The 140,844-nt window shown below is 45.7% G+C and overlaps 4 protein-coding genes across 9 annotated transcripts in view; all 4 read left to right on the forward strand.

Annotated features, from left to right (window-relative positions):
* The first annotated feature begins 1,063 nt into the window (after nt 1-1,063).
* MAPK4 (mitogen-activated protein kinase 4) lies at nt 1,064-40,973 on the forward strand. Its single transcript, XM_067315484.1, has 5 exons — nt 1,064-1,905; nt 24,141-24,285; nt 32,699-32,860; nt 35,525-35,726; nt 37,373-40,973. Exons 1-5 carry the CDS (start codon nt 1,360-1,362, stop codon nt 38,058-38,060), a joined length of 1,743 nt encoding a protein of 580 aa, XP_067171585.1. The 5' UTR covers nt 1,064-1,359; the 3' UTR covers nt 38,061-40,973.
* A 13,544-nt stretch (nt 40,974-54,517) lies between these two features.
* Nucleotides 54,518-85,185, forward strand: ME2 (malic enzyme 2). Of its 3 annotated transcripts, none has more exons than XM_067316391.1 (16): nt 54,518-54,618; nt 61,397-61,523; nt 71,204-71,337; nt 72,708-72,857; nt 74,789-74,864; nt 75,672-75,833; nt 76,343-76,446; nt 76,784-76,893; nt 77,003-77,100; nt 77,826-77,939; nt 78,031-78,145; nt 79,326-79,468; nt 82,841-82,943; nt 83,580-83,650; nt 84,211-84,309; nt 84,690-85,185. In XM_067316391.1, the coding sequence occupies exons 2-16, from the start codon at nt 61,416-61,418 to the stop codon at nt 84,837-84,839; spliced, it is 1,737 nt and encodes a 578-aa protein (XP_067172492.1). In that variant the 5' UTR covers nt 54,518-54,618; nt 61,397-61,415; the 3' UTR covers nt 84,840-85,185. The 3 variants fall into 3 exon arrangements, with proteins under 3 accessions (XP_067172492.1, XP_067172494.1, XP_067172493.1); XM_067316392.1 differs by lacking the exon at nt 54,518-54,618 and adding an exon at nt 60,008-60,035; XM_067316393.1 differs by lacking the exons at nt 83,580-83,650; nt 84,690-85,185 and having other exon boundaries at nt 84,211-84,305.
* A 6,303-nt stretch (nt 85,186-91,488) lies between these two features.
* ELAC1 (elaC ribonuclease Z 1) lies at nt 91,489-97,722 on the forward strand. 2 transcript variants are annotated; one of them, XM_013955216.2, is made up of 5 exons: nt 91,489-91,583; nt 91,742-91,886; nt 93,606-93,784; nt 95,419-95,886; nt 96,707-97,722. In XM_013955216.2, exons 3-5 carry the CDS (start codon nt 93,628-93,630, stop codon nt 97,174-97,176), a joined length of 1,095 nt encoding a protein of 364 aa, XP_013810670.1. In that variant the 5' UTR covers nt 91,489-91,583; nt 91,742-91,886; nt 93,606-93,627; the 3' UTR covers nt 97,177-97,722. The 2 variants fall into 2 exon arrangements, with proteins under 2 accessions (XP_013810670.1, XP_067172495.1); XM_067316394.1 differs by lacking the exon at nt 91,742-91,886 and having other exon boundaries at nt 91,575-91,583.
* A 14,845-nt stretch (nt 97,723-112,567) lies between these two features.
* Nucleotides 112,568-140,844, forward strand: part of SMAD4 (SMAD family member 4) — a 29,189-nt gene continuing 912 nt past the window's right edge. The window contains exons 1-12 of one of the 3 annotated variants that reach the window (XM_067316477.1): nt 112,568-112,642; nt 122,259-122,624; nt 123,541-123,715; nt 124,149-124,178; nt 125,789-126,004; nt 127,787-127,906; nt 128,038-128,148; nt 130,356-130,406; nt 132,435-132,618; nt 133,644-133,812; nt 135,128-135,266; nt 136,488-140,844. The exon at nt 136,488-140,844 is cut by the window's right edge and continues 912 nt beyond it. In XM_067316477.1, coding sequence (XP_067172578.1) covers nt 122,376-122,624; nt 123,541-123,715; nt 124,149-124,178; nt 125,789-126,004; nt 127,787-127,906; nt 128,038-128,148; nt 130,356-130,406; nt 132,435-132,618; nt 133,644-133,812; nt 135,128-135,266; nt 136,488-136,699 — 1,656 coding nt within the window. In that variant the 5' untranslated portion in view covers nt 112,568-112,642; nt 122,259-122,375 and the 3' untranslated portion in view covers nt 136,700-140,844. The remainder of the gene's footprint in view (nt 112,643-122,258; nt 122,625-123,540; nt 123,716-124,148; nt 124,179-125,788; nt 126,005-127,786; nt 127,907-128,037; nt 128,149-130,355; nt 130,407-132,434; nt 132,619-133,643; nt 133,813-135,127; nt 135,267-136,487) is intronic. The other 2 variants (XM_067316475.1, XM_067316476.1) reach the window with 2 other exon arrangements.

Consider the following 140,844-nt stretch of genomic DNA (forward strand, 5'->3'; position numbering starts at 1 on the left):
TGCATTCATTGCAAACTGGAGAAAGCCATGGCATTCTTTACCCTCAGTTGCTTAGCAGAAAACGCTTTGCACACCTCATGTACTGCTAATGTAATTTTCTTGCAGTTCAGTTAAGCATGTTTGTGCTAAGTGGGCAGTTGGAGACCGAAGTGTGTTATTCGACCTTAGCCTTCTGCAAATCACCTCGTAAAAATTTCAAACAGATTAAACCCCCCCCTGCAAAATGGTATTTCGGCGCAAAAAGGAAAGATTAACCATCTGAAAAATGCTGGTAATGATGCGTGCGTTTGGAGGGCATAGCTAACGAATTTCCAGAAGGTCACTGTTTTGCTTGCGTTTGACCTTCGGGAAGAAAGCATTTACATAGCCAGGGCATGTTCGGTGGTGTTATCAAATGAGCCAATCTCTCCTTTTCTTGCAGCGCACGGGCTGAGGCCTGCGGAGGACTAGCCGGACGGCACGATGCGGGGAGCTCCTCCAACGGTGAACGTTGCAGCTGGCTCTAAAGATCGAGTGACGCTTGGGTTCGCTACCGAGAGACGCGCAAGGGCAAGGTGTTGGGATCGCAAATGGGGAAACCTGCTGCGCTGAGCACAGCGGAGAGAAAGTGAGCTTCGGTCCAAAAAGCGTTCACCTCCGTCCAGATCGAAAATGGAGTCTGTCTGCAAAGAAGGGGAGGCAATGAGAACAGCAGAGCCGTGCTGATTTCTGAGGAGCAGATCCAGCCCGCGGATGCGCTTCGCTGGTCCGTGTGACCTGGTCGCACCTCGCGGGCAGAGAGGCTGTGGGGGCAGCGAAGGGGCTATGGGGCGGCTCTGGGCTCTGCCTCGCTGCAGCGGGCTCGGCACTGGCCGCGCCGCAGGGCGGCTGCCCTCGGACTGAGGCCGCGGGGACGGGCGACGGGACAGCACGTTTGTCAGCACGAGCGAGCCCATCGTTTCAGCATTGTCTTGGAGACTTCAGGGAAGAAAAACAAGAAAGTGGCTGAAAAATTTGGTAGTGTTGATCTTTTAGTAACAAGAAAAATCACCTTGCTGTGTTTTGATAGAAAGCGCTGCTTCTTCACTGCATTTGAAATATCCACACTGTTTGGAAAGTTTCCTCTACCCCTTGATTCCTTATCTGGTTTAAAACATTTTATTTGTGTGTGCGTGTGCATTTTTGCATATTTTTGGTGTGCCTGCCTGTCAGGAACCTTCTCATCTTGTAATCATGGGCTCAGAGCAAGAAATCCCCCAAGCATCTATGAGTAATAATGACTTGCTTTATTTCAAAACACATTTGTGATCCGGAAGTTCTTTGACTCTCCCAGTTTTTCAAGTGACGAAGAAGAAAAGCCGAAAGAGGACTGAGCCCGCGATGGCAGAGAAGTGCGACTGTATCGCCAGCATGTACGGGTACGATCTAGGCTGCCGCTTCATTAATTTCCGGCCTTTGGGCTTCGGTGCGAATGGACTGGTGCTGTCAGCCCTTGACAGCAAGAGCTGCCGCAAAGTTGCGGTGAAGAAGATCACCATCAGCGATGCGCGGAGTATGAAACACGCCTTCCGGGAGATCAAAATCATCCGCAGGCTGGACCACGACAACATTGTGAAGGTGTATGAGGTGCTGGGACCGAAGGGGACCAACCTACATGGAGACTTTTTCAAGTTTAACATGGTGTACATCGTTCAGGAGTACATGGAGACGGACCTGGCTCGGCTGCTGGAGCAGGGGAAGCTCACCGAGGAGCATGCCAAGCTCTTCATGTACCAGCTGCTCCGAGGGCTGAAGTACATCCACTCGGCCAACGTGCTCCACAGGGACCTGAAGCCAGCCAATATTTTCATCAGCACGGAGGACCTGGTGTTGAAGATTGGTGATTTTGGGCTAGCCAGAATTGTGGATCAGCATTACTCACATAAGGTACGTGACACAAACTCACCCAGATTGTTTCTCTTTTCACGAGCTGCTGTTCAGGATGAGCAGATGTTGAAATCAAATCACCTGGATACTTTTGCTCTGGGTCGTGTGAGGAGCCAGCCAGGTGGTCACCTCCACTCTCGTGGGCAGCGATCTTGGTTGCGGTCACGCTGTACCGGTTGAGCCCTGGCTGGTTGCTCATTTAACACTGCTGTGGGAGGAGATTCAGCAGTTTGGGTGTTTGCCTGTCTGCATTTGTGCTTCTTCAGTCCCCCGGCACGTGCACGTGTGTAACAGAAGCAACAGGACCACAGCGTTTCTTCTTGGGAGAAACTGTTCACTGAGCCTCTTCAGGGCACCTGTAAATGCTGTTAGGATTCACGCTCCCTTTTCTAAACCAGGAGGTGTTTCCTGGGTGTTAGTTCATGGATTCGGCTCTCCCAAGCACACTGCAGGTTCAGGGCAGAACGAATCTTGAGCTCTGCAAAGTGAGGAGCAGGGCACCGTAACTCTTCAAGTGCCGTTCAGATTTTTTTTACTGCTTTATATCAGGCTGCTGCTTTTCTTCCATCGCAGCAATGGCTGTGGGGGTTGTGTGTTTGCTTGTTTTATTTAAATGACTAAACTTGGTGGTTTTTGCTTTGCCTCTTTCATAAAACATGAGCCGCCATTCACCTCTGCAGCGGAAATATGTGAAAAGGGTATCTGACTCTTGTTAGCAGACATTGTATTCGTATTTATCCTCATTTTTGTGCCAAGTGTCCTTGGTTTTTCATTTGCAGAATGTTTCTTCTTCCAGCATTTCACTCCATGTCCTAGCTGGCATCAGCCATTGCACCACTGGGAACCAGATCTTGTGATGCGGATCAGATTTGCTGCTGTCTCTCTCCATGTACGTTCCTCTGCAGAGAGATCACAGAAGAGGATTTCTCTGCTGTCCCTCCTCCGCTCAATCACACTGTTAAAACCACGGCTCCTCCGGGATGAGCTTACAGTGGGATGAGGCTCATTAGGGCTGTATGTGCATTGCTGAGCAAATACTCGGATAGTGGCTTAGCGAAACTCCCCTGGCATCTTCTCCAGCTGTAGCGCAGCTGAGAGTGGCTTAGCAGCCAGCAAGACACCCTGCCAGTTTATACAAGTATTTACCAAACCTAGGAGCTGCCACAATCGAGGTTGCTTGTGCAGCTTGGTTTGGTCCTTTGTGCGTATCTGGTCTTTGGCCGTACGATGATGTACACTTCCCCGGCCCCCCAAGAGAGACGCTGTTTCATTCAGTGCAGGCTTGGCCTGCTCTGGGCTCCGCGAGGGCTCTGAAGTGCAAGAGAAGGCTATTTGCTGCAGGATCCTCTTGCAGAATTTTTTGCCTCGTGTAGGAGGTGTGGGTTACGTGCAGGACTGATTGCATGTGCGCTGTTAGAGCAGGCCGGGATTGCTTAAACCGGTCTTTTTAGCCGGTCACTAGCAGCGTGCTTTTTGTTTTCTGAGACCTACTTGAGACAAGCCTATGTTCTTACGATTTATTTAAAGCTCTTCTTGTGCGTTGGCTTGAATTCAAGGCGTTTCATGTTTTTTAAGACAAAAGCTGGCGGCAGGGCCCGTACCCTAGAATAGCCCACAGCCTGCTGCTTGTGTCCTAGATGGTGAGGACACGGGTACAGTCATTCCTCCTCTGTCAGGTTTGGGGTGTTCTAGGCAGCAGGAGACAGTTTCTGTTTGTTTTCACAGTCCTCCGTTTGCATAACCACACAGAGGAACCGCGTACCTGTTGAGCTGGGGAGGCCGGGCCTGCACCTGAGGAGTCAGAAGGTACAAGCTAGTTGGGTGTGAAGCATCTCCAGCCCCAGATGCCATAGGAGAGCCTACAAGGAAATGAATCCCTGGGTTTTCACAATGATCGTGAGGCGTCAGTGGCGGGTGGTAAGCGAGCCGTGGCCACCAACAGCATAAGCAAGTTATCGAAGAGGGGCTCACAGCCGTCAATGCTGATGGTACCACCTGTGCCGTCCCAGGAAGTGGCCTGACAGGCCCTGGGCAGCCAAAATACGGGGATGTGCAAAAGGGTGGCCGGGTGTTGCTCCGAAAAGGGTACACCGGATGGTGGTTTCAACCAGTTCAATCAGACACAGGGATGCTGGGAAAGCCGGTTAAAACAGTGCCTATAGACAAGCGAGCAAAAAAGCTGCGCCTGAGCTCTGAATTACAGCACGCGGAAGTGAAGAATGTTTGAATTTGAAACTTTAATGGTGTGGCCCAAAGAGCAGGAACTAAGCAGGAGCAACCTTTGGTTTGCTAGCAACTGAGGCAACAACTCCGTGTTTCTCCAAGCAATTCAAGGTTGTCTCGTAGTGGCTAATCGCGAGGGAAGGAGGCTGCCCCCAGCTCTAGCATTTCTGAAGCCCGCTCCCTCCCTGGGCTCCTCGCGCCAACGGGCAGAGAGCAAACACCCTTGCTGCTCGGTCTCTCAGCTCACGCCTTCAGCTGCGCTAAAAGTTGCGATTGCTTCTGACCCAACCAGATGAAATCAGGAGCGATTGCAGCGAGGGAGGAAATGTGAGATACGCTGTGCTTACATTATCTACGTGGTAACTAGGCCAGGCGTGTGGGAGAGCCGGTATTTGCCTCCTAAGGGAAGCTCCCAGAATTTGGCACCGGCTGCAGGGAGATGTTTTTTTGTTGTTTTCTGCAACAAACTGCCCATGTCTGTGGCTGTGAAGATGCCTTGAGCCTCGCTGTATAAGCAAGGTGGGCTCCAAGCGATGAGGCTGCGCTGGGAGGCTCCCGGACGGAAACGGCTGGGCTACTCAGGTTTTCTCTGTTCACGCTACTTGCTGTGATGAGTATGGAAAGAAGGAGCTTGGGGGAATGTGAGGAAGACCTCAGCAATCTGGTTGGGGCTGTCCACACTGAGCGAGGAGGTCCCACAGCCCTCACGGGATGGCTGCCGAGTGAGCGGTTGTTGCAGTAAGATGGAGGGGACGAGGTGGTAAAACACATGGAGTGTATTGATCGGGAAGGCCGGAGTTACGGGTGGTCCCGGTGGTGAGGGGGAAGCTTGTGGGCACTGTGATAGAGTGGTGGTTGGAGGCCTCGTTCAAAGGGAGACGGTGAGAGCTTTCTGCATAGTTCTCAGAGTAAAAAATGGCCAACCGTGGCAAACGCAGCGCCATGAAGCGCGTGGGCCAGCTCAGCGCCCTTGCCGTTCATCTAAAGTAGAATAGAGGAGGAAGGAGAAAAGGAATGAAGTGAAATGCAGGAAAATAAATACCTGCCTGCCTCCGAAGAGGGCAAAGCCATCCCCTCCTTGGACGGTGGTCGGCAGTGACTCCATTTGCCATCCCTGCTTTCCGCAGAGCCTCCTGCCGTGAGGTTGTCAGAGAAGGGCTGGTTCTCTCTAGAAGTGGCACTTTCTAGAAAGCCGTTAGTGAGCTACATCCTGTGGTTTCCTCTGCAAAGGGTCGTATGCACGGGCAGCTACTGAACCCCACAAAATAATTTAGGGTATTGAAAGCAATTCCAGACTCGGACAAAAACGCATCATGCTGTATTTTTCCTCCAAGCATACTTAATTCAGCATCTTGGCAATGAAACCCACCCAGTGAAGAGTAACCCTTTATGTATTGCTCTCCTTTCTGGTGGTAGTGGAGTTTTTGTCTGTATTCTTGATCTGCTGTCCGTGAAGCACAGACGCAGAGCAGAAGGTGCTGGGGACGGAGGAGTCGCCTGCCTGAAGCCGCGGTGGGAGGCTTGGGAGGCTTGTGGGTGCATGGTTATTTCTAAGTCCTTCATGTTATGTGTGTTCCTGCCGCAAAAGCCAGCTGAAGCTTTGGTTCGCGGTGGCTGTGGCCTCCAAAGGGAAGCGCAAAGGTGCTGAGCGTGGTGTAAGGGTTTGTATGTTGGTCCTTCCACCGTTCCTTCCTGTTAAAAGACATGTCTTCTCACTGCATCTGCTCAGCCACGCTCCGCTACAGGCAGGCTAGAAGACCTCTAATGCCCATTTGGACCCAGTCCTTTGACGCGGAGGATCCACAGGGTGTTATAGCTCAGGATGGTGGCTGGGAGCAAGAGGAAGAAGTGCTGGTGAAGGCACCAGCCTCAAGACCGGAGGTTGCCTGCAACTCCAGGCAGGACTGCGGTAACCTTGTAGCTGTGACGTATCGCCGGTGCCAACAGTAAATTCTCAGCAAGTGACAACGGCTGTAAAGCACGTATTGTCGAAGGGAAAGGGTGAGTAACGCCGTTCTCTGCTGTCTTCTCAAAAGGAGTAGGCAAGGCAGAAAGGACAAACGAGCTATGAGCAGCTCGTGATAGATTTGCTGGGGGAGCTGGGCAAAGGAAACAGCTAAACTTTGGAGCGCTGGAGTATGGGAGTTGCTGCTGTATGGAGCTGCCTGGGAGAGCGGCCCTGGCAGGGTACGTGATGCTCTCTGGTGTGATGCCCTGGTCAGCAAAGAGCAGAATCAGAGGGGAGCAAACCGGAGCATCCGACAGAGTCAGGCCGTGTCTTCTTCTGACAGCCGGCTCCAGAGCAGAGCTGGTGCCATGGGGAGCCAGGTTTGCTGAGATCCTGGGAGCAGGGCCAGAGCGGGAATGCCAGATCTGCAGGGAGCGCTGAGGTCAAATTGTGGCCCTAGTATAAGCTCAGTGGATATGAACTTCAGGTTTTTGGCCTAATTTAGGATGTGTTTGTGGAGTGGCTCCATTTCCTGGTCCATTGGTTGGATACAAGCCACAGAAGTCTATGGGATGTGTTATGATGCCCATGAGCTGCTTAGAGCAAATTCGTTCCTTCCCTTTTCGTTGTCTTGGAGACTTACAGGAAGCTCTTCTGGGAGGGTTCGGTGCAATCCTTTTACAAAGGTGGTAACTCAGCTGAGCAATTGCCTCCTGAAATGGATGAGACAGGCAGGAATGATTGCACTGAAACAGTTTTCCAGCCTGTGCCCTCACGCCTGTACGTGTTGGTAGAGGACACGATGCCAAAGCCCCGTTGGTGAGCATATGCCAGGCCTGGGTCTGAGAGGTGCTGCAGAGTGGACTTGGCCAGGAACTGCATCCAAGCAGTGTAGGAGAAAGTGGAAGCGCTTGGATCATGCTAAGGAGCAGCGTCCGCACTGGCTTGCTGCCCCAGTGAGTTGTGGAGCCTGAATTTAGGGTTTCTGCTGGCAAGAACAAGTGCATGGCATGTCCTGAGGGGGAGCTCCGACTTGCCTTGCTTTACTTTACAGTTTAGATATGCAGGGACCAGGCTGATGCATGGAATATAAATCCGTTGCTGAGGATGTTAACATCTCGTTGTCAGGAGGGAGGATGTAGCTTTGGGGGAGAGCCGAAATTATTGCTTCAGGGGAAAGCGGCGGTGTCCTAGTGAAGGTCGAATGGTGGAGGCAGTGGCACAGCACCATCGCTGGGTGCTTGGTGGATGCCGGAGTTGTACAGCTCTGATTTACTCATATTTGAAAAATGCTGGCAAGAGGGCGAAGCAAAGTAAAACATGAACAGATTTAGGATTCAGCTACTCCTGATACTGCCTAGTTGCTGCATGGCTTGGAGTGCTCAGTGGCCAGATTTTTCCTTTTTTGCAGCCTGCTTTACACCGTGTGAAAGGGTTAAAGGCAATGAAAATGGGTAAGAACTCTCTGTAGTACCGAGTCCTGATTCTAATTGATTTTGAAGGCAGTTACGGTTAATGCCATCCAGGCAGGAGCTTGAGAGCGCTGGAGGAGTGCGCTGGAAGTTTAATAAACTTGCTACTTCTCAGATAGACGCTACATGCTGCAAAAAAGGTGTCTGTGCTGGTGGGACATTGCAAACACCGCTCATTTTAGCTACGCTGTTGCTAGATCCTGCTGTTTCTGCTGCATTTATTCTTGCGTTATCTGACCTGCCAAGATCCACAGTTCTTCGCTGTACAATCACGGATTGCTGTGGTTCCAAGAGAAAGCAAAATATCACGTGGTCTGCACAAGGAGACGTGATACAATCCACAGCCAGTTTCCGGTTAAAGTTACTATTTGGTATTTTAAAAGGGTAAGATAAAATCTTTTTCTTTAGCTAGATTTTTGCATGCATGGTTGTCAGTCTGCCTTGATTTTCGTGTTTGCGACAAGGTCTAAATGTACTTTGCATCTAAAGATCAGTGGGTTTCTGTCTAATACGGCTCTGGTTTAGTTGTTTGGGGGTTTTTTTTGTTTTAAGTCAGGTGCATTCAAAGACCTCTCCCGAGAGAGGGTAACTCATGGAGAAAAACACCCCAAATAAGGCAGCACTACGTGAATACACAAAGCAACCAGTTTGAAGAGTGTCATCCAGTCAGAGCCTGCAGGATAACGTTAGGAGTTGTCTGTCCCTTTCTCCTGCGGAATTACTGTTATTTCTAAGCAATTCTCCGCTGGCTTAATAGCAAGCAGGGCTGCGGGAAGGAGCTGTCAGGCTGGATGGCAGAGGCTGCAGCTTCTTTGTGGGACGTACCTTTGCAAAATGCCACTGCTTTAAGGTCTCCTAATTCCTCCCAGTGCCCAGAGACTGTAGCTTGGAAAAAAAAACAAAACACAAAACAAACAAAACAAAAGGCAAAACCCAGAACCCCACTGTGCGGTGAGAAATATCAGTGCGACTGCCCCACGTACACATATATAACATTTTCGAGGTGCCAGTCACCCTGTCCCTCCCACCGCCACGCTGCACGCCAGCGGGAGCGCATCATGTTCTGCTGTTGGTCTCATCCGAGCCGGGCGTCACCTGTTGGGTCCCAGCTCTGTTTCGTTGGGGCCGCGGCCCGGCTCTGCGGTCTGGTCCCCGTGAAACGCTGGGGAAGGCAGCGGCGTTCCCGTGGTTAGCACCGTAGTGGTAGCGCGACTCAAATCCGAGCCGCACCAGAAACGAGGAGCTACGGCAGGAGGATGTAGGCTGGGGTGGCATTCAGTCCTGTGTTTGCTTTCCAGCTCTGCTCAGATGACTGAGAAAAATCCGTTCCTTCCCGTGTTTCCCTTTCAACCTCTGATTTTCTTGTCTGCTCATAGAGATTTGTAAGCTCGTTGCTCTGTTTGTGCTTCATATACTGCCCTGCCTCGGAAGACTCAGTCACGAGGGAAGAGACCTCCAGGCATCTCCGAATTCGAAGCTGCTGAGCCACTGTCCTCCTTCCAGGTGGGACTGATCAGAGCAGAAGTCCTTATGTCCTGACTGTTGATCGTGCCAGCAGGTGCTAATGCGGAGCTGCCCCAAAACAGATTAAATCATGCTCTTTTCTCTGTGGGTAATTAATTGCTAAGAAGATCCAGTAGATCCAAACCTCCGAAGGTAGCGCAGAATTACAGCTCTAGCGTAGTAGTTTGCTTGCGAGTCTTTGTGGCAAGAAAACGTCAATCTTAAGTGCTTGGATTTTTCCCCCTTATGATCTGCTGTTTCTGGAATACGCTCAGACTGGTGCCTAGGGCCTGCCAACACGACAAATGGCAGGTTGCGTGTTGTCGTTTGTCTACAAGGTTGCAGCTAGTCTGACCCGACGGTTCTCAAATCCCAAGCCCCTGCTTACCAGCCTGCTAAGCGTTAAAATGGCAAATAATAGCTACAGTAGACTGTGACTGGTTTTAAACACAGTTTAAAAGGATATGTACCAGGCTGAATAATAGGCTTTGCCTGGCAGTGTGTCTTATTTACATGAATTGCAGCAGGCAGCCCTTTAATTGGGATAATTACATACGGAAAGGGAGTGCACTCCAGTGCTGCAAGATGCCTTGGAAAATGCTGGGAATATTTGATCAGCTCCAAAGAAGAGCAAACTTGCCTTCATTTCTCACGCCATTTGTCCCGTGTTCACCACTGAAGACCCTTTCTCCATGTTTTTAGAATAACTGATGGGCATCCGTTCATTTGAAATTCCCAAATAAGAAACAGGATGAATTTCAAGCTGCAAAGTTCACATCTGGGTCTACACATTCAGAGGCTGTTTAGACCTGAAGGCTTAAAATTCATTCCTTTCTCAGAAAAACACGTTTCTAAATTTCCTGAGTGCTCACCTACTTGTAAACATCTCTTTAGGGCACATTATATCAAATCTAGCAGCAGAGAAGACTACTAAATCCACGAGACAGTCATCTGGATCCCCTGACCTCTCCTTTGCCCTGTGCCTTCACCGATGCTGTCATCAAACAGCCATGCAGCCTTTTTTCTCCTCCTTCTCACTACTCTTTTCATCCCCTGGGTGTCATTAATCCTGCTGTTTATCCCTCCAGAACACCTCCAAATTAATCCTTTTCCCCCCCTGTCAGCACTGTTTAGGGTCTGAACACTTTGCTGTGCTACTCCGAGTTCAAACGGTGAGCAGAGGAGCATTCGAAATTAAGATATTGATAGCTCAAGCCTCCCTCAGATCCTTATCGTTATGTAAAACACAGCCAAAGTCAAGTGCTTCCCTTTCCTTAGATCACCTCTTTATTGAATTCAGGCATCTCATTTTCATCTTCAAAGCGCTCTGCAGTGTCCTTCTGCATCTCTAATCGCAGATCTCAGCACCCTGCTCCGCTCCCTCTGACCCTTCCTTTTATTTTCCACGCTGGGGTCTGTGTCCACATTCCTTTGGGGCTGCCGCTGCGTACGGAGTTGCCTGTCTATCCATCCCCGTTCAGGGAGCCATCCGCCCTCACCACCGCTCTCGCGCCCGGATGAGCCGTGGTGGCTCCGAATCGGAGGCCAGGCATGAGATGCCCCGAGCTCGGATGGGGATGGCGTGGGGTGTGAAGGTGAGGTGCCAGTCACCACTTGGGCGCCCTCACCTTGTGGTGGGTAGAAGCAAGTAAAGAAGAAGCAAGGAGCAGGAAGAAAGCAAAATCAAGGTTTAAAAATCGGGGTAAATAGCAATGGATAGCTAGACTAAATTTAAAAATTATAACCGTTTCCGAGGACAGAATGGTGCCTTGCCTTGCGTCTGTACTGCGCGTTGCCCTGCAAGAACGGACGAGCGTCAGTCAGAGCAGAGCTCTTTGGGTTCGGTGGTTCTGTTTGGAGCAGACAACGAAATAAGGTGAATTGCTGAATCTCTTTACTAGGGTGAAGAGACAGCAAAGTGATAGACTCCTTAGCCTGTATATGTTTGAGGTAAGCACTGAGCTACTGTTCTGTGGAGTTGATTTAAGACAGATGAATTCAGAAGGGGATCGCAGTGGCTCAACAGCAGAAGAAAATTCTCTTCAGAAAGAGCTGTCGGCCCGTCAGCTGGAAGAGGAGGCTCTGGCGCCTGAGGAGTGGGCAGAGAGCAATGGGGGATGTTCCTGGGGATCCAGATCCCGAGCCCATTGCGTTTTCTTGAAGGGAATATGTATGAGACGAGGTCTAGCTGCCTTGCAGAAGCTGATCCTGCGCCTACCACTGGCAGTGGAGAGCTTCGCTCTGTTATTGATTTTTCTGCAGCAGATTCGGCTGTCGCTGCTTGCTGGAGGCTGTGTTTGGTTTCTCAGACTTCTCCGAGTCTCCTGTCAAACCAACGCGCTCATTTAAGGCCTGAGCTTGTTCTCTGTGTTCAGGTCCTTGACATCTTTTAGCGAGGAGAAGGGGACTGAAGCCTCAGGTCAGTGGGGGGAAATCCTTGTGACCTCCTTCATGGGGCACGGCCACACTCTGGCTGCCAGTGATGCCGTTTCCCCGGGGAACGTTGTGCGGCTTGACTGGTTGTTCTCTTAGGATAAGCAGGTTTCTTGCCTGTAAGCGTTTCACCTTGGGGGTGAGTATCTTCTGGGAAGCTGGCCGTGACAGAAGGCAGCGAGCTGGGTACTTGCTTCAGGCACATCACATGTTTCTGCACCCTCCGTAACCAGCACAAAGCGGCGATGGGGCTCAGGCCAGCTGGACTGTTAAGACAGTGCCACCAAACATGGCCTTCACTGCCCATAGCAGTTCCCATGCTCTCCGTAAGGATGCCGGCAAAACGCTCTGGGAGCAGTTTTTCATTTGCCTGAGCCTCCTGGAAGGAGGAGAGAGGCAGAAGATGTCGGAGCTCTCCGAGACCCTTGCAGAACCGGCACAGACGGCGAGGAATCCCCTCCCGATGTGCCGTGAATGTGCTGCTGCGCCACTGTGCCCATTTTAAGGCAGATTCTGACTCTTTTTGTACCGGCACACTGCGGGATGCATCCCATAGAGGTGGAGGCCTCACGGCAGGAGCCAGTGAGGTGGAGAGGAGCCATTGCTGAAGGACTATTAGCTTTGGGAAGGCTCGGGCCTTTGGGTGTTGGAAATTCCACCCCCCCCCCCCCCACCGGTGAGGCCCTCTGGCCTGAGGGGGGCTTTGGGAATGCAATATCTTCTCCATCTAATGCCTTGGGGGGGCTTCTGGTAGGACGCTGAGGCCCAGCTGAAAGACCCGCTTCGTGCAGTCTGGGAAGAACAACGGTGATCTTTCCCAGTCGACAATAACCTTTTCTCCACACCAGGGGAAAAACGTGTGCTGCTTGATGACACGTGTTTGGTCTCCTGACCTGGTGCTGCAGGTACAGCCTTTGCTCCCCGTTCCCACAGGAGAGCCCGCGGGACGTGCTAGTAGCTGGCAGGAGGTGCCGGCCAGCCCCGGTGCAGGCAGTCCCGAGGCTCAGCCCCAGCACCAGGTGCAGCCCAGGCGATTGGGCCCTTTGCCGGGAAGGATGAGGTGGTGAACGGCGCTGGAAGGTGCCACAGGCATGGATGGAGCAGCCCAGCATGCTCTGGCCGGATGCAGCCCCTGGCAAGGCAGGGAAGGGTGTCTGAGAGGACTTCAGGCATGAAGTCCTGCCTGGAGGTGTTTTAAGATGGCTCTGGAGGCTTGCCGAGTCTCTAAGCACCATCTGTGGAGACGTTGCAAGGCGTTTGTGAGCCAGGGATGAAAACCTGTCCCCTGCGCCGGGCTGTGTGTGAGCTCTGCGCCGTTTAGCACCCGGCGCAAGCGAAACGGCTCCAGCTCCTGCCACCCTGCCTCGCTCCATCCTCATCTCCGCTTGAACCGTGCGTCCTCGCAGCCGGGAAAGCAGCTGGCATTGCCTTTTGCTCCTAGGGCCGGGAAGAAACTGCTCAAACCTTGTTTTGTGCTTGCTGCTCGGTGCAATGTAATAGTTTCCAGTGCGTCCAGTAAAGCAATAAGATTCCCAGGTGGGGAATCAAGAGGAAATCTGAAAAGAGACGGGGACAGGTGACAGTCCGCAGTGACCGCCGGGGAAGTCGCTGCCCTCGGGGTTTAGCTCCAGTGCTGTTAGCGCTTCATTTAATGATTCTCTCCCCTGCTCCTTGGGTGAAGTATCTACTGGTCTGAGTTCATTAAATAAAGGCATTCTGTGATCCCGAAATGGTGGGAATACACGTCACGTTTTCGGAGCCCTGCAGAAGGACGTTTTTATTATGCTTTGCGCTGTGCCGGGAACAACGTTCCCGTAAACCGGACAAATATTCCTCAGCCCCTCCTAGGACTCTCCTAGCCACCTTTTAAAAATAAATGTAAAAAAATGCTCTGAAGAGGAACCAGCCTGCCGTGGCATCAGGGTTATTCTGAGAGCTTTTATTTGTTTCTATTCTGAGTGCCGTCCCCCCTGCCTTGGCGCTGCAGCCCTTCAAACCAGGAACCGTTCCAGCTCCTCCCGGAGTCGGTGGCAGAAATCCCATTCCTGGCTGTAGGTGGAGGGTCAGATGCACAAGCCGCCGCCGGATCCCGCTGAATTTCCAGGTTACGGGCACCTCGTGCACGCACCTTTGCAGCTTTTCCAATGCAGAAAGCTGGGTTTTGCTGCGAAGCACCTGCGGGTGCTCTGGAGAGGTGTCAGTGAAGCGCGGCTGGCTTTGGGCCCTCGCCTTAGGGGCTGCCTGGGTCGCAATAGCCGAAGAGCGGAACAGACAGACACACGGACAGGTTTTGTTATTGGTGTTACTGTTACGACTGAAGGAGCGCTAGGCACTGCACAAAGCCTGGAGTTCCTGCTGCAAGGAGTTTGCAGTCCAGATATACGACTGAAGGCTGGTGCTAGGCTGGCCAAGGAGCTGGTGCTGGTCAGTGGAAAAGGCAGCTTTCCCACCTTAACGTAATCTGAGCTTTCCTTTTCAGAAAGATGACATGCATAGAGCTTTCCGCCAGCAGGAGCAGGTCCGAGCCCTGGGAAGACAAAGCAGTGGAAGCTTGTAGAAAGCCCCCTCCTTGCTACCTGTCTTAGGGCAGCAGCCTGGACGGGTCAGCTCGGACTGCTGAGCCTGATCCTCCGTGGCTGCAAGCTGTCCTGCAGTTGATGTCCGTGTCGGGAGGACCCACATTTGCTTAGGCCACACGGCACTTCCCCAGACTCCCCAGTAAACACGCTTCCACTAAGAAAAGTTCAAAAGCCACGACTGCAATGTGCGGCGGGAGCATGGGGAGAGCAGGAGAGATCATTGCTTCATCCCGCTAAGAAGATGCATTTTCAAATGACTCACAAGTATGTAGACGCTCGGCTCCCTTTGAAGTTCAGTAGTGTTTTGCTTCGGCCTAGTTTAACTGGGGGGTGCAGAGCTGTCCCGGCGGTTACACACCCAACTGCTAAGGCTCAGGCGCAGCCTCGTGTCTGGGCTGAGACACGCGTTGCAGCTACACACGTAAATGCTTCCAGACCTCAGCTGGTAAGTCCACGCGGCGCGACAAGGAAACACGTGAACTTGAATTTCTGCATCTGCCTGGCGCAGGCGTGCCCTTGGTCCCTCTTGTGAAGTCTAGCTCAAAAGAAAAGGCCTGGCCTTCTGTGACGGGAATTTTGGAGCACCTCCAGGTCTTCTCCCTCTCCACACAGGTGCTTCTGTGTATTTCCAGCTGCACTCGATACGCTCGGGACTTGGACTAGTCTAGCGTGAAGTGATCAGAGCAAGACTGCGTCTGGGCTGGGGACATGGGGGAAATGCAGTCCACTTAATGCTATCGTCTTTCTGAAATTGTTTTTCCTTCTGATGTTGGAAGCAACACGCAAAATCAGTGTTGTAGAAGGATTAGGAAAAAAAATCATTTTGCTTTGCTTTTCAGTTTCTTTATTATGCTCTTTGATAGATCTTGATGCCTATCCTACATATAGTGAATTTATCACTTTGTACATTGTCTGGGCGGTTCTTACACATGATAGTTGCCTTGGGAGTAGGAGCGGAGGAGAAGCAGGAAAATGATACTTGAAAATTGCAAAAAAATAGCATGGGAAGGCTTGAGAGCAAGGCTTGGATTTGAAACTATTTTTGTTTCTAAATTAACTTGGTATCATTTTTTTAAAGAGATTCCAGTGTGTATTTCAGTCCAGAAAGGGCTGTGCACTGAAGCCATAGGATATGTCATGAAAATATATGTCTAGTCTTAATTAGCACTGAGTAGTATGCTTCTGTTCTTGGTATTTCTACACGTTTGGTTGACTGCACATAGATAGACGGTCTAGTGATGCTCGTGGTATTCTTGTGCTAAACTTGGACTCAGAGCGTGTAAATGCTTGAGCGCAGCCCCTGCAGGGGAGGCGGGCAGGGAGCCTCTTCCCAGCCCGGCTCCCAGCTGTGGCTGATGTCTCCCCATCTGCAGGTCCTGGATCCCCCAAAAACTGTTATTGGCCTGGGAATCGATACGCTTTCTTCTCCTGGTGCTCGCTTTGCCCAAGGAGGGAGCTGAATCTCCGTGGAGGTACCGGGCAGGGATCTATTTACCACGTTCATGGTTCTCCTGTGCGGGTGGTACGTCACCATGAAGTTTGTGCCTCTGCTGCACCTCCTTCCTCCACGGGATATGGGAAAAGCCTGTGTTTGGTGGGGCACTGAGGAGGAGAGATGAGAGTTAAGTCGGACAGAAGGCATGCAAGCGAGGGAGAGGCAGCACTAGCAGTGAAGTAAGGAGCCTGGGTTATTTAAGGCTCTGCTAGGAAAGCGGTAATCACCCAGCTGTTGCCTTAACTTTTAATGGGGCTGTTTGCATATGTTAGGAGAGCGTTAGTGAGATCTGCCTGTGAGAAGACAAGGGAGGAGGCAGCCAGACTGGAAATGATCATGGGTGTAAAAGCTGTCTGCACTGTCAGTGTTGCTACCCTTGTGCAAGTCTTGATACGCTACATGGAAAACTGAATGCCATTATCTAAGCTGGCTTTATTTAAATCCTTGTACCAGCTTCCTATGACTATGCAGGCCTGTTGTGTGATCGGTGCTCCCAAAGCTATGATGATATTTCCCCATCAGCAGAGCTGAACATAACTCTGGAAAAATACTGGGCAGGGGGGAAATGTTGTTCACTGCATTTTTTTTGAGCCATATCATATTGGATTACTGCGAGGATGCTAGCGCCACGCATGCCGGGCCAACTGCGGCATCATCTGCTGTCACGGGGCACGCCGTGCAGAGGTTGCTGGTTGGTTGTTTTCCATAGGATAATGAATAATTCCTCTTTCAGATGGCAGGGCAGGAACTTATTTTTATATTAAATAAAAAAAGTTTGTAAGGTTCTAGGCTACAGTTTTAACCACCATGGAGCAGAGCAGGCCTAGGTTTGGAGGCTGCAATAGGCTATCATGTTCATGCCATTGAGGACTACCCAAGTGGGGCACTCCTCTCCAGGTTGGGACTGAGAGTTCAGTTTGCCTGGAGCTGGCCCAGGTTCCCAGCACTTAGCATCTCCCACGGGAAGATGTCAGATTATTCACCTGGGTCAGGAGGGAAAGTCAGTCCTTGGGTTTCCCTGCAATTATGTCTGCTTCCAAGCTTGTTCCTGTAATAAAAGGAGAATTTATCACTCGAAGAAAAATCTGATCTTGATTTTAAAACTTCCCATGACCAAAGAATCCATCAACCCTTACTAGTATTTTCCCTTGTGGTTAATTACCCTTGTGACTGAAAATCTGCACCTCGCTTTTAGTGTGACTTGGTTTAGCTTCAACTTCCAGCCGTTAGATCATGCTGTAGCTGTTCCTGATCGAAGAGCGCTCAATTAGCTAATTTGCTTTCCCTGTGGGTACTTCTAGACTAATGCTGTCAACCCATAACCTTCACTTGGCAGAGTTTGCTTTAGGAGGAGTCAGGGAAATGGAGCAACTCACTTGCTCTGTATTTAACATGCTTTAAAGATTGGAACAAGCTACTTTTGAAGACAGGCTTAAGTAAGCACAGTTGCTTTTTCTTTTCCTTCTGTGGAATCGCTCCATATTGCTGTTCACGTGATGATGAACCAAAACCTCTGCCACCATCAGAAAGCAGGTCTATGTCTGCTCCTGTCACTGGGGGAAACTACCAGGTGAATGGGCCAAAAATGAGAAGCTTGGTGAAGATGAGAAGGAGAACAGAAAACCCAAAGCCCGGAAGCAAAACACCATGGGAAGTGAGGGAGGGTCCAGATACATGTGACAAGAGTACATGGGGCAGAGGAAGGAAACACATGCTCATCTTAGTGTTCATGGGTGTTATGATCGTGTCTGGAGGGCCAGTTACATTGGGTTCCTGCTTTGTGAACCCCTTTACATACATAACACCAGCTGAAGCCATGCAAACTCAGCTTGGGGACTAAGGCTGTAGTTTACGTCTGATAGTGCGGTGATTAATCACTGCACAGACTGCCAAGGGAAGCGGTAGACTCTTCCTCTCTGGGGATCTTCAGGCAGCTGCAGGTTACTTCCCGGGCTTGAGGTGGGTCTAACAACGCAAAATGCAATGGTCTGGGTTGCTCAGCAGATCAGAGCAGAGAGATGACAATCAAATATGTGGCGATGCATCACAGAAAAGAGAAGTGCAATGAAAAGTGCTGCTAATCATAACCAGCAGCGCGTGCATTGGTAACCCCACACAGCAGAGGTGGGTTTTGAAGACACCCCTGCATCGTTTGGTGAGTGTTTACAGGGGATCCTACCAGTGCCTACGAGATGCCTGGGGAAAAAATGGTCTGGTTTGTTGCAATATATAGGATATTTGTAAAACATTGCTCATATATTTTGCATTGTGCATGCGCTCCTGAGTATTCAAATCCTTCTCGCTGTCAGAGAGGAGAAGCATATGACTTGAATGTTAAATTTGTAGGGAGAGTGGTATTCGTTTGCTGGAGTAGGGAAGAAACTGCTCAGGTAACAGGTAAAAAAGCCTGGGCTCTGCATCCTGGAGAACTCTTTCTGCTTCTCTCAGGGTCACGGGTGCAGGAAGGTCCTCCTTCCTCTGGTACGCTGCCAGAAACCCAGTGCCTGGTGGCCAGAGTGCAAGAGTTGGGGCTGAGATGATGCCTTCCAGCTCCTTGCCCTGAGGGTTGGGATTGTAGTGATGGTTTCTGATCCTTCCTGGTCCGGTGATGTTTCACTTGGGTTGTTCTGACCCTCAGAGAAACCAGGAGTGGCATGGATCCAGCCCCAGGAGCTTGGCTGTGCCCATCTAAGTTCAGTCTAATTTTCAGGTCTTGAAGAGGTGCAATATCCATTTCCTGCATTTGAAGGCTCCTGCCAATAATCACCTTGGAGATTCGGTGCCAGTCATCCCTTTTTTTTTTTTAATTTACTCTAGTTCTGCCCTTTGCATCTACAAACCGATCCCTCTGCATCTTTGCTCTTTGCCACCTGGAAGCATTCAGCAGGTTTTGTTCGGCCCATCTTAGCAACGGCTGACTTGGGCTTGGTTTCTCTTGCTCATCGCTTGAGCCCCCGACTACCTCTGTGTTTCTTCTCAGGCCTGGGTTCAGTCGGTGTGGCTCCGTACTGCAGAGCCAGGTTCCCGCTGCGAGGACAGGACTCACCTACCCGCGCTGCGTTCCCACTGCGTTGACATCTCCATGTGGCACCGGCCTTTTGCTGCCCAGTCGCTCTTCGTGAACGTAGTTCATCTGTTCTCGCCATGCTCACTTAGACCGTGACCTTCACCGTTTACTGTGTTGGACTTTCTGGGTGAAGCCCATCTCCAGTCTTAGCAGGACAGAATTACACCCCAAAGGGTGTAATTCAGCCCCTGGCAAAGAAAAGGCATGGTGCCTGGGGTGATTTTCATGCTATATTCCTACTGATTTCTTATATATCTTCCTCTCCCCGCAGTAGCTTGTATGTAACGTGCCCCTTGGCTTTCCCCGTTGAAGAGCTATGTTGCTATTTGTATTGCATGACCACACTAACCTTTTGGACCCCCCAGCGTTGGGCGTTATCAAATGCACAGAATATGGTCCATGAAGAGCTAATCTAATTGTATGACGTGAAAGACAACCAGGGAGTTCAGAGAAGCCCAGGAGCTGCGTGTGTAACTGTTGTCCTGTTTTTCCCTTTGCGTGTTTTAGTGGAGCTCTCAGCAGCGAGCCGGTGACGGTTTGCATCAGGTCAGTACCAGCCTGACCGATGCCAGACCCCTTCTTTGGTTCAGTTTGGTGTGTTTATAATTTTATTACTTCTGAGCGTTTGGAGAAAATGAAGACTAATTGCCCCAAATCGCTATCCCCAGAGTTTATTTTCTGAAGATTTTCCAATAAATACCAAGATCTCCATTACAGTAAATAATTGCAGTAGCTGAAAACCAGCAGCCCGATCTGATAACCTCAACCGTTCCGCGGTTCTGCGATAACGCTTGGGGCTTTTGTGCCCGTTCTGATTCAGCAGCATTAGCAATAATATAACAGCAATAATACAGCGGCATTAAATGAGCCAGCAGCATAAATTCTCAGCTAATCAGTCTCAATTATAACTTATCTTTGGAAGACAAAAATTAAAATATTCTTTGAAAAGAAAGCCTTTTGATTAAAAGCTTGACAACTTGCACATTTGGAGATTGGAGCAAAAATCTGCATTGAGGGAATAGAAAAATTATAAACCTCTCATCATTTGTGACAGTGAACTGCTCTTGCATTTTTGCTGAAAAAAATATCATAGCGTACCCTCGATCACAGAAGACATTATTGTTGGCTCTGAGTGAAAAATGACAACGCTGTGCTGGCTTTCTAGCCCCTGGCTCATTTTATAACGTATACTTTGCAGCAGGGCTTCCGGGGGGCCTGTCTGTGTCGTGGATTTAAGAGGTCCAGGTGCCTCCCTTCACCCAGAAATCTTCCCTGTCGAAGATTTAAATAGTAGCATGTTTTATGCTCGCAGTTTCTCAGGGAGGGCCCGCTGTTTCTCCTGGTTTATAAGCACAGTTCCTGCAGATTCGAGAGACCTGCACTGATTTGAAAGTCGTGCGGCTTTCAACGTAAGGCAGCCTTGCTAGGCTGGAGAGCAGGAGCAGCAGCTGACAGTCATTCTGATGAAGAACCGCAGCTTCCCGGCCCCGCTGCTGTCCGGGCTGCCTGCCGTCCCGCCAGCTCCTGGCTTAGGCAAGCTGCTTCTTGGGGCTCAGCCTCCGTGCAAGGGGCGCCGGGCTGTGCCAAGCCTTAGCTCATCTCGGTGCCCAGTTATGCTGTCCTTAACCCGGCTTTTCGGATGCGCTGTGGATTTATGCGGCTGACCCTCGCTGGTCCTCGCTTGGCTGGCACGGCAGCGGGAATTGAAAGTCAGTTCTTACAAACAGCCTGTTCCCAGCTGCCCCCCAGCACTTCCCCGCTAACAACGGTCATCCAGCAAATGGCATCTCCTCTTCCTGGCAAGAGCCTTTCCTTGAAGGAGGGGACACACAAAACAAATGCTTCCCGTGGTTCAGGGCTGTAGTGCAAGCCTCAGTAAAAACTGGTTGTTTCTTGGCTTGCTGCAAGAGCATAGCTAAGGCCCGTGCTTCCTCCGAGGGCATGCAGTTGGGGTTTTTTGACTCTTGTAGAGAGAAACATATCTGAAGATCTCCAAGCACTTTACAAGTGGATGGTTGCATCTCACAGGACTCCCTACCAGTAACGAAGTGATATCTCCCCCACTTTGCAGAAGGGTTACTGAGATGCAGAGCTGGAATCACCTCTCTGGAGCCATAGATGCGGCTCTGTAGGGAAGGGAGAGGGTTTTCTTTCCCCATGGACATCACGTAGTGCTGTGCCAGTGACCAGGGATGCCCAGAAGCCAGCCTGGAGCAGTGGCCTCCGATCTGTCCGGGGACAGCTGGGTGCCCTGCACTGCTGGGGCTCCCACAGCACGGGCAGGCTGCAGAGAGCATTGGGGTGGTTGGGGCATGGGGAGCAGAGATGTAGATATATAGTCATCGTCCTAGGTGTCTTCTGGCCACCATAAGCACGTCCCAGGCCAGCGGGCGCTCCTCTGAGCCATTCCCAGGCATGGTTTGGGAGTTAGCACAAGCCTGTAACTATTCCCAATAGGCAGTTTGGATGTGGGCGGCAGATTTTGGAGGATAAGAGTTTATGGTTTGGACATGGGCTTTCCACGCCAGTTGTCCTCAGTAGCAGCAAACAGGCTGGGCGTGCTGACTTTAGCAGCATGGATGTGGCCTGAAAATATTCAGGCTCTCCTCCCGCAGGGGCCTTGGATCTCAGGCAGAAGAAAAATCCTGGCTTGGGCTTGAGGATTTACGTGTGGGTGGAGAGAATGAGTCTAGTCTTAAGACTGGGTTCAGCCCATGATTAATTGACTGTGTAGATAAACCCTTAATGAATCAGTGATGGACTGGAGAAAAAAACCCTCGAGTGACTCAATTACCAGTTTCCTTCCCACGACAGCACACTCGGTGTTCGTAGGCAAACGGACTCATTCCCATGTTACGTCGTGCTGAATGCAGCTCCGGAGAAAATTTTCCCAAGCCAAATTGCTCTTGACGATGCTTTTTATATACGTGCGGAGGGGCTCGCTGCTTGTAGAGGCTGACCGGAGTGCTAGAAATTCAGAGGGTTAGCAGTCACGGGAACATCTTGGCTTCAGAGCTGTTCATCACGAATGAGAGTACCTGCTAAGAGAATAAAAGGGGTTACAAGGAATAAGGATTAAAGAAACACGTCTGGTTGAATCGTTTCTGACGGGAGAATTTTGCACAGCAAAATGCAGTTACACTGCAATTGAAAACAGTTTATGGAACGACATCAGTTAGGATGGAGGGTTTTTGACTATGTATTTATATGCACCATTTTCACGTTCTCATTACATTTTGATGCTATCCAAATGTCTCATGGCATTAAAATGTGATTCAGTTGTATCATCTCGTTTTATTTTGACTTGCCTAGAGTGTTTCAATCTGCATCAGGATATGCTAACATATACTTAATATATAGAAGGCTACATATGAATATTCCAACATTGTCCTGATGGAATAACCTTTCGTGTTTGGACACGGCATGGAGCCCAGTCCAGAGCTCGGCCAGGGAGCAGTGCAGCCTGGCGCCAGGGAGCGAGGGCGGCGGTGGTGGGACATCCCACGGTGGTCCACAGGACGGCTGCCTCCTCAGGATGCCCCTCTTCTTTCTCTGCGCATGCTGATGGACTTGCTCTTAGATGGAGAGGAGAACTTCCATCTGATGGGAAAGGCCCCCACTCTGAATTTGATTTTGCTTTAAATTGGATGGCAAAATCAAAGCTTTTGTACTTTCATGGGACAGAAATTAAGACTGAAAAGCTGTACATGAATAATGTTAATTCTCTTGGCTGGAGCAGTGCCGCAGCAGAGCATGAAACATGGTGTTTCCACTAATCTGCTCACAGTACGTAGCAATGAAATAAGTAAAAATGAAGCAAGTAAAAATGAAATTTTCTAAATAATAAATTTGAAACAAGAACTTTTGACTTTATGAAAACAAAATAGGAACATCTGACCTGGCTCTCGCTACGGGCTTTGCTGCTATCAGCACCTTCTCACGAAATGCTGGGGCTTTGATGAGACGGGATGTGCCGGTGGCCATGCTGCCTGCCAGTGCCGACAGCCGTGAGGCTGCGAGCTGCTGTGGGCACTGCTCCGCTCGCATGGCCCCGGAGAGCCAAGCACGGTTACCTTTCCAGCGCCTGTCCCGGAAGCCGGGTCAGGTCGTGGAGCGGCTCGGAGCGACGACGTTCTCTGCAGTGCGGGGTCTGCAAGACAAAGTTTGCAATTTATTGTAGAGGGAGTGCGCACACGGCTGGAATAAATTAAGGAAGATACTGTTAGATTACAAGAGCGACAATCTTCCGAGCAGCCAGCTAGATTTAATATAAGGGACTGAGCTTTCTTTCGGTGTTATCAATGTGATTAAACGTGTCTCCTTGATTTCGGTGGGAGTTGCTGAGCACCTGGTGTTTTGAAAACTTGTTTAACTGCCTGAGTAAAAGCCGGGAGCCCCCTTATAACAGGCCACCAAAGTTTCTATGAAATCGCCTCGGGGAGCCCGGGAACGGGAGCGCCGCGGGCCGGAGGAGGTGCTGCTCTCAGCAGCCGGGCCGCCCTGGGCAGCGAGCCTGGGAGCCCAGTGCCTCGCGAGAGCGTTCAGGATTTCTCCTACCGCAGTCAACTGGGAAGCGCCGGCTGCCTAACGGCTTCGGCATTAAGCGGGACTGCAGTTTCGCTTACGCTTTTGAGGTGATGATGCGTGTACGTACACAAAACGACCCGCTAATGAGCAACGCCGCGTTACGCGGAGCAGGTGCCTCTGCGTCTGGCGCTGGTGGCAGAGCCGGGCTGCGTCTTCGCGCCCGCGCGAGGAAGAGCAGGGCAGCATCGCCCAGCGCCCGCCTTGTTTCTAAGAGCTTCCTTTATCCTGCTCTTTCGCTGTGCAGCTTTCTGGGTCTTCTTGAGTCTTTTTTTGATAGATCGCACGGATTTGCCCTGGGCTTTTCATACAGTGCCTCTGAATGAGCACCGCAGGCACGCTACCCTGTTGGCTGCCCCTTCTCATTGGTTTCTAACGATGTTTCTCCTTTATACGTAGTTCCCTTTTGTGAGATTAAACATTACGGTCACGGACTTTTTAGCTTTATTGCTCCCGTCACGACGCTGAAGCGGGGTAGCTGTGCTTGTTATTACAGGATTGCTGCTGGATATTAATGTTTCCAGCCAGGCCCTGTACGTTGCTCAGGGCTGAATCACGAATGGCTTCTCTTCGGGGTTATGCTGCTTAAAAATTTAGTTCAGAGGAAGGAGGTGTGGTGGCCCCGGCCGCCGGCCCGCACTGCCAGGCTCTGCGCAGCGTTTCAGCGAAGGCCCTTTGCTGGCTGGCCGAGGGAGGGAAGAGCAATCCTGCTTTGACCTGTCTTACGTGACATTTGGCAACCAAGGAAATATATAAACAAATAAGCAAAGGAGTCTGCTTCTGGCCTCTTTTCTGGGTTCAAACAAGAGCTCTCCAAGCTGAGGCTTATGGGTGCCAAACTCGTCCCCGCCGCAAGAGAGTCAGCAGCCCAGGGCAGGGATGGAAGAACCGTCTTGCAGAGTTATTGATGTCTCTGTTTCTACTCTTTCAGGGTTACCTCTCCGAAGGCCTAGTGACAAAATGGTATCGCTCCCCTCGCCTCCTCCTCTCGCCAAACAACTACACCAAAGCCATCGACATGTGGGCGGCCGGCTGCATCCTGGCCGAGATGCTCACGGGGAGGATGCTCTTCGCTGGTACGTCTCGAACGATTTTTTTCTCCCTCCTTCCTTCTTTGCTTCCCAATCCGCAGGCCTGTCAAGGGTAAGACCGAGAGCACGGCAGAGTGAAGTCCCCTCTCTCGGCCCGCCACGCACCACCTATAGCAGCCCTGCAGCTCTCCTATGCCTGGTTATTAGGTGTTAGATGTGTCTCCACTACGCAGTGCCCCCAGGTCTCTGCCCTCCCCGCCGAGTGCCCCACGGCAGAGACGCTTTGCAAGACCCGTGAAGTGCGTTCAGCCGAAAACACGAGCCGAAACGGATAAAAGAGCAGTTCTGGTGAAACAACAAAATCTTTTTCTCTTACTGGGGTTTCAACAAAAAATTGAAGCTTCTTGTTAGGAGAAAAGATGCCTAAAAGAGTATGACAGGATGGAATATAAGGACACAGGATAATGTGGTCCTGTGCTAAGAGGTTTGTACTCTATGCAGTGGATTTAAACTGTGATTGGTATTTTGAATATATGTCTTTTCTTTGAGGGAGAACATTTTAATGCCACTACAGAATTGCAGCCAGAGGAGTTTCGCGTCAGGAGCGGTAAGGAGCTCGCTGTGAGCTGGCTGGTGTGAAGAGCTCGACTACAGTACTACATCGCCCTGCAGTTTTCTCAGTGATAGCTGTGAAATCCATAGTAAAAAATGAATTGGTGTCAAACCCTCTTGTAAAATCAAATATGTTCCACCGAGACCTATATACATGCTTAATCGTGTTTGCTGTGAGCCATTCCCAGGCTGCAGAGATCAGCGTGTGCCCTAAAACATTGTGCCTTCACAGCTATCTGGACTTGTCCTTATTAGCATCTAGCAAAAAGGGTCTGTTTCTTCAATCACATTAATGTAACTCAATTAACTTTTATGGTATTATCTCCAGATCCTGAGGCCAGATATTTTATGCATAGCAGGAATTAAGGGAAAGAATGGCATCACTGCGGAGGTGACTGCTGCTCCGCAGGGGCCGGGTGTCTGGGAGCGTCCTGATGCTGCACCCGTGTTCTTGAACGGTGCGTGGGTGTGCTGGTCTCGCAGCCGGGATTTCTGTTGTCCTTCCCAGCTCTGACCCTTGCCATGTGCGAATTTGGCAAGCTACAGGCTTCCCCTATAAGCAGGCGCTGGCAATGTAAAGGTGCGCTGCAAAGAGAAGACAAAAAGCATCAGGAAGGAGGGTGTAATTTATCAGCACAGCATTTAGAGCTCAATTCTGATGCTCTTGAAAAGCAAATCTTTATTCAGTACATTTCCAAAAATGCTAATGTCAGGAGCAAAGGTGCAGTTCTTAGCTTTGTATCAAGCTGGGACATGGAGTCACTTATTCAAGGATGAAGCAGACGCTATCTGGCTATCAAAGAGCTACCTGCCTCCCCAAAGGACGCAGCGATGCTGCTGCTTTGTTATCGTTACCGTTGCCTATTAGTATTTGGAATGACAAGATCTAACACATTTCATAAGCAGCTGTTCGCAGAGTTTGGTAAATAAATAATTAGTTCCATTAATAATAGAGGAGAACACTTTCTTCAGAAATATTTCAGCGCGCTGCAGCGCTCTGCAGCTGAGGCTTCATTGCGGCTGCTCTGTCAGTGTCTTCGCGCTCAGCTTTCAGCTTCCGTCTTCCTTTTGTGAAGGCTGAAAATTCAAGAGTCAGTATCATTTAGAGGAGAGCATTGGAATTGCTCTGCGGTTTGCCTCCCTCTCCTTTCTCCCCCTTGGCTTCAGCCTCCCCTCCCAGAAATTTCCTAGTTCGGGGACGTCAGTCCCCGCGCTGCGAATTATGCACCAGCCCCGGGCTGCCTCTGCCGCCTCCTTGGGATATTCCAGCCACTGCGTGGGCTCCGTTTTCCCATCATGTCAAGGTGTAGCGGCTCGGAGTAATTGCCGTTCTGGCAGCATTACTTCTCTCCGCTTTATTTATTTATTTGGCTGCTCAGCTAAAGCCCCAGGGAAGGCAAATCTCACTCTTGTTCAGCAGCTCCCTGCCGCTTGGAGAGAGAAAACAAGGAGGTAAAGCTAAAGCAACAGGGAGCCGCGCCGGGCTGCAACGAAAGCAGCCTGTGCCTGGCCCGAGCGGCTCGGGGAGGGCGGCTGAAGCTCATGGCCACTGGTGGGAGATGCGGGGCTGAGGCACAGGGCGGGTTCGGTCCCCAGGGAGCCTCCGTCCACCGCTGCGCTTGCGCACGGTGCCTCTGCGACTCTGCAGGGCCTCTCCTGCCTTAAAACAGGCTTAGCAAATCCCTCGGGAGACTCGATCGGTCCCCGTCTCTTCGCCAGGCGACACACGGAGCAGAGGCTGCGCCGGGGCCTCATCCTGCAGGGAGCTGCGGGGGTCTGTCGGGGACGGTGCGCCCCGAGATGTCAGCGCTGCCCCACGACCGTGTTGCTCTGCACATCTGCTCCTGCTGGTCCTCACCGCTGGCTAACGGAGGTGCAGCCCGTGTCCTTTGAGATCCGATCTGGCCTCAAACTTGCAGCTCCTGCCCTAGACCAGGGTAACATGATGCTTGGTGTTAAGCTGGGTGCTGTTACTGTGTGTAGCTGAAACCGCAGGGAAATCTGTCTGGACACTAAGTTAATCTCTGTTTTCAGATACAGTTTCTCATGTCAAACAGAAAATGAGACTTATTTATCTAGGTCCTTCTCTAACCGTCCCCATCATAGCACCCAAGCGCTCATCATTATCATGCTTTTGCCAAACTCTACTTAACCTGTCTCAGTCTCACCTTGTTTATGGACACCTGGAGTAGAAGTTATGGTGCCTGGTATCAGACATCTACCTTGTAGATAACTGACCCAGTCCTTCAAGCTCCCCTTACGGTCAAGGCAGAGACGAGGGCAATTCCAGGGTGCAGTTCTTCTGGCCTCTTTTAGGTGTCTTCCGTCAGATGCGATTGATTGTGTGTTAAAAATATTTGTTTTTCATCACTGCTCATAAAGAGCGCCCAGACGACTATCTCAGAAGTGGACGCCGGTATTGCACATTGCTACAGTTAAATTAGATCAGTCCTATCCCTGCTGCCCGGGCAAGTTTCGAAACATTCAGAGACTCCGTGCCACAAAGCAGGAATACTGAAACCTGCTTAGCAGGTTGCTGTATGAGAGTCCACAGCAGAGTAAAGCTCACGAGAGAGGTTTTGGCAAGTCACAAATTAAGTTCAGCTAGACAGGTGCTGCACACATCGTTGTTTCTCTGCTTTTCATTAGTTTGCAGTTGCTTAATAAGCCCCCAGGTGATGGCAGGATACTTAGTTAATGGGTAGAGATCAAAACTGGAACTTCGAAACCACATACTCCTTTTGGGTATCTTTAAGAATAGGCTGTAGAGGTTTTATTGGAAGCTCTTGGTCTTGTGCCCAGTTTTTCTGACCTGCTTCTATAGCAGTAAATAAAAAAGAGCTGCTCATGAGCCCCAGCACGGGGGCGATATATCCATGTTGTCCAATTGCCTCTTGCGCTGCCTGGGCCTGGACCAGCTGCACTTCTCTCGCAGTGCCAAGGCCGTGGGCTGTCTTACTTGCTGGAGCAGACATAGTCCTGGTGTCCAAATTTGGAGACGGAGAGTTAAAAATCAGTCACTCAAAGTCGTTAAAAAAGGCAAAATGTCCCAGATGATCACCTGCGGCAACAGCGGTGGGAAATAACTGTTGCTCCCTTCTGTCATTCGGTTTTTGTACAAGTCCAGTCAGCGCCAGGTAGGACGTGTGTGAGTGTTCCCGTGTGTGTGTGTACGAAAGACAGCGAGAAAGCCAGTGCCTGAGGAGAGAATGGACACGTCAGAGGCTTGGGATGATACTAGCACTGCTCCAAAGACAGGATTTGGTAATTCGTAGCATCAGCAGAGCCAGGCAAGCCCCTTCCAGGGTTTTGCTCTCTTCAGAGCAGAGCTCACAGCCAAACAGCTAGTGCGAGCGTGAGGTAAGATGCAATGTCGCTGAATCCGGCCCCAGGGAAGGCTCTGGGCTGAGTGTGGGCCCTTGGATCTGTCCTTCCTGGCTATAAGGTTTTTAGCAAAAATGGTGAAAACTAGATGGCATGACGACTGGGGGAAAAAAAAGGAAACAGAAATGTATCGCTACCCCATTCCTATGTCTCTGTCTCACTGTATCTCCTGTACATGCCGAGACGGTACATGGAGAGGCAGGTTGAAGGGGAAGAAAAGAATTGCTCATTCTGGATGTGCCAGTCCCACATGGGACAGCAGGTCCTGCCTGGCTGGATGTCCCCTTGCCTGCCTAGATGTCCCTCTGCCCAGCTGGATGTCCCCCTGCCCGTCCCCTCTGCAGCAGCGTGTGCCCCGAACCTCCAGCTCCAGGTGGGGAGCGGGGACCCTCAACTTCCCCCTTAGCCCTGCTCCTTGATGGGCAGACGGGCTGTTGGTGCCTCAAAGAGTAAGAGGTCAGGAAATGCCAACTGAGGTTTCTAAATGTTACCTTTAATGTTAGTGGTAATTCTGGTAGAAAACCTGTCGCTGAACTGCTGTCCTCTCCTGGCCCTGGTGTCCCCCTTTGCCCTGTAGCCATACCTAGGCTTTGCAAAGACTTCAGGAAGGGAATAGAAATCAGTGAGGAATAGTTCTTTAATTTATTTACTCATCACCCCGACATAAGCAAGGGCAGGTTGTTTCTTCAGGGAAAAAACCCAGATAATCCAAAGCTAGCAAGAGCATAACACATCTCCGGTGGCTAAAATCTGGTTCATAGACCTTTGGAAAACGAAATAAAAGATATCCGCTCCCCACCATGAGCAGTGTAGAAAAGCAGGCAGAGTATCTGTAACAACCCCAACTGGGTTATACTTGCTTTGTAGATGGCAACAAATCCTGACCCTCCCAGGCAGGGGAAGCCTGGAGTCGAATCTGAACTGCTGCTTTATTGCATCTAAATTCAGGTCTGTGGCAAGGACTGGAGCATACGAGAGCCGATAGGAATTTTGCCTTTGGGTTCAGGGGGAGCAGGGTTACTGGAGGAGAAAAATCCTGCTGAGGAGCAGAGAAGCTGTCCTCCCTCTGGCCGGAGAGCCACACAGTTTGCAGAGCTGCAAATTATGGAGGCTTCTGCCTGCAAAACAGAGGCCTGAGAATTTGGTGGTTTTATAAAATCTGAGCTCTTCTGTCAGTCATCTCGGCAGTTGCTGCAGCGCGGGGTGGATGGGCCTGCGATGCTCCGGGGCTGAGAAAGCAAGTCAGTCGGTCTGTTCAGCTCTCTCTGTTTTCAGTTGCCTCCTGTACTAGCACTAAGTGGTTTACAGCTCCCTCCAGTGATTTTCCACCCCTCTGCTTGCGGACACATATCCAAAAGCAGTGTCAATGGAAGAAATAGAAAATAGGAGAAAGAGAAGAGTCTTGAAGATCTTTGTGGGAATAGCCAGAGCGCTGCAAGGCTATGGAAGGCCGTATGGTGACTTTTTCCACGGGATCAGTCAGACATGTGTCTTACTTGCCAGGGAAGTCTATCAGGGCTTGGATGTTCATCCTAGACTTGCCTGTAAGCTTAGGGGAAGAATTTCCTTTTCAACAACGCATGCATGAAGCAGAGCTTCTAATCCCCTAGTCTGATAATGACACTTTGCATTTATTCTGTCTTTGGTTCATATTTTTCTTTTTGTGAATTAATGCGTTCAGAAGCTCCCCAGGAATTGCACAAATAGAGGATAATGGGTGGAGAATTGGGTTCCTATGAGCCATAGACTGCTCCAGGGTCAGTTAGCAGCTTCTCCCTGTGGAGAAACGTTGTGCCTTTGCACTGTGCTTGTGGCATTCAGGGCTCAGTGGCTGGACCTGCACTGGAAGGAGAAGAGCCACCAAGCCTTCTTGACTTTCAATGCCCTATCATTTTGATCCCAGTTTGGGAATTAGCCTGCGTAAGGAAAGCATTTGTTTCCTGTTGGTCATCTTTAGTTTCACCATTTTGCAAACTTCTGTTTCTTTAATGCGATTTCTCCTGATGAGGACACTCTGCCCTCCTTGCCAGCTGGACAGAGGTGCTGGGCCACGCACGCTCCATGGGCAGAGGCTCCATCCTCTTGCACAGGTCACCCGCGCGCCGCTTGTGAGCAAAGCTGCCGGAAAACTGTCAGTCAGACAGCAAGGAATGTGGTAGCGTGAAAATCCCCGTTGGTTTGTCCGCTCTGGACAGCTCACTATCTTAATGGATAGTCCTGGCTCTAGGGACAGAATATTTATAATCGGCGTTTCTGGCGGACAGAAGATCAATAGTACAACTCCGTGTTTATGCCAGGCAGCTTCTTTGTACACATAAGAAGCTGGAAATCGTCAGCAGAGCTCTTGGTCAAATTCAATACTGCGCTAAAGAATAGGATTAACCTTCATTAATTAGGCAGTTGGCTGTGCTCCACTCTGCTGGTGCTACTGTTTCTCGCTTATCACCGACTGCTAGCCAGTTCTGGGTGGAAGTTTAGGAATATGTGGATAAATATGTCTTCAAGGAGAAGGATTTAAAAAAATGTTTCCCAATACCAGTCGCTGGGATTCTCAACGTCGCTGCCTTGAAGTTGCTCCCAACAGCTAGGCTGGATATGGCTAGAAAATTGCAATTGTTAAGCTCCTAGTGTGGAGAAATAGTGGAACCAGAGTTGAATAATAATATCTAGAGCTGGGCTGGTTCATCTGAGATTACGAACGAGCCCAGGCCTGGGCTCGCTTGAAGAGAGCAGCTGGCTGGGAGGCAGAGGAAAGCCCGTATTCCTCTCCTGGCATCCCGCAGCAACGCAGGCCCTTCCAGGCTTCGGAGGCTGTGGCAGGTACTTGGCAATTAGCCGCATCCCCTTTTTGCAGCGGGCTTGAGCGTGTTGCCTTTCACCATCCTGCTAATAGATATGAGCACCTGGGCTCCGTGATTTCGGCCGGGTAAGGTTTCTGCTTCACAGCCGTTTTCAGTAGTTGGCCAGGTTAGGCAAAGCATTACACTGACGCTCTGAAGGCTGTTTTAAAGTCATGTAGCATCTGCCCAAGCCTCTGTGAGCTTACAGAGTTTTATTACAGCAATTCAGTGCCGCGGTTCTGACAGACTGGGAGCCTACGGGTATTGCTGCGACTGAATTGCACTTGCAGTGTAAATCGGGAGGGGAGATAAAGCCGGGATCCCCAAGCACCGATTTCGCCTGTGACGTGTGTGGCTTGGGCTGTGCAGCCGTGCCAGACCCCGCTCCGACCTTAGACTGCATAAATCAACTTTTTGTCAGAAAAAAAATGAAACTCATGTGGATTATACCAGGAGGGCTAATCATCTAGGTCAATTATGTACCCTTAAAAAGAGGGGACCTGGTTTTCCTGGGGGGATAGTACATTATGTGTATCTGACCTAATGGGTGGCTTGATCTTCACTATTTTGGAGCAGCTGGGAATCCCAGTGACACGATGAGCAGCTGGAGGTATGCCAGGCTTTGGGAACAGCTCCACTTATATAAGCGCCCATGTACAGATTGAGGCATCCCACCTGAGGACACTGACACCCTGGATGGTCATTTTGCCTGCTGCTGTGTAGAAGAAACAAAAGATAGCACTTTTAGCTTCATCCAGTAAAACACGGAGTCCTGCTGGCCTTGGAAAAGGTCAAGCAGGGCCAGAGATGTTGGCCGAGAGCCCCGCTGGACAGCACGGGGTGATTCTGCAGCTGGCTCTTTCCATGACTTTTGGACAGGTCTGGTGGGGGGTTCGGCAGGGGAAGAAGCTCCCCGCAGTTTCTGAACCCAGGAGCTGGCGATCCAAGCGATGCTCCACGGAGCTGCAGGGATGGCATATTGAAATGTGCCCAAATGGGCCAGTTCAAGGGAAGGCAAGAGGGACCGTGCTATCCTACCACTTTGGGGAATACCTGGCCAAGATGAAATGGGATTTTTGGTGCTGTGGATTGTCTTCCCTGTTCCTCTCCCCTCCTCCTCCCGCGTTCCCCTGTGGCAGGCTCGGATGGGTGGACAGGGAGCTGGGACCTTTCCCAGGCTTGAGCATGGTTGTGGGCACAGAGGAACTGCTGCTGAGCTGAGGAGAGGTAGCAAGAGAGAGAGCAACAGCAGCGTGGCATTCAAGTGCTTGGTACCTGCTTTGCCTACCTGGGCAAAGGACAGCCTCGTGCTGAAGAGCTCAGCCTTAAAGTAGAGCTGTTGAGCAAAAGGCAGGACGGGAACAGAAGGGCAGGAGCTGAAGTGATCTGGAGACTTCATTGCATCTGGTTCGTAAAAAGGTGGCAACTGAATTGTCCTTGGAAAAAGGAGCAGTGCCTAATGCCACCAACATCAGCTTGTCTGGCGTTTGCTGCTCCTGAGGTGTGGCACTGCGGTGACAGAGGATGCATTGCAGAGGGGTGGTCGTGGAGGTGTGCGGCTGATAACACTGGCCCCATTGATTTACGTTCTGGGCCCAACTCACTGTTTTCTGCTTGTTTAGGGGGGCACGAGCTGGAACAGATGCAACTTATTCTGGAGACGATCCCTGTTATCCACGAGGAGGACAAAGAGGAGCTGCTCAGAGTGATGCCCAGTTTCATCAGCAGTACCTGGGAAGTGAGGAAGCCCCTGCGCAAGCTGCTCCCCGAAGTGAACAGCGAAGGTACCGTAGTGTTTGGTGGTTTTGACAATGTCCTTCTGGTTGGGCTTCTTCTGGCCGCCTTATTTGCAGACCTGTTTCCTCAGTGGGTTACAGAAATTGTTCTCTAAGGAAAAGTGCACTAACGCTGGTGAATATGAGTTCAGAAATCTCGGGCTGTGCGGCGCAGCTTGCCCAGTATGTCCCTGCGTTCCTGTACTGGCCTTGGCTGCCTCGTAGGTAAGGATCTTAGCAGGCCCTGAGGGAACATGTTATGGTGATACTTAAAAGATGCGCTTAGGTGAAGGAGGTTTGTGGGAGGAAGGAGCTGTCTGGTCGCAGCTTCCACAACCCCCATCCCTTTGTAGCCAAATCCCCCACTGGACTGGCTGGGGCTTTGGGAAGGAGAAGGAGCATTGCCCAGCATTGAACACACAAGTTCCATCATAGCTCAAAGCCTTGAACACTTTCCAAAGCATGTCACGTCCCCCCCAAGCCAGCTTTGCTTTGCTGTATTCACATGCCTCTCCTAGAGCTGTGCGGTTTCAGCCCAGAAGTTACTTTCAAAGCCTTGTTCATTTTCTTGTTGTGCTTCTTTGATGAATAAAATTGAATACTACAAGAAAATAAATGCTTTTGCTCCACAAATGTCTGAACTCCACGAGATGGTTGCTAGAGGCAAAACCTTTGTCAAAGCACTCTGGTGTGACTGGAGCTGGGGAATCGCTTGTCTTCAGGCTGTTGTGGCCTGGAATGATTGATCACCACTTCAGTCAGTTCCCTCCTTTGGCAAAATGAACTGTGTCGTTGCAAGGGGGCTGCAAGACTTTTGGACCTGAACTTTAGCGTTGGCAGCTTTGTAGGTAGTCACACATCACAGGGTGGCATCATACCAGAAGTCAAAGTGGAGCAGTATGTACCAATGCACCACACCAACTCTTCAGAGCTCTTTCCAGGGCCTCTTTCCAGGTCTTTCCAGGATGGCATACCCGGACTTCTGCTTGTTTGGTTACCACCCCAGTCCTCCTGGAGGCTCGCTGGATCAGACATGTTCTCATGGTGCGGCCTGCGCCTCCAAATACTGACTCACACAGTCCTTGCATTTGGGCTTTGCCCTCTCCCTGCTCGGAAATGTGTCTGGGCAGCCTGCGGATGGCTGCCAGGGGGTGCGTGTTGTGCCCTCCCTGCTCTACGCACACCGCCGCCAGCGAGTCTGACATTCAACGTACATGATCTGCAAGGGTGAATTTGCTTTAATGTGCATAACACGTCAAGACTGAGCCCTACTTATGTTCATTGGCGTAACTCTTAATTGTAAAAGAGTCCGTTAGAGGTGCTTGGCAATTGAGATACTCATCAGCCTTGGTTATCTAGAGACTACGTCAGCCTCCAGTAAGTACTAAATGGATTTATTCCCTGTCATTACTGTGGGAAGAAAGGTCACCTGCAATGCTTACATAATTCATTGAAATTTTCCTGCCTATGTGACCTGAACTCGTAATATATTGTTCCGCCATGCTTCTTGCCTGAAGTCAGTGACCTTATGAAGCTATTGATTCCTTCTTAATTAATCCAAGCAATGAAATAATCCAGTGGGAGACAATTGGATTTTGGTTAATATTTAAGCATTGAGGCAACAGAGATTGCCTGTCTTTTCTGCTGAGTGATTTTTGCCCCTAAAACTTCCTTAGCACAAAGAAACAGTCCAATCCATACAATTTTATTTTTATTGGGGATATTTCTGAAGGTACAATGAAAAAGATCTAACTGAAGAAAGGCACATTCCTAGTTGTATTATCTGAAGTCTAAGGGGCTCCTCCATAGACCAAGAATCATCTGAAAAAGCATTATGTCTTTGATGACAGGATTTGATCTTTTCACATAACCTGAGCAAAAGGAATCTTCAAAAAAATCACAACAAACCCTGTATGCTTACATTTAATTCTAGTCACTTTAATTGCACTTAATTTCCTTCCTCCTCATCATAGAAAGAGTTCACTCTGCACTATCTTTGTAAAATAATTTTAGGCAGTCAGAATTCTTTAAATATTAATGGACAAAATAATTTCATAGTGTTGGTCATGCCAAGGACTTTTAAAAATTGCTCTTTAAATCTAATTCCACTTCAGTTGCACGTACAAATGTGAAATTAGTTGTCTGAAATGAAACATGCTTGTAGAATGAATCTGAAAGCCTGGAATCAAATCCTGACAACGCCCAAATTCTGCAAATATCCACATTAATTTCATCTGTACTTGGAGGCACCACGTCCCGAAACGCTGCAAAGGCATAAGTCAAGGCACCCTAAAGTATATATAAAGAAGCCTTTTCTCTATTTGAAAAGGTGGGATGTGATTCAGGCCCTGGATCACAGCGCTGGGTATCATGTGTACCCTCCGTCCTGTGGAGGTGCAGTGCTCTCACTGTCATTTCTTCTGTTTTACTAAATGAACTTAAAGCTGTGGGCTGCAGGATCGTTCCAGTGCAAGTGCCCTGCTCCCATCAGGGGTAAGATTGATGCATACGCAGCAAGGACAAATGTGCCTGTTAGATGCACATAGGACTTGACCTTTAATTCCTTTCTTTCTTCAAGCAGATGTGTTATGGGGGATTCATGAGGCTGTTCCTGGAACGAAAGCTGGTATTGCTTTTGAGGAATCAGTGAGCTTGTTTCTCTGTGATTCACAGCTATTGATTTCCTGGAGAAAATACTGACATTTAACCCGATGGATCGATTAACGGCTGAGATGGGTCTGCAGCATCCTTATATGAGTCCGTATTCTTGCCCTGAGGATGAACCAGTGTCTCAGCATCCATTCCGGATTGAGGATGAGATTGATGATATTTTACTGATGGAAGCCAACCAGAGCCAGATGTCTAACTGGGAGAGGTACAGTATCCAGGGCTGGTCTAGAGACTACATATTTACTTGAAGTTTTTAGGCAAAACTTGACTGGCAAGTCTCTGACCTGTGGTTAATTTGGTTCAGTAATACATGCTCTAAACCCCCAAAGGACACCTGATTTTCCTTGTCTATGCCGTGTTGCAATTCTAACTCAAGCTGGCACCTTGCTGAAGTCAGTGGACGTTTTGTCATTGATTTCCACAGGGACTACATTTTGGGGCTGCATGTTCAAGTTACTTGGTAGTTCTCTGCTGTTGGTTTTATTAACAGACTGTATTGTCTTCAGTTGAGCTGCATCTGTAATGTCGTAATTCTTGTACTATTCAGGGATCAGGCCTGATCTGGAGATCTGTATTTATCACTTTTCAAGGTGCATAAGCCCCAGAGGCTGCAGTTCCAGGGTTCTTGAAAAAAAAATCCATAACTGTATTGAATTTTAAATGGTTTGCTGAAAGTCATGCAGGAAGTTTAGAGTAGATCAAAGACTTGAACTGAAGTCTCTTATGTCCTAGATTATTATCCTAATTACTAGGCCCTTCCCAGCGACCAGAGCAGGCTAGGACAGAATAAGTAGCTAAGAATTTACTGTGTTCATTTTTCTATAGAGCTCCTTCTATCCCAGCGGTATGAATATTTGAGGAAGCCTGTAGCATTGTTCCTCTCAGTATAGCGGTTAAATCTCCAGACCTCATTAAATCTATTGCTTGGGCTCACCTTGCCACGCTGTCACCTCTTTGCTTCTGTATTTCCTGGCGTGACACAATAAGCAGCGGCCTGGACCGTTAGTCCTCCCGCCCTGCTGGAGAGATTTGGTATAGGGCTGTAAATTTGGCAACACAAGCCAAGTGTTTTCAAAATGGGAAATGGTTTTGCCTGTGTGTTATGGGACACCTCAAGAGCATTTCATTACCAAAAAATAGAGCCCCAAAACCTGGGATAATACATCTTTTAAAGGCAGCTCAACTAGGAACCAGAAAATTCCTGGTCACTTTGAAAACTGTGTCTGAGAATATGAGTATTGCAGGTAATTGCAACCGAGGTAGTTACGAGTGGTTCAAGAAGTTATTGCTTAGCTAGGTGATACTTCAGGGATGCTCTCAGTCCGTGACATCAGAGTAAACTGGTGATGTCCAATCTCGGTGGTGATTTAAGCTAATCTTTTCTTACTTTTGTTACAGCGGATGAGGAGCGCTCATACTGTCAGTGGCTGTTTCTGGGCTGAGGACAACTCTTAATAATCAACTTACAATTTGATTATCAAGATTATCTAATCATGTTTTAACCCTAGGTGGAGGGAACGTGAGAACCAGTTAAATGAGGGGGCAGACAGTTTGGTCCACTGACTTTTATTCCCATTACTGGTGTCTCCAGGCAGCTTGGGCAAGTTCTCTTGCTAAGTTACGCAGACCCCTGCCTTTTTTAACACACAAGAAAAAGTTCTGTAATATTGCACAAGGTTTTGCTGTGGTTTGATTGAGTATTAGTTTTAAAGAACTTGGAGATCTGTAGGTAAATGGCTTATCAGCGAGAGAAAGGTAGAAGTTGCAGTAGTAGTGTGAATATCTGTTTGAATGCTGATATTTATAATGAAGCCATCAGCTGTGTGTCTAATAGAAGCATGTCTTTCCCAGGTACCAAGTAAGCCTCTCCTCTGATTTGGAATGGAGACATGATAAATACCACGAAATGGATGAGGTCCAGCGAGACCCACGGGCAGGGTCTGAATCCCTTGCTGAAGAAGCACAAGTTGATCCACGAAAATATTCACAGAGCAGCTCAGAGAGGTTCTTAGAGCTATCACACTCATCAATGGACCGAGTATTTGATGCTGATTGTGGGAAATCATGTGATTACAAAGTGGGGTCACCTTCCTACTTGGACAAATTGCTGTGGAGAGACAATAAGCCCCATCATTACTCAGAGCCCAAGCTGATTTTAGATTTATCCCACTGGAAAAGAGCAACCATAGCACCCACAGCTGAGCTATCTCTGGAAGAAGAACCATCCAATCTCTTTCTGGAGATTGCTCAGTGGGTGAAGAGCACGCAGGTGGGTCTTGAGTGTTCCAGTCCACTTCCGGAGATTCAAGAACGGAGCCTGCCATCTTCTCCTCACCATCTCCACAAAGAATCCAAGGAGGTAGGCAGTGAAACAGACCCCGAGTTTGACTTGGATGTCTTCATCTCCAGGGCACTGAAACTTTGCACAAAACCCGAGGATCTTCCAGACAACAAGCTCAATGACATCAACGGGGCCTGCATAGCTGAGCACCCCAATGAGATCGTACAAACAGAAGTGTACCAGAAAGAACGATGGTGAAGCACCTGCACGTGGGAAACACCACTTTCTCCCCCTGTTCCTCTTTGATAGTGTGGCCATTGCCCTGTGCTGAGTGGCTTCAGGCTGTCACTGAGCATCAGTTTTTTACACTATACTGAATGCCTTTTTCTGAAAAGGCAAGCACAAACCGCATACCCCTTTTGATGCCTTAGAAATACATTTAAGGAAATCAAGAGGTGTGAATGAAATACTGGGTTTCTTATACTGCCTTAACAATCTTGCCTTGCAATCTCTGGGACCGGTTTGGAACTTAAATGTACGACAGAAAGATGACAGTACATGATAAGTTTACAAACGGAAGTCAAGTCTACTTCTTTTTCTTTCTTTTTGTATAGTATCTTAAAACGATGAGGACACTAATCAGCATATTCATTATGGTCTGACACCCTCCGGGTTTGACAGGTTCCAGACACGCCAGCCGTAGGACTCCTTTGAGGCACCCGCCCGAGTACGGTCTGCACGGAGAGAAGCAACGCAAAGGCGTAGCCACGTTCTGCCTTCAGCCCGGAGAGAGCTTGCGAGAATGTAACTAGAGGCAGAATTTGGCCGTGAGACAGAAAATAGTTTTTGGAGAATGTTAATGGGGAAGGAATTTGACCTACCGTATATGGGCCACTTTGGATTTTTTTCTGATTGGAAGATAAAATTTTGTGAAGCACATTCTCCTTATTTGGTTCCTCGCACATAAGTTTTCCCTTCTGCTGCACAGGGGTAGTTCTGAAGTCTCTTAGTACTTAGGAGGCCCAATACCATGTATTTAACAACCTCATACTGTGAATCCTGTCTCAGGCAACTGCCCAGCAGACCAGCAAATTCCGGCGTATGGGCTGGACCAGGGCAGGGAGCGAGGAACGGGGGGTTTCATGGCACGATGCTGCCTCTGTCACCCACTAGCTATGGAGCCTGAGCAAGGTCACCTCCCTTCTCCATGACATTTCCCCCTATTGCTAAAAAAAAAAAGAAAGAAAGTACTACTATTTACCTTCTCATGGAGAAGTTGTGAGAAAAAAATTGCTACGGTTTGTGCATTACTTTGATCAGACAGAGCACTGCGTGTACTAAATATTGTTACACCTTTCCATACCGGAAATCTGTGCTTTTTGGCCAATACCTAAACAAAACCGTACTGGAAACGTCAGCTGTATTCAAATAGTCCCTTAAATTGGTTGGGTGGTCTTTTGTGCAGATGGTCCTACACACAAGGGAGGAAGGTCTCCTGGGGTCCTGTGGCGTTAGATTTTTACACGTGTGCGTTTCCTAATTGGCCATGATCACACATTAAAAAAACAAATATTCGCATTTCTCCCAGGCACTTTGCTTTCGGCTTCCTTTGGAACATAATGGTGGCAGCAGGCAAACCAGCGCAACTTTGTAAATAGATATAAACACGATTGAGCTACTGTAACTTCTGTTTTCATCCACACTTCTGAGCACCTTAATAACTAATCAGCTAACAAGAGTTTGTATATGGAAGAAATGCTCTATACTTATATTTAATCAAACTAGTCAATTTTTTAAACCGAAAACATGTAAATAGTGTTACAAAAGCAAATCTTCACTCTCCTTGCCAGTGTGTCGTTGTGCTCTCCAGCACGGTGGCATGACTTTCATTTGTAAAAGAGAAACTACTGTGCTTAGTAACTCAAAGGTCCCTATTTAACTGCTGTTCCTATAGGAATTAACAAGCAATCTGCTAAATATTCTGAGATGTGAAGAAAACTCACGGGAGACTTGGATGCCTAACTAACAGCGGCATTTATGGCGTGAACCCTGGTGACGGTTCTCGGCGGGGTTGGGTCCAGGGTTGAAGGCTGCGTGGATCAGGACAGGGCAGGGGAGGAAAAGGCATCTGGAGCACGGAGTGAAGGGGCACTGGTTGCCCGGGGTCGCGTGTCCCCCGCAGAGGTTTAGACTCCTGCCTGGAAAGAGGAAACAAGGGGGAGACAGAGGGTTCATTTACGACGCGTTACGGATTATTTATATACCTCAACTAAAGCTCAGCACTTTTACTCGTGGCGGGGGAAATCCAGGCTCCGCAGAAGTGGGTGCACCCGCGGCCGAGCGGCGCCTTCGTGCCAGCGGGATGCGGCCGGGCCCCACGCGACGCCTGCCCGCAGCTCCCCGCACACCTGTGGTGCCGCCGGCGCTGGGAATGCTCCCAGGAGCTGCCCGGCACTGGGAACGCTCACAGGAGCCGCCCGGCACCCTCGGCAGCCGCAGAAGAGGGCAAGGAGCCGAAAACGCCCAGCGCCTCGTGGAGTGCACAGACACCGCAGCTGGAGGGGTCGAGCGGGAGGAGGACGGTGGGGAAACGACGGAGTCGGATGAGGCCGAAGGATGCAATCGGCAACGTAAGCGCTGACTTTTCAAACGCTCTGCTGATAGACTCGGCCAATATTTGCTGCTGTTGCGTTAAACATCGAGACGTACTGACCTGTGAAATCACTATGGATCAAACCACGTCAGTATTTTCCTCAGTGGACACAAATCTTCACATCCTCTGAAACGAGAAGCCATTTCATGGGGGTCGTTACGTTCGTTCGAACGTCTTCGCTGGGAACGTACGGGACTCTATTTATTACGGCCATGGAAGCATCAGTTTTGCTTTTGAAAGTTGTGTTTCGATGGGGAGTGGGAGTTTGCAGGCCCCACCATAAAAAACGCGTTGTGAACTTCGCGACAAGCGAAGGGAGAGCTGAGGCGGCTGCTCCGGGTCCAGTTCGCCGTTTCCACCCACGAGCTGCTCGCGCGACATCGCTCCGAAACGGCGGCGGGGCTGCCTGGGAAGGGGGGACCGACGGAGAGGGTTTTACGTTGTTACCTGGGCGCGTTCAGCCGGTCACAAGCCAGATTTTTTTTTTCTCATCTGCAACAATAAAATTTAAGGCCTGAGTCTCCTCTGCTTCGTAGCATTATTTATTTTTATAAAGAACCGTCCAGGTATTGAGCGTGTCCCTCACGGCCGCGGCCTGGCCAGGGGCTTGGGGACGGTGCCGGGCTTTGGTTACTGGTCCCATTCCTTACCCCATCACAAATATCTGACTATTTTTACTGCAGTTTATTTTTAATAGTGTTGTGACTCAGCAGCTGGTACGACACCATGGAGCTGCGCTAAACAGATCTTCAGAGCTTTGCCATTAAAGTCATGGAAAAAAAAATCCACTTCATCTTATTTTTAAATACGATTTTACAGGCATCCTGGGAAGTATGTCCTATGCAAGCATTTCCTATGAACCCCAGAGTAAAACCACAGAATAGGGTCAGTGAATGTTAGAAGTGGAGCTGTTGGAGACTGACCTGCTAATGGTCATTTCTGTCCATTTTAAACCCAAGTCAAACGTGCATTTGCCCAGTTTCATGCCACCAACTAACGTTTTCACGTGCTTGCGGTAAGAACTCTGTAAAATGTTGCGTGCTGTCATTTCAGGTCTGAAATGAGTTTTTTTCCAGTGATTGTAAGAGGAATTGAAGAGGACCATATGGTGTCTGACATTTTCAAAGGCAGAGTTTGAATTTGAAGTCGTACGATATCCCGGAGAACGTAGTCATCTCAAAGCGTATCTTAAGTTTCCGAGCCCCTGAGCAGCACGTTGTTTTGAACCGCCATCTGGCAGCCGTTGGAGTTAGTTTATAACAATCCCGTGGCTAAATTCAAAGAGCAGGATTTTATTTGTCAAAAAAAGGAAAAGTCTGTCTTAAAAAAGCGAGCCTTTTCCCACAAAGGCTTATCCCATGGGGTCTTGCGTTGTGGCAGAATTGACTGTAGCAAAAGGATTTGAAAGGGGTTGCTGTGGTTAACTGCGCGCTGAAAATAAGCAGTTAAGTTAAGCCTAAGCCCTCCTCTGTCTCCTCCTTTAGGATTAAGAGTTAGACTTTGCTAGTCGTGTGTACGGGCAGGGCGTTGGGCGCAGTCCGGGGACCCTGAGCCCCCCTTGATGACCGAGCCTGGGCGCTGGCTGTGCTGCACCCTCCCAGCATGTGAAGAAGAAACGTGGATGATTGCTGGGATATTTTTGGAGTAAAATGTAAAACCTCTCTTTAGGATTTTCCTCTTGCCACGAGCTCGCCTTTCTGATAGGGGGCGAAAGTTTTCCATAAGCAGCAACAAAAGAGAATAATGAAATATTTTGTGCTTGTGTGAATGAATACGTAGGTTGTGCTGGTTGTGGTATAAATATCTGGGACAAAAATTGGGTAATTAAACGGAGCTACTCCGGTCTCCAGGAGTGCCTGCCTCTGGCTCCTCTGCAGCACTGTACAAACCATGTGGCCCCTGCGAGCTCTTTGCCAGGAGAGGGAATTGTGGCGACTGGTTTTGGATCACTTTTTTGGGCCAAGCTTGCCAGATGATTGTTTTCTGAGCCGAAAACGCGCGTGCATGCTGCCTTCCCCGGCCATGCTGACGCGCGCTGAGCTGAGCAGCCCTGGGCCACTGCTGGAATTGCTTCCACACTGCAGGGCATTTCCATCAGCCCCACCGGCACGACGTCTCCGCCATCAGCAGGGAGCTGAAGATAAATGGAGCAGCTCAAGCTCGGCCAGGTCCGACTAGCAAAGGAGACTGCGATCCGTAACGACTGCTCCTCCAGCGGCGAAAGCAGCAGGGTGACATGACAGGCCAGTGAGCGCCATCCGTGTTGTCTTCTCTTCTGCTATTCTGTCGCAGTAAAACACTGCGGCTCTCACGTAAAGGCTGCGAGAAGAAGCACAGTGAGAACAGGCTGCGGACCGGCGATGGGATGGGATGGGGTGGGGGAAGAGAGGGGCTTGAGCACGCAGAGCGGACGGGATTCCCCCGCCGAGCGACGACTTGCAACAAGGCAAAAAGACGGTTTCGGCCCAAAGCGTGGCTCTAGCGCGGCTTCTGCACCTGTGTCCCCAGCACTTCCCGCTTCTTCCAGCTCCGGTTCGCCTCTGAAGCGGCGGATGTGGTGGGGCTCTGAGCCGCATCCGGGAGCCGGAGCTGCCCGCAGGGCTGTCTCGCCTTTTCTACATCAAAAATAAAACGCTCCTCTTTACTTCCACTGCCTCGGTCCCTTCAGGCTCAGCTGAGGGCCGAGCAGACTGGTACCCCTGGGCCCGGGGAGGGCTAAGCGGGGCCTGGGTGGCATGCAGGCTCCTCTGCCGCCAGTGCCGGCTAGATAAAGTCTCTGGGGAGGTCTGGAAACCCAAGACGACCCTCCTGGAAACAGTTAAAACCGATCTGGAGGAGCTACCGATTTTACTTGTTTAATGCCATGCAACTGTCAGCTGTGAAAGGGAGGCAGAAGAAAAGCCTCTCTCTCCAGAGAAGAAGTTATATGATGGTTCTTCATGGTAGGCTGAAAAGGCTGTCGCTGTAGCAAAACCAGGCCTCACATCTGTGTGCGTCCGCCTTTAACTCGAAGCACTGGGCAGCTGGCACCCGCGCTGCGATGGGGATGGTCGCGTTAGTCTCCCTACAACAGGATGCGGCCGGATTAGCTTCTCTTGTTTTCCTTTAGACAACCCTTATTTCCCAGCTGGGTGGTGAGGAGCAACCCAGCTTCTTGTGCGGCGCTGCACGGGGCCAGGGTGGACGCCCGGACTCCTGCACGGTTTTGGAGGCCTGGTCCAGGGAAACGGGGATGCGACAGGAGCCTGGAGCAGATGAGGAGCACCGGTCTGGACCTCGCTGGCAGCAGGGAAATGGGCACATGTGGCTGGGGTGTGCTGCCAGGACTGCTTCGTCTACGGCGGATGCTGTTAACTGGCACGTAAAAATCTGGCGGTCAAGTATTTCCACTGGAAATATAGAGGGAAAGGAGTGTCAAGATAGCAAAATTCAGGTCAAACGTGAGCTGTTTAGGGGTGGGACTTGCTCTAGGTTACATGGAGAGTGGCTGTTTCTAAAACTTGGAATTGGGTTTGCATTTTACAGGCCCATCAGTTTTCAACACTCAGATCTAGAGTCACTACTAGAGACACAGAAATAAAAGGTTCCCCTGAGTCCATTCTTGTCCTTCTATTTGCATTCCAGTAGCACATTCAGCATCTCTTCATTCCCACCGAAACAAAATTACTGGCCCAAAAGCAGTCTGGCCTGAGATAAGGCATCCAACCGAAGACAGCCACAGTGAGGAATTTTCTCTAGCTCTCTAAAATCCATCTTGCTACAATAGCTTTCTTCTACACGGGTCTAACCTAAGCACTGACAGATGAGGGTACCTTTCGCAGGTGACAACACTGTGGTTTTTTGCTTCTTCTTCTTCTTCTTCTTCTTCTAGCAAACAGCAGCTGGGTAATGCATAACCCATCCTGCTACATCAGCTGAAATACTGGCAAGAAGGTCAGGATCGCCCATATTATGAATTGGTCACAACTAACCTTCATTTTTTTCGTGACGGTGGTGTTTCTAGGCAGCAGGGGCAGTTAAGGTGTTGGACCTTGCTGGGAGACTGGCTGGACCTGAGGGGCGTCCAGACGCAGGGGAAGGGAAGGGGCGCAGGACCACAACATCGCAGCCAAATCCTCCTTGGGGACCATGGCCCAAGCCAGGGCTGGGGCTCTGGAGGGCAGCGGCAGTGCTTCGCCGCCCGCCGGCCAGGCGGGAAGAACCGTGTTTCTTGGTTAACATCGTGTCTGATGAATCGTTGACTTCTGATTTTTGCAGCGCTTGGAAACGTAACTTGTGTTAGGTGAGGAAGGACTGCCCTCTGCAGGGCAGCTGACAGAAGTGGATTTTTGTCCTTTCTAATGCACTGCCTGGATTAAACCCACAAATCAAACCCACAGGGGCTTTAAACCGACAGCACTACCCAGGGAGAGGGCCCAACATCGAACTTACGTTCTCCCTCTACCAGCAGGCCTCCATTTGCATTACTCGCGTGCAGAAGATCTGCAAGGTGAGGAGGTACCCATAGCTCTTGATACGACATCAAGCTTTTCCCTCTGCAGGGAGGAAAAAATAAATGTGAACAGTGAGCGGAGGCTGTAGGTCTGGCCTGCGAGGTGGTGACCGTTCCCCTCACCTGTGAATGAAGCCAGCAGGTGCGTTTCCTTGCTGAATTGCATCCTGCAGGTTTTCTCCAGCAAAGCATTTAGACACCTTATCATCACGCAGGTCAGCAGAGTCATTTAAGTCAAGGGGGGGGATTACTCCCGTGCTTTGCTGAGTGTGTATAGCTAGGCACATCGTTAGCCTGGATCGGTATTTAAGTAACAGGCTGGAAAGGAAAGGGAAATTATCTCGGTTCCATCCTGTGGGTGTATCAGTGCGTTCAACAAAACGTAAATTCCCAACTTCAGCTTTGACAACATCTTCATCGCAGGCTCTGACAAAGCAGGCAGGGAGAAAGCTCGTCCCATGTAAGATTGAGCTCTTCGGCTATACCTACTAAATTCATTGCCTTTTAAAACTCAGAAAAGCTCGTGCTTTGTAGCAATATTTAAAATTTGATGGTGGAAAGTGCTTCTTCTCTAGAGGGAGAAGCATGTGGTCCAGCGGGGTGAGTTCAACAGAAGAAGTTAGTCTCTCCGAATGGCAACCTGCTGCTGCCATTGATTTCCTCATTAACTCGTGACCTCCCCCAGTGCTAAGTCTTGCTCTTCAGGCCTTCGTATGCAGTGCTGGAAAGGCAGAAAATAACCGAGCAGCAACATAGCCAGCTGCTATCCCTGCTTGTATCCTCCAGTTTACAGTTCGTAGGAGCTGCGGGGAGCGACCGAGAGGGGAACGTGATGCACTGACTCTGCTGGGCTCAATCGTGCAGAAGATACTCCCCGACTGGAGACCTGTACGCACCCGCTTCCTCTGGGGACTCGGCGGGCCGCTGCGGTGAGCGTGAGCCTCTGCAGGCTTTCACTCCTGGCAGCCTCCAACGGCTTCTGCTGCGCTTTCCTTGTCGGGGAGTTTGTCTTCAGCTGCCCCCCGAACCGAGCGGCAGCGGAGCAGCTCCGGGTGTGCGTTAAGGGCGCTGGAGCAGTCGGGGAGCCCCAGGAACCTGCTCGGGACAGAAGAGGACTGCTCGGCTCTGCCAGGCAGCAGCCCCAGCTCAACCCAACGACGACTAGGCGCAAATCCTCCTGGAAGCTGCTTCCAAGCACGTGAAGGGCATAAAGGTGACTGGAAACAAGCAGTGCAGATTCACTGTGGGCAAATCGTGCCTCTCCAACCTGAGAGTTTTCCATGACTGGTTCGGTGGGTGAGGGGAGAGCAGTGGATGTTGTATACCTTGAATTTGGCAAGGCCTTTGACATTGTCTCCCGCAGTGTCCTTATAGCGAAACAGGTGAGATACGGACTGGATAAGCAGACTAAAGATGGGTGATCCTTGCTCTCTCTTCAGTGCTTGTGAGACTGCATCTGGAGCAGTGTGTCCAGCTTTGCGCTCTACCAAAAAAACAGCTCCAACAACCACTGCAGAGGGTCTCCAGCTGCACAAGGGAAAAATATGTTCATCTCCAGCTCAGAGAAGGCAGCATTAACATCTCTAAAAGCTGTAGGGACTCTGCAAGCAAAGTTCACTGCACAAATGCACTGGGCCAGCACATATCTTGACCATAACAAGGCCTCTCTTTGTACTACAAGGGAGGGAGAGAAGATATACAAATAATAATAATATGTTATCATAATATAGATTAATTGTAATAATATGCCCTCCAACACACTATAATTAAATAACTCTTTGGGTCCTCCTCTTTCTGGTGAGGGGAAAAAGTAGCTGCATCCCTTCCACCGGTTTGCTGGTCCAAATCAGTGCTGGATACCCAGACTCCGAAAGGTCACAGTTATTTCTGAGGGGCTCTTTGCCACCCTCTCCACTAACCATCTTCCTCTTTGCTACGTGTCCTGCACTCTCCTCTGCTTTCCAGAAGAAGTACAGCAGCATGCAGGACACACACAGAGTCCTTGACAAGAAGGAGATTTCCTTGGAGTCTCCTCCTGTCTTTTGCCCAGAATCACAACAAACAACTAAAATGTTAGGACAGACTGGTTGTTCACCCAGGATACAGGGAGTTGGGTTTTTTTTTTTACAAATATATGCAGGTCGTCTTTCTCCTAACTTTATAACCTGGCAGTTTGTAGCAGAAATGCCCCACAGTGGGGCTCAACTTTTGACTTAAAGTGACCCTTTTGAAGTTGCTCATTCACTAATCTCTTCTGTTCAGGTCCCAGTTCCTCTACTGGATGCTAATTCAATGTTTCTGCCCCTTTGGGTTTCTAATCTCTGGAGACTTCAGGAAGTCCAAGTCCAAGTTAGACCTCTGGCAACCAGGCTCAGAGTAGAGGTAAGATCTGTGGCTTCTGCAGCTCAAAATGTCATGCCATCTTCTGTCCTCGAGTGCCTTCCAGCAATGGTTTCATTCAACCTCAGTCCACCTGATCCAAGACAGGAAAATAAACTTGAGCTGGAAACCCCTGCTAGTTGAATACATCTGGATTTTTAAGAGTCAGATTCCCCCCTCACCCTCAGAAAACAACAGAAAAAGCTTGTTTGCGAAAGCTGTTGAGAACCTGGGACTTCCATTCACACTGATATTGAAATCTTGATGACGTTAGAGTCTCCATAATTTAAACTACAGAAGAGCTTCTGTATAAATGCCAAAGCTCTTACAGCAGAGATTTTGCAGTTGCCTCATAACTCTCTGTCCAGGTATCTCAGAGTTAAGATATCTTAAGCTATTCCAAATCCAGATGTCTGCACATTCTGAAAAGTAATATGAATTAGTCACCCACTGATGTAAAGAATTTATGTGTTTTTTTCTTTCATTTGAGATGTAAAAGTTGGGTCATGTAAATGTTTCTCTTTGAGCACCTTTCAAAATCAACCTTCTCCTGCAGGAGGAATGAGATTTTATGATTCAGCTAGCAATATATGACCAATAAGAGTATATGACGAACGACCTTAAAAACAAAAAAGAGTCCAAACACGGGATAGATGAAATATTGTGGGTGTCAGTAGCTATAATACTGCTTTATGACTATGTCGTGTTAAGCTGTTAATCTCTTCAATCCTCTGTCAATTCCCCTCCTTCCTTCTAGCTTTTGAACCAATTTGCCAACTTCAGCCAAATTTGACAGAGGACTAAAGAGCTCAAATCTATTCAGTTCCTACGAGTTCTCTGAAAACTGAGAGCTGGGTAAAGAAGAAAGACCTAAATTAAAATCTTTATTGTGGGAAAGGCAGACTAAAGAAAAAAAACCTTTCATTCATTCATTCATTCTTTGGGGGAAACAGGGCTCCCTGTCAGCCCCACAGATAGCCTGAAAGGTTGATCATTAGTGCAAGTGCAATTAGTGCCCTAGCAGAAACCTGAGCAGCCTGTGTCACACACACATGTTAATTTTAGCAGAGTCCCACCGACTGCTTTACCTTCAGCAACATTCAGCAGGCAAATGGTTGTTCCAAAAAGAAAAGCCACGACTCTTCAGTGTGGGGCCTTTCCGCTTTTTGCTTCATTTCCCCACTCCTGTTTTTTGTTTGCTGTTGGCAGGTCTCACCATTGTTTTTCGCTGTCGCTGCCACTCTGAGACAAAAGCCCACTCTTGCCATTGGGGATGGTTTCACGGTGAGACACCAGTTTAATTGCCTGGGATCCAAGGCCAAGAGGGTGGGACCCACCAGTTTAAGGCAGCAGCAAAAGTCCTCAAGGGTATATGCAGCGGGCTGAAGGGACTCACCTTTTAACCCCTTCCTTTCAAATCCCGACACTGGCTCTGATCAGTCCCTGTAAGGTCTATTCTCATTCTGCAGTTCACTTGCACACATATATATTACATATAAAGTGATGTATTTATATATATAAAGTGCTGTATGCTCATTTCTAGACCTTAAACACGGATGCTATTTCACCAAGCACTTGCAGACGGGGTCAGGCTCTCCTCTGAGGTGCCTGAGCGACACCTCTTTCCAGTTTAACTGAAGTCAGTGTGGTTTTAAGATTTCTAAGTTTATTGTGAGCTTAATATCAAGATTTTAGTGGTTTTTTTCATCCCAGCTTTGATCAAATAAAGGAATGGCAATCCTAACTTGATATACCCTGAGTGATCAGAAGAGGGCAGACCTTCTCCTCCGAACTTGCTGTATTTATACTTGAAAACTTAACAGTCTCAAAGTCACAAGTTGATGCTGCAGGCTTGCGCTGATACGGTTACACCGGTGAGGGACATGAATAGATGCAACCCTTGACTGACATTGCGACGCTGGAGTAAGGCCCAGGGTCAACACAATCCTAGCAACAAAACAGCACTTTTGCCTTACTAGCTATTTTCACCGTGCGGTGCTGCAAAGTGTGGCTGTACGTTGGCAGCCGCATTTCTGCAGAACTGTGTGTGCTTTGCCAAAATTACGCCAATATTACTTTATTGTTAGGGCTTTCTCAGTGAAGATTGTTTCAAAATTGCATATACTTGATCGGATGTTCTTTCCACAGGTTTATTGTCCAGTGGAGATGCATATTTCCAGGTTATTAATGATAATTAAGATGTTATTAACAGATTATTAATTATTTGTCTCTTCTAACTGCACCCCCTTTGTAAGGTTGGGAATTGGCTGAAGCCACCAGCCTGAGTCTACCTGCACTAATTTTAATCCAACTAACATAAGGAACAATGGAGAAGATGAAGGTATTTCCCTGGGTTCCCAGCAGAAAATTTGATTTACTAGAGGATGAAGGCACCAAGAAAGCTATGGGCTCCTCCCATGAACACCACTCACTGCAGCTGGTACCTGTGGTCACTGGCTCACCTGGTAAGGTAGAAGCCAGGCAGTGGTACACTTGCTTCTGGCCCTCCATAGCGAACACACCAGTTCTACTACAGATGAGTCTGTGCAAACCGCAGTTATGTCTTCTCCTTGCAGTGTGGCTGTATTTTAGAACTACACTGATGAAGGAAAAATAATAATAAGGGAGGTGATGGTCATTGGTCAGGATAATTAAAGCAGGTGGCAGAGTGACAGAGCGCTGAAGGTGAATGGGAGAAACCAGGAATTGAAGGAGGTGGAGGCAGAGCCAGGAGAGCGAGAGGCAATGCCACCTGGCTGCAGAGTCTCAGGTTTTTGTCACCATGGCCCCATCCATTCGGGAGCTCAGCAGAGCAGAAGCAACTGATGATCAGATGTCAAACTGGTCACCAGCCTAATAAGAGCTTTCAGATCAAAGACAGACAAAATAAAACACAAGTTTAAATGCAGCAAATGCCAGACCAGGCTGAAAGGGACCCATTACCTTACAGTTACAGTTATATGAGTCATTGACAAAGGAACTGATCGAAATTAGGGAAGATGAAGGGACCTGTATCAATTCACACCAAAACTCCCAAACAGGGAAGACTTACATAAATGTATGGATATATATTTAAACAACATCATTCCTAAACTATGTAGAATGCTGCCTGAGGGCAAGCCAAAATGTTTTTTGGATGGTTGGCAGAAGAAAGGTCTTTGCATAAGGGAAAGAAAAGGTTTGTATAAAAGCATCAATTCTGAAAGGGGAGACTAACCAAAAGCTTTCTTTCTCTGTCCAGCAGACAGCATGAGTAAAGCCCCTTTAGGGCAAGCAACCAAGACAATAGCCTAAAGTCTCAGCCTAAAAACCACCTCCTTCCTTATGCCATAGTTTGAGCTAGGTAACAGAATAAGCCATCAAGCCTCGTTACTTTAACTAATGAGTTTAATGGTGCCACAAAATATTTCCAGGAGCTGGACCTCAATCATCTATACTGTTAAATTGCTGGCACAATTCCAGGCATGGTTCTGGACCAGAGCTTTATCTTCCCAAACAGTTCCTGGAGACAGTTTGGGAAACAGCACAGGAAATGCTCTTCCCAAAATGTAGTCTGCCTGGGAGCGTTGTTTTGGATGGCAAAAGACTTTAAAAACACGGCTGTGGGCTGTTCCCATGCAAGCTGGTCTCAGAGCCAGAGAATAGTCCTGTCACATTTAATGGCTAAAATGATGAGAAATTTCAAGCAGAATAACTTTAAAAGATAGAAAAAAGTTATTAGAAGTAGAATCAAAATTAGGGAAACAATGTAATTACCAGTGTTGTTGTTCTAAAGACATAAGAGAGGCAAGGTTCGTGGAGAGAGGTAATATCTTCTAGTGGAACTGGTCTAATAAAAGATACTATATCTCTTCACAAACCTTGCCTTGAGGTAACTATCATCTTTACTGCACAGTTCCTGCTATAGTAACATAATGTAAATAAGAAGAGTAATTAGGGTCATTTCTATATTTGAGGATTAGTCCAACCATATGATTAACCCTCAACCCATATTACCAGAAATAAGGAGTGGAAGATGAAGATGCCTGTCTTCATCAAGCTGTAGAAACTTTCTTTGTGAGAGATGGCTTCTCTGCCTTGATCTGCACTGTAAACATTTTCTTGGATTGCAGGTAGATAAAAGCTAATGCGACTATGCTTAAATAATTATTTATTCATCTCTGTATTTTATTGTAACTTGTTCCTAATGATAAAAAGGCATAGTTAAATAACCTTTCTTGGCATTTCCCACAGAATTCAGGTTAAGCGCGGCCATAATCCAGATTCTGCTTTTTGTTATACTGATGCGCACCTTAATACAAGTTTCCTGATTCAGTTCAGCAGCTGTGTGTATATATAGCTACATCATCAGTATATTTATGGGGGTGATAGTGTACGTGTCAAGGCAACATTATGGAGAGGAGGAAAAGAGCCCTGGATCTAGGCGAGTAGAACAGCAAAGTGATTTTTTTTTTTACTCACACTCAGTATCAGTGAGATAAAAACAAGAACACTGAGTCTTGGTCTGGTATTACTGCTTTAAATAGGGTATTTGAAAAACTGGGAGTGTTACAGAAAGGAGAGACAAAACCATCTGAAGGATGGGAAGAAAAGATTTATTTAAGCCTTCTGTTTAATTTATGAGACAGAGTTGGTTACAATCAGTAAGTAACATCATAAGACAAACAAGAAAGGAAGTATCAGACTGTAATTTAGCAAAGAGATACATAACAAAGGGCAATGATCAGAAGACCAGGGCAACTGAAATGAGAAACGTGGCACAGTTTTAAGAGAGTGAAAGTGATTAACCACTGAAAGAAAATCTTGACGTATACCTTCAAATTCAGATCAGATGCCTTTTGGGATATGCATTTTAGTTCAGCACAAACAGATGGCTTCCTCTGAAGGGGAACCTGAGCGAAACACAATGGTCTGTACGCACAGGAAATCTGCTATGATAAGCCAACAGTCTTGTATTAGAAATTTCTGAATGAACTTCTGCCCTGGAGTGAGAAAGCCGTGAAACTGTTTGAGGCTGGTCCGAAGCAGCCGAAAGAGATAGCAGAGCGGTGACAGTTGGATTTAAGGAATTCAGGAATGCCAAGGGCTCCCCGGGGTTCTCTTGGCAACAGCAAAGCAACAACATCATGCGAGCCAAAAGAAACTCTCCTGTGTCAAGCACCAAATATGGGGATTAAAAGTTCTCAGGAGGAGGAAGAAATGACCGCTTTTCTTGTTTTACAGCACAGGCAGTTGCCTGAATCAGATATAAATCTAACAGTCACTCAAAGGCTCGAGGCGGGGAACCTTCACACTTTATGGACTGACTGAACAACTACAGAGAGACACCACCGGTGCCAGAGCAGTGGATGTGCAGTTAATAAATGAAAGTACTCCCTCCCATTAAAAACTGTTGCTGGGAGTTTCAGACCCTGCAGCCCTGGCAAATATCATCCGCTGAGGTGGGGATTTTTCTCTTCTGGGATGAACTGCAATATAGCTTTTAAGATAGTCATTCTTTCACAAGAAGGAGTTTTGCGGTATATTTCAGCAAGGCATTAAATGTCCATTAGATATATTGGGCAAGATCCTCAACCAGCCTAAAATGACATGGTTTTACAGCAATGCTGATTTATGCTATTTGGGTATTAAGTGCAGTGTTTTTAAATGCTTTTCATTCGGGCTATTTTTAGTGAGGCACAAAGTCATGACCTTTCATGCTATTTTTGCAATTTTCTTTGGTTTAGAGGTGCAGTATCACATTATTCAGGAATGTTTCAAAGCCATCACAGCCACGCTGGGGTGGGGGGAAACAACTGAATATGTAATTCATGACAGGCCTCAAAATCATGATTAGAAGAGGAGGTTTTGATTAAGCGGGTTCATGTATTTATTGTTACTGCTACTATAGCAACCCTGCTTCTTTTAACGGCAGAGCGCTCATTCACACAGCTAACGATTAGAAGCATCTCAAGTACCAGAAAAGAATTAACGGCCTCATAATTTTTAACACCGGAAAATATATCCAAATATGGACTAGAGATGCAATACCCCCAAGGGCAAGGAGATGGAAGAAGTCTCAAGCGAGCTGAGTTCGTATGATCTGACTTTCCATCTCCAAACACCAGGAAAGTTTAGCTGGGGAACAAACTATTTCTCCTCTATTAAGAAGGCTAGAAAAGCGTTAGAATACTAAGAACAGCCTTATGTTATTATGAAGTGATGCTTTATTACCCTGCAGTTCCTCTCTGGGTCTGATTTTGGTGTTGACCTGCATCATTAGGTGCCTTTTAAGTCTTTTGCCAAGTCTTATGTTTTAATCAAGCACGCAATATATTATGGGGGGTATTCCAGCTCTTCAGGCTTTGTATGGCAGCACGCTACAGGGGTTATTTCCTCATGGTAAGAGCATTTCCCTGCACTTTTTGAGGTGCCTAATTGGTGTCGGGATCCAGCACCCCTGCCTGGAAGGATCGAGATTCACGGGGCCCATTTAAGAGTCGGCTCTGCTGGAGGAAAGCCTCTACGCACTGAGGTCTTCCACGAAAATGCCCTCCTCGCTCGCTAGGCCAGAGGAGGCCAAGACTCGAGGCCTTCTGGCCACCACAACTTGGCCAGGCCCGGAGCTGCGAGACGCAGCCCAGACGACGAGAGCCCAGGGGAGCCTCGGGCTCCCGGCCGTTGGGCGGCGGCGTCCATCTTGCTCGAGGTAACTCTACCCGAGGGGAGACCCCGAGGCCCCCAAACCTGGCTGTGCCCCTCTCTGCTGCCTCCCCCCCGCTTTGCCTCCCCCCTGCTCTGCCTTCCAACCCCCGGGGCCGCAGCGGGCCGCCGATGCGGGACCGCGGCCCCCGGACCCCCCCCAGCCCGGCGCCTCCGCCACCGCCGCCCCCTCACAGCCCCCCGCCGCCCGCGCTCCCCCCGTCACGACTCGCCCCGCCCCCTCAAGGCGCCGGGCCTCCCGCCCCGCCCCTCCGCGCTGATTCGCCGCCTCCCTCGGTCTAATTAACATATTACCGGCCGCTCCCGGCCCGCTTTCCTCCCTGCCCGGACGGGCAGCCGCGAGGAAGAAGGCTCATTGGCCGAGCGCTGCCGCCGCCGGCCAGCCGGCTTCCTTCCTATTGGCTGCGCGGGGCTGTCAGTCATGGGAAACACCCCGCCCTCCGGGGTGTCCCTCCCTGGCGCAGCCTTGTTTGTCTCATTCCGCGGTAGGCGCCGAGGGGGTCGGAGCCGTGGCGGATGGGAGCGGCTGCGGCACAATAGAAACAGCTCCCCGGGCGGCATCACGCAGAGGGCAGCGGCTGCAGAAGGAGGTAGAGCCCGTTCTGGTAACACTCTCGCAATTGCGCCGGCGTGCCAGAGGCCTCTATCTCTTCAAAAACACGCATTTTGGGGGGCGATCCTTGTGCCTTTCCTCCTCCCGTGCCTTCCCCCCCGTGCGGTGCGGGTCCGCCCCGTCCCAGGGCGCGCACCGGGCCCCGAGGGCCCCGCAGGCCGGGGCGGAGGGTGATGGAGGCCCCGCGTCGCCGGGTGCTGCCTCTCCGAGCCGCCCGCGGTCCCCCCCGCCTTCCCCGGGGCGAGGCCGGCGGCGGGATGCGGCCGGCCGCGGCCTCGCTCCGTCGCGATGGGCTGCGCGGGGCGAGGCGGCCGTTTCCACAGCTCCCCCCTCTCCCCTTTTCTGACAGCTTTTTTGGGGCGAGCCCTGCGGGGTCGGACCCGAAAACTGCTGAAATTTAGGGCGCAACAGCCCCCCCCCCCCCCCGGCGGCCGCTTGACAGCTCTTGTGCCGGCTTCGACCCGCCGCCAACTTCCACAGCCACGAAACGGGGGGCGAAAGTTGGGAGACGGCGGAGCTGGAGCGGGAAACACTGCTGGGCCGCTCGGCGTTTTTAGAGCTAGTTTCTGTGGCTAGTTTCTGCGTTGTTGGGTTTTTTTTTTTGGTTTTGTTTTGTTTTTTGTCTTCTTGGCTATTCGGAAGAAGCAGCGGCGTCGCGTTGGGTCCCGCTTCGCTCTCGGTTTCGCTGTCCCCGCGGTGTCGAGCGCTGCTAGATCTGTGCTTGGCTTTACGAGCGGCTCGGTACCTCCTATAATAACGGCGTGAGCCCGTGACTGCTTGAGGACACCCTCAAACGCGCAGCGCGGTGGTAAACAGGTGATAAAAAAGGACAATCCTGCAGCCCAGCAGACTGTTCTGGAATTACACTTATTGTCATGTTCTCAGTTCCAAAAATTTAGTGACAAACAGCAAGGGGGAACCTTGTATATATGTAAACACATGCGCGTAATTCAAAGACCTGTGCAAAATCCTAGACCCTGTGGGTAATTCACTCGTGCACCTGGGCAGGAGCGTCCAACGCAGAGTTAGCTCTGTAAGGTAAGGTCTATATGAAGTTAGGCTGAGCGGGTATTTTTAAGGAAAAGGAGCGCAGGCAAGATGTGAAGCTTCTTCTCGTGCAAACTGAGGAACGGAGAAACCGCCGTCACGCATGGCAGTATGCCGTGCCTGGGGTGAGCGCTCATCGGGTGTTCGTCCTTCCCACTGATGGCCTTCCTGCTCAACGCACCTGTATTGCAGCAGAAGGAGCATTTCGCTATTACTTGGGCTGATAACCAACTATGTATGTGCAATTTTTCAGATTCCTCTGCAGTTTAAGAAGGAATTTTCTTTAAAAGTCCCAACCGTAGTACGCAACAAGGCTTATAAATGGTTGACCGGCTTCTACTTTGTGTTATCTCTGCTAAAGGTAATTCTCAATTAGCCAGCAGCCCGGTTTCTCCGTGTTTATTGCTGAGTTATTCTCCCAGAAGGAATCGCCTTTTGTAAGTGTGCAGCTGTAGTTGAGAACAGCCCTGTTTCCATCTCTATCCAAAAAATCCTTGGTTTTGGAATGAAGAAAACAGCTATAAGATAGCTGTGTACCTTCTCTCCAGAGTAAAACAGCAGTGGCTTTCTGTATATTTAGAGGAATTTAATATTCAATGTTCTTTATGAGGAATCTGCAGGATAAAGCATACATACATGTGGTTACTTCTGCTACCATGAGTCTTCCCACTAAAACAAGTGGAACCACTTGTGGGAATAAAATCAAGGACATGACTTTATCTTTTTGTTGGACTGCGCCAAAAATATTGCTGCTGCAGTTTCCGCAGTACAAGTTAATGGACTTTCTGGTGCTTAAGAAGAATATTTAAGTCAGATCCACTATTCTGTAGAAAAATAGCTTTCTGAAGTTATGTGATGAGATCTTTTATGAACCAAAACTCCAACACCAAACCATTTAGTACGATTTTCTAGTTGTGCTGTGAGAAGTTTGCTGATATTTTAAGTTGTTTTTAAAAAGATGTTCTGAAATTATTCTCATTTGAACTCAGCTAAGTGTGCTTTATTTGCTGAATGCTTCAAACCTCAAAATGTGAACTGACTTAGTCTGCTTAAGTACTTTAGATCCAGCTTTTCTTCCCGTTGGATTGGTTGCTTGAGGATAAGAGGGAAGAAAAGTAGTTCCAGAGGTGTTAAAGACCTGCTTCCAAAATGGCCTAGTTTCCACTGCCGAACGTAAGATTATTAACACTTCCCAATGTGACTGTACCTTTTAATCTGCAGATCTCCAGGTACTTCAGAAACGTCATTTAAAATGATGGCTCAGGACGTCGCTGGAAGGAACCTGGAATATTGTTATTGCCGTTTTCTGTTAACTACACCCAACAGTGCCTTGAGCACGCAGGGAGTCGGAGGTGCTGCATTACCATGCGGAGCCCTGCGTTGCCCAGCCGCGTCTCCGTGCTCCTTCCCTCGCACGCGTACGCGCTGACGGGCTCCCGTTGCAAAGTGGAAATGCCCCCCTTTCCTCTTTACTCCACAGAGCACTTACTGCGCCACTGGAGGGTTGCGGACAAAGGGAAACCTTTCTTTGAGAAGCTCCTGTTGGGGAACGCATTTGTAGTTGGTATTTGCCTAATGTAATAGTTTTAGACTGCTTTATCACTACTGAAGTGATGAAGCCAGCTAGCGTGTGCCTGGTTTGTGTCACGCTTGGGTAGGCAAGGCTTCCTTAAAAAAAAAAAGAGAGAGCGAGAGCACAACCATATCAGGTTCAGGATGTGCAGACTCCCAGGACAGTTGCGATGTGCTTAGGAGAGAAAAGGTTTGTTGGTCCTAGCGTAGTGGCGCATAGGAAAACAAAATCATTCTTGGCCAGAAAGGTGGGAAACTCTATGAAGCCTTATAGTCTTCTATTAATATTTCTAGCTTGTGTTAAAAAGAACAAACTCTTGATAACACAGAGGTCTCCGTAAGTTCACTACCTGGAAAAAAAGGTTGGAGCTGTTAATTTATGGAGAATTTCAAGAATACTTGAAATATTTTTGTTTAGCCATCATTCAAACTGAAGGAAGACTGCAAAGTCATCAAGCATAAATTGCTGTCCACTGAGAAATATTCCTTAGTATTAGGTATAATCCACAGCTCAGGCTGTGTAGTAATTGAAGCAGACCTTGCCCTAATTGACGCTGAGCTTCCTGACTCTCTGAGCAATGTAATTGTACCTTTTAAAAGTATGATGAGCCTTTCCCTTAAAAGTAGCTTTTGCAATTTAACAAATCCATAATTGCAGCAGCAAAACATTTGCTTCCAGATAAGGGCACTTGTACAGTATTAGTAATTAGTTTGAACTGGCCAGATGCCTCCTGATAAGGTACAGCAGAAAGCCGTCATCTGCTGTGCTGAAGAATTTAGTTCCCTTAAATTGTGACACAGCATGTATGTAGTAATAAGTCAAAAATTACTGGTTGTAATGGGTCGAGTCTAGTGGTGTACCACAGGCTTGTTTATTCCTTACCATTGTCAAGTACTGAAAGCAAAAGAAGAAAAAAAAAAGAAGAAAAAACCTCATTCTGGTTATGCTGGCACATGTTTTAGCAGAAATTTTCTTCCTCTTTCAGTTCCTCTGCTTTCTTCCTAATTCCTGCTGACAGGACCTTGCGTAAGCTCAGTGCTCTGGGCATCTCTGGTGTCCCAGCCTCCCAGCCCCCTCTTGTCCTCAGCTGACATCCTTCCCTACCACCACCTCAGGCCTGATCTCTTTTTAGGTAGCACTTCCACAAAACCCCTCATGACCGCTTAAAAATCTTCCTGCAAAGCAGCACGACTCAACCTTTTATTTTGCTGGAAACCAGGTATCAGTTTGGGGGCCTTTCCTGCAGACCTGTTGCTGAGCTCTTCCCTGAAACAGGCAGGATAAATATGAGTCGCCGCGGCGTTAAGCTTCGTGTCCTTTCATCCTTCCCTTGAGGGAAGGATGAGAAGCAGGTGGTGGCCGGGCCAGCTTATTTGCCGTCGGTTGGACTGTGCTGCATCTAGAGTACTTTTATTGTCTGGTGGTATCTTTCATCTGAGAAGCTGTTGGCTGTAATTCCAAATTCTTGGCGCGAGTTATTTTTATAGCTACCCAGTGCTGCCTCTGGCTCAGGCACAGGGTCCGTCCTTGTGGAGCTCGTCGGGGCGAGCGGGGTTAGGCTGGGAGCTCTGTTTTAAAAAGCGTTAACCCACCCGATGGCATGTATAGATGTAGCCTTGATTTTAAATTTGATGGGTTAAATTCTATCAGAGGGTTAAATTTTATGTCAGGCATAAATCAACTGGGATCATCTCTCTTGGATGTAAACCAAGGAAATGAGTGGAAAACAAAGCCCAGATTCCTCCCGCTTAGCTGTAGGCATCTGAGACGCTTCCACTAGGAGACTAGTTTTAGGTCCCTCTAGGGCACCTCTGAAGAGAGGAGCACCTCCAGAAAGTAATTTGGCCCGTGTAAGATTTGAATCACACCCCAGAAAAGTCTCTCTCTCTTGTCGATTAGAGAGTTAATTGATTAAAGTTAGTTAGGAGAAATCTGGGCCACAGTCTTGTTTGGTTCATAAAATACTCACCAACTGCAACAGAGTAAATATGAGTAGAGCAAGATAAGGTGTGATGTTTGGCCTACTTTTTAATCCCTTCTTTAATATAGTTATTCATGGCAAATTGAAGCCCCCCCCTAAAACCAGATTGATAAGATGCCTGCTGAGTTTTACTGGGATATTGTAATCACAGATCATTTCTGGCTTCATATGCATAAGGACATGGACTTACAATTGTGTAATAACGCCAAACGAGCTATCAGAATTAAAATCAGTTAAGACCGAATTTGCCATTCCTAAAGGCTGGTTGTTTTGTAGCACAAATTTAATTTTGCTTATCTGATCCTGCTGTATGTAGTTATTTTCTTCTGCCCTGAACTCTGGCAGACCAGCTGTGTTTAGTCCACCGCTAGCTAGTTCAGGGAGGAATTATCGTGCTAAAAGCAACGTTTGGTTGTAATGCTGGCAAGGCTTCCACTTGTCCCGTCTCCGCACAGTAAATTTATCTTCTTTACCCCAAAACAACTAACCACGTGAGTTTTGAGTGGAACTTTCTTAAACTGCAAGGCCGAACCGACCGAAGAAAGGTTGAGAGAGAGTGAACCTGCTGCACGTCAGCGTTGCTTTCCTCTGGAGTTTGCGACGGGTGAAAAAGAAACCGAGATACACTGATGATGAAAAATCCTAGGTTTATACATATTCTTCTAATGCTTTGAAAGATTTCGAAGCAGATCCTCAGATGATAACTTCTAAAGTCAGTCTGCCGTCTTAAAAGTTGATTATGTGCAACTTTGATTGTAACAAGGTCTTCTAAAGTATCCAGGCTATTTTTAAGGTAATGTAGTTTTGCTTCTTAATCTCATTTTCGCCTTCCATCTGGAAGAAATTAAAAATCCAAACCATGCATCTTTGCAGTCCTTAAAAGTATCTCGTACCTGTTTTACTATTCCTGCGCGTATCGAGGATTTGAAGGTACAGCTGGGGCAGGGAACCCCGGAGCACCAGCTGCGAAAGGCTGGGGGCTGGCAGGGACGGACTTATCCGAACAAGCTCACCGCAAGCCCTGGAGACCCCTTCCTTCCCTTAGGCCCGGCAACGGAGAGAGAGGAGTTCCCTGCCGTGCTGTCCCAGGGGCTCTACCTTTTTTCCCTGATCGTATGCACCTGATACTGAAGGTTTTTTCCCCTCTGCCGTCCTCCCCCTGTCCGGATCCTGCACGATGCTGCACCCGAGCGACGTATGCCTCGTCCTTTCTGAGCCGCGATCTTAATCCGGGTTTATAGAGGCCTACAGCTGTGGTCTTGTGTAAAGTCCTGAGGTGTGACTGCTGTTCTGTCTCTGAATGTTGCTGAAATAGCATTTAGGGACAAGTCCAGGACATGTCCTCTTGTGTCACTGTGTTATACAAGCATGTAATAAATAATAATTTCTGCTCCAAAGAGCATTTTGTTAAAAATAATTGAATAAAATGGATTTGAGAGTGGTCATCACCTAACAGTATTAAGAGCTAGGCTTTTGAGTGGCGCTAAGAAATTTTTGAATCTGTTAGGGAAACATTTCCTTTATTGAAAAGGTATACAGCCTCTGAAAATAACTTTTCTTTTTTAGGTTTGGAAGTTAAAAAATCGAGGATGGAATCCAGAGGTTCAATAAATGTTTAGCTGTTTTACAGTTTTTGCCTAATCTAGTTGTACCAGGCCTAGAGACATGCTTGCTCTCCTTTCTGTTGCCCAGGCCAGTAGATTTTGTTTTCAGAAAGGTATTGGAGAAATGCAACCTCAATTTTCCTGCTGTACTAGCCCGAGTCAGTCTGTCCTCCCTGGCCCTTGTACTGGTGCCAGTTACGTGGGTCACCGCAGAAGGATAATATTTGCTAATGGCTATTTTCCGCCCTAGGTTTAGGGTGCAGCTACAAGACAATACCTAGTAAATGCCGCTGACTGCAGCCCGCAGCACGATGCTAGCTGTGCTAGTTTCCCTGTATGTTCTCTGTACTCACTGGCATGCTCTGTTCATCATAAAGATTTCCTTCTTCGTCCCGGCTGCAACGAGGCAATTTTGGGTTATTATCACAGTGTTTGAGTGAGGAGGAGCCTTATCTAACGTGTACCTATTTCTCTTACAACAGATAACGTAGAAATATGAATATTAGTTTGACAACATCTGTATCTGAATGATTTCTTTTCTTCTTCCCAGGTGCAGTATAAAAAAGAAGATGTTCTCCCGATTAAGAGTAGCTGCCACTCCCTGCGCAACAGCATGTCGCAGTGCACATACGAAAGAAAAAGGCAAGCCACTGATGTTAAACCCGCGAACAAACAAGGTTGGTGGCGTGCGTTTATCAAGCATCTTATCTTCAGCTGGCAACTGCGCAGTGAACCTTGTTCTAGGATTGAAGCGGTGTTCAGTTTTAAGGTCAAGGAGCTGTACTGGGCCACAGCCAAAAAAAGGTACAAAAGATGGAGGAGCCAGCGATTGTTTAAAGTTTACTACCTGGAGAACTACAATACAGGGACTTGCAGTGACGCTTTCTGCTTCTGTCAGCCTGCACTTCCCTCGGTTTGCTGTGGTTTACACAACCGATCCTGCTGCTCTCTCATGCCGAATTAAGAATCGGTGATTCTCGCTGATTGCTGGCTTAATTTTTTGGCTGCTTGAATCCCAAGAATATTTTAGCAGATTATGAGCCTTACTTCATAGTTTGCAAAAGTAATTTTGAATTCAAACTTGCTAGTGATAGAAAGTATTAGCCTCCGAGTCCTAGTCCTGGTTTTCACCTGCCGGACTGTGAAATGGGACCAAGCCACGTCAGTTAGAAACATCTCTGTGCAGAGAGTCAGAGAGAGAGCGCCTCTGAAAATCAGATAACTGGGAGGTAGAGACATTATGTTGGTTCCATGCATTGGGAGGAATTTCTCTTTGTGGGGAAAAAAAAGCTGCTTTCTTAAAAGATTCACATTTCCAACTCCCTACCCCCAATTTCCTTTTTTTTTTCCAGAGCAGTAGTAGTCTTTGGGAATAACAAAACGATCAACCTTTAAACTAAAGCTAATGAGAAATAAGATGAGGGCTTTCGGCAGTTAATCCAAGCCATCTAAAGTGGTCAAGAAGGGTGACAAACCTAGCTGCCTTGAATAGGGTATTTTATGAGCAATGGAACTGGCAAAGCTGGACTTCCATGGCTTTGTCCTGCGCTTTTTGAGGTCTTGCTTTTCTCTTCTTCCCCGTTCTCTGTGTTTTGTTTTTTTTCCCCCTCCCCCTCCTGTCATGCTTCAAATTTCCCCTTCTCTGTAAACTTCCTTCCCTTCCTTCCCATGACCTTGGCTGATATTCCCGGCTCCTTCGCGTGTCCCCTGGCCAGACATGAAGCAGCCTGTGCTGCCGTGAAGTGGCCAGCTGGCAGCCGAGCACCTAACCCCTGCGCTCAGCGCGGCCTTTCTCCCGGTGGGGGCACTAGGCTGCCTCTTTCCTCCACGCAGCAGGGTTTTTTTAATTGAAATTTGTTGGAATTTCTTTTCTTTGTCCCTCTCTTACTGTCAGAATAAGTAGAAGTTGGCCAATGGGCTCAAAAGTTACGGGGGAAAGGGCGAGGGAATCGAGCTAAGAAATACAAGCCCCATCTCTTTGTATCCCACCCATAACTCTGGGGAGAGTCGCTCCAGTGTTTCTTGGTGGAAGAGTCACTCTTCAGTGTCCTGAAAAGAAGGAAGGAAGACCAAAAGTTGCTTGCGTTGCCTTATACAGTGCAGTGCAGGGTGAGATGCCTCAATATTGTGTGAATGCGGGTTGCATAAATACGGAGATAGCTGTGGTAGCTAGAGTCCGGCTGACTGCAAAAGCAAAAGTGAGATGGGAGTGTTGGGAGGAGAAAAGGATAGACTGGTGCGATCTGTCACGATGGGGTATCTCGAGACTTTTCTGACACTTTGCCATGCCAGAGGAAATTATTTCAAGCCCTGAAAGCTTTTTCAAGTGCTGATTATGCAACAGTGGTCAGAAACAAAAACAGTAGGTCATTTCTTATTGTTTTTCTGGTGATAGTATCTTTTTTTTTCTTTTTTTTTTTTTTTTAAGCCTGGAGCAGTTCTGTGGGGGACTGAGCACAGTGCAGTATTTTTTTTTATTATTTTTTTTTGAGGAGGGAAGAGCAGAGAGGTGCTCATTAATAGCAGCTGATTTTTTAAAATAATTTTTAAATGGCTCCAAGAAGCGATACTGGGCAGAGGAAAAAAACTTCCTGCCTGTTTGTTCAGCTCTGCTTTAGTCAGTCTGTCATTAAGGCTGACACCTGTTTGAACAGACCTGTAGAGTGCTTAAGTGATACTGCTTGGTGGTTGGGTGTAGTACGTATGTAGAAACTTATTTTGGAAATTCAGCAGAGAAATAAAAGATTGACTAAACAGGGAAACTACCCTTTCTGCTCTTCTTGCCCTGGTTGCCTCATACGTGCCTCTGTGTGTGTGTATGCATATATGAGTATGTATGTATATACACACACACACAGATGATGGACTTCGATATCTCTTGCTGGTGACTTGAGATCAGCATTTTATAACTCGTTTTTTTGTTGCTTATGTTTAATTTTTATAACCTATATTGAGTTATTCTACAAAACATTTCGACTCCATTAATGTGCATGGGGCCTAAAATAAGAACTGTAAGACACCGGCATCACTGATGGAAAAGCACCCCTTCCCCATCTGCAAATTAATCTGCTCCTCTGCTTTGCCATTGGAGCTGGGGTTTTGGGGTTTTTTTTTTCCTTGTCTTTCCCAGCCTTACCTGGCTCCTGCGAGGTGCAGCCTGCCTGCATTAACTGTCTTAGGCTTTTGTGTTTCAAGGCCGGGTTTCAGATATTTGTGGTCAGGGCAGCTCAGAAAAGGTCACGCGCTATATCGGTAATGCCCTTGCTGTTGCGGCCAAACAATTGCAGAACATACTGTAGCTGCGTTGCTGGCATCGATGTATATTTACAGTCTCCCGTGATGTTTGATTTCTGCTGAACTGCTCTGTGACAGGGATTCAAATTCTACTTAATTGGCTTCAGGACCTTATGTTGTGCTGCTGATCCCTACTGCATGGAAGCAGCATTTTTTGGCACTTAAACAATTTCATTTGTTTAATACTGGCAAGTCAGTTGTTACTTGTGTTGCGGTAATGCGTGGGGTTCTCACGCATGGGCCAGGATTTCTTCTTCCAGCACAGAACGGATGATGACCCCTGATCTTGGTGATGTCCATGCTGCCCTGTAGAATGGCATCGGTGTGTCTTTATCGTCGCTGGAAATATGTGACCTATAACGTTGTTCACATACTTGGTTTCTTTTTGCCTGCAGCAAATTGGAGAGACTGCATAATTTGTGACACTTTCTGTATTTTAGTTGCTGTCAGTTGGCAATTTTCTGTCTTGTGTCAGTTCTTGTTAGTCTCTGTGCGCTTGACTGCGTTGTGCGTGGTTGGTTCCATCACCCCTTTTATATTATTCTGTTCCTCAATCTTGCGGGGTTACTTCATTCTTCAGTATTGCTCTCATATCCTGACAGTATTTCCCAAATTTTTCCCTTCAGCAAATATCTTTAGCACATTTCATATGTCCGCACATATTTATATGCATACGTGCTTGGGCACATGTATGTGTGAGTACGTGACATCTTTTAAAAAATAAATTAAGAATTTGCTGATGGTGTCATGAATGGTCAGTTTAAGATTTATCCCCAGAACAATTCCTGAGGGCCTGTCCTAGTGCCTGTTCTCCAGATTGGCAGGCATCTTTTCACAGAATTTGTTATCTTGTCTTTAGCTAGACCATTAATCGCATTTTCATCTGTATTCATTTCCAGCTTTTTCAGCCCAATTTATTTTCCTGTATGCCTTATTGAATACATCACTGAAACTCTGATAGATTACCTGTGTTTAAAGAATCGGTCTCTTATCAAAGATATACATGGTCTGACTGACTTCTGGCAAATACCCAGACAGGGTATTTCCAATTCAGAATAAAAAAAAGAAAACAAAGCTAGTTGGGCAAAATAAATGGGGTAGGACAAGAGAACGTGAGGAAAGGTTGCGTAAAAATGAAGATCTAACCAGAAATGCTCCCTTTCTCCTTCCTCTGCCCATTCCTACCACACTGGTCTAGACACGTTTGGTTTCTTTTGTTTGGAAATTTTTTAGACCATAGCTGCTTGGTTGAGCAGCCAAGGTGTAGAATAAGCAATGCCCATCTGCCTTCCTGGTTTTCTTGGGAAACCAAGATAAATAGGGTGTGCAGACATACTGAAAGGGGTGGGGTTTATCTTGCTGGGAATTGCAGTGTTTGAAATATTACGGGAGTTCCTGGTCAGTCACAAAGAAATGTCCTAGAAGGCAGGAAACGTTGACAGAAGCTACTAGAAACAGGCTACTTAGAAACTCGCGCACACAGAGCCCAAAAGAAGAGTCCCACCACAAGTCTTGTGTCCTGCCGAGCTGGTTTGGGGATGGAGAGGTTGTTGGATGGAGGTCACATGGCCACGCATCTGCAGCTTCTAAAGCTGTTATCAGCTTCCTTGAAGATCTGCCTGCTTTTAAGAGGATTCAGATGCGGAAAGAAGATGGATCTGTTTAATCTGTAACCAGCTTTTATCATCTGCCTGAAAAGGTGCTACGAGTGCCAAAGCTGATAAGTGGTATTACGCCTCGTTTAGCTTGGATCAGCTATTCTGCTCGCAGCTCCTGAGTTGCTGGGGTTGCAGGTGAGGGAAGGAAGGCAGTTGTCTTGGTTTTGAGATTTGTGGGGTTAAGGCCATTAAAGGAGACCGAAAGCAATGGCATCTGTGCGGTTACGGATAGCAGTTTAATGAACTGTCTCTGCAGTGCTCACTGACGCTGCACGGTTGAGACGAAATGGTGGGGGATCCATTGCAATCCGTTGCGCTCGCGATTGGCAAAGTGCAACTTCACCGTGACCGTTCGTGCTTGGAAGCAAACCCCAAAGGGGCCGGATGACTTGCTTGCTGGTTTGTAAAGGCTTCTGTTTTGGGGAGGAAAAGCTCCAGCTGAACCCAGATCGTTCATAAATGCTGGTTGGCCGAATCTGGTCAGCAGCCGCAGTGACTTGCAGCTGGTCCCCTGCATACAGATGTGGTACAAGAACTGCGGGTGTCTTTGCCTGCAGAAGCAGGGAGCAGATATGGGGCGGGGGAGCTCTAACTGTATAATTTTATTGCAGTTAATATCTAGGCTGCAGCTGGCCATTTTAGTAGCCCTGCCCTTGTGGCTTCAGCACAGGGTTTAAGGCATACTGACAGGAAAATATAAAAAGCTTGCACTTTATGTTGGACTTTAGCCCCCCTGCCAGTACAAAATGCTGTTTGTGGAAGATGAAAGATGTTAAATTCAGTTTGAAAAATGAAAGAGGAAAAAAAATCAAAGGAGGTATGCATATTATATACTGTATATATAAACCCAGATAAACTTTGAATCTATGTTTCAGATAGCAAATGCACCTTTGGTTCGTATGAGTGAACCTTATTAATTTGCACTGGAGACATGTTGTGCAATAGCGAACTTTGAGATTTAGCCAAAGGAGCACACTTAAGAGAAGAAAAAGCCCACAATCCCAAGTAAAATCTCCTTTATTTTGAAAATTTAGTTTATGGTACTACTTCAAAGTGTAGGATATGCTGCTGAGTATGTTATGGCAACGATTAAAAGTTACATGAGAACCATTTCATTAAATCTCCCCTGTGAAGTAGGCTGACTCTCATTTTCCTAGCACTAGCTGCATTTGGATATATTCTGCATTTACGTCTTTATCAGGGGCTTTGAATGGGTTATTTGTTGTAAACTATACTGATTTTCAAAATGCTTCAGAGCATTTATGATACCAGGTAAAAATATCCCCTCCTATACAGTTTTCCCTCAAGCCTTATTATTAATTTTTTTTCTCACTTGATATTTTTCTGCTCAGAAAGCTCTCGGTTTTACTTACTCAGGGGTGCTATGAAAGTTATGGCAAGATTCTGCTCTCCTCTTCACCTCCGTGCAAAGTGGGCAACCAGAATTTTTATATGCTGGTATTTATAGCACCGTTAGCTTTGTGTAGCAGAGTCCGGTCGTTAGGGCCGAAGCAAGGTCCCTGCGCCAGATAGCTGGAGCACTAAAGACACTGTATGCAGTGATTAAATGGGAGCTTGTCCTGACTTAAAAAAAAACCCTGTCAACACTTCATTTTCCTGCTTTTTTTCTGCAGCATTATGTTGATCTTAGTCTGATAAATTTGTCCGTGTGTATTAATTATTTCATTTGTAGTCTTTGAAGTGTGCTGGGTTTTTCCTGGGTACAGTCCATGCCTTGTCTGTACTGTCTGAAGAGGACACCTGTTATTTCTAAGCTGTAAAGAGGATTAAGGAAACTAATCTAAGTGTAAGTCGGTGCAAAACCCGCTGAGAAAGGCCACCCGACTCTGTGGGTCAAATGGAACCAAAAAGTGATTCCTGTGACCCGAGCCCAAATCGTTACAGTGTCTAGGTGCTCAGTCGCAGCTGAAACCAATGGGAATGGGGCACCGGAGCAGGTGGTGGGATCTTCAGTGCCTTTGAGAACATCAGTCCTAGCGTTGCAAATTCCTGATGCCCCCTGGTTCCCTGGGAGCCGGTTCTGTCAAACCGCACCGGAGATGCTAAAACGAGAGGAAGAGGCTGGTAAGTCTGTAATACTGCAGCTCTTAGGCAGACCAAGTTTGAGGAAGATCTCCATCCCGCCAGGTGCTACGCAGGGAACGACCCCGAAGTCCCGAATGCAAACCAAGAAGCAGCCGATGGTCACGGACCAAGATAACGAACACAGCAAGCCTTGGAAAGGGCTCAGGGTTTTTTTGTAGTGCTGTTCTGGACTAAACTTGTTATGTTCTAGCTGGAGTGAAGATTAAATTTCTGTAGGGAGGCTGATGGCATTCAGATTTCTCTGAGTTAGGCCTGGGCAGAAATTAAAATGCATCTTTTAATGTGGTAAGACTTAATTGTCGTACTCATAAGCAAACAGCTGGCAGTACTTAGTACCACTCAGAGAATTCATTGTGTTTAAAGCTCTTCTAACTCCAGATACACTGAAAATCCAGGTTGCCTGTAGACTGAAAAAAATGTGAATAAATTGAATAAACATGGGTAGCTGTTCTGCTTAATACAAACCTAAGGGCTCATTTGGTAGTAGTATTGAGGACCCAGACGGTATATCGTCACTGGGTTTACTGTACAGGGAAATTAAGAGAGAGTCGTGACACAGTGTCTGTGCCAATAACAGGAATTAAACAGATTTTATTTTAAGGGATTTTATGAATAGTTTCTGAAAGGGAGGGTGTAGTTTTGCTAGTGAGGTATTTCAGCTGGTTTAGAGTAAAATTTTAGTAAACGGTAGGTAAAGTACCACTAAAGGGATTCTGGCTTTTAGACCACATAGACATTAGTGACTTTATTGACTAGTGTTTATATCTCTCCTGCTAAGAGACTTACCTTTTTCTTTCTTCTTCTTAACACCATAAATCTTTTGGCATCGCTTCTATTTTTTGTAGTGCCTAAAGTAACCTTCAGAATATTACAGATGTTTCCCAGCTGTGCTTAGCTTCCTATCCGGAATGCGGTATGCACTGAGAAATGGTTGTTTTTAAAAAGGCATAAACTGATAAAGGTAACAAAGTCGCGAGAGGGTTAAGGAGAAGGGGAAGAGAGCTGATCCGTGGCTTTGCACGCTTCAGGCGCACGCCGCTTCGACAGCCGTCCTTACGTTCCTCGAGGATCTTCTGACGAATCTTGTGGCGGGTGTAGAAGTGAAACTAAAGCAGGTTCTTTACAAGCACTGAACTTATGCTGTTAGAAGTAATTTTTCTGGATTGAAAGTAAATAGTGTAGTTTGGAAATAAAGTCTCGTATCGCTGATTCACTTGACTAGCTTTTTGATGGGGTTTTGTTTAACTCTCAACATAAACTAGTACCATAATTAGTCATTCGTATATTGAATTCCAAAGGTTAAAAAAATAAGTATGTCTGGACAAAAAAATCCTTTGAACTCCTTTGAAAAGTGTTTGAGAGCAGGTCCAAAAATCCTTTGCAATATGTTTTGATTCAGCTGTGTTCCTCTCTCTGATTTATTTGCATTCATCTGAATACTCACGATCTTGCTGAGGAAATGTGTTAGAACTGAGGGGAAAAGATGGCATTTGGTGCTTCTTCCTCTTGGTTTGCCTCGTGCCTCTGCTGCTCGCTGGTTTTGTTCTCGGTTGCAACGTTTGAGTCCTCAAATCGTTTATCAGCAAAGGCGTCACGTGGCTGCAGTGACTGTGACACCCAGCAAACGATAAGCAGCCGGGGTCAGAAGATCAGGAATAAGCCGTAATCCAAAATTCGCTTACAGAAAGTATCAGAGGAATACGTGAGCATAACATTTACGTGAGGAAAGGAAAAAAAAAATGCAAATGACTCAGATAATAGAAAAAGATAAATTGAATTTATTATTAAATGTCACGTCTGTTACATTGAAAGTGAAATCTTAGAAATGTAGAGGATTGAGCTATTTTGAGGTTAAATACTTGAAGCTTTTCTAAGCTTTTTTTTATCTTTTTTTTTTCTTCCTTGAAGTAGACCAGCTTGCTTTCTAAATCTTCAAATATTTTCTTACTTTAGAATATAGTGTACGATTAGTACAAAAAAGCAGGTGGACTGCTTCAAACTGTGTAGTCAGAATAACTGATAGTAAATGTGATTTGAATAAGCAAAGAGAAAAATGATATAAATCAAAATCAATTATTTTTAATTATGGATTTTCCTAAGGTGTAGTTGATCCGTGTTGGTTATAAATGATTCAAGTATGCTAAATTACAATGAAGTGTAGCCTCTATATTGCCTCTGTAAACCACAGGGTCTTTTGTTAAGAATATGCACGCTTTATACAAATACCTATAAAAGTCTACTCGACCATCTGCAGAGGTGAAAATACATATATTCTAATTGCTGATTTTATTTTTTGTTATTCTAAAGTAGGCAAGTGCAGCGCCGTGGCGCAGGGAAGGCTCTCCTCCCTCCTCAGCTCCTGCTTTCTCAAATATTGATTAACCATTCACTGAACCGACCCCGTTGAATAAACTCAAGCAAAGAAAATTTATCATTTTTCTTTTGGCAGAAGCAAACTTAAATTGGGGTCAGTTGCTGCACAAATGGGGTTAGCACTTCAAGCAACTTTGGTCCTGAGGTCTGGTTTCGTATCAGCGAAGTTTTGCAAAGTTATGCCTAGGGCTTAATTGCCCTGTAATCTCTATCTCCACTGACTAACAGGTAGCTCACAGCAGGCCGTGAAGTATATTAAGTGCAGTGCCAGTAGTTAATGCCTGCTGGAATGGTGTTAAATAACTCAAAACGTCTTAAGGATTAGAGTCATGTTAGGGCCTAATGTATGCTGCAATTAATTTTTAAACCAAAATATTAAAAGGTTGAAAATTATTTTTTCTTTCAGCAGTGATCTTCAACTTTTAAAGTAAAACTCTGTCCACCTTGCAAGGGAGAAGAATGGAAATGGTGGGATATTTTTGTGATTCAACTCTTCTGAAACTTAATTTGTTACAAATAAGACCTTTTGGTAGTAGAAAATTGAAGCGATTAAGAGATTAGCACTAGCCCTAATCAAAAAGGGAGGATTTGGGTTGAGATACGATCTCAGTAGAAGCATTAGGGCAATTCAATAACTTTTTAGGGTCTGGCTAGATTATCAGAAGTATGGACAAAAACGCAGCTCTTGCAAACAGTGCTGCTGTTTGCCAGACAGTGTAATATTTGCTTCTTTGTTCCTTTCTCCCTGTAAAATAGGACAAGATTTTTTTTTCCTCCAAAGAGACATTGGTCCAGTAACACTTGGCGTACTTTGAGCAGCGTGCGTGGGTATCCTGGAAGTGGATAGTCAGAAATGGCAAATACATTATAAACAGAACTCCTAGAAAGCAACTGCTACATGTTTCTCACCTCTCTTTTGTTTTCAGGGCATGGCCTTCACATTGCACGAGCGACAGATGCTTGGGTTGCAAGGACTTCTACCTCCTAAAATAGAGACACAAGACATTCAGGCCTTGCGCTTCCATAAGAATTTGGCAAAAATGAATGACCCCCTGGAAAAGTAAGCACTCCTCCAGCCTTGCTTTGTCATGCTGCTAGATGGGAATGGGTGTAAAAATACTTCACTGGGATAACCACACACGTTTTCTTGGCCTCCACTAGGTTTTCCAGTTGTTGGAGGTTATTTTCCGTTTTGCACAAACTTCGTTCATCAGTCCCTTATGTAACTAAATGAGGTTGGGGAGCAATTTTGTAACGTCGCATAGTCATGAGGTACCAAAAAAGAATATGCACAAATTTGCCCGTAACAGAGCTGCAGACTTGCGGGGCTGCAGCTTGCTGAAGACCTTGCTGTTATGCTTCTGTAATATGGAAGATTTGGCTGGCAGGTTGTCAGAGCACAGAACTGTTTTTTTAGCTTTAGAGAACACCAGAAAAATATGTGTGAATTTCGGAAAGTTAGAAACTTGCTAATTAAGTGTGAAAAATAGTGTTTATCCTATATTGTAATTATTGCTAGAAGGAAATTATGGCCTTAATATTTTGAGGCTCTTACTGAGTAATTCTGTGAGATCAGATTCTTAACGCACTGGTTGGATGAAAAAAAAATAAGGTGATTTGTTTTGTTAGAATGGCATGTTTTTAGCATTTTGTTACCATTTTCATATAAACATGTGCATATTTGCACAGGAAAATATGCCGCCTCATAGAGGCAAGAGTAGCATTAGAATGATTTGAAGCATACTGGGCCATCAAAACTCTGTTCTCGTGACAACTGAAAGATAACTTTTAAACCCACATCATTTCACCTGCTGATCTGAAACGGTCAAATCATCTACATTGGCAAAGCATCCAGTCGCTGTAACCTAAGATAATCCCTGATTAATGATGTGTATGCTGTCCAGTCAGCTAAATGATGTGAATTGGTACGTGATAAGCTGGTATATAAATTGGCAAAAATGAAGGTTTAATGTACACACTGAGTTATGTCCTTCAAAGCGGACTTTTGTTAGGAGTTGGTTAGTTTTGAAGCTGTGTTAATGTTAGGATTAAGAAGACTTTACTGTCAAGACCTCCTTTTTTAGCTGAAAAATTCTTTCACTGATTTTTTTTTAAACAGTAATGAGACTCCCAGCTGCATCCTGTAATAAATCCATGGGTTATCTCATATCATAATGCATGTTTTGTGCCTTAATTTGTTAGCATGCGTGGTATGTCATATCAGTTATTTTTATTACAGCTTTTTAGTACTGCTACTCTTTCCTTTCCAACTTTTGTTTAGTTCTCAAAGCCCGGCTTGAGTGGAGGAAAGAATTTCATGAAGATATAATATGTAGCAAGTTTGGTTTTTTGCTTTGCCATTTTTCACATTGTTTTACATAAACATAAATGTGAAACATAAGTTAATTTTTTTTCTTTGCTTTATTACAGGTATATCTACATAATGGGAATCCAAGAGAGAAATGAAAAATTATTCTATAGGGTATTACAAGATGATATTGAGCGGTTAATGCCAATTGTATATACACCAACAGTAGGCCTTGCCTGTTCCCAGTATGGACACATCTTCAGGAGACCAAAGTAAGAACGATACGTATATAGTGCTACTATTTTTATTGCCCTTTTCTCTATATACTTCCCTGAGGTTTGGAAATGCTTTATTTCATTTTCATTTGGATTCAGCTACATTAAAGTTAGGCCAATTCATTAAATAACAACTGAAGACCCAGTTTCTTTTGGAAAAAAGAACATTTGAAAATGGGAGAGGTAATGTGACACACAAGTGCAGGGCTTCAGCCCTATTTCCAGCTCTCCCCAGGAGGCCGTGCAGCTCTTGCATTCCCAGGAGATTGCTGTGACTTTCTCCAGCTCTTGAAATCACATCCGTGGAGCTGAGGATCTGGATAAGAGCAGAGCGTTCAGAGAAAAATACGGATTGAAAGGATCGCTGGAAGTCCTCTGGTCTGACGCTCTGCTAAGGAGGGCAAACCTCAGGTAGATTCATCAGATACGTTCCTCTGCGCTTCACCAGTTAAGGCGAACCTGCTCGCAGCCCGCGCAGAGATGCGGGAACGGGAGCGCGTGCCCATCCTGCACAGCGGGCGCAGCGGCAGGTTTGCTCTAGGAAGCTCAGGCTAACAGCGGCCCTGCCAGAACCGACGCTGCGGCCAGCGTTTTCCCACTAGAAGTGGCCGAGGCTCCCCACGCTGGAGAGGCTCTTACGATAGGCTGCAGAGCAGCTGGTCAGCACATCTTGGGTGCAGAAGCAGAGGCTGGTGAGCCGTGGTTTAGGGAGAGTCCTTGGCAAAGCAGGGAAGGAGAGACCGCGGCTGGAGGTGGCTCGGCGTACCCTGTTGGGTGCGATATTCCTTGTATTAAGGTGATTGCTACCAGAAGCCTGTTTTCGGTTATTTGGAAGCAGTAAGTATGCTTGGCTGGGGTCTGAATTGGGTTCAGCAGCGATTCAAAACAGCGGTTCAGGATATTAGCTGCACATTGAGGAAACCGGTTCAGATTAGCATTCATTTCAGCTCATTTCCATGATATTTCTACATATTTCCAAAGCGCTCTTACTTGAGGGCTTTCATGCTGTGCAGAAAAGGGCTGATCTTTTGCTTCCATAAGGACTCCACTGCGCAGTGCGGCTGCTGTGACAAAGACAGTAAAAAATGGACATTTTTTGCTCCTAATCTGGGGCAGGGGATGTCATACATGTGCAGTTAGCTCTTATGTACTTCCTCCCTGCTTCCTCCCCTCCATGGGGATTACAGGCCAGTTTGAAAGCCGTCCCCCTCTAGAAGCTGTTTAGGCCACAAATTGCAACACGTATGAGAGCTCGGGATGTGCTCCCTTTTTTCCAGAACCAGCCCTGTCCAAGTTATTTTATCGTTACACCCTGCCCTGGGCCTTTCGTGCCCCCTTTCCTCCTGCCTGCGAATGGCTTGCTGCAAGTCGAAGAGCTGTAGTCGGTTCTGCGCTTCGCCCCTGCTCCTTGCTGCCTCTTTTCCTCCCCTCCCCTTTGCCCACAGTTTGGGAAGCGCTGTTCTGTCCCCGGAGTTTGGTCAGTCCCTGTCTTTCCTTGCTTTTCCCTCTTTTCTCCTTCTGTAACGTCGTGAAGAGAGATGCACCAAGGTAAAAGCGGGCTTAGGGCCACGTTCCCTTCTTGTGTCCTTCCAGGGGAGAGCTGGTCCTGTCCCGTCTTGCTGAAGCGAACACCGGAGGTGTTTTGCCCTGCTGGAGTATTTAAGCTGGCTCTCGGCGGTGCTGTAAAATCCAGGCAGCATCGTGAACAGAATTTTCTCTGCTTCTGTTCTTGTTTTAGAGTGTTACAGTAGCCAGATGTACTTAAGCATTAGAAATGAATTGTCTTTTCACTGTTTCATGTAATTGATTTCAACACTTATAGCTTATTTTCGTGAAAATTTTACTGTTCAAAATTTTGTTTTACAAAGCAAGGTGAGATTTCTAGTTACCACCTATAAAATATTTCTGGTTTGTTTGTTTTCTTTCAGAGGATTATTTATTTCTATCTCAGACAGAGGTCATATAAGATCAATTGTGAACAACTGGCCAGAGAATGACGTTAAGGTACTACCAGTATATAATTCTTTTTTTCCTAATTGTTATTTAATCTGAGTTGAGCTTCTTAATATTTCCGTAAAAGATCAACCAATTTTAAAGCTAAATAAGGCATCCTTGGCAGTTGTTTGACAATGATGGCAAGTATAGTTAATGAAAACAAGGCATATCTTGAAGAGCTGTATTTTGTTATAAATGAGAGGTTTACAGTTTGAGCAAACAGTGATGATCAGAACTAGGTTTGCCAATCTTTTGTTTTACTTTATCATCGCATCCTGGGTGCCAGGGGATGCACCTCTGGGTCTGATTTATTACGTTACATAGCGATGGGAGAGGTGATCTTGTCCTCAGATAAGAACACAGAAGTGGTGGCTGGGAGACCCAGGTTTTGCCATTAAATCTGTATGACCCAGCTGGGTCCAAACCCACAAAAGCAGGTGAGGTGGATGATGCTCATCCAGACTTCTTGCTGGCCGGATTTAGGAGCGGAAATCATAAACCGAAGTTACAAGCTGCTCCTCCACACAGTGGCCTGGATTCTTCCCACTTGGCTTTCAGGGATTTGGGCAGTAGCTTTCAGCAAACGAACAGGAGCTTAGCAGATTCTAACATTGTCTTGTCTCCTTTCTGCTTAGGTAAAATGAGCAAGGAGTAAAGCATTATCATTTCAAATAAAAAATTCTTTGTAATCTATTCTTATTTGGTTTAACTGTATAAACATACCTGAATTTTTGCCTGGAAAAAGCACAGTTAATATTGCTCTAAACTTTATAAATGCCAGCAATCATCTATAACTTCACTTGTTTTTGTTTGCAGGCTGTTGTTGTCACTGATGGAGAAAGAATATTGGGTCTTGGAGACCTAGGTGTCTACGGAATGGGAATTCCAGTAGGAAAACTGTGTCTGTATACAGCGTGTGCAGGCATACATCCAGATAAATGCTTGCCTGTGTGTATCGACGTCGGAACTGATAATACAGTGAGTTTGACTAAACTTCGCCTGCCGTAAACTATCCCTATAATTGTTAAAAGTATTTAGTACTATAAGAGGAGATTTTTATTTGAGCACTTCAAGATGAAACCAAATATTTTATTTAAAGGCAATTCGCTTTATAGTTTTATATCAATGACTGAAAAACTCGCGTTAATGTGACAGTGAAATGGTGCGTTTGGAAGTAATTTGAATGCTGGAACACTGTAAAATAGACGGTCAAGTTGACCTGACTTTAAGAGGCTGGAAATGTGAATCAGATTTATTAAAGCAGTTTATTGCTCACAGTATTGATTTGTTCCATTGTAAAGGCAGCCATCACCAACCTCAAGTGCCAGCTGATATTACTGAGTGTTGATATAGACTGGAGGCAGTTAAAGTGGCTGTATAAATGCAGTATCTTTGAGAACAGTGCAAAAGGTGTTACTGTGAACACTGGGAAGTGTATACTGAGGAAGTGACTCATCCTGCTGCTGTCTTTGGTTTATTTTTTTCAGACACTCTTAAAAGATCCATTTTATATGGGCCTGTACCAAAAAAGGGATCGCTCGCGGGTCTATGATGACCTAATTGATGAATTTATGGAAGCCATTACAGACAGGTATGACACTGAATTTTCTGCACAAGAATATGGCCAAAACTACTGGCAGAAGGAGCCCATGACACACTGTCCTTGAAAGTCGTTTAAGAAATAAAGATAGGACTAGAAGACAGGAGACATGGGCTGTATTTCTGGCTCCGTAGTGATTTTCTCTGTGACTTGGAACATGCTGTTCGTAGTTATCCATTAAGTACGCACAGAACAGAGATGGAACTGTTTTAAGCAGTGAAAAGCCTGAGGAGATCTTCTGTCCAGAGATAATTGATTAAGGGCAGGATTTGTTTTAAAAGAATTTGTTCGTGTGTCTAGTGATAAGAATATTTCCCATGTTCTGCAGGTATGGCCAGAACACACTCATCCAGTTTGAAGACTTTGGAAATCACAACGCTTTTCGGTTTTTGAGAAAATACAGAGAGAAATATTGTACCTTCAATGATGATATTCAAGGTATGAGCTTTGTTTATGTTCGTTAACATATATGCAAAAACATTGCCTAAAAGAATAATCTGCAGTGTAGATCTGTTCAGCTCTTTTCAGGTTTGTGTTGCTTTTGTAGGAACGGCTTCAGTGGCCTTAGCAGGACTGCTGGCGGCACAGAGAGCCACTGGTAAACCAATTGCAGAGCAGAAAGTGCTGTTCCTTGGTGCAGGAGAGGTGGGTTCCCCTAAGGTCTCTAGGACAACAAAAGATTGTATTGTGTTGTATTTTCTGGTTCTGTAAAATCTGGACGTTCACATCCTTTGAAACTCATTGCAGAACTCTTATATAAAGGCCAGCTAAAATACATTAACAGAAGGCAGTGCCTGCTTGAAGAAGACTATTTGAAAGGCATTTAACGTTTTCGAGGGCTCAGTTTTTCACATTGTTACATGGACTTCTCAGAGCAGCAGGGACTTGTGTGTAGTGGAAGGAGATTTTACCATGAAATTATGTTTCAGTGAGAAAGAGGGAATGAAAGGGAAGCGTTGCCAGCATCCGCTTTCCGCCCTGTTGCCTTCTCTGGCCATGTGGCCTCTGTCACAGGCAGCAAGAGCAGAGGGAGGTACAGAAAGCAGTCGGGCACGAAACACTAGGCTGTGGTTTCTTGGCAGGAGGGCTGCAGCAATGACTTGTTCTTGGTGTCCAGCTGGGTCACTTTGCTGTAGCTGCTGAACTGCTACAGGCCCGGCATGGGGCACGGGACCCCGGAGAGCTGTCTGTCGTCTTGCTTAAAGACACGATGCTGTTGATCCCAGGAACCTGCCCCCGTCTAGGCAAATGTTGCTTGTCTCAGAGCTGACCAAACGAATAATTTTTGTGGCGATCTAGAACGGGGTGGTGTTTGTGATGACAGACCCATTTTGTGGCTCCTTAAAAACAGAAGTCCTCTAATCTGTCAGGCTGCCCTGGGAATTGCAAACCTCATTGTTATGGCTATGATGGAAAGCGGTGTTTCTGCTGAGGAAGCCTACAAGAAAATCTGGATGTTTGACAAATATGGTTTACTGATTCAGGTAAGGGTGCGTCAGGCCTGGAAATACCATGTTACACATGGCCAGTGCTTTCCGTGGCCTTCTCACAAACGGCATCCACTTTAATCCGTAGGGCCGAGAGAACACAGTAGATGCCAATCAAGAACCGTTTACGCACCAGGCTCCAGAGCAGATACCAAAGACGTTTGTAGAGGCAGTGAACGTACTCCGGCCTTCGGCTATCATTGGTAAGTAAGGTTATTTTCATGTCTGTGTTTCCACGACTTGGTTATTTGCTGCGTTTGCTTTTGGCAGTATGGCCCCCAGGAGGTTGGTGACAGTGATTTGCATTTCCGCTGGGCTAAATAAGAAAAACTGAGGGCTATTTTCTGCTTGAAAATGTATTGAGCTGCAGGTTATCTCTCAGTGTATCTTCAGCGCAGCTGTGGTGCTCCTTCTGCGCCTTGTGTGGTTGTTAGCGGCTTGCTCGAGTCTTGTCCAGCCCGTCAGTGACCTTGCTTAGAACAACTCTGAGCACGTTCTCGGAGACTCTGTGGCCACAGTGCACTGAAACTCCAGTGAAGAGCAATAAGAACCATATATCAGAATACATTTCTTTTCCCAGACATGTTCCCTACACCAGCAACAAGGCAAAGAACAGAGGCAGGAACCACTGTCTTTTCGGATAAACAGGAGTACCCTAACTTGAGTAATATCTCTCTTTTTGCCTTCCTCCCTTCCCCCAGTCAGCTTTTCTGGCCAGATCCTGCCAGCAGCATGACTTGAAGGAGCTGTTTCATACTGCAGTCCCTGGTCACCAGTACCTATAAGGTCACTGACATATATTTGCCATACCTATATATGTATCGATTTATAACTGTGGCTGTCTCCAGAGGCCAGATGAGATTATGAATATTTCCTGTTACAACTCTGTAATTTCCTTTGCACGTCATTTTTTTTGGTGGGGGGAAAAACATTTTCTGGACTGAGTAGCTGCCCTGAAGTCTACATCTGGTGTATTCATTTTTATGTATTTGTATCTATGTGTTTAGGTGTGGTCTGAAATGCCAACATGAAGGGAAAGTGCATTGCGCAGTTAACACCCAACTAGGATGAATCATCCTCGGAGAGTTGCAGTCACCTCTTGCTTATCCAGGGCAGTGATAAGCATTCTTTACACAGATCAATACAAAAAAGAACGTAAAATAGGCTTTGGGAACACATGAATTAGATGCTCCCGTGAAGAGTGAGGTTTTTAAGCAGCCAGTATCAGCGCGGTGCTTGGTCTCTGTCTCCTGCGCAATGACAAGGCTGCGATGGTTTGCTCAGAGTCCTTGGGGGTGACATGGACTTAATCTATAATCATCGTCATCTGGCCTGGGGTAGTCGAGTGTTGATTCCATTTTCGCGTGTGCCCCTTTACTGCAGGAGTTGCAGGAGCTGGACGGCTTTTCTCGCATGATGTGATCAAAGCAATGGGCTCTATCAATGAGCGACCCATCATATTTGCACTAAGTAACCCCACGATGAAAGCTGAATGCACAGCAGAGGAAGCCTATACGTTAACCGAGGTATGTGATGTTTTGAAACGTTGACCTGTTGGGCACTTGACGACAGAACGGTTTACCGACAGGGAGAATGCAAAAACTCCTCAGATTATTACGTGGAATTTCTTCACGTAATAATAGAGTTCTTTCTTGTCATCTTGAAGAGTAAATTGAGGTGATTTGAAAAGAAATCTTGATTTTTTTTTTAAATAATGACACACTGCAAAGCTTAAAATAGTCTAAATCCTGTTATTTCTCTTTTAAGAAGAGACCATTAGGTACTGAGTGTTTTGTAGCTTTGATCAGTTTCCCCTTTCCCACCAAATTTTTTACTATTTTCATTTCTAAAGAAACAGCTTATGTTAACATCAAAATAGAGATTAGTAACAACCTTTAAAATACAAACGGCTGCCATGTTATGGATAAAGTTCTTAAGGCAGCAAATGTCCTTGCATCTAAGCAAGACTTCTGCTTTGCACTCGGTCATTTCCTAGCGTTTGCAGGTCAGAGCTCGTGTCATTAACAGTGACCCATGAAGACCTGTGCTTCGAGCCCAGGCCTCTGCTGGTGACCCTCTGTGCTCATGTTCCCCTGTCACCACGCCTGTATCTCCTACCCTGGTGCCACCAGAAGCCCAAAGGAGGGAACTAAGTATCAATGCACCTCATTTTGCGCTCTCATCCCAAAGCAATTATGCTGTGGGTTTTGGGGGGGGGTTGGGGTTTTTTTGGTTTTTTTGGAATGACATTACCACCAGCATATTTCAGGGTAAGTGTATTCAGATTTAGGGTTTGTCTTTAATAATGTAAGCCTTTTATCCTTCTGCACCGCTTTTATATAAAACTAACCTTCTCTGAAGAGAGCCTGAGGGGAAAGAGGTGGGAGGCCAGGGAGCAGTACGAGGCAGACAGTGCTAGCTTTAAAACTTTGAACTGGCTGGTAATTCCTTTCCTTTAAATCTTAGGCTCCAGCTCGCTGTGATCTCTCCCCTGTCCACAGGGCCTGCCTGAAGACTTCAGGGGTGGGGCTTGTGAAAAGACTTTTTTTTAAATACAGCCCCAAATCAAGTGACTCATATATGTAAAAGTGAGTGGGTGGAGATCTTTCCTTGTTTCTTGATGCGGAAATGTGAACTACTTCCTTCCAGTTTTAGTACGGTTCTCAACATGAAAAGCTCATGTGTGGTGTGGTGTTACCTTCACAGAGCAACGGGCAGAGCTTTCCTCTCCGGCTGGAGCTCAGGCTCTCATCTGTGTTCCTGGGCACGTCAGTTTGGAGGCAACTATTGCTGCAGAGATGTGCAGGCGGAGAGGGAGCTCTGGGCAGAAATAACAGCCTCTGGACGAAATCTAGACCTTAGCTTTAAATAGTAAATGAGGACGCTTTTAAATGAAGATTGTTTAATCTCTCTCAGATATTTTGCATCCGGGGATTAGCCAGAATAGTACGAGTGTTTCGGGATATAAAATTCACAGTCCCAATATCTTGGCTGAAAGTAAACAGGAGCTAATTACAGAGCCGAGCCATTAGCTGGCCCACGCAAGCGTAGCACTCCTGGTATCTCTGATGGTCCCAGGGGGAAACGTACCCTCAAACTATTCAAGGGAGGGTCAGCCTCAGTTTTGCCTGCCCATTTATAAAAGCTCAACAGCACAATAAATGTCTCCTGGGAACAGACTCGCTTTTCCTTCATCCCATGGCTGTGTGCTTAGCCTCCAGGAGGAGGATGTGTACCTCGGGGTGTTTGTCACCATCAGGTGCAGAAGCGAGACATGTCTGCTTAGATCCAGGTGTGGCAAAGTGTCTCTGCTGAAGTAGTAGCTGTGTGAGCGCACTGCTATTTCAAACAGCTTGTGCCCAGTGGAGAGAAGATCTTTGTTTCTTCTCCTGTATCGAGTCCCTGTGTCCTTTCAGTCATGATTTTCCATAAACTGTTGTTTGTACGCATGGGTCATTTGGGTGGCAGCTATTCCTGGTCAGTAAATGAAGGGGTGTAACTTCGTTCCAGTCTTATTAGTAAATTAGTAAAAACCCTTCAGAATGTAATAATATCCTTCCCTTCAAGACACAGTAATTACCTAGAAAATCCTCTCTAACTTTGCTTACTTTGTCATTTAACTAACAAAGTTTGGCAATTAATGATGACAAGTGTCATCCCTATGCGTCTCTCGACCTCAGAAATAGCCTAATCCAGGTTGGTTTGACATCTTAGCTAAGACGGGAAGTCGCTAATGAAATGAAGATACCATCACTAACCTCCTTTTGCTTATTCTTTTTCCACTAGATGGCACCTGTAAAAGCATGACTGTGCTCTAGTGCCCTCTGCCACTCTGCAAGGAGTGTGGGCTTCTGCTGTGTTTTAATATTCGTTGTCTTTTGATCCTGTCCTCAAATGCATCCGTGTATTCTGCTACCTGCACGTTGTCATGGGAGCACCCTAACATTCAGGCATAGCCCCTCAGTCTTCAGCTTCTTCAGTAGTTTGCTCTCATACATAGTGTCATGGGGAGACTTAAATATTTTAAAATAATATTATCTTCATTATCAAAGAGAAAGTCAAGTTTTTTTTCATTTACAGGGGTTTTGCTGCTTGAGGAAAGGGTTGTTTAGGTGGAGGATGTATTTTACATTCAAAACTCTGGATTGCTTTTAATATTTCATGCTGATAAAAATGATTTTTCAAAAGAACAATAAGGAAACTGCATTATTCACTCCTTTCAGATCTCTCATTTCTCAAAGACAGGATGATATAGTGGTCCTCTCCTTGCCCCCCCGACCATCACTAAACAAGTGACCTTTCATACTGTGCTTATATTTCAGTCTCCTTTTGAAAGTGGCCATTACTCTGCTCTTTTTGTACAATGCTTAAGGTGGTGGGTTCTGACTTGGGGCCGTGGTTCCTGATTAATATTCCTATATTAACACATAAGTAATTTGTTTTGTATGCAAGTAGTTCCTCTAGGTCTTTGCTGTCTTAAAGAACAATGAACGTTAAAACAAATAGGGATCTCTCATTGCTTAGAGAGCTGCCCAGTTAAATGCGTACGCTTTCTTCTTTCGCCTTCCAGAGGTTCGCAGGAGGAGGAGGAGGTGCTCACTGCTTCTCTCATCTCTTCCAGGCTGTGGTGCGCTCTGCTGGGAAGCGAGGGTTTGGCTGGTGTCATACGGGGATTGTAGGGATTTGAGTCAGCAAGGCGTTTAAGTACGTGCTTTTGTCCAGTTGCATTCAGGAGGGCTGTTTTGCCTCTTTCAATGTGGCTGTGTGCTTGGGTACCTGGCTGAATCAGTCCTAGAGCTGACCGGGAGCTACAGGACTTGGGCATCCCTGTATTTCATAATGACTTGATTGCTCCATGATGCAAGAGCTTTTGGAGCTGACTGTTTTTCCCTCAACAGGGACGATGCTTGTTTGCCAGCGGCAGTCCCTTCGAGCTGGTGACCTTGAAAGATGGACGAACCTTCAAACCAGGCCAGGGAAACAATGCTTATATTTTCCCAGGTAATAAAGAGAATTGTCTTCTGCTAGTCTTTAAGACCAGGCTGTTAGCACCCTTAATCAGGCTCGCTTGCTGCACTAGGCAGTTGGTGAAGCTGCATAGAGACCTGTTCCCAGCACTGAGAAGTTTAACTGAAGATGAGGCTCAGTGAGAAGAATGAATGAAAGAAAATCAGTTAAGGGTGGGTGCCAGGCGTGGGGGGTTACATGTGTGACATGTACGCAGTGAGCTCACCCAACTGGATGTTTTTAGGAAAACAAAAGGGTGTTATTAAAGGTCTCGCTCTGCTGCATGAGTTCCTCTGCTTGTTTTGGGGGGAAGGAGAAAGTAAGTGTCAATATGCTCATCTTTGAGTTACATCTGCGCAAGTGAGGGTACAAACAAGGTATTAGGGGTATTTCCCTGTCTTCCCCTTTCCTTCCTCTCCCTTTCTTCCCCCAACTCCTAAGCTCCAACGCCCTGTCAAAGGCCACCCGTTATGGTAAACGACTGGCACACATGGTAGTAGTCTTGTGAACATATGTAGAAAGCCATGGGAAGACTTTTCAAAATAACATTCGAGATGACTTTCAGCTTCTCGGCAGCAGGGTGCATATTTTAAAATGATGTGGCCCTAATTGGCAATAATTTTATTGTAGGCGTGGCTCTCGCTGTGATCCTCAGCAGTGTTCGACATATTAGTGATAAGGTTTTCCTAGAGGCTGCTAAGGTAAGTGTGGAAGCAGAGTAGGCTGTAGCTTGTGACACGAAGGTGGATGACGTGACAGGTTTTCTGAGATAGCTCAAATCTTGCTGAAAACTGTATGATTTTCTCTTTCCTTTGGGGGGGATAAAACTAACAGGAAAAAAATGTTTTCTGATCAAGCAAAATTGTGGGAAGTGACTGCTTCCTGTGAAAATTTAATATTTTCATCCATAAACCGAACACCCAAACACGAAATTTGTCCCTGGGTAAAGGTGCCTCCCTGCCTCCTGGGAGCGGCGGCGTGCCTGCCCTCCTCCTCGTTGTCCCCTCGGGGTCCCGCAGCTGGCCGGGGTGCTCAGGGGATCTCATTTCTGCTAAGTGCTTACAAGCAGAATTTGCTGATATGGACACAGATTGCAGTGTCGACCTTTGAGAATATTGAGACTTGAAGTGTCTTATTCTGCTGTTTTGGGAGAATTCCGATAGTAAAGAATGCTGCAACTTGTTTCTCTCCTGCATCTTAGCACGTTATCGATCCTGTTCAGGATGCAGTAAATAGGAACTTGTTCGTTTTTCCAATTCAGGCATTGACAGAACAGTTGACTGATGAGGAACTTGCACAAGGAAGACTTTATCCTCCACTGTCTAATATCAGGGAAGTTTCTATTTATATTGCTGTCAAGGTGAGTGTGAAGCATGAAAGTTGACAATACTAAAAGTGTTTTATGTGTATATTAACTTAATGAGTTGTACAGCGTGATACTTGGATACCAGATACTTAGGCACAAAAAAATCAGACCTATCTTTGTGCCATTAATAACACTTACAAAAATGTTGGTTTTGCTGGATGCTTCAGTTTGGCAGTGATCATTGGTCAAAATTATGCTCCTTTGGTTTTTGAAATGAAGTTTCCAGATCCCTGATAAGGCATTCAGGAATTGTTAAAAGACTTTGGTGTTTGCCTTTGCTCAATCCGTAGAGTCATGAGCATTTTCCAGTGGAAGCGCAAATGTTACATGAGTGTAGTAAAAGGCACAAACTGCCTGGTGATTTCACTTTTCAGGTTATGGAATATTTGTACGCGAACAACATGGCTTTCCACTATCCCGAACCTGCAGACAAGAACCGTTACATTCGATCAAAAGTTTGGACCTACGAATACGAGTCCTTCATGCCAGATGTGTATGACTGGCCTGAGTCCAAGGTACACTGATGCACCAGAAGATACACTCCTCAGGCAGCATCTTCTACTCTGCAGGGATCCCTTTTTCAGACCAATTTAAATCATGACTTTTGAGACCTGTAATTTATTTTCTCTCCTTTTGTTGTCTTTTTCCCTCTCCCTTGTTTTTTGATTTGATATAGATTTCTCCCCGTCTTCCCAAGTATCTGATGAACCATATGGGTGACAGCATCTGTCACATAACTGATAGAGCTCTCCAAAATTAATTTGAATAATGATGTTGCATTTCTAGCTTAGAGCCCTCACCACACTAAAGAATTCCAATAATGATGTTTTAGCTGCATGAGTATTATAATGAATTATAGCTCTCTCCTCACTGCTGATTTCCAGAATCATTTATTTTTGCTTTTAATAATCAGCCTTCTAATTCTCCTGGCATTGTCACGCTGCGTTATTTGTGACATCGTTAGAGAATTTGTCGAGAAAAAATAAGGAGAACTTCAGACAAATCCAGCGGTCTAGTGGGCTGTTTTGTCTGATGATTAAAGACGCACATGTCCAGGCTTCCTTGCTTCATTGGCCGCTCTGGTTTTTCAATGTGCTTTGAGGAGCAGTGCGGTGTGCACATGCGGAATCCGCAGCAATATTTGTATTCTGAATTGTCATCATTGCGTGAAATCTTCTGTCAGGAGAAATATGAGCTAGTTAAAATATATCCTTGGAAAGTCTGAAAATAATATTAATCGCTTACTGACTTTAGGAAACAAAGCTATGCTGTTGCATCAGAAATTATATCGTATAAAGGCAGAATCTGAAGTAATCTACAGAAATCCTTTAGAGGGAGATCTGCGGTAGACTCCAAGGTGATGCGCCAAAGGACTTTTGTTTCATTTGTTTATTTTTTTAAGGTTCCGTTTCTTCGAAGTAAATCAGCAAGATCGTTTTCTCCCTTTAGTTTGCATAACTCTGTTTTCACAACAGGACTTGTTTTTAATGTTTTTATGATACCACTGACTTGAAGGGCTCCTCAATGGACTTGGTTGCCACCTTGAACAAAAGACTCCTCCCCGCAAGCTGATGAAGCTAAACCCGAAGGTGTTACAGGCAGCTATAGACACGCACGCGTACAGAAGTTTGCCCGAATGTTTCTTGTGATCCCAGTTCGGCATACTTTTAGTTTGAACCCAGTGAATATAAGACTTGAAAGATCTCATGCTTAGAAGTTGTAAGCTGATCACTTGATCCCCCCCTCTCCCTATACAGGCTTCATTTCTCGGGTATTTTGTATGAAAACAAAAATTGCTAGTTTAATTTTGGCTCCATTTCCTCGCAGTGATAGTACTGCACATTTGATACAGGTATCACAGTGTGCATTGCTTTTCATTTTGTTCACATCTGCTTTGAATGCCCTTCGTTATTTTATATCAGCATGCAACAACAAATTTTCATAGTCCCAGTCTATGACTTCTCTAAATCTAGTCTCCATTAAAAAAAAAATGGCATGTCAGGAACAGAAGTGGAGATGATGTGCCCTCTCCTACTTTGCTGCATAAAGACAAAAACCTGACAGAAATAAATAAATACATGTAAGAAAAGTTGCACTGGCAAAAAAAAAATAAAAATAGATTTAAAAGGGATGTACTGGCAAACTTGAAGCCAGAACCAAAGAGATGAAGTAAATCTTGCTCAGAATTTACCTGTGGCGGGCATACGCCTTGTGCCCTCATTTACATTGGAAAATGCAGTCTCTTCAAAAGCATGTAAAATAGGGCCAAAATAGAACAGGAAACACAGACTCTGTAGCCCCTTAAAAAGACACGGTCTCCTCCTTATTGCCTAGTCCCTGATTTTAATATAAAGGAGCGTGAGGGGAAAAAGGATGGTGAACTTTTGGAAGATTTCACCTAAGCAAGGAAAGAAGACTGATTCTATAAACACAGAAAGCAGTGACGTGGGGAAAGAACAGCCTATTCAAACAGGTGAAAAGCTGGCTGGTGGGGCTCTAGATGCTACCTTGCCAAGCTGTGTGATTTATGTGGTTTGCAACTTATATATGTAAGTATATATACAAAAAAAAGACCAACACACACGATGTTTTTACAAAGAATGCTTTTTTCATCTATTTTTGCTATGCTTAGTTTTTAGTGTATTTAAATATGTGATCTTACTGAAAAATTATTTATTGAATTATTTTTACTTTCTGAAAATCCAACTCGTGCTGAAGCACGAACTGAAAGCCTGTTGTAGCGAGGTTCTGCATCGTTGTGTTAAAGCGTATCAGCAACGCACACCTCCTCACTTCTGACAAAATATTGGTTACTTGGAAGAGTAACAGAGATATCGCAGGCACTGATCTTGTGCCCTGGCTGAGACTGATTGCAGAGGCAGGGCAGGCAGTCTGTAAATATAACTCTGTGTTACAAAATAAAGATCCACATCCATCTATTCGGTCTGATTTTTTTTCAGGCAGTGAGCGCAGCAGCCGTTGTTTATAGTGAGCGGGCACTGACAGCACTCAGGGTTTCAGAACATCTGGCACTTGGGAAAATAATATTCCCCGCTCACAACAGGAGTCTTGCTTTGGGCCAGAGTGGTTTTGGTTCCCAGAGGAAGCTACCGAGCAGACATTTGGCAGCGGCTTGCCTCAAGGACGGGGAAGGTGCCTGTTTTGCGAAACGCAGTTCTTTCTCCTCCTGGCCTGGGCTGCCTGCTCTCTTCTCTATGCGGAGGCCAAGAGGTGTTGTCCAGAACTGGCTGATAGCGGGATTTTCCTAGCTATAAGCGTTACTAGGTAATTTTTATGTAAATCCCACTGCATAGGTGAGGAAGAACTTAGTTGTGTTTTTACTGTTATCTTTGACTGTGAGGCTCTAGTTACGATATAGTCATCCCCCAATGTGGCTGTAGATGTTCCCGAGGTCTGGAGTAGCAGGGTCCTGATTGCATCTCCCTAATCCGTCCCAGTTATGTCAGCTAAGAGGTCCCAGCTGGGCTTCATCTGCACGCACATCTGTGTCCATCGTGTAGTCAGGCTCTGTTGGTCGTCTAGAGCTTGAAACAGAGACACTGTAGGGTTTTGCCTTCAACTTACAGCCATCGGTTTCCATTTGCAACAGGTAACATGTCAAGTCACAAACTTCTAAGTGTGTTTCACTCTCCCATCTTTTTCAGAATATTTTTAGGTATATAGATTCATCTTCAGATTTGATGAACTCTTCAAATCTAATTAATCTTTGAATCAATTAGCTAACTGTTAACTGACAGTTAACTAATTAATTAACTAACTGCTCATCTTGCCACTTAGGAAGGCACCACAGTATCCCTTTTCATATTCTACTTAATCTGATTGATTTTTTTTTCTTTGCAGGCTTTATCAAAAGCATTTATTAATCTGTATCAGTACAGAAAATTCTCATATGCAGCATGCAAAGACAAAAAGCTTTCACCAGGATGCATTGTGTAACATCACATAGTATAAGTTAAGCTTAGGTTGTTTTTTGAAAATTTTTGCCTAAACGATGACTAGTGTTGTAGCTCTTCACACAGCCCTAGTGACTTTTGCCCTCTGAATGGTATAGAAACATGTCTTTCACGTCTCTTCTGTTAGGATACAATTCTGGAGGTACAGGACATTTCAGAGAAAAATACTAAGCATCAAAACCTCCCATTAAAGTCAGTAGAGCTGAGGATGCTTAGTCCTTTTCAGGGCTGGCTCAAGACTTGTTCCCTTAAAATCAACAGGAGCAGGGCTGGGTCTTTTGGCAGCAACATCTAGGTGAGGAGAAGTGGGAAGTCTTTAAAAAGAAAAGTAGCTAAGGGAGTGTGGCCTCACTTTATGAAATATGTGTGCTCTCATTCAAAGATGTTACAAAGCTTTTTTATATTCCTGAAGCGTATGCCAGCGTGCCAACAGCTGGCACGTAGAGGAAGACTATTAAAATGTAGTGTCTGATGTATTTAAAACCAAAAGTGTGACTTGCCACGTACGTTCTTGGATATGTTTGTTAATGCTGATGTTTCATGATGTTGTGTTTGTTTTCCAAGCTTAAAATGAAGTGACGCTTTACATGCAGATCAGTGTTTTACAGGTTTCCCTGCGGTAGGTGTGTGTGTTTTCTGTACTGTTTTTTCCAACACGCTGTTGTGCAGGAGGGGGTGAAGTAATCCTATGTCACGCTCTTCTGGTAGAACCTGTAAGTAAGGGAGAGAGACAAAATACCTTGTGTATTTTTTTCATTAGCAGCCCTGTTTAGTGAACACTCCTGTAGGAGAATTGGGATCAGTACTGTTGTACAGCTACAACTATGAATTTTAGTTCAGCTGACTCTGGATTTAGTTAAAATTCAAGTTGTCTTCTTTCATTTGGGGCTTGCTCCAGCCCTCCTCGATGTTAGAGGTGCAGATGTTAGTATCTCTGTGATTTAGATGAAGTAACCTACCAACTTTCAGATAGGGACAGTAAGAACAAACCAGTTTGGGCTTCAGTTCTGTCTTGGCTAAAAATGCTATTCTTGAATTTAAGAAGAAAACCACTGTCATTTTAGGACTTTTTTTAAAGTTGATGCTCACTGTTACAAAGCACACTGCTATCCTGTTTTGTAACAAATGTACATAATATGCAAGGACTGGTATTATGTTGAATACTGGAGCAAGGAGAAAATCTAGAGCAAAGCTCTAATTACACCCATTTGGCAGCTGAATTTGATTAACGCAATTCAGTTGCCTCTGGTGAAGGGACATCTAATTCTGTCTGTATCTACCTTGACCTACCTACCTACTCTTGAAATATTACGTTACCATGGTATCAGCCTGCAGATGTTCTCGGTGAAACACAAAGAAAACTCCGCACACTTCAGGCCTCTGCTTCCCGTCGCCGCTCCCCGAAGTGCAGCACTTGGTGATGATACAGCTCGCTCGTGCCCGCTCCCGAGGGATGCGTGCTAACAGCTAGATCGCACGTGGGGAACTCGGTGTCTTGTGGTGTAGCGGACCATGGCCAGAACTCATGAAAACCTCTCCTGGGTGAGGTGTTCGACTTGCCGGCGCTCCGAGAGCTCTGTACGGTGTGCACAAAATGGGCACTGGACTGAACTGAACATAACCCTCCGAGTATCTCAGGCTTCGACTTACCCGTCCTTTAAATAGCTCCTTTCTAATAAAAACGGAAATAACAATACTGTTCAGACCGCACAAACATAGCAAGTTTGTCAGTTTTTCAGGAAATAAAAATGGGAAAATCACTTCTATCTTAAGCACATCTGTCTTACACGAGTAAACATAACTCTGTATCGCAATGCTTGTGAGAACAATTCCAGTCTGATCTGTCTAGGGTTGACTCAATCTAGGAGGGTCATTGCTCAGCTGAAATTAAAATTGTATTTGAATGTGAACTGTTTTTTTTTTTTTCCTCCTTTATAATATTGTAACTGTTGAAATGTGTGTTCTGGTCTTCTATTTTCTTAGTAAAACACATTCTCTTTGCCTAAATGACATTTGATTTTATTTATTCTAAAACAGTAATGCTTGGCCTATACAAAATTGGTACGAAAATAACTACAATAGCCACTTTTTTTCTCTCTTTTTTTTTTCCCCCCCTTAATCTACTTAAGGACATTTCTGTCCCTTGTAAGTGATCAACAGATGAAACAGGTACTTAGATTTTCAACTAAACAATTAAAATTTTAGAGCAGTTTTTCTAGAAATAATACGTCTAGCTGTTTTACAGTGCGTCACATTAACAGGCCTCCTGAAAAGGGACTTGAGCACCGTTACGTGCGTTTTACCACACAGAGAAGGCGAGGACAGAGGGGAGGTGGCCTGTCCCTCGCCACCTGGCGTGCTGGAGCCCCAGGTGCCGCGCTCTGCCCGCGAGGCCGCTGGGTTCCCGATCAGCGCAGTTGACGCCTAAGGAGACGGACGTTCTGGTGACAAAGCACGTCTGGTGGCATCGTGGCTGCCTCATCCTGCGGCGACAAGAAGGGAGGAGGACTTCATTAGTCAGGGAGCAAGTATTTGCTGTGAATCGTCAGGGGTTAGGTAGCTGGGGATCCTTCCAAAGAGAGGTTTTAACAGGCCCTAGCCACCATGCGCGCGGTGCGGGCAGCCGCCAGCCTCGGCTCGCTGGTTCGGTGTGTTCCCTCCCCCCCCCCCCAAAAAAAAAAAAAAAACAAGCAAAAAACCACCCCCAAACCACCCCCCGAAGCCGCAACGGCAGGGGAGGGAGGGCAGAGGCAGGAAAGGCTCAACCCCCCCCCGGGCCGGGCCTAGCGCCGGCTCCGCCTCCAGCCGCCGCCGGGCGAGGTAGGCCCGGAGCTGCCCCGAGCGGGGGGGAGGCCGGGGGGAGCCGAGGGGAGCCGGGGGACACTGAGGGGAGCCGGGGGGGGAGCCGAGGGGACACTGAGGGGAGCCGAGGGGCACTGAGGGGAGTGGGGGGGAGGCCGGAGGGGAGGCTGGGGGGAGCCGGGGGGGGAGGCCGGGGGGCGGATCGAGGGGAGCCGGGGGACACTGAGGGGAGCCGGGGGGAGGAGCCGAGGGGAGCCAGGGGGACACTGAGGGGAGCCGGGGGGGGAGGCCGGGGGGGAGCCGAGGGGACACTGGGGGGAGGCTGAGGGGACACTGGGGGGAGGCTGGGGGGAGACCGAGGGGAGCCGGGGGACACTGAGGGACGTTGAGGGGAGCCGGGTGATACCGAAGGGAGCCGGGCTGCTCATTTACCTGCGCGTCAAAGCGGAGGTGGTGCCGGCTACAAGGCCTCGGTGTCTCAGGGCTGCCCTGGTATTATTATTATTATTATTATTATTGTTATTGTTGTTATTATAGCACAGCAGGCCGTGCTGCTCCGGGTGGAGGGAGGCGGCGCGCGCAGGAGGCAGGTGCTGGCCCGTGCGACCGCCCGCTGCGGCCTCCTGACAAGTGGCTTTTCCCCCCCCCAGCTGCGCAGGGCGGCTGCGAGGCGGAGGATGGCCAGAAGATAAGCCGTGAAGGGACAGTTTTTCACGCTGGGTGCGAGTTTCCCGTAGGAGAGCAAGAAAATAAGCCGTGAAGGCCCCCCCCCCCATATTGAACATCCCCCGACAGGTTAGATCCCTCACAATTGTTCAAATTAAAGCTTGCCGTACCTGTAGTGCTGCTTTCGGAAGAATCTAGTTGTCTTCATCGTGGTACTTAACTACCTTTTGCTTTCTGTTTGGAGAACGTTGCCCGTTCTGCTCGTTTTTTTGCTGTTTCCGACAAGGGGAGCGCTGCGGTTGCAGGAAGAAGTTAGGACGGCAAGTGATCGTAACGCCGGACGTGGGCTTTGAATCCATATAATCAAGCCAGTTTACAATATCTTTACAATATCTTTATCTATCTGTAATCAAAATGCTTTTACAAGAGGTTAAACTTTGAGCCTGCCTATCGGGAAACCTGGGCTACGCGTTGCTGCCTTTCCTGGAATATTAACCTATAACCGATGGTCTGCCGCTGTAGGGGAAAACATAACTCCACACTGTAAGGTCCCCAACCAGCTCTGTCTCTTATTCCACTTAGAAAATGGTAGTCTGCTCCTATACAGAGAGTAACGTTCTTCTGTGAAGGAAGCAAAATGTGTATTTCTGCCTTTTGGGGATGTGACAAATGTTTCTCATCGGTCTCCCCCCCCAAACTCAGGTGACCATGTGTTGCAGCTTAATGTGCTTCAGAGATCCCTGTCAATATAATGGGGAAATGGCCTAGAAGTTGTGGCAATTGCTATAGAAATAACTAAACCTGAGCAGCTGGTAGCTCTTTTCCTTGGAAGGTATTTGGGGCTGTTGCAGTAGCCGGCTTGTTGCGGCACTTGCAGTGTAAAACCATGTGGAAATGCACCTGAAAATGAGGTAGAAACTAAGTCTCAGGAGACTAATGCTGAAGAAAATGCAAATATATCTCATAAGGCAAGACAAGTTAAAAATCAATCATGAGCTAGTCGAGCTTCTAACAAAGCGCTTGAAGGGTTGTTCTGCTTGTGCACACGAGTTAGGCTCTTTATGCAAACGGTATAGTGAATAAATACACAGCTCACGTATGACAGCTATTTATATAGATCCTTCCATGACAATAGGTGTCACTTGATGTATTACAGAGCCTTTAGGCTGCATAAAGATTTTGTAGTATTTAATTTTTTTGCTTTACACGGATGAGTAAAACATCGTTTGCTCTCAAAGATATCTTTCCCAAGGCAAAGTAAATCAGTGTGCCATTGCCTTTTGCGGTCTCTTAAGTTGTTCTGAGGGAAGTGAATCTTTCCCCTCTATTGTGTTGGACTGCCGACTGCTGCGGTCCGCTAATGGCTTTTAAAAGTCAGCACGGGCTATTTGATATTAGTCATTCTGGAAAGGCTTTTAAGAGGAAGTGCATGCCTTTGGGGAGAGAAAAATGGTTGAAGGAACACTCCTACAACCAGACAACAGGAAAATTTAAGGTTAAAAGAAGTGGAGAAGAAAGAAAGAATAGCAGTTTTAAAGATTAGATTAGAATATTTCCAGCTGGTTAGGATTTTTTTTTTTTTTTTCATATCTAGGTAGTGAACAAAGGCCACATCTAATATTTGGTGTGTATGTTTGCAAACCTTCCATTGAGATAAAAAGGAAATCTGCTGTTTGTAAACATTGTGTTGTCCCAAAGTCCTGCCCCAGGGAAATGGGTTTTTTTTTAAGGGAAGGGGAATTTGATCCTCGCACTAAAGTAAGTAGGATACCTGCACTTAAAGCAAAGATGTTTGTTTCTTTCCCAGCAAAAATAAGCACGTTCAGTGACTTAAAATGTCCGTTTCAGGTGGCAAACTGACCTATTTAAAATGTCCATGGATATAACTTTCCTTGGGACGGGCTCAGCGTACCCCTCTCCAACAAGAGGCGCGTCGGCACTAGTGCTTCGCAGAGAAGGGGAAGGCTGGCTCTTTGACTGCGGAGAGGGAACTCAAACGCAGTTCATGAAAAGCCATCTAAAAGCAGGTTAGTGGTGTTGGAAGTTACTGTGATGAGGGGAGGGGAACCGTTGCAGAAGATCTAAACAAAAAGTACTTTGTCCTCCTGCTCATGTTATTTGAATATACGCTAAACAGGCATGGGCACCTGGATGTAGTGCATTTGGGTGGTGGTTGCTGAACCTGCTGTGCCGTAGTCCTTAGTTGCCCTTTGGTAGAGAATTATGTTCTAGAACCAAACTCTCCTGAATTCATTTTTTTAGGCCTCGTGATTTCAAGCGTGGACCACAGACCTAAACTTGCATGGTTCTATATCTGTCTGAAGACAGCCCCAGTCAATACCTGCTATCAATCTTACTGTCCATAGATATTTTGCTTTTGTTTTTGCATAAAGTTGTATTAGCTTTTTCATTTTAACAAATAACGGAGGAACCCCACTTGCTTTCAGTCGTTGTGCTTTTGCAGTCTCCAGCAGCAAGAGCAGACTTCTGGCTTTCACAGATGAGTTTTAAAGATGGAATTATCAATTATAAACACAGAAACAACCTCCTGCTCCCCCAAAATCTGAAGCTACCATTGGATTTAATGTCATAGTGAATAAACCGAAGTACTGATTTTAACTAAATTCTTTAAAGTTAAAGAGATTGTTAACTTTCGCACAAAAGTTGCTTGCTCCTAATTGCTGATTAAGAAGACACTGGTTCCCTGACATCCTTCGGTTCACAAATTGCAGCACTGAAGAGGTTGCGAGTCAGATTGTTTTTCCCCTTTGTAGACAGGAGCACCTGAAGTGATCTAGGTAATTAGAAGCTGGTTAGCTCAATATGAGACTAATAACTGGAATAATGTATCTCATTTTGATGTCCCTTTTGTTTAAGTACGACATCTGTGGAAAGGAAGGCAGAAAAGGCCACCAAAAGACTCAGTGGCTGGAGAAAATGCTGTATAGCAAGGAAGAAGGAACTCCGTTAGTTAACTGAAGAGCCCGATGCAGCTTGATTAACATATATGTATCTTTAGTAAGAGAAAATTCTGGGCTTTTTTAATCTAAAAAGGACAGGGTCCAGTGCCTGGAAGTTGGAGTGAGGCAAACTCAGACTGGAAACAAAGCACAAATCTTTAAATGAAATTTTTCATCTGTTTGAAACAAATTAGGTAGGGAATGTGGAGTTCTGGCTCTTTAAAGAACTTTGAAGCAATTTTGGTTCTTTTTTGAAATTATGATCATTTCATGTCTTGAATTCAAAACTAGAAACAACACAAATGCCACCTTATGTTTCTCATGAGTCCACAGTTTCCATGTAATGTATCAAAGTGCAGCCACTTTCCAGAACTGCTTTGCATTTTAATGCGGCAGATGTCACCAGCTGATCCAGTTCTGTGCTCTTAGCACGTTTTGCTTAGAATTAGCTAAAACTAAAGTCTCAGCAGTCTTTTTTGACAAATCATTTGTAAGTCAAAATAAAGTTTGTGTGGAAAGTTATCACTGTAGTGGAAAAAAATACTTAGTGGTTTGGGATTTAGTTCTTAAACATGGGGTTTTTTTTCATTTCCTGCCTTCCTTTCATTTCTTTCTCTCCTTTTTGCCAAAAAGTGATTAATTTCTGAGTTGTCATGGCGTTCGCTTATTTTCTTCTTTTTCTTTCTTGTTCTAATCAATAGGTAGAATTACAAAGATTTTCATAACTCATCTTCATGGAGACCATTTTTTTGGACTTCCTGGCCTGCTGTGTACACTGAGCCTCCAAAGTAGCCCTGACCCAAACAAACCACCCGTTGATATTTATGGACCATTAGGACTACGAAACTTTGTGTGGAGGGCTATGGAGCTCTCCCACTCGCAGCTTCTGTTTCCTTACGTTGTTCATGAACTTGTACCGACACGAGACCAGTGCCCTGCAGAAGAGTTTAAAGAACTTTCTTGCCTGGACAGAGATGATGTACCTTCAGAGGAGGCACAAGGCAGAATCGTCCACCTGGATCCTGTAGAAAACTCTTACTTGCTGGTTGATGATGAGCAGTTCGTTGTGAAAGCATTCCGTCTCTTCCACCGCATTCCTTCGTTTGGCTTTGTAGTGGAAGAGAAGCCACGGACGGGTAAACTCAATGTACAAAAACTGAAAGAAATTGGTAACTACTTTGACTTATTTTTTCCTCTTTAAAATTGTTTGATGCTTTGGAGATCAGTATTTTGTGGAACTTATTCCTGAATGCCTTTATGGTATTACTGCTTCTCACTGCATTTGCATCAGAGCTCTAACTGCCTTCTTACACCTATAGGAACTGTTAGATGCCTTCGTTAGACCGAAAGGGCTTGTTCTGATAGCAGTTGTGTTCATACTGCAGCTTCAGATGCTGAGAAGTCATCAGTAGGCAGCAGATGTCTAAATGCGTGTGTTCAAGCTGAGGGCTGACTCCAGTTTTCAGCAATTGTAACAAAACTGGGTTCACTAGCAGCAGAAATCTTTTTATGACCACCTTTCTAGGTGTTCTAGCAAATTAGAGCTGTGTATATCTCTCCATAATTCATTTTAATTCCATTTTCTAGTAAAAACATTTTAATACATTATACCAATGCAGCAGTTTGAATCGGTGTGTCATGTTACTGCCAAATAGTATTGCAGACTACTCTCGTACTGAGAAGAGCAAACAAGTTCAGAAGTTAAGGTTTAAAAAGCATAACATGGCTTTCAGAGAAAGGTATGGCAGAGTATTTGCATGACTTTATTCACTCTAATAGGAAGAATGTAGCTTTTTTCAAAAGCACCTTCTGTTAAAGTTACAAGCTTTTCATTTGTATAAAGTATGTGAAATGTCAATTGCTACTTATATATTGAGGTTGTATTTTTTCAGTGAGACAGCTCTACATGTAGTGTATCTCTTCTTAAAAGCTCTTTGAAACCCGACAATGATCGTAGCACTTACTGACTCTTTTGCTTTTATTTACCAGGAGTTCAGCCAGGTCCTCTATATGGAAAACTGAAGAATGGTATTACAGTTGTGCTAGAAAATGGAATAACTATTTCTCCTTCAGATGTCTTAGAAGACCCTATTCCTGGAAGAAAAATTTGCATTTTAGGAGACTGTTCAGGGGTGGTTGGAGATGCAGCCATGAAACTTTGCTATGAAGCAGATATATTGATTCATGAAGCCACATTGGATGATACACAAGAGGAGAAGGCCAGAGAGCATGGTCACAGCACTCCAAAAATGGCATCAGATTTTGCAAAATTGTGTAAAGTTAAGAAACTGGTTTTGACTCACTTCAGTCAACGATATAAACCAAGTGCTCAAATAGGCGAAGGAGATACTGACATAACAGAACTGAAGAGACAGGCAGAGTCAGTGTTAGATGGACAAGAAGTAACACTAGCTGAGGATTTTATGACAATAGAAGTTCCAATGAAAAAGCAAAAATAGTAGTATTAATAGGCTCTACATGAAGATGAAAACTAGGCTGGTGTTCAGTCACACTTAGAACTAACGGTAGGGTTTCTGGTATCCGAATTAGTTCTTTGGTCCATGGAGAACAGCTGCAAACTGGAGAATGAATGGTGGAAAGAGTACCAGGTACAGTTATCATTGCTTTTGAACAGAAAGAAAAGAAGGTAGTCAGAAATCTGGAACTTGGAATAAATTCTTAAGTGATTGCTGCAGACTCCTAGGCTGGCCAGAAATCGGAACGCGTAGGCATAAGCCTTCCGAGCCTAGACGTTTCACTTACGCTAAAGAAAGACTCCTAGAACAGACTACTGGATTATTTCGCTTAATACAGTCTTCAGGAAGGTTATATTCTACACCAGAATTTAAAATATCTTGCCCCTGTTACGAGCCTTTGAATAACATCTATTTCAAACTTGTATACAGTATTTTGTAACTATTTATCTGATTTCTATGTAAGAGGACAACAGTAATAACGTAGCGTAATAACGCTAAAACTAATAAAGTATTTATAACTCTGCCAAATATTTGTAGCTGGTGGTGTTGCTATGCCCAAGTTGAGGAGCTTTTACAAATACTCCCTTCGCATATAAAGTTTTCACGTAAATAACTGTAGTTTAGGCCTCCTGTCGGAGATGAATCACTCTTAACAATTTGATTCACTTAAAACTCGGAAGTGTGAGTCCTAGGTTTGCCTACCTGTTCCCTGCAGCACTGAAGTTTTGAAAGTATGCTCTGGTGGTCTTTAGGCAGATAAAGAGTAATCTTTCCTAATGTGTTCCTCCAAGTGTGTTTTCAAAGGCAAATTGTTCTGATAAAATCATACTATTCTGATAAAAGCATATTTCTATTGGTAGAAATACACCTACAGGAGGAATTTCACCTAGATCTGTTTCTGCAATGACTTTACTCTTTCAGTTTAAGTGACCTGTAGAGCAACTTCAAATCTCCCCTTTCTCAAAACTAATTAGAATTTGGAGTTTCCCACATTTTGGCCCAATTTTCTGTTCAAAAGTTAAATGAGTGCTTTTGAAAAGCCTCCCCAAGTTATGTCTCCCTTAACATGGATTCCTGAAAGCTGAAATACTTCATAGCTTTCTAATAAACACTCAGAACTTTGGCAGGTGTAAGTGCAGCTGCTAGAGTTTTTGCTCGTGCTTTTGTTGAATTGATGGTAATATAGATGGAAAATTAATTTGTTTTAATCTACCATTTACTTCCCTGCTTTAAATCTGGAATAATAAAGCTATAAAAATGAAAACAATGCTACTCTTTAAAGATCTCTCAGTTGTAAATGATGTACCACTTTGCACTACCTGTTTTTATGCAGTGTAATCCTGCCCCAGACCAAGCTGGTGAAATGAGAAAGTTAAATCCTGCATATAATTCACTATACTCTTCACGTTCTCTTCCTTAAAAAGTGTGTGTGGCTGTAATGAAGCAGCAAGCTTTGAAGAAAAATAAAAGGAGTGTGATTTCCTAATATTTGCCTGAACCGATCAAGTTGAATTGTAAATCTTACCCTTCTAACAGACTCTGTCTTACTGTGATTACTGTAACTGAACTAAATTACACCAATGTTAATGTTTTGTAACAATATTTCAAATAATACACATATATGGTCTTCAGAGGAATGCTTTGATTTCTTTAACAATTAAAGCAGATCCTGACTGGAAAGACTGCAGACTTGAACAACGTGACATTTGGAGCAGAAAGTCACTGATCTCTATGACTTTTCCCTTAAAAATGGCGTAAAGCTAGAAGAGTCTGTAGACTGCAGCAGTGTGTTCTTTCCACCCAGAAACTGTTTTTCTTTTGTAAGATAATATGCTGGACGTTAACAATAATAGTGGGTGCAAAGAGCTTAATATCACCCTCCGCTTTATGTAGTCAAAGGTTGAATGGTCTTCGGCTACCGTATGCCTTCATGCAGTGAGAGAACAACTTCTGCTTTCTGAATTCAGGAATCTCTTTGATTCCCGTTCAAATCAAGGAGCGTGAGGACAGATGATACAGATGAATCAATGTCCCAGTTTGCTGCCCTTGGGGAGGAGAGGCTCGTTCCTCCGTGCCCTGCTTTCCCAGTGCCCTCCGTGACTGCGTGGTTTGGTGCCCCGTGCCAGGGGCTGCTTGTCTGGCTGAGCAGCCAGTAATCCGATTTGCTAACTCAGAAGAAAACTCCCTGCCGGGCTAGTTTTCAGCTGGATTATGGAGTTGGTTGGATGGATTGGTTGGATATGGATTACGGTTGAACTGTCTTGCTGTGGGACTAGTACAAGAGCTGAATGAAGGAGGGAGCAGAAGTGCTTGGCCAGAACTGGAGACATGGCCTTGGACTTCCCTTTTTTTAGTAGGAAGCGAGCCAGTAGATTGGCTCAGTCATATCACATAACTACATCCTAAATAAATTCTAATAAGAGCAATTTTCTTTTGGATAATAAGAGCAAGAAGAAGAATATATCTAACTGAGGCGGTAGGCCAGATCTGCTCCAAGTATTAGGTGTGGGGCCTTTCTTATGCTGCATAGAGTTGACGTTAGTGCATTTTTGATGGCAATTTGTTCTCTACAGGCCGTCAAAGAAGGAAACACTCTTTTTGTATAAAGTGGGAAGAGATGTTGCAAGTTACCTGGTCTCTACCCAAGGCCAGATATGGCTGTCATTTTTTAAAGACAGTTTATTTTGTGCATGCTTGTGAACAAAGGTATATTTAGCACTGAAGTTATGTGAAATTCCTATATTTATTTTGGACTTAATTTCTTTTAGTAATTGTAATCAATTTATAATTTCCTCTTTTTTGTCAGACCCATGTAGCTCTACTTCCTACGGTCCCCTTTTCTCTTTTCTGTACATAAGGCTGGATACCAAATTATTTAAAAAACTGACCACTAATGAGTCTTGAATTAAATGAAAGGAATTATGTGTGCCAGTGAGAACAGAAGAATTTGGACCATAAAAATGCCTATTTTCCCTATTAATGGGTTCATATTTCCATTAAGCATATGTTAATTATTGGAGAGCAAAACTCCTTTGGGTTCAAGCATATCTTCCTGAAAATATTTTGTTTGACAGCAAGTAAGTAATGTGATAATATACTAGAAAGCTTGTTAGGGCTACAGATGGACGTTTGGGCAATCTCTTTTATTTGCACAGCTTCTCAAATGGAGAGAAATTTGAGATCCTTGATTTCCCTTTTTAGTTTCGTCTTTAAACGCGTTCAAAGTTAAAAATACTTCACCCTGGAGAGAAAAAAAAGACATGAGAACCTGTGCAGCTCAGAAGTCAGTATTCTCGTTTTAATCTTATTAGGCATGTCAAGGTACAAAGGATGAATTTCTCCCGTACGCAAGCAAATATTGAATAGCACAGATTAAAATTTCCAGCTGTGCAAATTGCCCTTTGAATAGCACAAGCTGCCCTCAGAGGCTCAGGTAACGTTTCCTGTCCTTTAGGAGTTTTAGGCCAAGTAAAATAGTCTCTAGCAGTTAGTACTCTTGTCAAGCAACCGGCTGCTGCTGGCTGATGTGCAACGGTGGCATGTGGATTTGGTGTTTCAGCCATTGAAGAGACCCAATTAAAGGTCTAATCCTGTAGAACGTGAGTTTCCCTCAGCTCCTAGATCAAAATGATTTAAGGGTTGCTCCTGTCAGATGCTGATGGCCTGGCACTGCAGGTGGGTTCTTCTGTCCTGTCCTGCGTTTGCTTCTGTGAGGGTCGCATAATACAAAAATGGGGATTTTTTTTTTTTTTTATGGTGCCAAGCTAGCTGTGGGGGAGAGAAAGCGGAAAGCAGGGAGGAATTCTGCTTTTCTGATTCTTCCCTTTCCTCTCCTCATTGTCTGAGTGAGAAAACCAGAAAATATCTGGCATGCCTCCCTTATGCCAAAATGCAAACGGACTCTTGTTGAGCTAAAGAAACAAAACGTTACGTGCTTTCGTTTCTGAAAGCGATGCTGTGCAGATGTATGCCTGCCATCAAGGTCAGGAGAGTTTGGGGACAATGGAGGGTTTTAAGAAATTATGATTGCTTATATATAGGTAAAGATTTTTGAGCTTTAAAAGCTTGTTTTTTTAATTTTTCTGCTTGAAGGTTTCCTCTAGTTTGCTTCCTTTTCAGCTGGTTCCAGCAGAGGGACTGCAAAAGAAGTTTATTATAAGAGGAGGAAGGAGGAAATAATAACTGAAGATTTTTTTAACACCACAGATGTTATGTAGTTTTACATATAGTTGCTAACTGAATTGATGAACTTTGATCAAAGAGAATTAGGTAAATCTTTTGTCTGTTGGGATCTGCATGAACTTGCAAAAAAAGCTCATGAATTGATAACCTGAAGTTCAAAAACATTTAGCTATTCCAAGGGTGGTACAGTATTTGTAGGGGATGGATTCTGCTTTCAACAGATCTCCTATACAGCCTGTGATCAAGTCTGGGCTCTAAATCCAGCTGTGGAAAGGGATTTTTGATGCTGGAGGTGGTTCAATTTCTGATAACTACTATTCAAACCACGTATGTGACTATTTGTCTGTCTATGCTGAAGAAACTGGATACATAATCTTCATTTAGAAGCTTTTTTTTAAACAGACTTTTAAAATAATTTTCTATTACTGAATTATGCTCATTTATAAGGAGAAATATATTAATTATTTACCTAGTATGTTTTCATTCTAAAAATCTAATTTCTGGCAAGATGATAGGACTGACTGAAATCAGTGGTTTGGCATGTAGTCACTAAACAACTTAATGCATTTTTTATTCATAATAAAAATATATTGATTGGGATCTTGAGATAAAACAAGTCACAGAAGTTTGATCAAAGTAACATTTTCGGGCAGGGGAGGAATGCTGAAATACAGCATGTTAAATTGATCTCACTATTACTGGTATTTAATATTTCAAAAATAAGTTTAAGTTCAAGGGAGTTTTGGTAGCTGGAAAAAGTACCATTTTGTTGGACGTGATATTTCTGCAGACTTTCAAATTTGCCTTAACAGCCTACAAACATCCTTCCTAGTACTAATTGTTCCTACAGATGTTCTACTTTCTACAAAAATGAGATCCTAGCTCAGCATCTCTCCTGGTGAAGTTTCTACCTGGTAGTTAATCACAGTCCACTTACAACTCTTCCTTGCAGATTCAGCCGAATCCGTCATTCACGTGTCAGCCCATTCCGTTACGTGATTTTGCCGTGCACCTCCAATGGCTGCTGTGCCCAGCGATGCTGCTGGAACATCTGGAGGCTCAGATGAAGCGTGGTGCAACTGAGATCCTGCGGTGGCTCTGGCAGGAATGGCTTATCGGGCACGTCACTGAAATCCCACGTTTCAGTTTCTCCACCTGTTAGGTATGGATGTTATTACAATTGTTTTGTGCACTTAAATAGTCCTATGTATAAACACAAATAATTACCCATCAGCTTGAAGTGCCAAGTCAAGTCTCACTACCTCAGATCTTTCTGTCTGCTTCGGTTAATCTCGAGTTTAGGAAGACTCTACATTAGCACATGTGTTATTATATATTCAGCAGTTGCAAAATACTTAATTCAGATACTTTCAGGTCTTAATACAGCATTGATCCTATAGAATCATATTTATATAAATCATAACATTAAATAATGGAACTGCAATGTTTTGTTTATAAAGAATGAGGCCAGGGAAAGGAGTGTGATGATCAACAGCAGCAAAACTTCAGGGCACATCGAAGGAGTAACATTCAGCTGAGTAACTGAATGCAAGTGACTTGTGTGTATGTGAAACAACATGATGGAAATGCCAGGTTAGTTTGGAAAATAAGAGTCTTGAACACTACATGCACTGAAGAACGTGTAATTTTATATGGCACTTCTGAATTTAAAGACCCTGGGGGGTTTACGCGTTAGCTTGTTCACACCTGCTTGCTATAATATCGTGAAAGATTGGATTGAATTTCCCAACACCCACTTCCCTTTCGTCTACACTCTTAAAAACACAATTTTGCATAGGAAGATCACCGTCCATTGAAAAGATATCCAAAACACAGAGCCCTGTAACAGCAATTCACTGCATCACCTCCTCCAACATCTTAGATGGGGCTTGGGCTCACAGAGTATGCCTTGAAAACAAACTAGTGGTATTACAAATGGAAAGAGATGTAACAAGTTATATTTAGCCTTATTATTTGCCATTATACAATCAATGTGAATTCTGTAAATTATACTGCTTATTTCACAGCGCTTGGTGTTCAGCATTAACATTTTGAAGCTTTCATCCATGTATTTGAACAAATTATCTCTCCGGATGAGTGGGCTTGCAGCTGGTTCTCCCGGAGAAGAAGGAGAAGGGGGAATAGATTGTTTTTACAAATTGCAAAATGTTTAACTACTTTTTAAAATGATTTTAGTGACATACCTTGGAGAGGGAGGGGAAGCACTTGTGCATAACTAGCACGGAAACAGTCTTTGTCAGCAAACTGAGAGCATTTACCTCCGTAGGAATCTACGATACGGGAGCACAGGCCGGCACAGCCGGTGAGAGCTCACAGGCAAGCGCGTGGGGATTTTTGGCACTGTAGTCCACGGGTATTGCACACCTCCATCAGGAGACGTCTTCTCCTTTGAACTTCTGCCCTCATCTCCCGTTCATAATGCTAGTTTCTAAGAAAACATACTTCAGAAATAGACCATTTGCAATTCAGTCAGCAAATCCTGGTCTTCTGCATGCTGTGAAGAGGCCAAAATTACATCGTTCCAGGAAAACATAACAAATATAGTAATGTTATACAATACTTTTCATCAGTGCTTAATCAGTATCCTTCTTCAGGATGTGGAAGTGACTATAAATGGCTTAGTCACGTGAGCGGCAAATTTCACTATAGGGTGGCAATATAGCAAATCACTTCCCTTAAATCATATTATTAATGTCAAAAAATTTCCATGGTATACTGCCTCTTACTAGAGTAGCTGTGATAATACATACTAACAGCTTGCAAAACATCCCACTTATTTAGCAAAAAAAAAAAAAGTGTCGTGCAGTGGATATCATATTTCATACACTTTCTCCCTTCTAATATGTATTCTACTGGTGGTTCAGCAACAGGAGGGTAGAGAGATGTAGGCTTCTAGCTAAAAAAAATGAAAAAAATGAATCTTTTGAGCTGAATTCTTTGAAGAGCTTATTTTTCCTGAGCCAAGTGATGAAGAACAGGAAAAGCAGTTCCTGCGCTGGCCGTGGATGCAGAGATCTGGGTTTGTTTCTCAGTTGTCCCTTCCTGGAGGACCACCAGACGTGCTCCTGGTGCTCAGCCAAGCAGGACGCTTGTGCCTCCGGCTCCCCTCCTGCAGCCAAGCTGGCACCTCACACTTTTGAACCTGCATGTTTTGGCCCATCTCCAGCCCCCACATCCCTAACGCAGCTGGTTGATGGTTTGAGAGCCACCGCACTGGATTAAATAGAAGACTTGTGGCAGGTATGGTTTAAGCAGTACTTTTGATGAATATAACCATAGTGTAACTCCCCACTGTGCCTCTGCTTCAAGGGTTTTTCCATTTGAGTGTTGGGCGCTTAACAGTCCCACCTGCCACGATTTAATCTGGGCCTCCCTCCGTAGAGAAAAATATAATTCTGGCTTGCTTTTAGCAGAGCTGCTCAGCTTAAGAGTTAAGTTGTATCTGCTTTGAAGTAAGGATTTTCAGTGTAGTAGTGTGTAATTCACCACACACTTGAAACTGAAACCAGAATAAATAATCATGCCATCTTCTGCCCTGGGTATTTGCTCCTGTGCTTGCTCTGTCCTCTCGCCTGTGCTGGCACAGGCCTCTGTGTGGCTCTGCAGTGAGCTTCATCAGGGAACTGTTCCAGCTGAAAACTAACTTGGCAAGCAGGAACGGTTGCTCTCAGCCGGATCGATTTCCTGATGCCGTTCATCATGCAGCTGCAGCAGGGGGACAGCGCGGGAGCGGGCGTATGCAGCCACGGTTGGCAGAAAGTCAGCCCTAGTCCCTAAAGAAACTGTTTTGTCCAATACCAGTTGAAAGCTTGTGGGCAACGATAGTCTTAAGGAACCTCCTCTGACTACCAGAAATGTCCATCTTCCACCCAGTCTAGGCATAGCATGGTGTATGGATAAGTTGCTTATGATTTAATATATTATGCCTGCTCACAAAACTCTTAAAACAGTCTTTCTACCTAATAGGAGTCATCTAACTGGTTCCTAGGTGTGAGCGGTTTTTGCAAGCACAACTTAAACGAGGCAGAATAAACCAGACAGCTAGCGGGGGCCGACGCTGTTCAGCACTTGCTCCCTTTGTGGACTGTATGCCAGAACCAAACCCCATTTTAATCTGCAGAAACTAATTACTTGGCTTGGGTGCACTAATTTCCTGCTGTCAGCAACAGCTCCCAGGTTGAGTATTCAAAATAAGATGTTTTTTGTAGGGCAACAAAAAGAGCTGTCGGCTCGAGGAACTCATTAGGATACCAGAAAGAAATGGGGTTGTTATGATTAATGGTGTTTGATGCTGTTTTCTGTAGGTGCTGGTGAAACACAGGGAGATGATTAACCTGCCGGGATGCTCATTTCTTGCACTCTGCGCTGTGCCGGGTCCCTCTGCACGAGGTTCATCACTGAGTCATCTGGGCATCACGTGTCTCAGAAACGAGCCGCGGTGGACGACGTCCAGGCTCAGCTGAACGTGGGAGAGTGGCGCTGAAACGCTGTTTGGCGTCTTTCCTGCCAAAACGCTTTTCCTGCCGGATCCAGAGCTCGGAGGGGAGGCCGGAGGAGGCGGGTTGGGGCTTGGCCGCTGCCGAGCCAGGCACGGCCGTACTGCCAGCACGTTGCTCCGACACGGCTGGCCCGAGGAAAGGCACAGTCCTCGGGAATGGCAAAATCACCACGTTGTCCCAGGGATGAACAAAGAGCTCCCGACGGGGGATGGTTTGAGGCTGTTACTTGATCTCATGAGATTAGCGTGGATGCGTTTCTGTTAGGTGCTGTTTGGAAGCGCCTCGATGGTGCTTCTGGCCCAGATGATTGAGGTGAAGCTGATTTGAGTTTGGGGAAGAATGGGTAGATCTGATTGCCATCTTCTGTGGCTCTCTCTTGTCCTTTTTGCCTGAAGTATGACCCGCTTCCAAGAATCAACTGGAAATTGTAATTAAGCACGTTTCCTGCTTTCACAGCAACCTCCGGCATCAGCGAGCTGGTAACTTCTGCCCCCTTTCTGAGGTGGATCTGCTGATTTTGCAGCTAATGTACTAAAATTCTCCAGTCTGTGACTGGGTGGCAGCTGGTGGTGGGGGGGGGGGACAGTTGGTGTATGGGGCTGGGACGGTTGGTGTGTGGAGGGGATGGCTGGTGTGTGTGGAGGGACAGTGGGTGTGTGGAGGGACAGTTGGTGTATGGGGCTGAGACGGTTGATGTGTGGAGGGGACGGCTGGTGTGTGGAGGGGATGGTTGGTGTGTGTGGAGGGATGGTTGGTGTGAGGAGGGGATGGTTGGTGTGTGTGGAGGGACGGTTGGTGTGTGTGGAGGTGATGGTGTGTGGAGGGGACGGTTGGTGTGTGAGGGGACGGTTGGTGTGTGGAGGGATGGTTGGTGTGAGGAGGGGACGGTTGATGTGTGGAGGGATGGTTGGTGTGTGAGGGGATGGTTGGTGTGTGTGGAGGGACGGTTGGTGTGTGTGGAGGTGATGGTGTGTGGAGGGGACGGTTGGTGTGTGAGGGGACGGTTGGTGTGTGGAGGGATGGTTGGTGTGTGAGGGGATGGTTGGTGTGTGTGGAGGGACGGTTGGTGTGTGTGGAGGTGATGGTGTGTGGAGGGGACGGTTGGTGTGTGAGGGGACGGTTGGTGTGTGGAGGGATGGCTGGTGTGAGGATGGGACGGTTGGTGTGTGGAGGGACGGTTGGTGTGTGGAGGGGATGGCTGGTGTGTGTGGAGGGACAGTGGGTGTGTGGAGGGACAGTTGGTGTATGGGGCTGAGACGGTTGATGTGTGGAGGGGACGGCTGGTGTGTGGAGGGGATGGTTGGTGTGTGTGGAGGGACGGTTGGTGTGTGTGGAGGTGATGGTGTGTGGAGGGGACGGTTGGTGTGTGAGGGGACGGTTGGTGTGTGGAGGGATGGTTGGTGTGAGGAGGGGACGGTTGATGTGTGGAGGGATGGTTGGTGTGTGGAGGGATGGTTGGTGTGTGAGGGGACGGTTGGTGTGTGGAGGGGATGGTTGGTGTGTGTGGAGGGACGGTTGGTGTGTGTGGAGGTGATGGTGTGTGGAGGGGACGGTTGGTGTGTGATGGGACGGTTGATGTGTGGAGGGATGGTTGGTGTGTGAGGGGACGGTTGGTGTGTGGAGGGGATGGTTGGTGTGTGAGGGGACAGTTGGTGTGTGGAGGGATGGTTGGTGTGTGGAGGGGACGGTTGATGTGTGGAGGGACGGTTGGTGTGTGGAGGGACGGTTGGTGTGTGGAGGGATGGTTGGTGTGTGGAGGGATGGTTGGTGTGTGGAGGGACGGTTGGTGTGTGAGGGGACGGTTGTTGTGTGAGGGGATGGTTGGTGTGTGTGGAGGTGATGGTGTGTGGAGGGGACGGTTGGTGTGTGAGGGGACGGTTGGTGTGTGAGGGGATGGCTGGTGTGAGGATGGGACGGTTGGTGTGTGGAGGGACGGTTGGTGTGTGAGGGGATGGTTGGTGTGTGTGGAGGTGATGGTGTGTGGAGGGACGGTTGGTGTGTGAGGGGACGGTTGGTGTGAGGATGGGACGGTTGGTGTGTGGAGGGACGGTTGGTGTGTGGAGGGGATGGCTGGTGTGTGTGGAGGGACAGTGGGTGTGTGGAGGGACAGTTGGTGTATGGGGCTGAGACGGTTGATGTGTGGAGGGGACGGCTGGTGTGTGGAGGGGATGGTTGGTGTGTGTGGAGGGGACGGTTGGTGTGTGAGGGGACGGTTGGTGTGTGGAGGGATGGTTGGTGTGAGGAGGGGACGGTTGATGTGTGGAGGGATGGTTGGTGTGTGGAGGGATGGTTGGTGTGTGAGGGGACGGTTGGTGTGTGGAGGGGATGGTTGGTGTGTGTGGAGGGACGGTTGGTGTGTGTGGAGGTGATGGTGTGTGGAGGGGACGGTTGGTGTGTGATGGGACGGTTGATGTGTGGAGGGATGGTTGGTGTGTGAGGGGACGGTTGGTGTGTGGAGGGGATGGTTGGTGTGTGAGGGGACAGTTGGTGTGTGGAGGGATGGTTGGTGTGTGGAGGGGACGGTTGATGTGTGGAGGGACGGTTGGTGTGTGGAGGGACGGTTGGTGTGTGGAGGGATGGTTGGTGTGTGGAGGGATGGTTGGTGTGTGGAGGGACGGTTGGTGTGTGAGGGGACGGTTGTTGTGTGAGGGGATGGTTGGTGTGTGTGGAGGTGATGGTGTGTGGAGGGGACGGTTGGTGTGTGAGGGGACGGTTGGTGTGTGAGGGGATGGCTGGTGTGAGGATGGGACGGTTGGTGTGTGGAGGGACGGTTGGTGTGTGAGGGGATGGTTGGTGTGTGTGGAGGTGATGGTGTGTGGAGGGACGGTTGGTGTGTGAGGGGACGGTTGGTGTGAGGATGGGACGGTTGGTGTGTGGAGGGACGGTTGGTGTGTGTGGAGGTGGTGGTGTGTGGAGGGACGGTTGGTGTGTGGAGGGATGGTTGGTGTGTGGAGGGACGGTTGGTGTGTGAGGGGACGGTTGGTGTGTGAGGGGATGGTTGGTGTGTGTGGAGGTGGTGGTGTGTGGAGGGGACGGTTGGTGTGTGAGGGGACGGTTGGTGTGAGGATGGGACGGTTGGTGTGTGGAGGGACGGTTGGTGTGTGTGGAGGTGGTGGTGTGTGGAGGGGACGGTTGGTGTGTGAGGGGACGGTTGGTGTGAGGATGGGACGGTTGGTGTGTGGAGGGACGGTTGGTGTGTGGAGGGACGGTTGATGTGTGGAGGGATGGTTCATGTGTGGAGGGACGGTTGGTGTGTGGAGGGATGGTTGGTGTGTGGAGGGACGGTTGATGTGTGAGGGGACGGTTGGTGTGTGAGGGGATGGTTGGTGTGTGGAGGGGACGGTTGATGTGTGAGGGGACGGTTGGTGTGTGAGGGGATGGTTGGTGTGTGGAGGGGACGGTTGGTGTGTGAGGGGATGGTTGGTGTGTGAGGGGACGGTTGGTGTGTGGAGGGATGGTTGGTGTGTGGAGGGACGGTTGGTGTGTGAGGGGACGGTTGGTGTGAGGATGGGACGGTTGGTGTGTGGAGGGACGGTTGGTGTGTGTGGAGGTGGTGGTGTGTGGAGGGATAGTTGGTGTGTGAGGGGACGGTTGGTGTGTGAGGGGATGGTTGGTGTGTGAAGGGAAAGGTTGGTGTGTGGAGGGATGGTTGGTGTGAGGAGGGGACGGTTGGTGTGTGGAGGGATGGTTGGTGTGTGGAGGGGACGGTTGATGTGTGGAGGGACGGTTGGTGTGTGGAGGGGACGGTTGATGTGTGGAGGGACGGTTGGTGTGTGGAGGGACGGTTGGTGTGTGGAGGGACAGTTGGTGTGTGGAGGGGACGGTTGATGTGTGGAGGGACGGTTGGTGTGTGAGGGGACGGTTGGTGTGTGAGGGGATGGTTGGTGTGTGAAGGGAAAGGTTGGTGTGTGGAGGGATGGTTGGTGTGAGGAGGGGACGGTTGGTGTGTGGAGGGATGGTTGGTGTGTGGAGGGGACGGTTGATGTGTGGAGGGACGGTTGGTGTGTGGAGGGGACGGTTGATGTGTGGAGGGACGGTTGGTGTGTGGAGGGACGGTTGGTGTGTGGAGGGACAGTTGGTGTGTGGAGGGGACGGTTGATGTGTGGAGGGACGGTTGGTGTGTGAGGGGACGGTTGGTGTGTGAGGGGATGGTTGGTGTGTGAAGGGAAAGGTTGGTGTGTGGAGGGATGGTTGGTGTGAGGAGGGGACGGTTGGTGTGTGGAGGGATGGTTGGTGTGTGGAGGGGACAGTTGGTGTGTGGAGGGATGGTTGGTGTGTGGAGGGGACGGTTGGTGTGTGGAGGGACGGTTGGTGTGTGGAGGGACGGTTGGTGTGTGGAGGGATGGTTGGTGTGTGGAGGGATGGTTGGTGTGTGGAGGGACGGTTGGTGTGTGAGGGGACGGTTGGTGTGTGAGGGGATGGTTGGTGTGTGTGGAGGTGATGGTGTGTGGAGGGACGGTTGGTGTGTGGAGGGATGGTTGGTGTGTGGAGGGACGGTTGGTGTGTGAGGGGACGGTTGGTGTGTGAGGGGATGGTTGGTGTGTGTGGAGGTGGTGGTGTGTGGAGGGGACGGTTGGTGTGTGAGGGGACGGTTGGTGTGAGGATGGGACGGTTGGTGTGTGGAGGGACGGTTGGTGTGTGTGGAGGTGGTGGTGTGTGGAGGGGACGGTTGGTGTGTGAGGGGACGGTTGGTGTGAGGATGGGACGGTTGGTGTGTGGAGGGACGGTTGGTGTGTGGAGGGACGGTTGGTGTGTGGAGGGACGGTTGGTGTGTGGAGGGATGGTTGGTGTGTGGAGGGACGGTTGATGTGTGAGGGGACGGTTGGTGTGTGAGGGGATGGTTGGTGTGTGGAGGGGACGGTTGATGTGTGAGGGGACGGTTGGTGTGTGAGGGGATGGTTGGTGTGTGGAGGGGACGGTTGGTGTGTGAGGGGATGGTTGGTGTGTGAGGGGATGGTTGGTGTGTGGAGGGATGGTTGGTGTGTGGAGGGACGGTTGGTGTGTGGAGGGACGGTTGGTGTGTGGAGGGATGGTTGGTGTGTGGAGGGGACAGTTGATGTGTGGAGGGACGGTTGGTGTGTGGAGGGATGGTTGGTGTGTGGAGGGGACAGTTGATGTGTGGAGGTGATGGTTGGTGTGTGAGGGGATGGTTGGTGTGTGGAGGGACGGTTGGTGTGTGAGGGGACGGTTGGTGTGTGAGGGGATGGTTGGTGTGTGGAGGGATGGTTGGTGTGTGGAGGGACGGTTGGTGTGTGAGGGGATGGTTGGTGTGTGGAGGGACGGTTGGTGTGTGGAGGGACGGTTGGTGTGTGGAGGGGACAGTTGATGTGTGGAGGGACGGTTGGTGTGTGGAGGGACGGTTGGTGTGTGGAGGGATGGTTGGTGTTTGAGGGGATGGTTGGTGTGTGTGGAGGTGGTGGTGTGTGGAGGGATGGTTGGTGTGTGGAGGGATGGTTGGTGTGTGAGGGGATGGTTGGTGTGTGGAGGGATGGTTGGTGTGTGGAGGGATGGTTGGTGTGTGGAGGGGACAGTTGATGTGTGGAGGTGATGGTTGGTTTGTGGAGGGACGGTTGGTGTGTGAGGGGACGGTTGGTGTGTGAGGGGATGGTTGGTGTGTGTGGAGGTGATGGTGTGTGGAGGGATGGTTGGTGTGTGAGGGGACAGTTGGTGTGTGGAGGGATGGTTGGTGTGTGAGGTGACGGTTGGTGTGTGAGGGGACGGTTGGTGTGTGAGGGGATGGTTGGTGTGTGTGGAGGTGATGGTGTGTGGAGGGATGGTTGGTGTGAGAGGGGACAGTTGGTGTGTGGAGGGATGGTTGGTGTGTGAGGTGACGGTTGGTGTGTGGAGGGGACGGTTGATGTGTGGAGGGACGGTTGGTATGTGGAAGGACGGTTGGTGTGTGGAGGGACAGTTGGTGTGTGGAGGGATGGTTGGTGTGTGGAGGGGACGGTTGGTGTGTGAGGGGACGGTTGGTGTGAGGAGGGGACGGCTGGTGCCTGTGGGGGCCGGCTGGTGTGGGGACATTCGCATTCAGCCCGCAGCCCGGGGCTCGCTGGGCTCCGAAGCGCTGAACCCCACCAAACCCGCGCAGCAGCCGCGGACCCTGCTCCGCGCCTGACGCGCCCTTAGCGCGGCGCAGCGCCGAGTCTTCCCCCGCCCGCCCCGGCGGTGGACGCCAACCACAGAAATAAACCTCGGAGCGCGCCCGCCCGCCTCGATCGGAAGCGCGGGGCGGCGCGGCAACCGCGGGGCTGGCCCCGCGCGCAGGCGCAGTGCCGCCGGGGTGGCAGCGCGCGGAGGGGAGGGGGGGGGCGGCGGCGAGGAAGCGCTCCGCTGTGGTGGTGGCGGCGGCAGCGGCGGCGAATCGGGGGGGGGTGTTACCCGGATGTCGCGCATGCGCGGGGGCGGCTGGACGTGTCGGCGGCGGCCCCGGAGCGCGAGCGACAGGAGCGGCGGCAACAACAACAAGGCGGCGGCGGCGACGGGGGCGGCCGTAGCGGGGCGGCCGGATCCTCCCCTCCCCCGCGCCGCCGGCCTGTGAGCGCCGCCGCGCCGCCCCGCGGGCCCGGCCGCAGCCCGGCGAGGGGAGGGGAGGGCGGGGGGGCGGAGGCCTGGCCCCGCTCCGCCGCGCCGGGGCCGGCAGGAGGCGAGGGAAGGGCCCCCCTCCCCCGCCGCCGCCGCCGCCCCTCACCGCAGCCGCAGGCCGCGCCCGGAGAGCGGCCGCTCCGCCGCCGCCCGCGGCCCAGGTAACATCCGCTCTCGGCTGCCGCCCGCCCGCCGCCGAGGCCGCCCGCTCCCTCCCTTCCTGCCTCCTTCCTTCCCTCCCTCCGCGCCCGCAGCGCCCCCTCCCCGCCGCCGCGAGCCCTCCGCGCGTGGGGGCGGCGGGGGGGGGGGCGCGCACGGGGCCGGGGCGCCGCTGCTGCCGCCCCGCGCAGCCGGGGGCCGCGCACCCGCCCCCCGCGCCCTCCCCTCGCGGGGCCTTCCCCGCCTCTCCGCTTTCCGAGGAGAAAACACGCTCCTGCCTCCCCCCCTCCCCCCTTCCCCTTTTCTTTTTTTTTTCCTTTTTTTTTTCTTTTTTTGGTGGCCTGTCTCGCAGACTTTCCTGCCACTCTGTCCCCGGTTAAACTTTTCTCCGCCGCGCCTTTCCTGCAGACCACTTTCTCCATGCTCTCTCCCATGCATCCGATACGCCGTGTGTTTTTGTTCGAGGGGCGTCGTGTTTAGTTCTTCGAAATCTGCCATGTTATTTACCGTAACGGCGAGCTCCGCGTTTCGCTTATTCCGAGCTGGCCCAGGGCTGCTAAGAACAGGGGATTCATTAAAGATCACTTTTCTACTATTTTTCTTCCTTCCCCTTTTCTGGGGGTGTGGGTTTGGTTTTTTTTTTGGGGGGGGGGGGGAGGTTCGTGACTTGCTGCATAGTTGAGCCTTATAGGATTTACCGCTGAAGGTTGGTTGATTTGTGGGGTAATCTGGTTGTGGGTTAGATGTGTTATTACTTAGAGCCCAAACTGTACTACTACAAACCGATTGTTGTCAAACACACAGGGTCAGCCTGGGCTCGTGGTGTCTTTTACCACCACCTCTCAAATTATCTTGGTTAAGGATGGCGTGCCACTGTCAACAGGCTGTCATATTTTAAATTATGAAAGTCTTGTAGTGTTGTTATTTGGTTCAGTAATATAGATAATTTCATGTAAGTTGGTTAAAATAGCTTTATTGGGCTGTAAAATTAAGCGTGCTTTCCTACTCCAGTGTCACGATAAGTAGGCAACTTGTCCTTCTGGCCCTCCTCTTATCTTGGCCAGATTACTACTGGAGGGAGTTCTACTCACTTTGCATTCGTGAACCTCTTTGGATATATTTGCTGCATAAGCATGCATATTTAATACTGATATAGAAACTATTTCAAAGACCTGAAGTCTAAAGAAAAGCTCAGACTGATTAGAATTCTTTTTTTTTTTAAGTAGATGACTCTCTGCATAATGCATTCAGTTACAGCTAACACAATAGGCGTGTGGGTTTTGAGAGGTATCAACTTATCTAGGGGAGAACAAAGGTTCTCGGAGCAGCTTGTTCGATGCTGTTGAGGAGCAGCCTTCACCGTGCTGTTGTTAAGGTCCTGCTGGAATTTTAGGACTCTGTTTTCGTATGTTGTTAACCTTGTGAAAAACTCTACTTTTGGTTGAGGCTGGAATTTTCCATGCTTGCTTTGCCCAGAGGTGATTTTTTTTTTTTTTTTTAAGCCTGAACAAATGCAGAGAACATTATCCCTGTGCAGATTACAATAAAGAACAGATGTTATCTAATACACCTATTGCTGGGGTATGGAAACATTATGTACGAACGAAAAATCACACCACTTCTGCCTGAGCAAGGTTTGACTCTTCCTTTTATTGCTTGGTTTAGCCACAATTGTTTCCTCTGTTTGTGAGGTTTTGACAAACTGCTGTTTGCCCTTATTGAAGGAAGGGTTCTGCAAAAAGACGGGTCTTGCAGAATGCCCCTGAAAAAGGTTCAGTTTAGGCTCGTTCTGTCCTTCTGTGGCAAGCGTTTCCAGGGCATGTGGCTTTCTGAGCGTGTTCTCTCCTTCCTCTCCAAAGTTTTCATCCCCTCCTTATCCACTAGCGTCCGTTCTGAAAACGGACCTCTTGATAGGTCGGGCACGACCGAGTGGCTTCTCGGATGTGATGCAGCGCGAGTCTCGGTGACTAGATCTGTGTCGCTGAAATAGATCCAATTGTATGTTACGCTAGAAGAATTTACTGCCCTTTCCAGTCTCATGGTGTAATGCCTGATCTTCCTTCTCTGGCCATGCAGAAGCCTGTATTGAAAAGAGGAGTTTTTGACCTGTATGCTTTCACAAAAACAAAAAAACAGGGAGGGAAGGGAAACTGAAATGTAAAATGTAGCTTTCTAGGATTATAAATGTGTGTTCATGTAGTCGTATCAGCATGGTAGTATTAGCTGTTTCATAGTGTCCACCCCCCCATGCCATCAGATTCAAAGATTAAAAAAGGATTTGGGGGCTTTTTTGCTGTTGTATTAGTATCTTGAAGATGGTGAAAAAAGTGGAACCATGTGCGGCAGAAATGCTTATTATGTTCCATTTAGAGGGTCAGTCTATATAGCATTTGTAAAATGCTTTTGAAAGCAGATGAAGTGCAGAGGTGGAAGCTGGGGGGAGTAAACAGGCTGAGAGCTACAGTCAGGCAGCTAAAACATCAGATTAGTTTCTTCCACAAACAAGTAGTTGCTCACACTTCTTAGTGTGGAATTATTTTAAGACAACCCCAAGCAGCAACTGTTTCATCTTAAAACTCTCCTCCAGTTCCTTTTATGCTGTAATATATCTTAATTTTTTTTGGTCTGCTGACAGTGAAATGAGCAGAATTGATACTGATGATTCAAATACATGAAAAAAATAGTATTCTGGCTAATGTTAGTTGTTCCTGTAAAGAACAGGAAGGTAGTGTAGTGCCTGCTTAGTGCTAGTTCTTTTGTTCTTTAATACTAATTATTCTTACGTCTACAAATATTTTGGTCCTGTTCACCCTTTGGGCAAGTAGATAATAGTCTAATGGGCTGTAAAGTATCTGCAGTCAGTTCACTTACTCATATCTTCATCAAATCATGAACTGTCTTTTGTTTTATTGGTTTATGGATTTTTCTTTATCATGTTTATCATAAAACTTCTACCACTGCATTATTAAACAGCAAAACTCTGTAGTAATGTTTTGGTGTTTAAAACTATCAAATACATATGCTGCTTCTGACTTCTTTGTGAGTGTCTAATTTTGGAGGCAAGCGCTTATGCAAGATTTTTTTTTGTCCTTTACCCATGTGAAATGTTCTAGCGAGATGTCAATTTGTACAGTATTCTAATGAGCCCGTTTGTTAGCATTGTGTTACTGCATGGTATAAAAATGTTGGAAATCTGTGATTGGGATTGTTGTTGCTGGTAAATCTAGCTCCCATAGCATCAGCAGCAGCTTCAAACCCCTAATTCTTGTTTCTTCTTAAATATTTTCCTCAAACAATTGCCTTCGTATTTGCAACTTAGAAATTTGTTTTTGATCATCAGGATATTTTTCTCATTAATTGATTCTTTCAGCGCATCACGGCCCAGAATTACAGGCTGTACATCTCCACGTTTAACAGTGCACAGCACCATGGGTCCTAATCTGGCTGTAGTCTGTCTTTGCTAGCACAATAGAAATGATAAATGTCTGTGTCTTTATGTTTTACTTTAAAGCTCAGACAGTATGAACTCCGATAGTCATAGTACTACTCTGACCATAGTAGTAATGACTACTTAAGTTATGGTGCATCATGAAGAATATTCTGCCCACAAACTTGCTGACTTGCTTAGACTGTTCTGCAATATATTACAATGGATAATGGCCAAATTATCTTAAGGTTCATGGTATAAATAGAAATGGCGTATTGCACATGGTGAATACCATCAGATGCACTTGGTTGCCTGATGTTGTCATCTTTATCATCCCTTTGCATGCTTGTAACACCTGCATTTACAATGATACATCAGTATTAAAAATTCTTGGGGTTGTATATGTCAGTGCACCATACCATATTTTTCCATAACTGCTGCTTAAAAATCTGTGTTCGTGTTATTTGAAATGTTCTAAAGCAAAATGCAAAAGCTGAGGTGACACATGACTTTTGTCTGATCAGGATCCCTAACCTCCCTCAGCCTTGCTGTTTAAGACTTCCTGTAGAAACAAGAGTTAGAGCCCTGAATGTGTCATCTGATATTAAGCACATGTAAAAATCTTTCTCTCTTTGATTTTAACACTGCAGACCGGTTGGATTTCTATCACAACTGTTTCTTTCAGACTTCTTGTGCATGCCGTTGCAAATCCGTCTTGCATTCTTTATTCACTTTTGACTTCTCAGTGTATTCTGCCCTGTCCCCTGCCTCCACCATTTGGCATGTTTATCTGCCTTCCCCTCAGGCGTTTTTGGACCTTCAATATACTGTCTGTATGTGGAACCTCTTTTCTGAATTAATCTGCAAGGCTATTTCCCTTTCTGCATCAAAAGCTTTCCAAAGGCCCACTGCTGTCCTGACACCTGCAGAAACTATTAGTCTTACTGTGTTAAGATTGTACTATATTTCTTGGCATTTTCTATTTAAATACAACAATTAACATTTTGTTTTAAAAACCAAGATGCTAAAAATTTTGACTTGATCACTCTTAATCACGCTGATTTTTGTGTAATTTGTCCTTAAAGAACTGAAGTCTTGGGAGCGTCTCAAGTTGTCTCTTGTTTGGAATATGCCTAGTTTATTGTGGAAACTTGCAAATAAAATATATGTTAAGAAAGTGGCATGGAGGGGGCTTTTGGCCCTTTGCCCATGTCTTAAAGTAATTATCCAGTAGCATTTGGACTGTCACATTTTTAGACTGAGTTTCTTGGTGAATTTGATCCCTCAGCAGCTGTGATTGACTTACACTACCCTATTCATTTACAGTAGGATTTATCGTATCAGCGCTGGGCCTGGATTAACCGTCTTGCCCAAGCTGTTGGATGGCTGGTTGCCTGTATCATGTTCCTCTGGGCTATGTCCCTGACTTCCAGTTCCATCCACAGCAGCCTGGTTTTTCTTGTGCCAGCATACTATTTCCTTTTCTTATTTCGGGTAAACAGTTAGTTGTTCTGCCCAAATTGTAAAGTGCGGCTTCTGATAGCTATATAAAGTTTGGAAAAGACAAAGTGGATTATGTTTTGTGGGAGCAGAGAGGGAAGATAGCGACTTGCAAATGTTAAAAAGCGTTCGTGTAAGGTTCTTATTAGTATATAGAAAAGAACTTGAAAGTTCTTTTCGGAAATCTGATTTTGTAACTTCTCAGCAAATTTCAAACACACTAGAGAATTTGAAACGAACTGTTTGGAGGAAGGGATTTTCAGATGTTTAGATGAAACTCTTCATATTTTTAACAGCCCTTGCACTTAGATCTCTGTTGAGCTCTGACTTCAGTTGTCTATTACCGTAACAAGACCTCTATAAAAGCAAGGAAATCGAGTCCATGTGTTTTTTCTAATCGCAAAAAGCAGAAAAACTTGATTTTCCCCTAAGAAAACTCCTGTATTCTCTTCAGAATGTGTGTGTGTGTGTGTGTGTGTGTGTGTACGTGTATATGTCTCTGCACACTTTTTTGATTAAGAGTGTCAAAGGATCCGCTTTGCTGGAACACATCTGAGCAATTCTAAGGCCTTGTGTGAGGCCTTCCAGATGATGGTATCTCTTATGCACCTAGTATGCTGCATGAAGAGCTGCTGCAAGTATTTGGAAGTCATGCCTCGCGCTGTTTTTGTTACCCTTGGTTTTTGGCACGTATAAGCACTTGCTCTTAAGCCATGCTAGCTTATAACATTACTTTGCTGGTGCAGCTGAAGAGATGCTGGCAAACAAGGTGGAATATTAATTTTCTGTTCCATAATCCATTGATAATCCCTTTGGGTGAGATCTCTAGTCTGCTTTTTATACTTTGCTTAATTTAGTTTAGTGTCAGCTTGACCAGGAGCACCTTGCTTGCATAAATGGGAGTGCTCTCCGGGGGCTGTTAGCTAGCAGTAGGTTTTCATAGTTCTTGCAGGAGATTCTGGGCATTAGCCTGGGTCTCCATTTTCTAGTGATGTTGCTAAAATAATTGATATTTTGAGAGACAGAATTTAGTAGTTGATCTGAGAATAGTGGAATAGATTGAGTCAGTATTGTTTTTTTACTCTGCTTTACTACCCATAGGATAAATGTAAATGAAATAAAGGCACTAGCGTGGAAGCTCAGTAATGTTGCTTTCACATACTTAAGTCAATAAGAGATTTGATTTTAACTATATCAGATAGCATAGTGTTACAGATGCATATGTTTCTGGAATCTATTTATATTGTTCAGGTAACCATTTTTGGCAGAATTATCCACAGCCGTGGAAGTGAGGCATGTGGCACCAGCGTTGCATTTTTAATTTTAAACAGCTGCTTCGTGTTTTGAATTTCATTGCCGAGGGTAGAAGGATGCATCACCCTTCGCTAAGGCAGTGTTATGGAGGTAGGATGGACAGGAGAATTACAGTGTTTGTCCTATTCTGCATCAGTCTTTAAGGAAGAGTTTCAGTTAATGGTTACTGATCAGTTCTCCGAGATAGGAGTGTGTTTGCAGTAGATCATCCAAGGTGTTCTTAATTACCTGTCAGTTTAACTCCTTTTCTTTTCCAGATTTATCTCCTCTCCAGAGGATCTTATTCTTGTTACAGTTCTTAGACTGTGACAGAACAGTAGTTTTTATACACTTCTTTTATAACATACCTACATATTAATTTTTTGAAATAAATTACTTACCCTAACATGAGGTAATTCTCTGTAACTTTATAGCTTCTTATGTTAGTTTGTCCCATTTTTCTTCTCTGTTCCCATCACGTTACGACAACAGGGAGAAAAAATCATCTGTTATTCCTGGGTAGGCCTCATCAGGTGAAACTGAAAACTTGCCTACAAACAGTGTGTCCCGCTGTCATTTTTCCTGCGTTCTCTGTCTGTTCCCGCTGCCCTGTTTCCCCCGAAGGCCTCGCGCCCGTCGCTGTTTCCGTGAGCGCTGTGGGCGGAGGGAAGCGCGAAGGGCTTTGCTCAGTATGTTCTGCTCTACCTATTCCACAGCAATTCTAACCTTTCGCTGTCGTGTGGGATGACCTGCTGAGGGGGAGTGCGAAATTACAGGAATGATATCAAAGTCTCACGCTCGCATCGAATGAATCGAATGCTAAATCACATAAATAAGCCCAATGTTGTTTTACAGAACATAGAGCGCTCCATATCTGGGGGCATGCTAGGACCTTATCTTCAAAGGCTATCTTCTAAAAATATAATGCATTAAGATTGCCTCTTGCTTTTACTTGTACACATAAAAGTAATAGAGTAAGAAGGTGTTAAGGCACTTCTTGAATGTGCGACTCAGTCAACGATAGGCTTGTAGAGCTACTTTGTGAGATACTAAATTTCTGGAACGTGAAAGAACTTGGCTTATCTGCAAAATACCCTAGTGCTCGTAGTGCTTCCGAAGAAATATATCACAGCGTTTATCAATATGTGCTGTTTTGGTAGCCGCTAGCTGACCCCCTTGTCCTGTGAGTTGAATTTGTGGCATGAAAGGCAGGATTTCTATGAAGGAGGCTTTTCTAAAGGAAGGCTCCTGAATTACCATGTAATTACACACCAGCAATGTGTAACGGGATTCAAAATCCCGAACGAGTGGCCTGCCTTACAAAAGTGCCGAGCAGTCGGAAGCTCCCATTGAGCGCTGTGGCAGCTGAGGGGTGACTCAACGTTTCTGAAGATCGTTCCGCTTAAATAAGGATTTATTTGCTTCATCTTAGTCTTCTGAAAGCCAGCACGCAAGATTCTCATTCATAATTTTTAGGGGTGTAGGAGACACAGCTACAGGCCTAATAAGCGCTTCCTTATTTAAAACTCTTGGCTAATATCCTTATCTAGTCACTTATTTATGATTACTCTCTTATGCATATCTGGGGTGCTGTTTTATATTTAAGGAAAATGATGTTCTATTCTGTTTTAGCTGGCAAGCTTTTACAGATTTATGCGAGTGCTGGTTGCCATGGAGAATGACTGGCAGGTTAAGCTTGACTTTTAAAAGAGGCTTACTGAGTCGAAGTGCAAAAAAGCTAGCGTTGAGGGAGAAACTTTAATAGCTAGGTAAAACGATCTTGCTCAGACTTTTAGGGAATTGTTTTCCTTTGGGAGAAATTAGGTCCAAAAGCTTCTTTACAAAAGGAGAAAACTGTTGAAGGTGGAGAGGGGGGAGATTTGTGATGTTTTTCCCAAGTATACCACAGTGCCTTGTATTCAAGTTGAAATTGGAGAAAATATTAAATAGGGAAGGCTTTGTTTCGTTATGTAATTGTGCTGGAATTGTCTTACGTTATTCCTTGTGCAGGAAGGCAAACGATGCATTCACACTGTAATTTGCGTGATGCATTAACTTCCTAAATTAACAACCCCCTGCTCTTTTGGTGTGATGCATTCATTTCCACTGCAGTAACAGGTCTTTGCCTGGGTGTGTTCCTCAGATATGTGAAAAAAACTTTTTTTCCTTTTAAGTATTGAAATCAGATATATTTTATTTAAATTGCTTAGAACAACATGCTAGTTTCAGAAGACGTATATTTTAAGCTTACTCAGAAAATGTAAATGTAAGAAAATCAATAATGTATATCTGCTGCCAGTGTTTTAAGAAAGTTAGGCCACATAGCTGTTAGAAGTAGACTACCTGAAACCAGAGTTGCTTGAAGAACCAGAGCAACCTTTTGACAGCATTAGACTCCTTTTTAGTGATTGCACAAAACCTGCTATCCTAAGTCTCCGGATAAAGTGAGATAAAGTGCAACAATGAGTTCATTCAGAATTGGCAAGAGCAATACAGCTCTTCTCCTAAATTATGAATTAAAGGGAACTTGGAAAGGATGAGGTCTGCTAGTTCTGAGGAGAAGGGCATAATGAGCAGAAACCGCTCCAGGTGTATTTTCTTTACAAATGAGTTTAAAGGCCAAGTATGTTATGATGAACTTATTTCTTACCCTTATGTTCAGTGAAATTAAAGCAGTTCTGTTTGACTGAGACAGTTTGGAAATGCTTTTTTAATGATTTTATTGATTTGTCTTGATCCAAAAGAAGTTTCATACAGACAAGTAAATAGAAATGCACTAGCTGGAATTCTCAAATACGAACAGTGCTGAGTTATATAAAAGTGTGTTAAGCTCATGGCCAGATAACTTTTTTTGGCTTCTTGATTAGCAAAAGGAAATACTAGAGTTAGCCTGAAGTCAGAACATAGCTGAAATATTTTAACAGGATCATTAAGTACAGCTGACACATGATTCTCATTTACATTTATGCTTCTTCACTATTTAAATTTTGTTTAAATCAATGTCCCTTGATTCCCAGTCAGTCTTTTTGCTTGGTTTTGTCCTACCAGTAGAAAACATAGGAAATCAGTGTCACTGTTCTCCTTTTCCGAATTTAAAGCCTGTTCATCTAATAATCCATGCCTTTCTATATGTACATATTCTGTGTACATGTATATAAAATATAATCTTTATTTAAATATTATTACTAGGGAAAAAAGAGCTTTTATATCTAAAAATGTACAGGCAGTGTCTTAAGCATGTTTTAGCTATCATGGGACAAGCAATACAGTTTTTATGTGCTTTTAATATCCTGCACTTAGCTTGAAAATAAAAGAAACAAAAAGCCACAGACTTCCTTAGAAACATGATCTGCAATTTGTTAAAAAACAATTCTAATGTAGATATTTTTTCCTCCTAGGTTTTACCAAGAGACAGTACATCTAACACTTAACTTGGATCATCTCTTGTTCATCAGCTTGAAAATCATAACAGCCCCCAAAACTGACATTTGATCTGAAAGAAAAAGCTGTGACAAATGGACAATATGTCTATTACTAACACGCCAACAAGTAATGATGCTTGTCTGAGCATTGTTCACAGCTTGATGTGCCATCGACAAGGTGGAGAGAGTGAAACTTTTGCAAAACGCGCAATTGAAAGTTTAGTTAAAAAGCTAAAGGAGAAAAAAGATGAATTGGATTCTTTGATTACAGCTATAACTACAAATGGAGCTCATCCTAGCAAGTGTGTTACAATACAGAGAACGCTGGATGGGAGGCTTCAGGTTAGTACAAGTGCAAATCAGACGTTTTCCTCCTAGTGGAATTGGAGCAAAAGTGAGTGAAACAGGATCCTAGAGTATTGAGGAAGAGTAGCTGTTCTGCTGCATTCCCCTCACCCCCATTTGTAGGCATGTTTTTGTGGCTGGAGCTCTGGACTGCTGCATTAGTTGATTTTTTTTTCTTTTTTCTTTTTTTTTTTTTCTCAAAAGGAGCAGAAGGCCTTGGATCAGCCATTCTAAATGAGTGTGTGTGTGGCAGTAAAAAGCAGGTTCACGTAACAAATTCAGTTGTCTATCCTGGTATTTTCACTACAAGCTTCTGTTAGCTCTGTGTTGGTCAGCAGTGTGAAGACCTGTGATCCCTTGCGGAGATCCTGCAGGGGATCTGCACTGAGGATTTACGTTAGCCGATGTCATCAGGACTTCCGTACCTGTATAGCTTGGGTTGTGATGTCTCTGTTCCAGGACAGATGTCAGGTTTGCTGGCTAGCTTTCTGTCTACCCTAGAAGCATTTTTTTTTCATTTTAGAATGGATTGGCATTCTTCGACTTGCAAATTTCTTTTAGCGTAGCTTAGTACCTCGTTCCTCTTCTTCTGGAGCAAAGATCCTTCATCATCCATGGTGGGGGAGGTGAACATACATACTACATTAAGCATAAATTCTGCTTCTGCCATTTTGTATCCAGTAATTTTTCTTGAAGAATCACAGTGTTGACTTAACCATAGCAAAACCCTAATTGAAACTTATTTCCATTGAGTACAAATCTTCGGTAAACTGTGCCACATTTTTTTTCCCCCCCATATTTTGATGATGGAGAAAAGTTGTGTTATTTTTTTCTTCTTCCAGCTTTGCTCCTCACTAAGTAAAGGGAAATTTCTTGCTACTTTCCCAATCAACTTTTGTGTCTAACTTTTTAGGTGGCTGGTCGCAAGGGATTCCCTCATGTGATTTACGCTCGTCTTTGGAGGTGGCCTGATCTTCATAAAAATGAACTCAAGCATGTTAAATATTGTCAGTATGCTTTTGACTTAAAATGTGACAGTGTCTGTGTAAATCCTTACCATTATGAGCGTGTAGTATCGCCTGGCATCGGTAAGTAGATTCTTGATGTAAAGTGGAACAGGGGGAATAAGATGTAGAAATGTTTTCCTTTGATCTTAGAGAATACAGGCCTAAATTAGAAACGTTAACTTTTGATGATCTAATTATAGATTGTTCTCACATGCTCTTGTCCATCTTCTTAATGGAGTTGTTGTTATACCTTTGTTCCAAATTTGAAAGAACAGTTTGTGGCTTTTGTTTTAGCTTTATCATTGACTTCACGCACAATTCTGATCGTTAGCTTGTTTTCCAAGAATAATTTAGCATCTAGAGTTGTGTGGTGCAGGGGTATAGTATGTGGAGTCTTTAATAGTGATTGGTGTAGGCTTATAAATTTGATGTCCAAGCACTGTTAAAGACTTGTGTTTATATAATGGCCCCCTTTTTTCTTCTCTTTCTCTCTCTTTTTTCTTTTTTTATAAAGATCTCTCAGGACTGACACTACAGAGTTCTAGTAAGTAGTTCTGTTTACCGTTTCTATGGGTACAAACTGTATTAGACTCTTAAATATATACTCAGTTTACTTACACCTATGTATCTTTTGGGGAGGGAGGATAAAGAGCAGGTGGAAATGTGTTTATCTCACCAGTTCTGGAAAACTTTAAGCAGTGTAGGAGAGGCTAATATATTGATCGATCCTTTCAGTAAAGACCTCAGTTCAGCTTGTAGGTATGTCCTGTTTTCATCACCTACAACTTATAAACCTCACCAAATAAAAACCAAAAAGTCATCACTGGGGAATGCTGCTAACAAAAAAAAAACCCAAATAAAAAAACACCTGTAGTAGTATGATATACTAATTACCTGAATTGGGAATAATAGATGCTTATTATTTAATAAGTAGTTTAGCAAGTAAACAGTAGGACTTGCAAATAAAAATTCCGCAATTAATATGCAATTGAATGAAGCAGTCTAATCTTATTGCTCGCTCTGAAAATTATGGGGGAAATGTTTAAAACTTGAGAGGAATTGGACATTAAGTTTGACATAGTCAGGAATCACTGAAACTGTGCAGCTGGTAACTGCTTTATTTCAAAACTAGAGTGCTTTCTTTTAGAGGAAATGCATAGAGAAGTGGATTTTTGTAACCCTGTGCTTGTACGTTATTAGAAATGTTCAAGCAAAAGTGACTTAAATCAAACTGCTAATGTAAGCTTTAACTTGGGTGTTCATTTCTGCTGATTTGCATAAGTTGCTAGTGTTTTCTGAAAAATGATCTTTTATACAGTATCAAAACATAAAGACCAGTAATTAAGTACCTATGTCTTTCATTGCCGTGCTACTGTTTTTTTGCAGTGGGAGACAGAAAATTACAGTCATATTTTAATATATTTAAGGCTGCTTTAAAAATGAACATGGGATTTAATGTAGTTTGAGAGTTTAACATGCTCAACAGAATATGTAGAAATAAATTCTTGTGGTGGTGATGGTAGTAATTTCCTTATGCTGTATGTGGAATATTATGAATTAATGGCTATGCTGGAGAAGGTGGAGTAGGCGCTATATAATCTTTGAATGTGAATTTGTTGTTTCTGGTCGATTACAATGGGAGTTGCTTAAAATTTTTTTAAGGGAAACTTAAAGGTTTTTATATGCAGTGTTCATGAATTATATTTTTCATAGGAAGCTTATGCCTTGTATGTTCTGACTCTTTTAATAGGAACTGTTCTGTTACTGCAGTAACATATACTCAGGCACTTGTCAAAAAGCATGTTCCCCCTCTCCTTTTTTTTAACCATGTCCAATCATGCACTGACGGAATAGAAAGCAAAATGAGTTGGGAATGTACTACTTTGGGGCTAAACTGCTTGTTTGAAAGCAGTAAGCAAAATAAATGCTTTGGTTTGCCATCCAGTTATGCTTTAAAATTTCCTGCTGCTGGTTTTAAGTGTTTATTTGTAATTTAAAGGATGTTTCTCAGTGTTTTAGCAATGTTCATATAGATTAAATGCTCCACCCAGTAGTTTTAATAGCATTGTTATTGCTTGAAAGTAGTAGTGCAATTTATAGTTAAATCTTGCAAATAAGTTTGCTTTGCATATTTAAGTGTTTGCTTCTTCACAGCTCCATCAAGCATGTTGGTGAAAGATGAATACGTTCATGACTACGAGGGGCAGCCGTCCTTGTCGTCTGCTGAAGGCCATTCAGTCCAAACCATCCAGCATCCACCAAGTAACCGAGCATCTACAGAGCCTTACAGCACCCCGGCCATGTTAGCTCCTGCTGAGGCTAGCACTACCAGCACCACTAACTTTCCCAACATTCCTGTGGCTTCAACAAGTAAGATCATTGAGATTATACGGAATACTAAACCATAAAAATGTGAAAAGCTAAAGATAACCACTGATCTTGCCAAAAATAGGTCTCGCACGGGAGATATTGCTGCCAGATTACACTGATACAATATAGCGATAACATGATCTAGGCAGTTTTGTAAGCATTAAAATGAGGATTTACTTGCAGCTTCATCTGAATAACCTTCTCTAGTAAACCCTTTCTTTTTCAACGATGAGACTGACGCTGCATGAATGTTGCAAGACTGGTTTGAATAGTCCAAGAGGTTCAGTGATACAATGTTAAGCTGTTGACCATTGCCGCAAAGTAATGTGGCTGATATTGGAATAATTGCTGTAGTAATGGGAGAATCTTAATATTTTATTACAACAGCAAGTGGGGCGACAAACTGATTTGTTTGAAGGTGGCAGTATTGGGAGGTTCCCAGACAATTCTCTTCAGTGGGTTTTAAGCTGAGAGAATGAGTCTTCCAGGTTTCACCTGCTTCTTTTTGTAACTGCCCACTGTGCTGCCAAAGTTACAGCCTTAATTAATATCTTCGTAAGTCCATTAAGGTGCTGTATCTAAGTTTTTTTTCTGACTGCTCTGTGTGTATTTGGTACACATGGAAGAGTAACCAGCATCAAACCTCACACTTGAGTTTAGCGGGACAGTAGAGCATGCCCATGTTACTTGGGCACTGTCCTGCAGTCCTAACTTAGAGAAACCACGAAGTTTGGAGGGCTTTCGTATACTCTGCATCACTTAAGCATCAAAGGTATGTGAATATAATGGATTTCATGCTGTCAGTTTTAGATTATGGTGGCATGATATTTATCATTATGTTCTTTAATTTTAGCTGCTGACTTTTCTGTTAAAACTAATGATAGTTTTGCCAGGCTGAGAGATGTTGTTTGTATGTTTCTCCAGAGGAAAAAAAGGATAGGTGGCTTAACTGTTTTGATTAAAAAACTGTTGTGCAAAGGCAATAACTTTTTCTCATCAGTGCTATAATTGTTGGAGCCAAGGGGACAGGAAAAACCTCGGTTTTAGGTTTTAGTGCAAGTTTTGAATGTCTTAAGTTCTGCTGGCCAGACGAGTTTGAGAGTGCAAATCTAGTTGTGAAACTGCTTATCAGTTTAGTGTTGATGGCTGAGCTGAAGCCTTTTAAAATCAAATTCTGTTAACCTGTTCTGAAATTTCTGTAGCTTTACTTTAAACCCTAGACAAGTCTTGAATCACTTATTTGGGAGAAAACAAACAAACAAAAAAACCCCCAAACCCCAGCAGCTTTCCCAGAGAGGAGTCCAGTGATGTATGCAGCTGTGTTCCAGCGCTATTTGTAAAAATAAAATACTCTTCAGTATGTTTTGGAGGAACACATATTTAAGCGAGTGTCCTCATTAGGAGGAGTAGTAATAACACGCTGAAAATAAGCACTTATTGGGCAAACTGTTGGCCTGCATATTCAATAAAACCTTTAGCACCTCTGCTTTCCTTTCAAATTGAAAAATGAGATGTGAACAAAACAAAGATGCTGTCGATAAATAGACTTCTCTGCATACTTCTACTCCTAAAATATAAAGGGTGTCTCAGAGTCAAAATTAGCTGACAAAAAGCATCTTGCTCGAAGTTTCCTAAGACACTCTGGGGGGTGCAAAAAAAGTACCGAAAACAAACTGTATTGCAGTGCCCTCAGTTGGGTGTATTTTCCTACCCAGTAGGGCTGAGCTCTTCTTAATTAAAAATTTGGAACGTTCATGAATAGGTAGTGTGTTCTTTTACCAGGTCAACCTCCCAGTATATTGACAGGTAGCCATAGTGATGGACTCTTACAGATTGCTTCAGGGCCTCAGCCAGGAGCTCAGCAGAATGGGTTTACAGCTCAGCCAGCTACTTACCGTCACAGTGAGTATATACATATGTGCACTCTTCTTAGTTTTCTAAAACCGGTTTCCAAATGTTCAGGAGAAATAGAGGATTAGAAATAAGATGCGGAAAAGCTCCCTTAAAAACCAACAACTCCTTTCTTTTTCTAGATAGTACTACAACTTGGACTGGAAGTCGAACGGCAGCCTACACACCTACCATACCTCACCACCAGAATGGCCATCTTCAGCATCATCCACCTATGCATCCTGGACATTACTGTAAGTAATGTAGATTAGAAAATCATTTATTTTCACTATTTTTAATGGTAGGAACTCGCTTGTGATTACTCCCCCTGTCCCCCAAAACCTAATCTTTCTTGTTATGAAACTACAGTTACTACAGTATATTCTGACAGTTAAATGTACAAGCTTAAGGGACTTCTTTCAGTTAAAGCAGCAGAGAAGAGACCAAAAATTCAGATAGCTATAGTGACACCATCTACACTGTAGCTGTTTTACTGTAACTAACAAAAATAATGCTTCCTTTTTAAACCTCTGGTTTATAAGCCTCTGTAATTTTGCAATAAATACTTCCTTGGAACTGAAAAACCTTTGTCCAAAAGGTGATGCAGAATGTGTTGCTTGGATCTTTTTCCTTCAAAATTTTGAGGTTGCTGTTTTTGTTCTCTACAAGTTTTGAAGTCTCATCTTGTCTTAATAATAGAGTACTCTAAACTTTGGAGGACATGTTCGTCCGTGTGTACTAGCCAGTTTAAAAGAACTTTTTGAAAACCTGTGCAGTAAATACTTGTCAGCAGAATGGTCTTGCGACAGCCTGATTCATGAGTGCATTTGGCACGTGAACTTGAAAAATCTCTCTGGGCTATGAAATAAGACTGTAACCTCTCCTGTTATGGTACAGGAGTTGGGGAAGGAAAAAAATTACCAAATTTCTGCTCTAAGTGCCTAGCAGAATATGTGCATTGTTTAAGAGTACAGTGCAAAAAAACCCCCAAAACCCTCCAGATAAATTTTTTTTCTTAATTTTGGCAGTCGGGAATGGCAAAAAGCTGGAATAGTTCTGGATTTCCTAATATAGTACTTAACCAGTTAATCTGTGTGCAGCAGTCGTTGTTCTTGGGCTAGTTGAGGAGAGAATATAATGTGAGGTAATGTTAGAATGACTTTCCAAGTTGTCTTTATGAAGAAAAATTGTGTTTTAGATCTGGTTATTAAATTTAATTATTCTGTTCTATTAGGATCCCACTTCATTTCTCATCTTTCTTGTCAGAAATACCAGGACTGAAAAACCGTACTGGTGCTGTAGATGCTCTATAAATGTCTTTCAGTGCATGTATCTTTCCATAATTAATATTTGTAACTGAATGGTGATACCACATAGTGCTTTTCTTGGCTGCTGCCTCTTCTCACTTCAGAAAGTCTCATCTTTTGACACCTACCAAAAACGCCTGTTTTGACATCTTGTTGGAGAAGCTGCCGTTACTTACAAAATTATGTTTAAGTCTCCTTGTTCTGTGCTGCCTGTAAGGGACTTATTTAACTTACAAAAGTGGAGAGAACAAACTGACCTTTACCAAGACCATATTCAATTTTTTTTTTCTTTAGAAAATTAGTTTTCTAGGGCTTTTTTTGCCCCCCTCCTGTCTTCAGAAAATGTTTCTGTATGGCCAAGTCAGGGAAGGTGTCAAGAGGATGGGGCCTGACTCTTTTCAGTGGCACCCAGCGATAGGACGAGAGGCAACAGGCACAAACTGAAACACAGACAGTTCCATCTGAACATGAGGAAAAACTTCTTTCCTGTGAGGGTGACAGAGCACTGGAACAGGTTGCCCAGAGAGGTTGTGGAGTCTCCATCCTTGGAGATATTCAAAAGCCGTCTGGACAGGGTCCTGGGCAACCTGCTCTAGGTGACTCTGCTTGAGCAGGGGGGTTGTAGGTCCCTCCAGAGATCCCTTCCAACCTCAACCAGTCTGTGATTCTTTGAAGTCCGCAGCATCCTGGGCAACTTGTTCTGTGAATGGTGAAACCAATAAAGCTTGGTTTCTGGCAGCATCACGTCACGTGCCCCTACTCAGGGATTCTCTCCTTGCCCAACTTGGAGCTGGGACCGAAGCCTAAGTCATCTTTCTGTTACAGCTCCACGATACACCTAGTTTCTGCTGTCTCCTGGAGCTGGCTCTGGCTTGAGCAGCATGGATAGCTGTTATGCTTATACTGCAGCCTTTCCTCATGGGATACTAACCGAGTTGCTTGCTCTATTCAACTCCTGAATTTTCAGGCAGCCTGCAAGATTGTAGCTCTTCTCTGGACGTTCATCTCCTCTGCCAGATTTGGCTAGTATATCACAAATCCCCAAAATTTCTGAATCTGGCATCCTCTCACAAGCCTTGTTTCCATAGGAAAGCAGAATAAAAAAAGAAAATATTTTTCCTCATGTAAAATAAATTGCTTGCTTTCTTTTAAAGGGCCAGTTCACAATGAACTTGCATTCCAGCCTCCTATATCAAATCATCCTGGTAAGTGAAATCTTCTAAAATGGTGCGCTACGTATTCTGGAAACTAATAACTTTGTTTTGAGTCTAATTTCTCATAGCAAGTACTCTGAAATATGTGGCCTATGTTTTCCAAAGGGGAGGAGAGGAGGAAGGAACCCTTTTGTCATGAGTCTCCTTTTGAATTTGCACCTCTGTGTTTTAAAGCAGTGTGAACTGAGCTTAATTTAGGTTCCTAAATCAAATCACAATCCTCAAACCTGCACTGAGCTGCTGTCTAGTCTTGGAGGTTTCTGAACTCCGTAGCCAGTGGTTGGATATTGAAATTTCTAGGAGCCTGACTTATGCTTTTGTGCCTGCTTAGAAGCATCACGGAGCTAGGAGTCCATCATCACCGCCCGCTATCCTAAAGGATAGGTATTGCCCTACCTAGCGTTGTGCCGCTTGCGTCCCTCCTTGGATCAGAGCGCAGAGGCTTCGCTAACGGTCGCTAATTGGAGCAGTTTGGGGAAGCAAGCGGGCCTTGCCCGGCGGTGCGCGCTGGCCTCGCTGCGGGTGCAAGGTGGTGTCCCACTGTTAGCAGCCGCCCGCACCGGGAGAGCTGCGCAGCCGAGAAGGTTAAAAATGTAACTTTTTGTTGGCCAGTGACTAAACCAGTACCAGAAATGAGCGGGCGATAATTGCAGGCTGGATTTAACTGTAGCTAAATTGTACTCGATACGTATTTTCACCCTATTAATATCATTTCCTCAGACACGTGAGTATTCGTTTGAAAATGAAAAATTTTAAGGAATTCAAACACTCTGGTTTATTCTTTTCTGATAAAAACAAAATAATGGTTTCTCAAGACAAGTTGCTGTGCTGTTGTTTTATGTGCTTCTGTTTGAAATGAATGAATAACTCTTTATGTTAATGGTAGTGGAAGAGCTCTCTTTTCTGATTGCTTACCAGGCAGGTGTAGGTCCTGTCGCTTCAGCTTCCCCTAAATTGAGTACACGGTACTGATAATTTTCTTTGCCCTCTTCAACGAGCCGCTGAAGTGCGGGCTGTGTGTTATCCTTTTGTGGAAATGGTCCACAAAGGTGCTGTGAGTCTCTGAAACCCCCAGTAACTTAAGCTTATGGAAACTTTTGGATTTATGTGTCTGAAAACAGAAACACTTAAAGTGCTCACAACACGCTTTGCAGAGGACTTGAAAAGCCAATTGCTCTCGGCTAGCACAAAAGCGGCAGATTAATGTACATAACATCATGTTGTGTCGTCAGGTTTCCTTACTTGAGCGTTTGGGTTTCAGTAGCATCCTCTAAGGAGTCAGGGTTTCCCTTCTTCACGTGGCAGCTCCTTCCAAGCGCCATCTTTTGTTTGTAGCTAGTTTTTCTTTTTAAACTAGTACAAGTTGAAGCTCCTCTTTGTTATTAAAACATGTCATTTTGTTCCGCTCCCTTGCTTAATACTGTTTTTTTCCGATGCCTTTCTTGTTTGCTGATAAGATCAGTATCTGATCTTTGAGATGTTTTTCCCCTTTGCCCTTCTTTCCAAAGCCCGTTTGCCTTGCAGAGAGGATGGAGAAAACTCACTTCACTTAGGAGGTGGTTACCTTTCTCTCTCAAGCAAGGTCTGCTTGAGAGTTAGTTTCTATCAGCCTAGCTGTGGATAGGCATATATATGCTACTGCTTTATGCTAGAGGAGTACAAAACCAAACCACAGTCATAAGGCACAGGGGTGCAGATGGCTTACAAAATCCGACTAGAATTATAAGCTGTATGCAGATTTGTGAGATCATCTTAACTGTATATGGAAAACATAGTGGATATGTAAAGACGCTAGCATTCGTACGCAATCAAATAAAACCTCCAAGCCTGTGGTCTTTGTAGCATGTAGTGTTTTCTCTACTAGTAAACGTGTCTTTGTTCATCTAAGCTTGCTTATGGGCATGTGCACTCCTCCTCTGAGAGAAAAATGCAGCTACAAAAGGCCTAATCGATCATCTCTGATGGGTTTTTAGGGTTTTTTATATACATTTCAGTCTGTTAATTGTCTGTCATCTTTAGCTCCAGAATATTGGTGTTCAATCGCATACTTTGAAATGGATGTGCAAGTTGGGGAAACATTTAAGGTTCCTTCAAGCTGTCCCATTGTTACTGTTGACGGATACGTGGATCCTTCTGGAGGAGACCGGTTTTGCCTGGGCCAACTTTCCAACGTGCACAGAACAGAAGCCATCGAGAGAGCAAGGTATTCTGCAGATACCAAAAGCTTCAGCTGTCTGTTGTGCTTGATAATATTTTATGCTGTGTTTTCAGTGTGTGTCTCCCTTTTGAAATTACAAGTATGGTGTGTACTTTTGAGCAGAGTTAGCTGTAGCAGAATATGTATTTCTAGGCCACTACCTTAATGCATTCAAAATGTGAACTGTGTGACAAAGACCTTTAGTGCTTTGCAGCAGCACATTGCTTTTCACTGCTTTCAAAGACCGTGCTTTCAAGGATAAAATTAGCAACTCGTGCCATTATGCATGCAAGCTGAACACTAGCTCTCTGCACCACAAATGAAGTAATGTGAGAATAAATGCAATATATAAATTTGTCAAAGTGGCAAGGGAAGGGTGATAGAGAGAGCTAGCTGGATTTTTGTTCGTTGTTACTGTGCATGCTCTTTGATGCGGAAGCACCGAGAACCTAAGTGATCTTGCAACTTCTTTTTTTTTTCTCTTTGAAATGAAAAGGAATAAAATGATTCCGTTTCTTCAAAACCGTTGCATCGGGAAAATCAAAGTTGCATTGTGGTCATCAAAATGCTAGGCTTCTGTAACGTGATCTAAAAGAACATACAGTTCTGCGTTAAAATGTGACTTTGTACCTGTACTTGAGTGGCTTCCTGTATTAGAACGCTTGTGGGATTTTACACCTCTGAATAGCACCCCGAACGCGTGCTTGGTATCCCAGCTCTGTGGTGTTAGTGAGCATGTTTACGGCTATTTTAGTTACTACTTGAGTACCGTTGCTTCTGCATTCTGTGTTTCCTATATATCTTATGTGTTATTACAGATGGGTTTTTGACGTTACAGATTCTATATAACTGTATGGTATATTATAGTTAAGAGATTCTGATTTCAGCTCCTCGTACGAGCGGAGTGTTTCTGAATGCAAACTGTGGTATCACGGGCTAGTGAGCCGGCAACTTGTTCTATGGTTTATTTAGCAAGGATCTAACCTACGGTGTGTAAACATAAGTGCATTGGAGCTGTTTTCCTTTTCAAGGTTGCACATAGGTAAAGGGGTGCAGCTGGAGTGCAAAGGAGAAGGTGACGTGTGGGTTAGATGCCTCAGTGACCACGCGGTCTTCGTTCAGAGTTACTACCTGGATAGAGAAGCAGGGCGTGCGCCAGGCGATGCTGTTCACAAGATTTACCCAAGTGCATATATAAAGGTTGGTTTGATGCTCTCAGATTAAAAAGTTGGGGGAAAATAGCATACACTTGTTTCTTGTAAATGGTAGAGAAGATTTGAGAGACTAAAATAAATCCAACCCAAGTAATTTCACCTTTGATCATTGTAAAAAAGCAATATTTTGGTCAAAAACCCTCTTTCCATTTGCCAAGGCACTTAAATGACTTTTTTTTGATAACTCTAAACTGAAAGTATCATTTAGGTATTAGGGAAGCAACTAATTTTGTATTTTGTTACAAACAATCTCCATAGCAGGTTTTGTATTTTCAGCTTTATGATTTTAAACTATTTACTGCAAAATTTGATCATGGATTATCTTTTTCTTCACTTTCTCTCCCAAACAAGAATAGTCAGAACAAAAGTATGTGTAAATGCAACTTAAGAGTGGTTAAGTGTGTGTTTAAAGTGTTACCAACATGAAAATACCTAATTAATGAAGCAGAAGTCACAGAAAGTTACCTGGAAACAAATACTTCTGGGAAGATTCTTAACTAGATGTGCCTCTGCCAAACTTCAAATTTTATTTAGGGCTTTAAATAAACTTACACGCTTGCAAAATCATTCTTGAGTTAGAGAGAAACTGTTTGAAATGAAATTTGCAGTGATTTGGGGTTTTTGTATTCTTTTTAACTTCTGTTTTTGCAGGCAGGTTGTGTAATGAAGGTGAAAGAAACACCACCAGCCTCTTTCTAATGAGAGCTTTCTGATATGAGAACCGAGTTCTTGATATATCTTAGTGCCCAGCCTGACCACAAAAATGTAAAACGCCAGCAACCTGAAACCTGGCTACTGCGACTGCAGGCCTATCAGTTGTTCTTATTTCTTTTTAAATTGGCTATCGTGTTTCAGTAAAGCAATGAAAAGGTATAAAGTCTAACAAAGTTAAGCTGGACTTGCTGGCTTCCGTTTTTACTTCTGTGCCTAACTGCTGGCAATCCCAGGATTTAACTAAAACCTGGATTTCATCGGCCCGTAGCATCCTTTAGACTTTGATCCTGTAATCGATTCCACCTAGAATACTGCTTTAGCCTGCTCATCTCGGGCAGTTTTAAATGATTGGGTTTTGGTATAGCCAGTTGTGCTGACATCAGGTAAGAGTCCGTAAGAATCACTTGAATGAATTATTTCTGTTAGAAATTAAACTAGTCAGGGAAGGTTTGCTCTTGCCCAGGTGAAGGACGAATCTGCACATTGCTTTGGGAGGGCAGAATGGTCCAGGTTATGGGGGATGGAGGCTGAGGAATTCTTTCCTTCACTGGCAAATCTACATAGTACAATATTTATTTTTTTTAAAGGTTTTTGATTTACGCCAATGTCACCGTCAGATGCAACAGCAGGCTGCCACTGCCCAAGCTGCTGCTGCTGCTCAAGCCGCAGCAGTAGCAGGGAACATCCCTGGACCAGGATCAGTAGGTGGAATAGCCCCAGCCATTAGTAAGTACATCAACTGCTTGGTCTTCCTTTAATTTTCTTTGAAAACAAATAATCCTGTTCTCCCTTTAAACAGCACACGCGCACTTTCCGCTGCTTCCTGCAACAGTACAAACAAGCTTAGAATGAGGGGCTGGATTTGGGCAAGATGGGGCTGAGGTGGCGTTTAGGGCTGTGTTCATTCCCTTTGTACTTGCTTTGCACATCGGTTTCTCACCCCAAACTTCTGGGGATACCGGCCCTGGAAGCGGCTGCTTGTTCTACTGGGAGGAGTGTTGCAGGGTATGTTACAGACAAGGTCAAATAGCATAACTGTGTGACTTTAAATGGAGAGAGGCTTTCTGCTGCTTAAGCAGATCCAAGTTTGAAAAATGATATTTGAGAGCTAAGCTTATAAAAATGTTACTAAAAACAAGGGGGAGCACTGGGCCACCAAGTCCCTTACTCAGTTTAAGGAAACTTAATATTAAGGTTCTTGAGAAGATGAGGAGGAGGGTGTGAGGGTGTTTTTTTCCTTTTTCTGTTCTTAAATTATTCTGGGCTAGAGTTTTATTGGTTGATAAATTCTAGATCCTTAAAATTATCTCTGAATACTTTTAAAATTGTGTTTATGTGTGTCAGACTTCTTCAGGCTCCATAGTGTTTTCTGGATTCCTTGTATTGCTGAGCATATCTTTCCAGCTGTCTTAAAAAATGCCAAAAGCATTTTGGTGAAAGTATTTAACTTTTGTCTTAGCCATACTTAGGATTATAAGTTTGCTTGCAGTGTTCATCTTTTTTGTTTTATCAGAGTAAGTAACTAGTGTAATTTTTCCTTAAATCCAGCTCCCTGTGGCTGATCAATCTGAATTCTTATGCTAAAAGCACAGCATTTGACAAACTTCAAGAATAAGCGTGTTTAACTGGATTTGTTAAATGGGGTTTAAGTGTATTGTGTCACATAAGACATTAGGTTTCATCATATGACTGCTTTCATTATAAGGAGCTCTTGCAATTTAACACACTTTAAAAGACTGCAGAATGATGAAAAAGAAAGTTTAATTGGAAGAAATGTGAAATCGTTGCTGCATTCATTATAGCCCAGATCTAGAAGTATTGATTGGCCTTGGCTATGAGGAGAGGGAATGGCACGTGGAGAAACAGCTAAGCGAACGGGAATGGCTAAACAAACAGATGATAAAAGAGCGCGTCTGTGAACACTTACTCGAAACCTCTCCCATTTAGGTTTGTCAGCTGCTGCTGGAATTGGTGTAGATGACCTTCGCCGCTTGTGCATACTCAGGATGAGTTTTGTAAAAGGTTGGGGACCTGATTACCCAAGGCAGAGCATCAAGGAGACACCGTGCTGGATTGAAATTCACCTACACCGTGCCCTCCAGCTTCTAGATGAAGTACTTCATACCATGCCTATCGCAGACCCACAACCTTTAGACTGAGATCCCTCTGCTGCACTGCTGTGGGCCGTTATATTGTGAGGATGGTGGATTGTAAAATACAATTCTGTTTATAACCTGAAGATATATTTTACTTTTGTTCTGCTTAATCTTCTAAAACCAGGTTTTAAAAATGTGTTTGCCGCCTTGCTCTTAGCAGAAAGAAACTGAACATGCAGAAGTTGGATTTCGGTTATTTTCAGAAGTTAACTGTCATAAAACATGGCTCAGGGCTTAAAGTAAAAGGTGAATGCCTTATAGAGACTTCACAGTATTGGGTCTGTTCCCTTTGAAACTTTCCCTCTCTATTATGGCAACTTGATGATAAGCCTCACAGGAGCCTTTTGTATGCAGAATATATATTATATATATATTTATATCTGAAAATTCCTTCTAATAGTTATAAACATTTACCTTATAGCAACTTTTAAATCCCAACTGATTTGTGATGTTCTTTTTAGAGAACAATAGTTAACAGAAGACTTCTTCATTTTGTTGACTATCTTGTTATGATTTTTCCAGATTAAATGGTAGAAGCTGCCAAAAAATGAGGGATGGGACATACATTGTTGGCATTGATTAGAAATAACAAGGAAAAGAAATGTTGCTTTTCCTTCACTAGTTTTTAAAAAGATATCTTAGATTTTTATTTATATAAACACATGAGTTTTGAAACACTAAATGAAATGGATACTTTCAGTGCTGGCACTCAATTTAAATATAACATGAAATACCCAGTCTGCAAAGTTGCCACTTAAATTGCTTAATGAATACCTAATGGCAGGAAGATATTTTCGTAACTACTACTGAATTCTATGATCTTACTCAAGTAAAACTTGGCAGGTATTTTAAAAAGTTGCATGACTCTTTTTACTTGCGTATACCATTAAATCGTATATCAATATTTAGGATCCAGTTTTTGTATCTGTTCACCATTTCCACTCAGGGCAAGATGGCAAACTTGTTTTTATACCTCTCGGTTATTTTAAGCCCTATGCCATCAATGACCGTATCAATTGGCAATGACTTTGTATAGAGAATTTATAGTAGAAAAAACTGCAGATGTATTGACTGTATGACAGATACAATATATATGCTTTCTCTCTAGTTAATAGTATAAATAAAATTATGAAAACCCTGATTTTTATAAATTTAGTTTGCTTTTATTACACAGTTCTGCACCTTGAAACCATTGATCTAGAGTGATGGATTACTTTCCTTTGAAAGACCAGCAGCAGCAGCCAATAGTGGTAGGATTTTTCGTTGATTTAAGTTTGCCAGGAAGCAATTCCAATTTTTCTTGCTTTCGCTGCTTCTCAATAAATATGTCCTAAGGATATCTTTTTCAGCGATTTGATGGGGCGTGAGGAGGGAGCAGGAATTCTTTATTTTTCAGCATGTGTGCGGAGAATTGGAACTTAGTTAAACAGGCTCGAAATATGTGGACTCCAACTTAAGTGCTGTGTTCAAGCCCTGCCAGCTCAGTCTGCCTGCTGTGCTTCACTGAGCCGATCTGGCAGCGTGATCCTGGTGGTTAACATAAGTGGAAGTCTTGGAACAGATTATTCAGGATCTTTTTGCCAAGTTTCTTGCATAGATTCAGGAATCTGTAGAGGGCTATGACACATAGCATTTAGGTATTACTTCCCCCACGCTTTCAAATTCTTATGAAAGAAGTCAGCAATCATTGTTTCTGCTTTACAGATGGAAGCACAGAAGACGTGATTTCAAAGTGATGGCCAGAAATGGAATGGTTTTCTCGGTATTTTCTTTAATAGTGTTGCCTTCTTCAGATTAACTTCTAAGGAGATCACTTTTTTTTTCTTTCTGCCTCTTATGTGGCAGTTTCTTGATGTTTGAAAAATTAGTGTTCACTTTTCTCAAAGCCTTAGTTAAAACCGTTTGTTTGTTTGTTTGTTTTCTTTCCTAATTATCTAATTTGTCTGAGTACAGAAGAAGAGCCAAGCCTCTTCAGATTCTTCAGGAACATGTTCAATAGAGGGTTCTGGTAGCTCCATCCTCTGAGAACCTTCTTATCCGGGAAGAATACATACCTGGATTCCACTTCATCCACAGCAGACGACTTTCTCTCTGATGGAAGAAATGAAACGCCTCGCTACATGTTCGTCTTGCCTGCCTGCCTGTTGAATCGTCTGCCCTGCTTTTACTGCTGGATACGTGGTGCTTTGGCTTTTGGAAAGTGTCCAGCCTTCTGACTGGTGAAACAGAGTGGAGCGTTCACTTATTTAGGAATCCATGAGCTTGTTCCCTAGATAACTTTGCCTTTCCAAAAGGTGCTTATCTTGATGGATGCCTGATCTGTACATGGGCTACTTCACAGAAATCCTCTGTACCATTTGCTTGTGTTTTTATTCTGCCAAACTTTGACAGAATAATGAGAGATTCCTTCCACCTGATGGTGTTCTTGCCTGTGTTATAGTCTGAAAAGAATTCAGGTGATAAGACTGTTTTTATGGAGATTTTGCGAGGGTTAGCCTCCACCTACAGTGAATGGTAGCTACAACACACTATGTAGTCAAAAAAACCAACCAAACAAAAAAACCAACAATGTCAAAGGAGTTTATGAGAACCCAGAAATCACAGGTTTCCAGGTAGGAAGAAATCTGAACATTGTGTGAGGCAGTAAAAATAATGAAATGCCATTTGTCTTACCTACCAGGCTGTCAACAATCAGATGCAATCAGAACTGCTAAAGGACAAAAATATAAGAATCTTATTCTTAATTTTTAATATGCCTTTAAATTAATTTTTGCACTTATGATAAGGCAGTGCATAATGGATTGGAAGCGCTTCAGCAGCAACACACTGAATCTTTGACAGTCTTGCGTTTGCATCTTTTTTTCTGAAATTCAAGAAAGAGAGCTGCTTGTTTGACAGCTATGAAGATCCCATACACGCTGTAGGCAGGGAGGTCAAGAATGCCAGAATCCCGTCGTCTGTTCATTTTTTGAGCGTCTCAAATTCAGTGAACTGAACAAGTATTTGTTCTGCTGGCAATCTATTGCTTGTGATCCTGTTCTCGTGTCTAGTGCGCTTAGTTCTTTCCGTGAAGCAATTGCCACTAGCTGGGTGCTTGTGTTTCTCACCCGAAGTTCTGCACTTCTTAGAAGACATGGTGCTAGAGTGCTTTGTGTTTCACTTTGTGTGCTTGATAGCTGGGATTAGCACCTGAAGGGTAGATGGCTTTAGCCATGGCATGGTTAGTTTTGAAAGAAGGGCATTTAAAATAGCATATTAGAAATGTAGGAGATGAAACCTTTTCAGAGGAATGGTTTAAAAAAACTCTTCTAAAAACAGTTCTACGCAACAGCAATCTGTTGAAAGGTGACATAACTGCTCAACAGTGCTCTTCAGAAACAGTTGCTGGGCTTGTTCCTCACGTTACTTTTCTGGGCTTGGTACGAATGAGCTGCCTGTTTAGGGACCTGGACCCCCCTGACTGCAACATGAATCATTGATTCACGGCTCTCTGAAATCTGCTGAAAACTTGGGAAGCGCCCTGGCTGCTTTAATGGAGAGGGGCCTGACGGACGAAGAGCGCAGAGGTCTCGCCCCGTCACAGGACAGGGCTGTAGCAGCAGTAGTCATGGAACGTGTGTCCAAATCTTGTGCCTTACCTTTAAGACCATCTTATTTCTTGTGACACTTCTAAAGATGACAGCTTCTTCTCTGCGTTAGCTCAGGAATGACTGCCTCGACCGTTTTACTAGGAACCGTAAAAAAATTCCTATGCCAGTGTAAATAGGGGGGTCCTCTGCCTCTGAACCCTTCAAATGTTGTTTACGTCTTGATGGTGGTCTTTATTGGGACATCTTTAATCTCTTCTTCGAAGAGTAAGCGCTTTAGAAAGGACTGTCTGTCTCCTTAATTTGCATTTTTACTCTGCTATGTGGGGTGACTGGGATCTCCGGTCACTTTAATACAACCAATTAAAGGCAGCCAGATGGGCCTTCCTCTAAGTGGGATTCAGACTTCGTTTAAGAAATCCTCTTTCTTCGCCCTCCCCCTGCTCTTCTCCTTTCAGGCCCCATGCAACTTAACGTCTGCTCTATAAAATTGTAAGAAGATGCTTCTTTGTAGTCAGGAATTGATAAGGACATGCAATTTTTGAGAGGTTACTTTGTTTT

The sequence above is a fragment of the Apteryx mantelli genome, chromosome Z (genome assembly GCF_036417845.1).
Source record: "Apteryx mantelli isolate bAptMan1 chromosome Z, bAptMan1.hap1, whole genome shotgun sequence".
Taxonomy (NCBI): Eukaryota; Metazoa; Chordata; class Aves; order Apterygiformes; family Apterygidae; genus Apteryx; species Apteryx mantelli.

Excerpts from the sequence above, each read along its gene's own strand:
- MAPK4 (XM_067315484.1), top strand. The coding sequence starts at position 1,360 with ATGGCAGAGAAGTGCGACTGTATCGCCAGCATGTACGGGTACGATCTA. Across the intron at positions 1,906-24,140 it reads ATCAGCATTACTCACATAAG|GGTTACCTCTCCGAAGGCCT; the intron begins GTACGTGACACA and ends CTACTCTTTCAG. Across the intron at positions 32,861-35,524 it reads CCCCGAAGTGAACAGCGAAG|CTATTGATTTCCTGGAGAAA; the intron begins GTACCGTAGTGT and ends TGTGATTCACAG.
- ME2 (XM_067316391.1), top strand. The coding sequence starts at position 61,416 with ATGTTCTCCCGATTAAGAGTAGCTGCCACTCCCTGCGCAACAGCATGT. Across the intron at positions 77,101-77,825 it reads TGTTCCTTGGTGCAGGAGAG|GCTGCCCTGGGAATTGCAAA; the intron begins GTGGGTTCCCCT and ends CTAATCTGTCAG. Across the intron at positions 82,944-83,579 it reads CAATGCTTATATTTTCCCAG|GCGTGGCTCTCGCTGTGATC; the intron begins GTAATAAAGAGA and ends ATTTTATTGTAG.
- ELAC1 (XM_013955216.2), top strand. The coding sequence starts at position 93,628 with ATGTCCATGGATATAACTTTCCTTGGGACGGGCTCAGCGTACCCCTCT. Across the intron at positions 93,785-95,418 it reads GAAAAGCCATCTAAAAGCAG|GTAGAATTACAAAGATTTTC; the intron begins GTTAGTGGTGTT and ends TCTAATCAATAG. Across the intron at positions 95,887-96,706 it reads ACAAAAACTGAAAGAAATTG|GAGTTCAGCCAGGTCCTCTA; the intron begins GTAACTACTTTG and ends TTTATTTACCAG.